The sequence below is a fragment of the Pleurodeles waltl genome, chromosome 7 (genome assembly GCF_031143425.1).
Source record: "Pleurodeles waltl isolate 20211129_DDA chromosome 7, aPleWal1.hap1.20221129, whole genome shotgun sequence".
Taxonomy (NCBI): Eukaryota; Metazoa; Chordata; class Amphibia; order Caudata; family Salamandridae; genus Pleurodeles; species Pleurodeles waltl.
Window position 1 is genome coordinate 474,933,888 of NC_090446.1, and position 144,179 is coordinate 475,078,066.

The 144,179-nt window shown below is 45.0% G+C and overlaps 1 protein-coding gene across 3 annotated transcripts; it reads right to left on the minus strand.

Annotated features, from left to right (window-relative positions):
• Nucleotides 1–761: 761 nt before the first annotated feature.
• CDIPT (CDP-diacylglycerol--inositol 3-phosphatidyltransferase) lies at nt 762–107,526 on the minus strand. 3 transcript variants are annotated; one of them, XM_069244093.1, is made up of 7 exons: nt 107,307–107,526; nt 83,590–83,811; nt 53,015–53,149; nt 33,025–33,178; nt 31,794–31,875; nt 11,649–11,730; nt 762–3,994 (listed from the first exon to the last, which is right to left on the minus strand). In XM_069244093.1, exons 3-7 carry the CDS (start codon nt 53,106–53,108, stop codon nt 3,843–3,845), a joined length of 564 nt encoding a protein of 187 aa, XP_069100194.1. In that variant the 5' UTR covers nt 53,109–53,149; nt 83,590–83,811; nt 107,307–107,526; the 3' UTR covers nt 762–3,842. The 3 variants fall into 3 exon arrangements, with proteins under 3 accessions (XP_069100194.1, XP_069100193.1, XP_069100195.1); XM_069244092.1 differs by lacking the exon at nt 83,590–83,811 and having other exon boundaries at nt 107,307–107,447; XM_069244094.1 differs by lacking the exons at nt 83,590–83,811; nt 107,307–107,526 and adding an exon at nt 74,063–74,097.
• Nucleotides 107,527–144,179: the final 36,653 nt, after the last annotated feature.

The window sequence follows — 144,179 nt, forward strand, 5'->3', positions numbered from 1 at the left end:
CCGCAGGCGTCGTTCCAACATACACCCTTTACAAAACCATACAATCTGATGTCACATGTTACTCTGACAAGACGGACATGATTATTATGCCTAAAGAAAGGCATGTTCAATTCTGTCTAATGAGCTCTTTTTTTTAGCAGAGCTTCCAGTAGCCAAGTGGTTGCGTCAATAATGGACTGAAAAAAGTGCTGAAGAAGTTTTCACCTTCTATTTATTACAACTAAGACCACTTGAAGCTACTTCACAAGTTCCAACATGAAGAAATAACAATTATAGGTTTCAAATGTAATTATTTAAGGAGTGACGTAACACACAGGTTTTCAGAGACACTCGGATAGTAATTATTATATTAACAACTAAGATTAACTCTCGACTTCTGTATGGGCTCTATCAGAAGTCAACTATTGGAAATACTGGACCGTTTATGGATCATTGTCAATTAAATAATTAACTAATAAAATGGCTTTGTAGGATGATCCTGATGGAATCAGTAGGATAATAAATTATGAAACACGGAGCAAAAATGTTCTTATGTGTTTATGTTCATTAAGTCTGTTTTAAAATGCTTAACTGTGTCGAATTATTGAGATCCTTAAAATTTTCTGTGTTGACTCAAAAATGTAATTCAAGTGTTACTGTTAAAAATCACTGAGGTCTATGATGTCCTCCTGTGTTTTGCCTCATGGTCAGGGGATCCCATGCTGATCAATGACAAGATGTTGTTTTACTTTACCAAGGGAAAATAAAGCCCAAGACACAGAGAGCATCCCATGATTTATTTCTCAACTCGTACATGACAGTTATGAAAAAATATCCCGTCTGGTATATTTTTATCAGTAGCAGCAACCATAGATATATTTAAAATGTGTGCTTTCGAAAATTGAGAGATAGAGTGCAAACACACAGACATAAATAAATAAATGCATTGATATAAGCTGTCACAATCAACCATATTATACCAATATAAACGACTTAACTAGTTCTTGCACAACGTCCTTTCAATAACACAAAATGAGGCACCATCCAGAAGAGAGTTGGGTATATGCTCTGACTAAACCGAACACAAATAAATCACTGGCACAAAAAGGAATGCAATAAAATGTTAAATACTGACAACTGTAATGGGGGGGAACAGGCTCACCATATACAAGGGGAGTGAATAGGTTCGCAGAGTGTGTGCTGGCCAACGCAGTGCAACGTGCTATACTCTATTAGGACACACACAGAGGAGACAAAAATCCATTTCAGGCAGCTAAATGGTCCCTGGAAAAGGTTTCTGAGGACAGATGAAAGGACAGGGAAGTCTCCGTTCATGCAGCATAGACTGTACAACAGAAAGCTCTGAGGCACCCTTTGATCAAAATCTTGTGCGCTTACTGGGGTTTCTGCTGAAATTAGTGCTGCAGGTGTCATGCCCTAACACTCTGAAACAGGTTTTCGGTAACAGATATTGGTCCCATGCAACACTTCCCATGATGATAAACTGCTCCCAATACAGTAGGGGGAGTTGGAAGATCAAATCAAGATGGAATTAACAAGGTTGTACTGTTGGACGTTAAGCCTAAACAGATAATCATCCATGCCTAACCGCCCACGGATATGTGCAGCAACTAATCCGGTCACAGAATGTGAACCACCCTTTCGTAGCTTCATTTCTTACAAATTTCTTATCTCCTATCACCTCATGATATATTTGTAAATGTGCAGCACACCGTAATAACACAACCATCCTTTAAAAGTGCTGGTCACTCCCCATTAGTCATAGAGTAGAAAATCTGTCCTACAACAAGGTGGAGTGCACAGAATCCCCCTGGCTGGGAATTACGTGGCGGGTAAGGACACCAGGCATACCTTGCACTATGCAAAAACCAGCACTGGATTCCACATCCTCTGGAATGAAGTCAACAATGTGTGACTTGGGGCCAGATGTATCATCACGGCCCTTTGCGATTCGGAAATAGCGATTTTTAAGACATCGCTATTTCCGACTCGCAAAGTGCCATGTATCACATTTGCAAATTGGTAATAGCGATTTCTTAAAAATCGCAAATGCTATTACCGAATCGCAAATTGCGATACCGGCCCCATTCAATTTTTTGCATCTGAACCAGAAATCGCAATTTTGGAAATGCAAAACCCCAGGGTGCTGGGGGCCTAAGGCCCCCTCTGCCGCACCCCAAAAACATTTTTGGGGACATGTAAGGTGCACACATGCCAAAAGGGCATGTGTGCTTTACATGTACAATTTAAAAATGCATTTTAAATGTATTTTAAAATTTTGCACAAGGTTACCACCTGGTTTCTTTTAATTGTATTTTGCATGTGCAAAATGCCATTCTGCGAAAAATCGCAATTTGCGATTTTTTGCAGCATCTCCTTGCGATTTGGATTTTGCGAATCGCAAATTGCGACTCGCAAAACCAGGTCGCAACGCAAGAAATCGCAATTTTTGCGATTTCTTATTTGTGGTCTGCGAATGCCTTTCTTGCATCGCAGACCACTTTTTTGCACTCACAAACGGCCGAATTCTGCGATTCGCACCGTTTGAGAGTGCAAAAAAATGTCATACATCTGGCCCTTGGTCTGTTACTGGGTTCCAGATTTGCTATAAGACATCCCACCTCATAGATCTAGAATAGAGACAGAATAATATAGTACTGGGTTCAGGGCCTCTCTGGAATAGACATCCTACATGGTGTCCATAAGCCAGTAATATAAAAATCATGAACGTGATCTCTGGCCTAAAAGGGACAAGCATTTTGCACTGAACGATAAAAAAAAAATCTAGCCCCGTGTTACTGGTCCAACTTAAATGGCCTTTCCTCCTTGTAGGAACTAAGAAAGAAATAGGGAAACATGTAATTAGATCCCTTCCACCTGTGGAACAGACGTTAGCTAAAGATGTGTACCCTTCCTACAGTGACCCTGGAGTAACACTGACCTTGGGACCACCGTCACTCTTACTGTTCTTAAGTCCACCACTCACCACCGGTCCTAGATTTGCTGCACTCTAGGGCAGTGACATGAGCATTCAGAACTGTATCCATTACTGAAAGGAACCTGTAGTATGCGATGTAGAAGCGAAGAGAGACAGAAAGACTGGAGTGGTTCAATAGGTCAGCTGAAAGGGATCGTGAAGGGCACATCACCTGAGATAATTATAAGGAAACCCTGGATCTGGATCCTTGGTCCCCCTGAACTACACATCAGCTCCCACTAAGTTCAGAAATAGGAGTCATAGCCTGGATAACTGGCCTCTGTGGAATGAACATGGATTTGGACTGTGATCGGCCAGGCAAATTAAGGTCTGGATCAAATCTCAGAATCATCTGGAATGGAAACAAGAATATGAACTGCATCATAAAGGACAGTGGCTGGGCAATCTTGAACAAGATTACTAGGACCACTGGAATGATTACCCACCTCACACCGTGTTTATAGGGAAAAGCCAGTCAAGAATAGCGTCTTGGTATATACAGAGCAGGCATTAACTCGCCCTTGTGAAGCATAGGAAAGCAAAAGGGAAATGTCAGAACTGGATTTCCAACAACCTGAATGGATTTTAGCTCCGTGGGAAGCACAGTTTAATCTGAAGAAAAATACAGAAAACACATAGATAACCAGTGAAGACTAAGCCTCTACAGTCTAAGTGTGTACAGAACATCATCAGTCCCCATTTTAGCACAGCAGTTGTAAATACTGTTGCCTGGTCCTGTCAACCACTTTATCTTTTTGCATCGATCGTCGCAGAGGGCTCCAGTTTTTGATCAGTCTGGGTGGTGGGTACTTGCCTAAGGCTTTCTTTCTGGTCCAGGACGGCCATATTATGTCAGCCCAGGAGGTCACTTCTTCTTGGCACGCTCCGCCTGGTCCAGGGCTGCCATGTTGTGAGAAGCTGTGATGAGGTGTACAATGCTGATAAGGGTCTTCAGCGAGGCGATGGGGGCACAGACCCACAGAAGCAGGCGGAAGACCCCCAGGTCCCCGAGGCCAACTGTAGAGGGAGATGGGGTCGGGAAGAGGCAGAAGTCGGTCGAAGGAGGGAACAGAAAAGGGAGGGCACAATAGTGAGGGGTGAGAGGGAGAGGCAGAGAAAATCAAGGCAGCACCAGGCACACAAGTGGGAGGATCAAAAAAACGGACAGAAGTCAGGAAGCGAGAAGGAATGGGAAAAGAAGATAACAGGAATGAACAAGCATGTAATAAAATAACACAACCGGCAGAGAAAAAGGTGCAAGCAGGAGGGAAGTGGGATAAGGAGGTGGAGTAGAAGAAGGGATAGGTAGTGAGATGGGAAAAGAAAAAGAAAATACATTAGAAAACAGAGATATAAGGAGTGACTGTTGAGGTCCCTTTTGAGGTCTGGAGACGCTCAAACCCACCCCATTATTTTTACTGTAGCACTTTGACAAAGTCACACCAGAACACTATGGAAGTTATCCAAAGCTGTGCTTCAGTTAGGGTATCCAGTACGCCCTACTGTGAATGCAGCTATCTTTACATTTGTCTCTGTCTAGCGAACACCTTCAGTGCAGAGTTCACAAAGACCTGGCTGCAGGGACAGTCAGGCGTTTGTAAAGTGCTTTAAGATGAATGTGCTTGGGAGAGGCACCAGTGTGACTGCCTCTAGACTTACTGTGCTCAGACACTCCCTTCAACCCTTCTTCATCTAGAAGTTCCAAATCCAGTGGCACACCACAACATAGCCCTAGTTTGCACCATGGGCAGCCGCAGGGGTGTTTCCATTTCACCTGTTTGGTATGAGTGCTATTCACTGTTTCCATGCTGGGTATCTCCATTTGTCTCCCTGCCTGTGGTTTTTCAGGCACAGGGCACCCTACCTTTCCTACCTTTGGTACTCAAGAGTTCAGTGATTGTTTCAAATTCACAATAATTTTAGATATCTCTGGGTAAGCTAAGGTATAGGAGGGAGGCTATGGATCATCCTCAAAATCACTCTCTCCTCAAAGCATCATAGAATTCCACAAGGATAGACGGCATCTTCTGGATTTTGACTCTCATATTAGTTTACTCTTCTTGCCAGGGAGGACTCGACCACCACCCAATGCTGAGTTTAAGAACTGGTCACCTGACCTTGGAGAAAAGCAAATGATTGGCAAGAATTCAGCACACCTCGTTGCAGCCAAAGAGTGCATGTCTCGTGATAATCAGTTCATTGTATCTAATATTCCATTAAGATCCGGAGGGTCACCTCTCTTCTGTTGCTACCGTTCTTGGTAACCTTAGTACTGCGTCCGTCCTTTTCACAGCACCACAATTTGCACAGGTAGACCGTACAATGCTCTGGCTAATATTTTGCATAGGTCTTGGCTGTATGGTCTATAATTAAACATATGCATTTTATATTCCGTAATGAAAATGTCACTTACCCAGTGTACATCTGTTCGTGGCATCAGTCGCAGTAGATTCGCATGTTCTGCAATAGCTCGCCATCTGGTGGGTGTTGGGCCGGAGTGTTACAAGTTGTTTTTCTTCGAAGAAGTCTTTCGAGTCACGGGACCGAGTGACTCCTCCTTTTTTCTCCATTGCGCATGGGCGTCGACTCCATCCTCGATTGTTTTTCCCCGCAGAGGGTGAGGTAGGAGTTGAATTGTAGTAATAGTGCCCATGCAATGGAGTGACTAAGTATGCACCTATTTAAGGTTGAGATGATACATATATAAATAATTGAAGGTAACTTCCAAACTGCTACAGGCTCCCGGGGAGGCGGGTGGGCACATGCGAATCTACTGCGACTGATGCCACGAACAGATGTACACTGGGTAAGTGACATTTTCAGTTCGATGGCATCTGTCGCTGTAGATACGCATGTTCTGCATAGACTAGTAAGCAGTTATTTCCCCAAAAGCGGTGGATCAGCCTGTAGGAGTGGAAGTAGTTTGAAATAATGTCCTTAATACGGCTTGACCTACTGTGGCTTGTTGTGCGGATAACACGTCTACACAGTAGTGCTTGGTGAATGTGTGAGGCGTAGACCATGTGGCTGCCTTACATATTTCTTGCATTGGGATGTTTCCTAGAAAGGCCATGGTAGCACCTTTCTTTCTGGTTGAGTGTGCCCTTGGTGTAATGGGCAGCTGTCGTTTAGCTTTAAGGTAGCAGATTTGGATGCATTTAACTATCCATCTGGCTATACCTTGTTTTGAAATTGGGTTTCCTGCATGAGGTTTTTGAAATGCAATAAAGAGTTGTTTAGTCTTTCTGATGTTCTTTGTTCTGTCAATGTAATACATTAATGCTCTTTTGACATCTAATGTATGTAGTGCCCTTTCAGCTACGGTATCTGGCTGTGGAAAGAACACTGGAAGTTCCACTGTTTGATTTAGATGGAACGGTGAAATAACCTTTGGCAAAAATTTAGGATTGGTCCTTAGGACGACTTTATTTTTGTGTAGTTGTATAAAAGGTTCCTGTATAGTAAACGCCTGAATCTCGCTTACTCTTCTCAGGGAAGTAATGGCGATGAGAAATGCCACCTTCCAGGTTAGGAACTGTATGTCGCAGGAGTGCATGGGTTCAAAAGGTGGACCCATAAGTCTAGTTAGGACAACATTTAGGTTCCATGAAGGAACAGGTAGTGTTCTTGGTGGTATAATTCTCCTAAGGCCCTCCATGAATGCTTTAATGACTGGTATTCTATATAGGGAAGTTGAATAGGTAGTCTGCAGGTATGCAGATATTGCTGCAAGGTGAATCTTAATGGAAGAGAAAGCTAGGTTAGATTTTTGTAAGTGAAGCAAGTAACCCACTACATGTTCTGGAGTTGTGTGTAATGGTTGTATTTGATTAATATGGCAGTAGCAAACAAACCTCTTCCATTTACTTGCATAGCAGTGCCTGGTGGATGGCCTTCTTGCTTGTTTTATGACTTCCATACATTCTTGGGTAAGTTGTAAGTGCCTGAATTTTAGGATTTCAGGAGCCAGATTGCTAGATTCAGCGATGCTGGATCTGGGTGTCTGATCTTTTGGTTGTGCTGTGTCAACAGATCTGGCCTGTTGGGCAATTTGATGCAGGGTACCACTGATAGGTCTAGCAGCGTTGTGTACCAGGGTTGCCTTGCCCAAGTTGGTGCTATCAATATGAGTTTGAGTTTGCTTTGACTGAGTTTGTTTACCAGGTAAGGAAGGAGAGGGAGAGGAGGAAAAGCGTAAGCAAATATCCCTGACCAGTTCATCCATAGGGCATTGCCTTGGGATTGTTTGTGTGGGTATCTGGATGCGAAGTTTTGGCATTTTGCGTTCTCCCTTGTCGCAAACAAGTCTATCTGAGGTGTTCCCCAGAGTTTGAAATAAGTGTTCAGAATTTGGGGGTGAATTTCCCATTCGTGGACCTGTTGGTGATCTCGAGAGAGATTGTCTGCGAGTTGATTTTGTATCCCTGGTATAAACTGTGCAATTAGGCGAATTTGGTTGTGAATTGCCCAATGCCAAATTTTTTGTGCTAGCAGGCTTAACTGCGTGGAGTGCGTCCCTCCCTGCTTGTTTAGATAATACATTGTTGTCATGTTGTCTGTTTTGACGAGAATGTATTTGTGAACTATTATTGGTTGGAAAGCTTTTAGTGCTTGAAAAACTGCTAGAAGTTCTAGGTGATTGATATGCAGTTTTGTTTGATGTACGTTCCATTGTCCTTGTATGCTGTGTTGATCGAGGTGTGCTCCCCACCCTGTCATGGAAGCATCTGTTGTTATTACGTATTGTGGCACTGGGTCTTGGAAAGGCCGCCCCTTGTTTAAATTTATGTTGTTCCACCACAGAAGCGAGAGGTAAGTTTGGCGGTCTATTAACACCAGATCTAGAAGGTGACCCTGTGCTTGAGACCACTGTGATGCTAGGCATTGTTGTAAGGGCCTCATGTGCAGTCTTGCGTTTGGGACAATGGCTATGCATGATGACATCATGCCTAGGAGTTGTAATACCATCTTTGCCTGTATCTTTTGTGTTGGATACATGCGTTGTATGATGGTGTTGAAATTTTGAATTCTTTGTGGACTTGGAGTGGCTACTCCCTTTGATGTGTCTATTATGGCTCCCAGGTATTGTTGTACCTTGCGTGGCAGAATTTTGGATTTTGTGAAATTGACGGTGAACCCGAGTTTGAAGAGGGTTTGTATGATGTGATTTGTGTGATTTGAGCACTGTATGAACGAATGGGCCTTGATTAGCCAGTCGTCCAAATATGGGAACACATGTATTTGCTGCCTTCTTATGTGTGCAGCGACTACCGCTAGACATTTGGTAAAGACTCTTGGTGCGGTTGTTAATCCGAAAGGCAGTACCTTGAATTGGTAATGTATTCCTTTGAATACAAACCTTAGGTATTTCCTGTGCGATGGGTGTATTGGTATATGGAAATAAGCATCCTTGAGGTCTAAAGTTGCCATGTAGTCGTGTAGTTTTAGCAATGGCAATACTTCTTGTAGTGTGACCATGTGGAAGTGGTCTGATTTGATGAAAGTGTTCACTACTCTGAGGTCTAGGATTGGTCTCAGCGTTTTGTCCTTCTTTGGTATCAGAAAGTACAGTGAGTAAACTCCTGTGTTTATTTGTGTGTTTGGCACTAATTCGATTGCATTCTTTTGCAATAGTGCCTGCACTTCTATCTCCAGGAGATTGGAATGGTGTGTTGTTAAATTTTGTGCTTTTGGTGGTATGTTTGGAGGGAATTGTAGAAATTCTATGCAATAACCATGTTGGATAATTGCTAGAACCCAAGTGTCTGTAGTAATTTCCTCCCATGCTTTGTAATAATGACCTATTCTTCCCCCCACTGGTGTTGTGTGGAGGGGGTGAGTGACATGTGAGTCATTGTTTAGTAGTAGGGGTTTTGGGGCTTTGAAATCTCCCTCTGTTTCTAGGGAATTGCCCTCCTCTATATTGTCCCCGAAAACCTCCTCTATACTGTCCCTGGTAACTGGACGGTGTTGCTTGTGAGGTGCTGGCTTGTGTGCTTTGACCCCGAAACCCCCCTCGAAAGGGCGTTTTACGGAATGTGCTGTAATTCCCTCTGCTCTGCGGGGAGTAGAGTGCGCCCATGGCTTTGGCAGTGTCCGTATCTTTTTTGAGTTTCTCAATCGCTGTGTCCACTTCTGGACCGAACAGTTCTTTTTCATTAAAAGGCATATTGAGAACTGCTTGTTGAATCTCTGGTTTAAATCCAGACGTTCGGAGCCATGCATGCCTTCTGATAGTTACAGATGTATTAATTGTCCGTGCAGCTGTATCTGCAGCGTCCATGGAGGAACGTATCTGGTTGTTGGAGATGGTCTGTCCCTCCTCAACCACTTGTTTTGCCCTATTTTGGAAGTCCTTGGGCAGATGTTCAATGAGATGTTGCGTCTCGTCCCAGTGGGCTCTGTCATAGCGCGCAAGTAGTGCCTGGGAGTTCGCGATGCGCCACTGGTTTGCAGCTTGTGCTGCGACTCTCTTACCAGCTGCATCGAACTTGCGGCTTTCTTTATCTGGGGGTGGTGCATCTCCAGATGTGTGAGAGTTGGCCCTTTTCCTAGCTGCTCCTACAACAACAGAGTCTGGTGGCAGCTGTGTAGTGATGAAAACCGGGTCCGTAGGAGGCGGCTTATACTTTTTTTCCACCCTTGGTGTGATTGCCCTACTTTTGACCGGCTCCTTAAATATGTCTTTTGCGTGCCGGAGCATACCAGGGAGCATAGGCAGGCTTTGGTAGGAGCTGTGGGTGGAGGAGAGTGTGTTGAACAAGAAATCATCCTCGACCTGTTCTGAGTGGAGGCTTACGTTATGAAATTGTGCTGCTCTAGCCACCACCTGAGAGTACGCGGTGCTGTCTTCTGGTGGAGATGGCTTTGTAGGGTATGCCTCCGGGCTGTTATCTGACACTGGGGCGTCGTATAGGTCCCATGCGTCCTGATCTTGGTCACCGTGGCTCATGGTGGTGTGAGCTGGGGAGTGAGATGGAGTTTGTGCTGGTGAAACGTTAATCACGGGCGGAGGAGAGGGTGGTGGTGTAACTCTTTTCACCACTTTTGGTTGTGGTGCTTGTTCCGTCTGGAACTCCAACCTTCTCTTTCTCCTAATGGGGGGAAGGGTGCTTATTTTTCCTGTCCCCTGCTGAATGAAGATACGCTTTTGCGTATGGTCCACATCAGTGGCTTGTAGCTCTTCCTCAAACCTATGCTTTTGCATTTGGGAGGTTAGCGAGTGCTCTTCTGTATAAGAGCCTGAAGCTGGGTCGCTTGCAGTTTGTTTCGGCGTCGAAACTTTGTCTGCGTGTTTTTTCGGCTCCGAGGAGACTTTTTTCCTTTTCGGGGCCGAAACCTCTCGGCGTCGATCTGTTTCGGTGCCGCTGTCTCGGCGTCGAGCCGTGTCCACACCGGCATCTCGGTGTCGAGGCTTGTCTCCAGCACTTTCTCGGTCCCGAGAAGGCTGCGTGCCGGTGTCTCGACCGGAGTCGGACGATCTCGGCACTGTTTGGGCCTTTTTCGGTGCCGACGGTCGGTCACCGAATTTATGGGTCGAGCCATGGCCTGGTGGCAGTGGCGTCCCCTGGGCCTTGTAAATGTTTCTTTGTGTGGTTTTCGACGTCTTACTCACGGTTTGTGTGTCGTCGAATCCTTCGGAGTCTGAGTCTTGGATCGAGAAGGTACCTTCTTCTTCCTGTTCCTCGAACTCCCGTTGGGCTGTCGGTGCGGACGCCATTTGAAGTCTTCTAGCTCGACGGTCTCGGAGTGTTTTTCGGGACCGGAACGCACGACAGGCCTCGCAGGTGTCTTCGCTGTGCTCAGGTGACAGGCACAGGTTGCAGACCAAGTGTTGGTCTGTGTAAGGGTACTTATTGTGGCATTTGGGGCAGAAACGGAACGGGGTCCGTTCCATCGGCGTTCTTCAGCACGCGGTCGGGCCGACCAGGCCCCGACGGAGGATCGAAAAACTACCCCGAAGGGCACCGGAGCTCTTCGATCTTCGATGCGGTGTGGAATCTAAGTACGCCGATCCCGAACGCAACAATACCGACGAAAATCTTCCGAAATTAGCTAATTTTCCGTTCCGAAACTCGGAGCGACAGGAACACGTCCGAACCCGATGGCGGAAAAAAAACAATCGAGGATGGAGTTGACGCCCATGCGCAATGGAGACAAAAGGAGGAGTCACTCGGTCCCGTGACTCGAAAGACTTCTTCGAAGAAAAACAACTTGTAACACTCCGGCCCAACACCCACCAGATGGCGAGCTATTGCAGAACATGCGTATCTACAGCGACAGATGCCATCGAACATTACATTACTGACTCAATGACATTCTCACTCCTCGCAGAGCTAAACCTCAGGACAGATTCTTTTTTTTTTTTTTTAATTAGATCACATCTGTTTAACAAATGATTTACTCTACTCCCCTTTGTTTCATATTGTCTTCTAAACCCTTCTTAGAACTATCCATACAAACTCTTTTCTGATACAAGCTCCAACTGAATTTGTTACTACCAGCATCAACTAACAGAATTTTTACTGAACAACCAGCCCCCTGCAAAGTCCCACTAACACCACTGCCGTCCTATAGATTTGTCACAATGCTCCCCCGAATGGATTCCCTTCTGTCAAACCCCACCCTCTGCTCCCTCATAAACCTTGCTTTGTTTTTCCAGCCACTGTACCTGCAGGTCCTTCAGAAAAGTGCAGGAGATACAGCATACAGTAGAACAGCTCGTTCCCAGCACACATGGCGAAAAGGACGGGCTAACGGAGAGAAAACAGAGCAATAATCAGGTATACAGGGTGAGGAAAGATAACATAAAACCTAGATGACAGAAACTCTAACATAGAAGAAACTACTGAATCAAGAGAGAACACAGGTCTGAGAAGAGCAAAACCACATCAGAATAAAGTTGTGTGAGTGTACATGTTTGTGTGGTGCGAGAGAGAGTATTGTGGCACCAGAGCGTGCAAGAGGAGAGATAAAGCATATCAGAGATCTTGTGTCAAAGAAACTAAGCCTTTAAAGATTAAGGCCCTCCTTCTGACTTCGGCGGACAGAAAAGCCTGTCCGCCGAAGCCCTGCGGTCAGGTCACCCCCAGCGCGGTGACCTTCCCGCGCCCCTATTAAGAGTTTCCCGCTTGGTCAGTGGGCGGAAACAGAGTTTCCGCCTGCTGGCCCAGCAAAAAACAGCCGACAACATTGACACCGGCTCATAATTGAGCAGGCGGCAATGTTGTGGTGCGCAGGGTACACCAGCACCTGTTGCGTTTTCTCAGTCTGCAAAGCAGACAGTGAAAAGCACGATGGGGCTGGCCATGGGGGCCCCTGCACTGCCCATGCCAAGTGCATGTGCAGTGCAGGGGGACCCCATGGGGCCCTCTGCACCCCGTCTATGCCAGCATTTACATGGCAGTGCAACTGCCATGTAAAAGCCCGCAGAGAGAGGGATCGTAATCCCCAGGGCAGCACTGCTTGCAGCGCCGCTCCAGCGGATTGAGACCATCAGCACCGCCAGGCCGTCGGTCGGCAGAAACGTGGCGGTGCTGGCGGTTCGACTGTGGGGCGTTCGCCATGGTCGTAATATGGAGGACAGACCACCACATTGGCGGCAGTCTGACCGCCACCGCCACCCTGGCAGTCTCAAGACAGCCAGGATCGTAATTAGGGCCTAAATGTCACAGAAATTGAAACTCCATCAGGGAGAGATTAAACTCAGAGTCAGGCCAAGCCAAAGAGAGAAACCAAGTCACAGAAAGAGAGAATATGTTAGAGAGAGAAACATTTTTATCCAACAGTTTTAGCATGTCAAATAGCCAAGTCAAATCGTATTGCTCGATTAACTAAAATGACTGCAATATAAGAAAGGCACATAAAGCACACATGCACTGTAATACAAAACCTAAAATGTACTTTAATCACTGTGTGATTCAGGTAAACTATTTCACACCAAATTTCTAAAAGATCTGAACACTCCAAGTTACAAAAAATACATCACACATTAGTTCACTAAAAACATACGTTTTATCTACAAATACTTCACAGATCATGTTTTCATCTAGATTACACTAATCATATTATCCCAAAATTCAGTCACAGCACTGGTTAACTGACTATGTTACCCAAGCACATAAAGAAAAAACTCGCCTCTTTACAAGTGTGAATGTGAGGCCAATTACTTTTATGAAACTACTTTCATTTAATCTCTAACTCTTATCACGTACATAAAAAGTGCCTCAAGGTTTTATCTCCAATTCCCTCCCATAGTTGGGTCCTAAGCCCTGCTTATGCCAGTTAAGTGGAGCTGAAAAACAGGCTCAGAATTTCTGCCGTATAATTATTTTAATAGTTGGAAATAAATACTTTGGTCAACAATCAGGGGTATATAAAGGTAGATAGCCATGTTTATCCGGGTCATAATCAAACAGACCACTTCAAAGCCTTTGTACTGGACAGTATTTAAAGTAGATTTAAAAACTGGAACTCTAGCATAACTGTGGCACCAGGAGGTCCCCACCCATATTATGTAATGCCTTACTAGAGATCATGTGAAAACTTGAAGTTCTTTTCCAAGCCCTGAAGAGAGTCTTGTCCCCTTATGTTAATTCCAAACCTTCTGAAGTACTTACTCTGCTTTTTCTTTGTGATCATGCTTACTAGCACAACTGCAAGGTTTAATGTTGGGAATAAAACAATTTTTAGGCAGTAAAGAAGGTATTTTCATTCAGCTGGAATACTGTTATCAAATCCTCACTTATAGAATGAAAGAAACAATTTAATACATCATCACCTGACGAGACAACTCACCATGAAATGGTTGTATGACAGAACACATTCCGTTGCAACGCATACCGTTACCACGCGTGCGTTATAACAGGAAGGCCATTACCACTCACAACCTTTACCGTGCCATTTTAAAAAAAATGAAATTTAGTTGTAAAAGCATGAATGTTAAAGGAATATGCATGTTAAAGGTTTTTCCTGACCCCTGCCCTGAGTCCTAAAAGCGCCCCCCAGCACAACCACCCCTGGCCCCCAGCCCTTCTAAAAAAACAATACCTGTTCCCTGCCTTGAGCTCTAAAACCGGACTCCTGCGTGCCCTATTCCACCCACACCCCTTTAAAAACATACCTGATCCATGCCCTGAGCCCTAAAACCGGACCCCAGTGCGATCCCTCACCCCAAGCCCTTCTAAATAATACCCATCCCCTGCCCGAGCCCCTAAAACTGGACACAAGCCCTTCTAAAAAAAAAATACCCTTTCTGAGAGCCCTAAAACTGGACCACTGCACGATTCCCACCTGCCCACAGCCCTCCTAAAAATACACTCAACCTGTCCTGGGCATAAAATTGGACCCAAGCGCGACCCCCCTGGCCTCAAGCCCTTCTAAAAAAATACATGTCCCCTGCCCTGAGCTCTAAGGCTGCAACCCCCCTACCTCCGCCCCACCCTAAAACCATATCCCCACCCCACGTCCTAAATCCGTACCCGACCCCTTACCTCACACACCACAACAAGACAGGTCGTAAAGAGGAAATGGAAGGGTCTCGCTGTTTCCTCTAACGACGCTGATAGCCTGTACCACGCTTATGTCTTTACCACAAGGACAATGCATATGCCCTTACCGTTCATGCTTTTTACAACGAAATTCGATGTAAAAGCATGCGTGGTAAAGTCATACGTATTTTTAAAAAAATGTGTGGTAAAGGCCATACGTGATATTGGTCCATGCAGGGTAACGCATGTGTAGTAAAGGCTATGCATGATAACAGCCGTGTTGTAATGGCTGTTTCTCCCTAAAATTGTGCATTATTCCCCTCCATCCACCAAAATATGTATTTGGAAGCAAAAGTCTGACTTGCCCCCAACTCAAATGTTCTCCCTGCAGTCATCATCAGTTGACCAGGATCCAACGAAGATTACTTTCTCTTCCCGCATCCTCTCCTTACCCCTGCACTACAAACAAAAGTGTAGCCCGGCAAACACGATCATCCCTTCCTACTCCCACATTGGTAAAGACAATTACCTCCCGTCCCTCCCTCGCCTTCCTTTTAAACCAATGAGGCCTCCCGCCTCCCCCCTAGACCCTCCCTTCCCCCTTTGATCCCCCCCCCAACCTTACCTCCTCCTGTTTCTTTCGTCTAGCCCACACTAGACGTTTTTTCTTTCCCTTACCTGCACGGCGGGGCCTGGAGGTCTTCGTTGAAGGTGCTCCTCGGGGTGCGGAGCTCCACGAGGAGTACGGCAGCTGATCGTGTTTGAAGGCGAGCAGCTGATCGCGTTTGAAGGCGAGCAGCCGGGCTGCTCAGAACTACGCGGAATGAGGGCCGGCCGACGGGGTCGACCGGCCCTTTGTGGCTGGGGCTTTCATTTCCGGGTTACCACGCTGCTGAGCAGCGAGGAGCTGCGGGATGGAGATTTTTGGGCCGAGATGCCAGGAATCGACTGGTAGGACGGGCGTTCTGCCCGCAGTTTTATTGTTTGACCAGGAATGTTTGACCTTTTTGGGGATTGGTTTATTTCTAGGGGGCAGGTCCTAGTCACTATATATGGGGAGTGATTTGGGATGTAAGGCAGTGTTTATTGGATAGTCATGCCGAAGGTTCAGGCAAAGAGGCGTAGGATTGTCTCATCTTCCTCCTCTGAGGAGGAGGGTGCTGCTGGAGTTTCCACTCCTGGGGGCTCACAGTTACAGGATAGGGGCACTCCCCTCATGTCCAGGGAGGAGGTACAGGAGATGATTGAAGTGGCGGTTACCAGGGCACTTAAAGCAGGGGTGACCAGGACTGGTCACTCTAAGATTTCTCATTCATCGGCTGCTACAAGGAAGTCCTCGTCAGAGAGTGAGGGTGATGAGGCCCCATCTACGTCTTCTGGGGGTAAATATGTATCCAGAGAGGAAATGTGGGAGGTGATGGCACATGTTCGGGACAAGTTGGGTTTCCCAGTGTTTCATCCTTCAAGCTCGGATTCTCACTTATTTCCTCAATATCAGACCCCTTCCAAGTTTGCCATGCCTTTTCAGGGACCTGTGAAGGAGATGGTGTTTCGTGAATGGAAAGATGTGGATAAAGCTCAGGTTCCACGATTCCTGCAGAAACTGTATTTACTTGAGGGTGAGGAGGTATTACCTCCTTCGGTCCGCCTGGATTCAATTTTAGCTACCCTGATTGGCAAAACGGCAGTAAATCCGGAGGATTGTGTGCCTACGGATGCCACGGATCGTAAAGTGGATTCAGGTCTGAAAAGGGCATTTGCCGGTGAGAATCTGGCGCTAAGGGCAGGTATATATTCTGCTTATGCGGCCCAGTCGTTGGTGCAAGACTTTGATAAGCTGTCGGTGGCTGTTCAGGAAGGTGCAGAGTGTTCAGAGCTCCTGGCTGTTATGGAGCAACAGGCCAGATTGTTGGCGGATGTTTCTTCGGATGTGGTCCGTACTTCGGCACTGGCCTCGGGGGCTTTGATTGGGGCTCGTAGGTCCCTCTGGTTACGTTCCTGGAAGGCTGACCCAGGGGAGAAGGCGGCCTTGCTGAGACTGCCGTTTGAAGGTCGTAACTTGTTTGGAGAGCAATTACCATCCATGCTTTCCAAGGCGTTTAAGGAACGGAAACATGCCTTACCTTATAAAGGGGGTTCTACTTCTAGTAAAGGGTGGAAGAAGCATTCCCGATCTTCTCCGAATAGGGAGGCCAAATCCTTTTCATTTAGGAAACAGCGTTTTCAGCCGCGTTTTTCCCCTAAGAAGGCTGCTCCTGCGAACCGGGGTGGTGTCAAGAAGGGGTCTTGACAATCACTGTGGGCCTGGCATAGGGCCGGTTGGGGGAAGGCTGAGTCACTTTCTTTCAGCTTGGGAGGAAAGTATCAACGATCGTTGGGTGCTAGACATTGTGGCCAATGGTTATGTCATCGATTTTGTGAGGGTTCCTCCAGATTCAGGGGTGCGTCCCACACCTCTGCCTTCAGGAGGGTCAAGGAGAAGGGCATTATTGGACGGAGTAAGGGACTTGTTGGTCAAGGGGGCCATTTCCCACGTTCCACTGGAAGAAAGGGGTCAGGGAACTTATTCGGTCCTGTTTCTTGTGCAGAAAGTTTCAGGGGGTTTTCGACCAGTGCTCAATCTGAAGAAGGTGAATACTTGGATCAGGACGGTGCATTTCCGCATGCTGTCTATTCAGACTATCTTTCCATTGGTCAGGCAAGGGGATTTTCTTGTGTCGCTGGACCTGCAGGATGCTTACCTGCACGTGCCTGTGGCAAGATCTTCTCAGAGGTTCCTGAGGTTTGCCGTGGATCAAGAACACTACCAGTTTTGCGTTCTTCCTTTCGGTCTGAAATCTTCTCCTCGAATTTTCACAAAGGTGCTGGCCCCCCTGATGGCTTTGCTACATACAGAAGGGGTGTTTATTCATCCATATCTGGACGACATTTTGATTCATGCCCAGTCACGGGTCCTGTTGCAGAGCCAGGTGGACCAAGTTCTGGGGGTCCTGCAAAACCACGGGTTTTTAATCAATTGGGAGAAATCAGATTTAGTTCCATCCCAGGATCTGGTTTTTCTGGGGGCTCGGTTTCAGACTCTGCTAGGCTTGGTGTCGGTATCAGAGAAGAGGTTGGGTGTACTCCAGGCCTTGGTCAAGAAGGTTGAATTACTGACTGCGCCATGAGCTCTTCTCTGGTTGCGGCTGCAGGGTCATTTGGCATCTGTGATATTTCTGGTTCCTTGGGCGCGTTTCCATCTCCTGTGCTTGATGACTTGGTTCCTGAAAAGGTGGACTCTGGGGTCCGGGTCTCTGAAGGACAGGGTTCCAGGGTCCAGATTGATTCGCAGGGAGTTGCAATGGTGGTTGGATGCAGATCATCTTCGGGTAGGGGTTTCTTTGTCTCCTCTGAGGCCAGTGGTGGTGACTACGGATGCCAGCCTCTCCGGTTGGGGTGCGTGGATAGGGTCGGCTCAGGTTCAGGGGTTTTGGTCCCCTCGGGAGGCGAGTCGGTCATCAAATTGGCACGAATTGAGAGCGGTCTTTCTGGCTCTGGTCCATTTCGAGGGGTCCCTGAGGGGGACGGCGGTTCTTATTCGGACGGACAACTTAGTGGCCAAAGCTTATGTCAACCGACAAGGAGGGACCAGGTCAAGGGCTCTGTTCAGTCTAGCCAGGGAGATTTTTGTGTGGGCTCAGGAGTGGGTTCCTTCTCTCAGGGCTACGTACATTCGGGGGGTGGTCAATGTTCGGGCGGATCTTCTGAGCAGGGTGATTCCTTCGTCTCAACTTTTCTCCCTCTGGAAGTCTCTGTTTCTGCATCTGCATCTGGTTCGGCTTTGGGGGCTTCCAGTGTTGGATGTGTTTGCGTCCGCAGAAAATGCGAAGTTGGATCGCTTCTGCTCCCGGTTTCGGTGTTCCCAGGCCTGGGAGGTGGACGGGATGTCATGTCCTTGGCCGAGGGGTCTGTTGTATGCATTCCCTCCGTTTCAACTTCTCAGGGCGTTTCTGTTGAGGGTGAGGGATCTGGGCTCCAGGGTTATCCTGATTGCACCTCTTTGGCCGCGAGCGAATTAGTTCCCGTTGTTACGGCTGATGGCAGAAGGAAGGATGTGGCCTCTGCCTCTTTGTCCATCCCCCCTGGAGTTTCCCTGCCTCTCAGTGGTGTCGTTGAGGAGGTTGCACTTGACGGCCTGGAAGTTGAACGAAGGGGCTTGACGGGTCTGGGGGTACCTGTAGCGTTGAGTTCTACATTATTGGCTTCCAGGCGGCTTTCCACTTTACTTTCCTATGGTAGACAGTGGCAGGTTTTTTCTTCTTGGTGTTTGAATCATGAATTGGATCCTACCTGCGCGTCTATCTTTGAAGTGATGCAGTTCCTGCAGGACGGCGCACATTTGGGTTTGTCGGTAGCATCTCTGAGGGTACAGTGGGCGGCGATTCAGGCATTCAGAGGTCCGTGGCGTAATCTTCAGGATGAAGGGCACCTGATGCCTAGATTCTTTCAGGGTCTGGTTAATTTGTTTCCTCGCCCAGTACGTTCCTTTCCTTCCTGGGATCTTTCTTTGGTTTTGGATGTTTTGACAGAGGCCCCATTTGAGCCATTGGGAGACTGTGATTTACGCCATCTGTCTTTGAAGACGTTCTTTTTGGTAGCCATTACTTCGGCTCGTCGGTTAGGGGAGTTGGGGGCATTGGCCTGTTCCTTTCCTTTTTGTAAGGTTTTTCCTGATCGGGTAGTTCTGGTTCCGGTTCCTTCCTTTATTCCGAAGGTCAATTCTTCATTCCATTCCCGTCAGGAGGTTATCCTTCCTTCATTTTGTCCTGATCCCTCATCAAAGGAAGAGGTCCGTTTGCATTCGTTGGATGTACGCAGGGCTTTATTGGAGTACCTGCGGGTGGTGGCTTCTTTTCGTAAGGGGGATTTGCTTTTTGTGAATTTCGGTCCGGCACGTAAAGGTGAAAAACCTTCCACGGCTTCCTTGAGTCGGTGGGTGAGATCTTTGATTCTGTTGGCCTATTCCTTGAAAGGGGTAGTTCCTCCTCAAGGGATTCAGGGTCGGTCTACCAGAGGTATGGCGGCTACAGTGGCAGAACTACAAGGGACCTCCGTGGTGGAAATTTGCAGGGCCGCCACTTGGGCTTCACCTTTGACGTTTGTGCGTCATTATAGGCTATCGGACTTGGGTAGTTTGGAGTCGGTATTAGGTCACCGGGTCTTATCCTCTATGAGGTAATAGGGGTAGGGTGTTTTGGTGTCCTTGGGGCAGGACATGAATAAAGGTTCTTGCAACTCAGTGTCCGTCTCCTGTGTTTTTCTTGCTATGTCTCATTGGTTTAAAAGGAAGGCGAGGGAGGGACGGGAGGTAATGCGTCCATTTTCTTACGATAATGGCATTACTCCTAGTCCTACTCCCTCGTCTTCCTTTTCCGTTCCCTCCCGCCCTCCCGGTACGGACTGTCCGAGTTGCTGCTTGGGCTTGGTTTTTGTACAGGAGGAGGTAAGGGTGGGGGGGGGGGGTTTAAAAGGGGAAGGGAGGGTCTAGGGGGGAGGCGGGAGGCCTCATTGGTTTAAAAGGAAGGCGAGGGAGTAGGACTAGGAGTAATGCTATTATCGTAAGAAAATGGACGCATTACTGCCCCTCACAGTTTGTTTCACCACTTCTACTGGAACAATGTGCATATGTCCGGATGTTGTTGCAGTCCCCAAACATTCTGCCTCCAGTCTGCCCCTCAAGGAGGGTGAGAATACCAGTTCTGTGTTTACTCTGACCCTCTAATAAACACTCTGCAAACCATGCATCATACTTATGGCAAGCACAATTTTATGGGAAGACAAGAGGCTCCTATTATGCATCACATTGGGCTATTTAGTCTCCAGAGCAGTCACAAACTGAAAAGAGTATCATCATATTTTAAAGTGAAACTACAATACTCGGAGATCCACTGTGTGAAGGAACTACAAACTCATACGTAACACAGGATTACATTACGGCTCTATAAATATTATCCCTTTCCCAAGACCTTCCTCTTTCTTGCTGCTTCTGGTCGGCAGTTAAGTATACAATCTTCCTCATTAATAGAAAGCAATACACATATTTTATCAATTAACTGTATCTTTATTGAGGACGCATTTCAGAGCGTTGTTCTCAAAACTTTGGGATTAAATATTTTTTTGTCGTAAAACAGCGCTGTACCTTACCGTCTTCTGCCCTGAGGCCGTCATTCTTGTTCTCTCCCTTCCCTTCGATCTTGTCAGAGCTGGCTGCTGTGGAAAGCTCTGCATTCAGCTCTGTGGTGGAGTTGCGATACATACCTGCTTCCCTCTGTTCACCTTTGAACACCAGCTGCTTCACAGCTTGTCTCATATGGCAGTGCTCGATAGAGCAGCCTTTTTCTCCTACTTCAAGAGGACGACTTTAATTTCTGTTCACCCGGCTCCTCCCAATTATTTCAGGCTTTTGAGAAACAAGAACACCTTTTTATTGTCCTTACTATTCTTTCAGTTATAAATAAACATATAGCCTGTGAAGCCTTGCTAATATGACCAAACAATATGTCAAAGTTCTAGTGACGACCAAGAGCAAGACATGGAGGTCAGTGATTATGTTTTCAAAGGGAACTTAACAATGTTTAGCTCTACAGTTAAATCAGATGCCAAAGCTTTCATGGGGACTAACGTTAATGAGACTGGAAAGAAAAAATGTTAAAGATATAAGTTTGTCCCAGACCCAGCCTACTGGTAGCAGCAGGATGTCTAGGACAATGGATGGATTCAGAGTGCACTTGTATCTCTTATACAGTGAAACGCATAGCTTGGAGCATTCATGGAGGCAAAATATGGGACCATTGAGTTTGCAGGTTTCTGTGCCAAAATGATTTGCAATGCTATAACAGCAGAGTAAGATGACTGATTTGTGCTGTCAGCCAGACAAAGACCCTGTACAAAAGAGGCAGCACTTTCTTTAAGGAAATGCCCTTATTCCCTCTCATAAGAGGATGTTATGGATGACGATTCCGATGTCATTGATTATTCACTGCATTCAGACTCTGAATCAAGAGGGATCACATTTGAACTAATATGGTCTGCCTAAATGCAGCCGAAAGAGAATTTCAAAATTGTCTACTGAAAGTAGTTTGCTCAAATGCTTCTCAAACATTTGTGACACAACTTCTGAAACTCTTATGGGTCCACCTTTGTCATTCCAAATTTTTCTACAGACTGGACAACTATTTCTCAAATGGGCGAATGCATAACAAAAAGAATTAGCAATCCTTTGGAAAAAACAGTGAGAAGTTACTTAAAATCAGAATGTTATAGGCCTTCTACTACGGAGTAGGTGTTATCAACTCCTGTCATTGGCTCAGGTTTCTGAACTTCTTTAGAAAATATGCAAGAGTTCCAAAAGAGGCACTGGTCAGGACTGGTATTCCTGCCAAGATAAATATGAAGGGTCCGTCACAAAATAAATTGAAATGGCAGAACAGGCAAAGGAAGAATGCCTGGATATTGGCTCTTCCTAACTGTCAAATTAGATTCAACTGATTCATCTGTTTCCACAGAAATGCAAACTCTGCTATTTCATTGAAGTGATACAAAAGACTATTGTAAGAAACAGATACCAAATAGAACTTGCTGCATGTGAAGAGACAATACATTAATAAAAATAGATCTCTATATGTGTGTACATGTTTAACTCTACTGAATTAATTCTATCATTGGGCAAAGTCTTTGGACAGCACGTTTTTTCCAGGAATGGCAGAAAAGGTGGTAATTTTGCCAGTCGATTCCAATTTGAAGGATGGTCTATTCCAGAAGAGGTCTATATGGATTTCAGCACTTCCCTCAGAAGTGCAGAAGTTTGTGAAAGCAATCTGCCAGATGGCATGCAAGAGTCTCCAATAAAAATGGCGTATTGCTTTTTTTTTAAAAACAAAAACAAAACCGTCAACTCATTTAATCAGCTTCAGGGATTCTCTAATTAGTCCTGGGGTTCCAAATAGAGTTTATGGAAGTGCCAATCCAAACTTTCTTTCCATCCTCTTTTTATCTTTCTCACACAGACAGGTCAATAATCAAACTGGAAACTTTTACTCAAATATGCAATGAAACCCAACTTCTTACACTCAAAGGACTTACTCAATTATCTGTTCTTAATAAAGAAGAAAAACAAAATATTACGTTCAGTAATTAATTTACATCACTTCAATCAATTTGTCTTAAATAGTATTTTAAGATGGAGACTATTCTTCACCTCAGAGACTGTTTCCAACTCGTAGAGTGGATGGTTATTTTAGGACCTCAAACATGATTACCTTTCTATATTGCAAACAGAGGACTGGTGGCAGTGTATAATCAATGCTGCATCTCGCTTAGGTAAGCAATGTAGGTACTAATAAGTTATAGTAGATTGCTCAATGGGTGAGACCACTATGCTACCAACTTAGTGCGATAAGCAGTGAGAGATAATCCACATGAAAAATAACAACAAAACACCCAGAGAAGAACAATATTATTCATAGACCACTGGAAAGGAATCCAGTAACACCAATATATCCAGTTCACATGAGGAAACAGTTGCAGTGGAAAAAGCATGAGGCGTATTAACTGTGCGAACTGTATTACGATGGGCAGTAATGGTAAAAGCGTCAAGAAAAAAAAGAATGGGGGCCAAGGTACATGCTCCCACTCGTACATCCAAATTAGATAAAGGAAATTGGTATGCCAAACCGAACTATGTTGGAAAAACGTCATTAAGAAGAACCGTGATAAAATTCTCTAATAATCTGCTGCCGACATGCGTAGGAAACGAATAGCTCCACTTTGGCTATGCGTTTCCTACGCACGTCAGTGGCAGAGCTATTTCCTTTCCTGAAAAAGTTGACTAAGACAAAATACGTGTCAGCTGTCTGTTCATTATGGATCTACCGTTTCCTCATGTGAACTAGATTTATTGGTGTTACTGGATTCCTTTTAAATGACCTACGAATAATAGTGTTATGCTCTCTGTGTTTTGATGTTATGATTATCTTTCTGTTCCCATCCATCTTCCTTATAGAAGATTCCTTCAATTTCGGTGGGAAGAGACAAGCTATCAGTTTACAGCACTGCCATGTGGCTTCTCGTTGGGTCCTAGATGTTTCATCAAGCTTGTTAAACCAGTAATAATACATTTGCAGTCTCAGTGGGATACAGTTATTAATATATCTGGGCGATATTCTCATTAAGCTCCAATCAAAGGTGCTCTTTCTGCTCACTTACAAATCTCTGTTCATTTCTTAGAGAACCTGGAGTTTGTAATTAACCAATCAATCACAATATTTTCTTACACCGATTCGTTCCACAGAATTTTTGGTTTCTTAGTGAATTCAATATTGTGTAATCTTCAACTTCCAGAGACTAAATTAAGTACTACTGGGAAATAATTATCCTATTTATTGACTTTGACCCACATATCCATTCACCGTTTGACTTGTGTAGTAGGTCTTCTATCTTCTTCTTTTCACTGTTTTATGAAGAGTAAAAAAGAAAATCGACACTTAAGTGTTCAGTTATCCAGTCATGATTCTGTTAGATGCAGAAAGAAAACAGAAGACAATTTGGCTGGAACATCTTCACACATGGCAAGTAGAACTATTTTCAATACCACCTCGGATCTATTAGAATAAGACTCACTTTCATCGGAGTGAGGAGCACGTTGCGGAGAGTTCTCAACTGGGGGCATCATCATGAACTTATTTAGACCTTCTTGCAGTCAAACGACTCCAACGCATCCAGAACGCATCCGCCCGCCTGATCCTCGACATACCCCGCCGATGTCACATCTCCCCTCACCTGAAGGACCTCCACTGGCTCCCCGTGGACAAGAGGATCACCTTTAAACTCCTCACCCACGCACACAAGGCTCTACACGACACCGGACCCGCCTACCTGAACACCAAACTCAACTTCTACGTTCCCTCACGTCAACTACGCTCTACCAACCTTGCCCTCGCCATCGTCCCCTGAATCCAGCGCAAGACCTCTGGCGGCAGATCCTTCTCCTACCTCGCCGCCAAAACCTGGAACTCACTCCCGACCTCACTGCGCCAGACCCAGGACCTCCTCACCTTCAGGAGACTCCTCAAGACATGGCTCTTCGAACGATAGCAGCACCCTCCCCCCCAACCCCCCTAGCGCCTTGAAACCCTAACGGGTACATAGCGCGCTTTATAAATTATTGATTGATTGATTTCTTGCAGGCTTCTTTGCAACAAAGACTTTCATGAAACAACATGCGAGTTCAGTTTTTCTAATAATGGACAATTTCAGATGCATCAACTATCGAAGGAATACCAAATAAAAAAATACTATCAATGCTCATCAAACAGTTCGGGGAGTACTGGCACCATCATCACATTTTGGTGACTGTGGAACGTCTATCTAGGCATCTAAATAGGTCCCAGACCGTTCTCTCATCATCTAAGAGATTACAGAGAATACAAAACACAAGTGGTCCATTGTCAGTGGATTTATATTGTTGCCACTAGAATCAACACCTAACTTCCAGATATTTCAGTTGAAGGCTGGACCCTCTAGCACTTGGGGCAGATGCGTTTATCCATCTGTGGAATTAGAATAATCCTTATGCCATTCCCCTATTCAAAAGTCAGAGAGTCGAACCAGTTGGTAACAGTCATCCCTTTCTGGCCATCTCAGATATGGTTCTGGCTCTCTTGAAAATGTCAATCAACATGCCAACTCTTCTTCCCAACTTCAGACGCCTACTTCGCAACCAGTTGGGTCAATTCCACAATTTCTTTCCTTCAGACAAACTCTAGCTGGTGGCTTGGAAAATAGTGGCTTATCCTGATCCATCACAGGACTTTTGTCAAAGACTCATAAATTAATTGAGAATGCCTGGATTCAGGGAACATCAAGTGTCTATATATCAGCACGGTCAACTTGCTGTGTGTGTGGAACAGTTACAGATCGTCTTTCGGAAGATGCCTCCATCATAGCCATTTTCTGGGGTCATTTGGCATCTTTAGATACATTTTTGTAGGATCATTATTACTCATAGCATCATCATATCCCTTAACCATTGCTATGTTGCAGAAAACTGGTTGGAAAGTGTCCATTAATCCACCGAGTACTTCAAGGGTATAGGAGGCATATGCCTCCTGCTGCCAAATATACTGCTGTATGGGTTGTGAATGTGGTTCTCAATATGTTTAATTCTTGGCCTACTAATGTTTTTAGGGTTAAAACTGATTATCAGCTAAACTGTCAATACGACTGTGCCTGGTATTGTTAAAGGCAGTCTTCAAAGTCAATGGCCTTGGAACTGTTGATGAGACAGTAACCTCCTTCCAGACTATTTCTCGATTTGTATGAGGACCAAAACGGTATCCTCCTCGGTGGAGTACCCTGCTTTTCATGACCACCCAAGTATTTGCGTCGGCCACTGCCTTAGGATATATTGCAAGCCTCTGCTCTTAGAAGGTCCTCTGCACAGCTTCTGACATCATTTATTAAAACACATTCCCGTTTATTCTACCACTTGTGCCAGGGGGGTCACATGGATTATGCCTCAAACTGGAATTGACATTTCAATATTTCAGGTTCATTCGAAAAACAGCTGAATGGTCTTCAACTTCCACTTTTAAAGCCTTTTATTGGAAATATGTTTCTCATGCATTATTTTCAGTAGTTAACTCACTTTAAAAATAAACAACTGGAGCCTCTGGTCTAGGCATAAAATGCTGATTTTCCAACATTTAAAGTAGGAAAGTCCTAATTTTATTAAAGACATGGAGACGAGCATTATTTCCCATCTATATCTGTACTGAATTTAACATTGTCAATATCCTACGGTGCTCTCCTTTGGTAATGAACTTTATATCTACTACTTCTTTCTTTTCTTTTAGTTTCAACAGTACTTAATTTTACCTCATAATTCTTATGAGGACCAAGAACAATAGATCGCTGCGATTCTGGTCTTCTTCATTTGTGTATTCCCCATTATGTTCCAGTTCATAAACAAACGGAACTGACTTTTTCCACATAAAGGAAAAAGAACGACTTAGGAAAGTAAAAGTATTTATAGAGCCACAATGGAACATATGTGTTGTGTATGTGTTTGAAGCTCCTTTCCACAATGGATTTCTGAGTATCTGAGTACTGTAGTTTCTGTTCTAAATGTTGTGATAGGTGTTTCCATTATTGGCTGCTATGACGAATACACAGAAAACTGATGCATATTACTGACCTCTGCATCATTAATAATGTTCACACTTCCCTATATTAAACATGGAAAATTTGCATTGAGTGGTAATGCGGGACCAAATTATGCATAGAGGATAGATGAAATCTGTAGTATGGAAAATGCATTTATTTTCTACAAACTGTAGTGAAATCATAAATGGGAAACGTTTTTGTTTGCTTCATTACGTTGCTCTGAACAAAAATCTTAATAGTCCCCGACTCGAGCAATGAGGAAGAACACGTAGAACGCTAACATTACAAACTGCCTTTCAGAAACTGCCACACAATTCCAACGTGGCGAACCAGACAGATTATCATCTTTTCCCATAGAATAATGGAAACAAGCCCCTTTAAATGTAACTTGTCAATTAAATGGCTTGATTTACCCTAAGCTACATACCTATCCATCCATACCCAGAGCCACTGGAATTATACGGCAGCTCGTCACGACACCGACCCACTCCGCAGGACACAGACTCGACCCTATTTTCTCTGCCAGCAATCACGTCTCCTTCAGCCACACCACCGAACTCCACTGGACAGACCACCGTTGCATCCACTTCTCCTTCAAGAAAACCACAACATACCACCACCCACAACGGATCCCCTACCGCAGTTGGAACAAGGTCCCTGAAGACCAACTTATTGCGACCCTCTCCCAGTACCCACCCATCGACACCACCAGCACTGATGCAGCTGCCCGCAACTTCAGGCAATGGGTTGACACCTGTGCCAATACTCTCGCCCCAGTCAAGAATTCCTCCAACAGACGCACCGACAGAAAGGCCTTCTGGTTTACCGCCGACCTCCACGAATCCACAAATTTAAGCAAACCTTCCAAAGATTCGAAAGAAAGTGGCGCCAAGATCAGACTCTGTACAACCACACAGCCTTCAAAAACACCATCAGCAGACAACACCAACTCATCCGAGCCACCAAGAGAACCGCCTTCAAAGACCGAATCAACAATGCACACAGCCACAAGGAGCTCTTCAACGTAGTGAAGGAACTCTCCAACCCCAGCTCCAACGCCAACGACATCCCGCCATCCCAAGACCACTGCAACTCCCTGGCCCCCTACTTTCACCGCAAGATTGCAGACATCCACAACAGCTTCAGCACCCAGACCCCCCCAGCAACCACCAACACCACCTATTCACCTCTGACCAACCTCCTGCTCTCCTGGATCCCCATCAATGACACCATCGAAATCATGAACACCATCCACTACGGCTCTCCATCTGACCCCTGCCCTCACCACATCCTCAACAAAGCAAGCTCCGTCATCGCAACCCAACTACGGAATAAACAGCTCCTTCAAGCCCACCACCTTGCCGGAGAGCTGGAAACACACCGATATCAACGCCCTCCTCAAAAAAAACAAAGGCAGACCCAAAGGACCACAAGAACTTCCAGCCTATCTCCCTGCACCCCTTCCCAGCAAAAGTCATTGAGAAGGCTGTCAACCGACAACTAACCCACTTCCTCAAGGAGAACTGCACCCAGGACCCTTCCCAATCCAGATTCCGCAGCGTTCAAAGTACCGAAACCGCCCTCATCGCCACCACCGACGACATCAGAACCATACTGGCCAACGGCAAAACCGCAGCCCTCAGCCTCCTGGACCTCTCGGACATGTTTGACACCGTCTGCCACCACACCCTACGCTCACGCCTCAGCAATGCAGGAATCCGCGAAAGAGCCCTGGACTGAGTCACCTCCTATCTCACCGGCAGAACCCAGAGAGTCCACCTTCCCCCATTCCGCTCAGAGGCCACCAAAATCATCTGCAGCATACCCCAACGCTTGTCCCTCAGCCCGACCCTCTTCAACGTCTACATGGCCCCGCTCGTTAACATCGCCGATCCCACAACCTCAACATCATCTCATACGCTGACGACACCCAGCTGATCCTCTCCCTCACCAAGGACTCTGCCAAGACCTACCTCCACAAAGGAATGAATGCCATTGCCGAATGGATGAAGCAGCTGCCTCAAACTCAATTCCGACATGACAGAAGTCCTCATCTTCGGCTCCACCCCTCTGCATGGGATGACTCCTGGTGGCCTGCCACTCTCGGAGCCGCTCCGACTCCCACAGACCACTCACACAGGATTCATCTTGGACTCCTCATTATCTATGACTCAGCAAGTCCACGCCGTCTCCTCCTCCTGCTTCAACACCTTTTACAAATGGATACCCACCGAAACCAGAAGAACAGTCACCCAAACCCTCGTAAGCAGCAAACTAGACTACGGCAATGCCTTCTACGCAGGAACCACAGCCAAACTCCAGAAGAGGCTGCAACGCATCAAGAACGCCTCATCCTGGACATCCCCCGCCACTGCCACATCACAGACCACCTGAGAAACCTGCACTGGCTCCCAGTCAACAAGAGAATCACCTTCAAACGCCTCACCCACGCTCACAAAGCACTGCACAACACCAGACCAGAATACCTCAACAGACAGCTCTCCTGCACCCCGACCTGGCATCTCCGCTCTGCTGACCTAGCCTTCGCAACTGTCCCACGCGTCTGCAGAACTACAACCAGCAGTAGATCATTCTCGCACCTCGCCGCCAAAACGTGGAACACTCTTCCCACCCACCTGCGCCAGACTAAAGACCTCCTTACCTTCAGGAAACTTCAAGACCTGGCTGTTCGAGCAGTAGAAGCACCCCCCCCCCCTCAGCACCTTGAGACCCTCACAGGTGAGTAGTGCGCTTTACAAATTCATGATTGATTGATTGAAATAATGCAACAACTAAGATGAAAATTATGCAACAGGTTCTGTGGCAGTATACTTTTGCTCTTTTGCTATGCTGATGCACAATACTGTCTGGGCAAAATGTTCACCACACAGGTACCAGTTTAATAAATGAATACTGGAATTAGTGACCTTCTGCAAAGAGTTGTACCTCTGTGCGGCTCCACCTATGGCACATTTATTTTATTAACGTTTGATCCATTCAAGAGAGACATATACTTTTGTTGAAATGTGCAAATTATGCTCCAGATGTGGAGTTACTTGGAGATTTAGGTAAAAGCTCATTTCTCTACAATTACACTAAAATCACGCTGGCAGAAGCAGAACTGCATAATTCCCATGGCAGTGTGTATATTCAACTGTTTAAGGATGGCTACTGCGCAAGAAGCTCTTGGGAAGGCCTAAAGTTCATAAGGACGTATCAATGTTTCAGATATGATATGGCATGGTATGATTTAGGGTAAGAGTACTGTAAACACTGGCTAAAACACAGTACATAACTTCCACAGCGTGACAGCGAAACAATCACAAATTAGCAAATGGTATCATGGGAATGACCTTGCAACCCTCTTCGCCCGGAACGGTAGCTTTGGTTTCACAGGCGTAATCCTGAAATTTCAGGAAGTAATAAATCTGCTATCACTAGTGCAAGCCTGCAAAATTAGCACAGTAAGAAATAGCACTCATGAAACAGCTATGAACCTGAAACTTCAGTTCACAAAATAAATATGAGCGGCGCTTATTTCAAGAAGGTGGGTTGCAGGCTGTAGTTACTGATATTCGTTTTTTGGGACTGAGACCAACTTTTTCATCATCAGGCTTTGATCAACAGCAAGAGAGAGAAAGGCAGAAATTGGAGAAATAATAAGTGCCCCAATTTAAAAAGCGCATAGAGACAACGTTCATCTGTCCCAGCAACGATTAAATTGTTTCTCTCACATCACTGTTTCTATTCAACTTACAGTGTGTCGCTAAGGTGAAGGTTACAGGCCGCTCGATGCTCTGATTAGCAGCTGCAAGTTCCGTGTCTACATGTACACACACCTACACACATGGGTAGTCAACCGTACAAAGAACCATATGTTCTGATTTGAGTGCGACCGTGATGCGCTCCTTGCACAGGTGAACAACGAGGAACTGAAAATGCGAGGAGCCTCTTGGGCTACTTGCAAGGATTGCAGTGTGTGACCCGTACATACATAGACTTTGCCTCTTGTTGCATATTTGACTACTCCACAGAAAGAAAGACATCATAGCAAGAAAGTGCCTCATATAGAACAAAAAAGTATCAGAAAAGAAATAACACATCAGTAAACATCCACATCTGCTGAGTAACCATTACAGTGAACAACATATCACAGAAACTGCACCAGAGAGAAAAGAGAAATCTCATGAATGAGAGTAACAACAAAGAGGAAATGTGGCTTGAACTAATCGACCATTTTACATATTTGTTTATAAATCACAGCGTCCACACCAAAGATAAGAATTGATAACTTCTCTGTATTAATGTTTAAAAATAGAATTGTATCTATAAGAACTCATGTTAATCTGTTTCATTGCAATTTCTTCAAACAATTGTCTTTGCTGGTTAACAGAATTTCGTTCATGTCATTCATCGAAGCCACATAGGATGACCATATCCCTCCAGGTTATTGTGTCCGGTGCTTGGCTTTTCTGTGACAGTCTGATGCATTATTGGTCTTTTATTCTTGTTTTGCTTCCACGGAACTAATAAGACTCACACACCTGAAATCAGTGATTTGCAGGTGAAAAGTGCAGGACTAGAGACAGTGTCCGTAATGACCTAGAGTGAGGGGGTCTCCTTACAGGTACAGGTAATTTCGAAACTGGAATTAGCCCTTTTTGAATGATGGGGAGGAGCTCATCGTTCATTGTGTATAAGAGATATCCTCAATTTGCTATTGATTCGGGCTTTGTTTTTTTTTTTTTTTAATTGTATGCACACTATACTATCACACCTGAGTTCAGAATATTTTTCTCCAATATATTCACTTTTTAAAATGAAACAAGAAATTCACTTTTCAATAATAATAGATGTATATATTATATGCACAAGCGCAGTTAACAGCTGGAGCCGTAAATAAATAAACATTTGAATTAGCAAAAAACAAAAAAGAGCAAAACCATGCCACAGAGAAAAAAAACGAATTTTCTTAGCCATTAGGTACAGTACACGTGCAGCATTTTACTATTTCACTCTTACGTGCGACCTGCATAACATCTGCACTGAACTGGTCTTGAGTGCCTACTGACAGGACGATGGGAAAGAGCAGCACTAGCTTAATTCACGTTACACAAAATTCTCACCCGTGAGGTGTAGTAGAGTCGCAGCACAGGGTTTCCAGATAGGTCAATTGCCTTGTGACTGTCACTGCCTCTCAGGGTGGAGCTGGGAGAAAAAGAATAATTAAAGAGTTGGTGAGAGAAAATGTTGCTTTACGTCAGGGATAAAGTCTTTGGACACTGCAGAAGTGACAATAAGCGACAATCTTTCATCTTCCATCTTTGCCAGGCGTGGCTCCTCCGCAGTGACAGAGGGGCGTCGCCCCCCTGGATGAGTCAGAAGATGAAAAATAAAATTAGTTTTATTTTTCATCAGCTAGCTCAGCCAGCAGGGAGTGGCGGGCTGGGCCACGGGGAGGTGGGAGAGAGCACTAAGGGCCAGATGTAGCAAAGGGTTTTACCCATTCTGTGTCTATGGGAAAATGTGTTCGTACATATGGCCCTAAGTGCGCAAGTGTGTTTGGCTGGCCGTTTCAGGCCGGCCAAACACACATGTGCACTTAGGTTTCTCCAATCTGGCTGTATACACAGCCGGGCTGAAGAAACAGCGCACACCCCAGGCTTGTGTCTGAGTGGCAGTGACTGCTGCTCAGACCAATCCCGCCGCTGCTTACATGCTGTATTTAGCATTTAAGCAGCACCAGGATTGCTGGGGTGCAAATGCTGGGACACCAGAAGAGGATTGAGGTGGCAGGAGATGGCGACAGGAGATGGGTGGCAAAGGTAAGTGGTTTCTTTTCTTTAAAAAAAAAAAAATGTCCCCTGTCGTTCGTCTCCCTCCTCTCCCCCATCCTGGACATAAGCGGCGGCCGCCCCTTTCAACTGCCCTCTTAGAACTTGAGCCTTCACACCCACAGCTCTTTTGACACAAGCTTTCTCTCTTTAATCCCCGCTGTTCACCTATGGATTCTGAAAATCTTGTCTCTTTCAACTTCTCATCGCTCAGTTAATGTGCCATGTGCCCCTTCACCAACTTTACTTTTGTGCTGCACTTCTGTCCTTTATTTAGATGTTCCCCTCATGCTGCTCACTAAAGAAAGGCTATGCACCCAAATGATAGTGCTACTTGAGCTCTGCGCCTTCCCCAGGCACTGATTCACAATAACATCTGCCCATTTCATTGAACTGCTACCCACTTTGGTGCTTTCACCCAACTCCCTCAATGCACCCAGACTCAAAGCACATTTGCCTTCCCGGAAGCTTATCTCACTGCTTTTAACCGAACTCTGCCCTCACCTAAACCCTTCCAGCTCACCTGTGCAGGTGCAACCAGTGGCTGGCCACGTCAATGGTCATGCTGAGCTGGAATAGGATGGTGTAGGAGGGGTACAACAGGGACAGGTTCACTAGCAGGCACATGGTGGCACAGCGGTCCGTCAGCATGTCCAGCATGGCACCAAACTTTGTGCCTGTGAAGAAAATAGATGTTTTTAAATGCATCCTGTTGTCAGCACCCTCCTCCCCCTTATTGACGTAGGCGCAAAGTGGTGACAGAACACTTCTACTGCTGCCGCTCTCCTTCCTCAGGCAGATGTTAAAGTGGCTGTCCCCTCTAATAAAAGAGAAATAATAACTCCTAGAAGGAAAAGGCCAACAAGACAGCTCTAAGAAGAGTGTACACCTGGGAGGTGTATTTGATGCATGTTAAACAATGTATGTCATTCCACTACTGGCACTCAGTGGTGATAAAGTTGAAAACATGCAACTTTAGGATGATTCAAGCACAAGTGTTGGTCGTTTACATTCGTGCAAAAGCATAAGCAGGTGCAGATATGAAAAGTCAAAATATCATTGACATCCCAGGACCCTGATATACACCCTGATATAAAGGAAAAGTCTCAATCCCCAAATAACAGGTGAATAAATGCCTTAGTGGGTTACTGAACTACAAATATTTTGATATTATTACAGTTTTTCCATACTCAATATAACTCTTTGTGTCCTTTACCAGGCTCTTCTGGAAGCCTTGTTTTAAAAATGAGGGTCGTCAGACGTAAGTCCAAGTATGCCTGATCTAGGCCTGATTTTTAGGACATCCACCTATTCACAAGCTTACACAATCTTCATCTAAATAAAACTCTGGACTAGTAGTTATCAAGAAAATCTGGCATCGACCTAGCATCGCGAGCCTATGTGGGCACGCCTGTTTGTAAAGTAAGCCAATTAATGATCTTCTTCAAATTTGCCCACTCGGGTGCCGTCTGATTATCCAGGTGGACCAACAGTCATTCTGCCTTGAGTGATACTGGATAAAAATAAAACACCTGCATTTGCTCATTTTTCTAAAGTCCGTGGGCTAGCCAAAGCCTCACTGCACACAGGCTCCTGGCCGATCAGTAAAGTGATATCCACAGCTCACATCTCGGCAGCCCTCCCTTGGCCACAGAGGGTTGCACACTTCATCCTGCAAACGGGCAACAACTTAATTGGTGCAGCAGCCACTCCTCACACTTCATTCAGGGAATCTACTTGACAGGAGTCCCCACAGGAACTCGCTCCTCCAATGCTCTTCTTTTGTTCACAGGGCACAATGGTCTTGGCAAGCAGGCAGGCGCTGGTGCTCCAGGTTTCAGAGCAGGTGGTCTATGATTCCCTGTGTGATGTATGCAGGGAGACTAGTAGGAGTTGGCTACCAGTCCTGGTCAAAGGTAGAAAGAAGTCTTGCAGAGCTTCTCCTCCTCACACAGCCACAGTTCTCGAACCTCCCCTTCTTATAAATCATTTCCAGACACAAAATGTGAGTCAGTCATTGAAGTTTATATTGGGGGTCTGCTTCCTTTTGAAGTTCCCACTTCTCTGCCCTCTCTTCCTCCTGAAAGCAGTCTGTCACAGCAGGAGTGAACCGAAGCTGATAGCCCAACTGTGCAGGCCGTGGGTGTGACTAGAGTTCACACCTGGATGGTAGCTACAGTGATGTGTGTATCAAAAAGGTACCCCCCAGCTCCCAACTCTATTCTTTATGAGTCCATTATCAGCCCTATCTCCTTTCTGAGATGCGTGCAGGCCCCTTCCTTGTGATCTATCACTGAATCAAGGAGCACCCTTTAAAGTATACATGGAGAGTCTCTGTTTCCCTTCTCCAGTGTGTCCCAACCAGCTCACAGGAATGCAGAAATACACAAATCTCCCTCCTCATGTCTTCACCACGCAGGCCTGGGCTTCCGAGAATAGAGCCCAAGGTCCTCCATGTAATGTACCATTACAGGCACCCTTGCACTCACTGTATGGCTGTAGCACTTATAATATGCTGTACTGTTACCTCCATGTGTTGTGCCATCAAAGGCACCAATACATTCAGCCCATACATTCATTCTGTGTGCACTGCTCAGCACTGTAGCCTTTTTAGTATTGTGCCATGGTGTGCTATTTTCAAACATACCACACTCACCATGAGCGCGCTGCACAACACTTCACCCTCAATGTGTTGTACTTCTTGCAACCACACACACACCCAGCACATGCTTCTTCCGCACACGCACTGCACAGCACTACATCTCTCATGTAATGTATCCCCAGTAGGCATACATTCACCCAATACACACACCCATCGCACATGCACTGCACAGCGCTGCTCTATCCGTGTATTGTACCCTTCCCAGACAAATACATCCACTGCAGAATCAACATTCATGAGCTGCACTGCGCATTACTCTACATCTAACCGATGTAGGCCATGGGTGAGTTAAGCACACTGCAGCGGAACTTTGAAAAGGTAAGCAAGCCTGTAGGCCTCACACAAAGACAGAGGGCCTGATTACTACTACTGATCACTACACAGTCTGCTGCCACCACCACACTTGTGTTGCTTAACTCTTGTTGAATGCAGTAGCCTTCCACAACTATAAAGGTAGCTATTTGGGATCCAGACCACAGTACACTTGGGCAATCAGGGCAGGGTTCACGTCCATAATCAATACAGAGGGCTTTTCTGTCCCAATATAGAGGTATAGAAGTGTTGTCTTAAGTGTTTTTTGACTGCTGGTGTTAGAATGCTGTTAGCAGGGGGATACTGCTAGCCTGAGGGTCAGTGAGGTAGTGTAAAAGATTAGAATGTGTGTGCCTGTAGACTGGGAATGCTAATCTCTGAATGATATGAGATGAGCAGTTTTGGTAGTGTGAGACTGCTAATCTGAAGACAATATAATACTGTTAGTAGGTTGCGACTGCTAGTCTGGGAAGGGTTAGAGAGTGCTTCTGATAGAGTGTGAAGCTTTTGTGTGAAGAGCTTTACAGCAGTGACAGTAGCAGGAGGCTGCTAGTCTCTGAGGGTTATGAGAGTGCTGATGGTAGTTTGGGACTACTACTCTGTGCATCATGTGAGTGTTGCCAAAAGTGTTTGGTTGCTAGTCTGATACATGCGAGAGCAGTACTGGCTTGCGTGAGACTGCTGTTCTTAGTGTGTAACTAGGCATCTGTCAGGGGGTGTGAATAGTTCTGGTAGTATATGTGGCGCCTGGTCTGTGAGTGGTGATGGTAGTGTGAGATTGCTCGTTTTAGGCGTGTGGTAGTTCTATCAAGAATGCCAGACTGGTACTCAAGAGTTTCCTGGTGCCAATGCATTATATGCATTAATGATAAGTCTAGGTAATGGAGAATGGTCAACTCAAAAGTGCTATTGATACAAAGCAGACTGCTGAAAGACAGGTTAGCTTCACAATGCAGACGTTCACTCTGTTGTAGAAGAAACAACATTCCAGGAAAAATGTGTCGTTATGACAACAGAGAATGTTCTGATCATCCTATTGACATGGACAAAAAGAAAGAAACCACAAATATGCATCCAATACAACGGTTGCCATGGCAGTAAATAAACGCACATCACCATGATATCTACTGTGCAAATTAGAGATACTGCACAGGGGTGCACTGGTATAGGGAGCAACCACGAAATAAAGACAAATTAAGATAGATTACCTTTCCAATGAGCATGAGTGCTACGTTCGTGAAAACAGAGAATGCTAGGCTCTCTCTTCTGAGCTACCGACTTGCTCTACAGGCTGTCATGAACTCATAGTCCTAGAAATAGGAGTCGTCCTAGTAACAAAGAACCCCTGATCGTCTTTCTGAGATAAACTACGAGGTCACTATGGAGACGTGTGAACCCTGCATGGATAGGAGACACTGCCCAGGCCTGGTCAGACAGTATGAGTGGAACGTTAAAAAAGCTTTAGCACAGTAATTTATTCTGTGTTAGGACTGGAGGCTCCTAACATTAATAATACAGAACTACAAATCCCATGAGTCCCAGAGTACACATCCTTACCACCTCCTCCCCATACCTCCAATCACTGTCCAGCAATGTCCACAAAACAGAGATACATCATATTTCTGCCTCCATCTTACCCTGCCCGACGGTCAAGTGTCTCTCAGTTTTCTTCAACCTGAATGGTTTATTTATAGTGCATTGTGGAAAGTATTTATAAGGCATTTATAATGTTTAATTGTTTATTTTAGTCTACCTTATTGTTTTTTTGTTGTACTGTGTGGTGATTCTGTACACAAGTGTCTAAGTTTGTGGCTCGAGCTCCGTGCTTCTGAGCACTGCGCATAAAATTTCAATTCCCCCACACCCTCTTGACAGACTAAGTAAACGCTTGAACTATCTCCCCATGAGGCTGACTCCTCTTGCTGCATTCCTCATTCGGGAGCACAGACTGCGCGTATAACCTAATTGGGCACCACACGCAGTCCTCTTTATTGGCATAGCCTGTCCTCCTTCACCACTCCACAGAGGTTGGCGGCAGCTGCATTTGACATCTCTGGGCTGAAAGAACAGGAGGCCCTGGCAACCACCTGTATTTCTGGGCAAAGCCCTTCCCCTGTGAGGTCTGCATGATTGTTTCGATAAACTCTGAGGAACTTATGCTTATTTTTGAAGCAATAGTTTTTGGAATCTTTGGTCCTGCCACAGGTCTACACTTCTCCATGCAGAGTCGGCTGGGCTGCAAAAAATCAGTCACTAGGCTCAGCGTCAGAGGCTCTCTCCCCTTAGAAGTATCCCTATTCTGGATTCTCTGTGTTATATTCAGAGACTGCCCCCCCTATCTCCAAGTGTCTGGGGACATGCTAATATTTTACTGTTACCATGTCTCACTGTGAACCTTATGATTCTGCTGAATATGAGCCTTATGTGCAGGAGGGTGAATATTACTTTGATAATGGTCTGGTGGTCGCTATTGACAAGTCTGTTCAAAAATATCTTAATAAGGCTTTGATATATCTCTTTAGCTTTTTACCAAACAACTAGAACATGTTGTAGATATAACAATATCACGCCGTAGTTTGTAGTTGTAATATTTATTCCAGTGTCAAAGATCAGCGCCTCCCTCTTGCCGGCTCCTCGTAACTGCCACCGCACCTCGGACCGGTCTCTGTGGTACTCGGCATCGGAACCGTCAAGAGCTCGCGCTTCTCAAGAGCTTGCGCGCTTGAATGTACGAACACATTACAACATATCTTCTTCCTTTCATTGTTTAAGCAGAAGTCTAAAACATCAAATATTGAACTGTATGAATTAACAACATAAACTGTAACTCACTGAAACACAGATACTACCCTAACCATTCTTGAGAGTAAAATAGATTACATTTGTACTTAACATAATCAGCCAAATACGCTGGTGCTTTCTTAACTCTATGTGACCTCTCCCTCATAACTTCATTCCTGTATTCACTAAACTCTTGTTGTCTCACCCCACCATCTTCCATAAAACCAGGCAGCATATCACCTGTACAACTAGAATGCTGTGCAACAGGTTTCATTACCAGTTCGTCAAACATACATCCACTGCACCCATCACTGATCTTATCTTCTGCAATCATATTTTTCGTATAATTACACTTTGCCACTCTCCTGAGATTCCATCGCTCACCATTGCTCAATATCACATACCAAGGATGAACTTCCTTGACTTGAAATGGCCCTTTGAATTTATTCAACCCTCTAACAATTCTCCCAGACTTAACTTTCACCCAATCACCGGGCCAAATTTTGTTCTGATCTTTACCACCATTTACAGAATCTCCACATTTATTCTCACCCTCAAATGTTCCTATATTATTGCTAGCAAGTTCTCTCAACCAAAACTGAGTCAATTTAGAATTCAGTCTTCTACCCCTCATCATGAAAAACGGTGAACATCCAGCAACACCATTAACAGTGGTGCGATATGCCCACACAACATCCGCAACCATACCTTCAACATCCATGCCACTAGCCAGTGCTTGTTGTATGGCCCCCTTAACCATCCTGTTGGCTCTTTCCACCATTCCATTTCCTTGCGGATTATAAAGTGCTGTTCTTGAATGTTTAACACCCATCAATAATAAAAACTCTTTCATTTCATAAGAGGTGAGTTGTGTACCATTATCCGTCACCAAACATACCGGGCATTCTTCTTCCCTAAATATTTCAGACAAAACTCTCACTGTGGATGCCGTGGTTATCTCTGACATAAATTTCACTATTATCCATTTCGAATGAACATCCATCAAAACAAATGCAAACCTAGACATATGTTTAACTCCACTTAAAGGACCAATGAAGTCCCCACATACAGTATGCCATGCTTGACTAGGATCCTCAATGTGACCCATCAAAGATTGCTTGCCCACTTTCAGACTCTTTTCACTGCGTACACACACATCACATCTCTCCACCCAGTGTACAATGTCGTCATCCATTCCTGGCCACCAGAAATTTTCTCTGAGCCTCCTCTTCATCAACGTTTGCCTTAAATGACCCTCATGTGCAATATAAACATTTTTCCTCCTCACCCCTACAGGAGGAACATATTTTTCACCTCGAACAACAATATATTCACCCACACATGAGAGTTCATCTAATATCTTACCATACGTCCATAAATATTTTGACAGTGTACTCTCTCTATGTCTACCACTCACTATCATTCTGATCACTTCCCTCATTTCCTCATTACCTGCCATGGCTTTACACCATTCCTCTTTACTCAATGCTCCCGATGACCATTGCACTACATCCCCGACACTTGCAACTAGATCCTCACAATCTTGAATACTACTATACTCTTCATCCAACAATTCCCAGTCTTGTGATAAACGTGAGAGACAGTCAGCTTGTACATTTCTCCATCCTGGTATATACTCTACAGTATAGTTGTACTCTTGAGACCTCGCAGCAAGTCTTATCAGTCTAGAAGAACCTTTTTCAGCTCCACCTGGGGTCAACACCTTCACCAGAGGTTTGTGATCAGTTCGCAACTTGAATCGTTTTCCCCAAATATACATCCTGAAATGTTCCATGCTCCATGTCGCAGCTAATGCCTCCTTCTCTATTACCGAGTAGTTGCGCTCTGTCGGTGTCAAGGAACGTGATGCAAAGGCAATTGTTCTTTCCTTTAAGCCATGTTTTTGTGATAAGATAGCACCAATACCAGTGGCACTAGCATCTATGGAATTATTGATTCCTTTCCCGCATCAAAAGGCACTAGAATGTCAGCTTCACAAATTTCCTTCTTGATTGATTCAAAACACCGTTCTTGTGTTGCGCCCCAATCAAAAACCACACCTTTTCTCAATAATTTTTTAAGTTCCTCCGTCTTCGATGCAAAATTCTCCACGAACTTGGAGTAGTACTCCACTAAACCCAAAAACGACTTCAACTGGTCTTTATTCACAGGACATGGTGCCAATTTGATGGCTCTCAATAGATCTCTCTTTGGCTTCACCCCATCTTGCGACAATGTGTGACCCAGATATTCCACTTCCTTAGCTAAGAATATGCACTTCTCTTTTCTCAGCGTTAAACCTGATTTTAAAATTTTATCTAGAACCAGCCTCAGAGTCAAATTGTGATTTTCCACTGTGTCTCCAAAAATTAGTATATCATCCAGAAAATATATAACATTCGGAATTTCTTTGAGTAAGTCATTCATCACTCTCTGAAAGACACTTGCGGCTGAACACAAACCAAAAGGCATTCTGGTAAACTGAAACGTGCCCTCCATTGTGATAAATGTTGTCAAGATTTTTGACTCAGGATGTAACCTTACTTGATGATACGCATGCTTTAAGTCCAGTTTTGAAAAAAACCTTCCTCCTTTCAGCATCAGAACCAGCTCATTGATGTTAGGCAGAGGAAAACTGTCCATTACCACATTCTGATTCAAGCTTCTCAAATCAACACAAAAACGAAGTTTTCCATCAGACTTCTTCGTTATCACAACTGGAGATACCCAATTTGATGCCTCGACAGGCTCAATGACTCCACAACATAGCATTTCTCTTATCAAGACTTTGACCTGTCCTCTAGCTAATATCGGTATTCTCCTGACTTTATGTCGTACATGAATTGCACCGTCTTTGAGGTTAATTTTGTGACAATACCCTTTTAGTTGCCCCATTTCCTCTCGAAAAACACCTTCCGCCTCTCTGAGAATATCTTGTAACGTTACTTCTCTACAACTAATATTTGTGTTTTAGCTCGAGGATTGATGATGATATGAAGATCATATTGATGGATCCATCCCAGGATTGGTGGACCCGATTCGGCTACATACACTTTCCCTTTAGTGCTTATTCCTCCAAATTTGATATCAGCCATCATATAACCAATGAGATCTATCTTCTCGCCTTGATATCCCCCAGGACTTATATCTCTAGGCAATAATCTTGCTTGTGGCCATTCAGAAGTGAACAAACTTCTTGGAATAATGGTATATAAGGATCCGGAATCCACCATCAATTCAACTGGTTTTCCTCGAATCATAAATTGTGCCTTGGGTCTTTGTTTTTTCCATCCTTCATCCCCAACAGCCAATACTCTGTCTGAACTTATATTTGTCTCACACAAGCTATCATCCACCTTTTCTTGCAAGAGTGTTGCCACGTTCTTATTTCTCCTGAAACCTTGACACATTCTTGCAAAGTGACCCCTGAGCCCACATTTCCTACACTCCTTCCCTATAGCAAAACAAAACTTCGCTTTCGACGTGTGATTGAAACTTCCACATTTGTTACATCTTTTATACTCTGCTTCTCTTATAGGTTTACTGTTGCCAATCCTGACTTTGCTTGAAAAACTGTCCTGTCGCTTGCTTATAACTCATCCTTTGTCTCCTGTTTCTCCATTGCTCTCATACAATATTCAGATTCTTCCACGACTTTGGCCAAATCAACTGCATCCTTCAAAGTGGGATTCCTTGCTGCCCATAACCTCTCTTGTATTTTCCTGCTTCTGCATTGAACAATCAATTGATCACGAATCATTTCATCTTCCATCTGACCAAATTGACACTTGACCGCTAACTCTCTCAACCTAGAAATAAAATCATCTATAGATTCTCCATCTCTTTGAGGTTGGGTATAAAATTTGTGTCGTCTCATCACCACATTTTCAGCCTTAGCAAATCTTAAATCTAATTTTTTCCTGGCATCTGCGTACACATCCACATCTACTTCGTCACCCTGAACTTGTAAGTCTGGAAGGTATTTATAAATGTGTTGGCCTTCTTTTCCTAAAGCATTCAATAAAATAGCTTTCTTCCTACTAGGGCGGAATCTTTGTCCATCCAAAGCTTCTAAGTAATTGTCAAAAATGTCCAGCCATTCCTCCCATTCTATTGCTGGCCGCCCTGGTATTGACAAGAATGGAGGAGGTGCTGTGATTGTCGCCATATCCATAATATTTAGTTTACTGTACAGTTTGTACCTTTAATCGCATTAAAATGACTAAATAGATTAAATAAAAATGTTCAAGGCATTCAAGTTTCCTCCTTATGTACTTTCGTCTAATATCTCACTGGATTTTTTTTTTTAGACCTTCTATCCTTTCACTAAAGAAGTACCTCGCTAGGTACTTTCCTCTAATACCAGTCCTTGTCTTTGAAAAGATCGAGGCAGTCGATATCACTTCAGCAACTAGTAGAAGTAAGGAACACAGCCTGCGTTACCTTTACAGTGAGCGCAACGCCGTCGATGAGCTACCACACTCGTAGTTCAAAATTGCTGATGCCTTGCCACTGGCTTCCAGAACCGGCAACTCGTCGCCAAAAATGTTGTAGATATAACAATATCACGCTGTAGTTTGTAGTTGTAATATTTATTCCAGTGTCAAAGATCAGCGCCTCCCTCTTGCCGGCTCCTCGTAACTGCCACCGCACCTCAGACCGGTCTCCGTGGTAACCGGCATCGGAACCGTCAAGAGCTCGCGCGCTTGAATGTACCAACACATTACAACAGAACACTTGGCCAAAAAGAAATCAGCCTTAGCCATCCGCTCAAGATAATTCCTCTGCCCCTGAAAAGAGTAAAAACAAGTTGCAGAACTGGCCTAATCCTGAGATGCTGGCACAAATCTCAGAAGGTTGGCTGGCAGACTACAGATACAGTGTCTGTGACCCCAGTCTTTCACTGCCTCCAAAACCTACCTCAGATGATTCGGACACCGAATCTGCCCTTTCTCATTCCTCTTGTGCTCACCTCCCGAGCCCACTAAGAAAAATCAAAAGAAATCCTGTGATCTCCTAATGATGAATGCTAGCTCTTGGCCTTCTAATCCTCTAAGGTTTGCCCAGAGGATATCGTCCACCAGAGGTCCTCAGACTGGTACCCAGCCCCAGCTGTGGCAGAATACACGCAGAAACACTTGAGGAAGAGTTTTGACAAGGAGGTTTGAAATAGGCTTTGTGCCGAGTACGCAAGCCCAGAGCTGCCGGACAAGACTGCAAATATTAAAGACATAGACCCCAGTATGCTAAAGTTTTTGAAGAAATATGCCAAAAAGGACAACAACAGGGCATGGTAGACATGCCAAGATAAACTCCTAGACCTCACTTGCTCCACTGGACAAAAGTTTTGAGATGGCTCTTAAAGCCAAGGAAACTGGTTCTGAGACAGACCTGGAGAGTCTGGCGGGCTGGTCCCAATGGGCAGTATCTGAACTCTGGAACGCCAATTGTTCATTCTTCATGGAGCGCAGTAGGTCTCTGCTTATGCATATCCACCCTAAACTGAAGAGCTTGGCCTCTTCTGATGCCTTCTCTTTGGAGAGAAATTTGGCAAGGACATTAGCAAGTTTGTGAACACCTTCACAGTGCTATATAAGGCTCAGTTTTCTAAGCAAGCCGTTTTGCCAGGACCGGGTGAAGTAAGGGTTGTTTGTGTGGCCAAGGGTCATTCCAGGGTCTCCTGCACAGATATAATTGTCGCAGAAGAGGAGGCTGGCAGGACGAAGCTACAGGGGCAGTTTCTTCCCATCAAGATCACGCTTCCCTAAAGGCAGGCAGAGCAGAGTCTTCCAGATAGCACAACACTCCAGCTTCTCTGGTGAGCATTATTCCTTCATAATAGGTGGTGTTGGGGGCAGAACTCAACAGTTTTATCATAATTGGTTAAAGATCACTCATGGTCCATGGATTCCATAGAAGGTCATGGGATTCCACTTAGAGTTTCTTGGTACTCCTTTCCAAAGGGTCCCTTCTCAACATCTCCTTTGTTCCCCTACAAGAAATGATATTCATAGATTCAGGATCTTCTCCTCAAAGGAGTGATCTCCCCCTCCTTTCCCCAGGGACTTCTGCAGTACTATTTTCCTTGCCCCCCCCGACCCTCCAACAGAAGAACAATTGTTGCATCCTGTTGAGGATGAACATTGTCTCTGAGGTCAGGTATATCAACAAACTACAGTGCGCCAAGTCCAGGTTGTTAGTGGAGATCGCCAAAGACTTTTGGAACTTCTTCCTAAAATAAAGGATCTCTGTGATTGCGGAGTACATTCTAGAACAGAAGAATGTTGTCAAAGACTGGAATTCCCCATTCTTGATGAATTCAAGCGATTGGCAGTTACACTCTCAAAGTGTTTCAGCTAAATCAGACTCTTCTATGCCCTTGCGTGATCGATTTCTTTGCAACCAGACTGAACCGTAAGCTTCCAGCATTCTTCAGTTGAAGGCTGTACCCCTTAGCGAAGGCTACGGATCCATTCCGGCAGAATTGGACTACAGTATGCCCTTCCCCCACTTTGCCAAGATAGTAAAAATAGCAGCACAGTTAAGGAGACCTGGGCTGATAGTAGTCTTGGTGATCCCAAATTGGAAGGCTCAACTGTGGTTCCCGGTTCTTCTAGAGATGTCAGTGGCCCTCCCTGCTGCTCTTCCAATGTTTCCCAAAGTCCTGCAGGACCCACTGGGATTCCTTCATCCTCTGATCTGGCAATCCTCTGCAAAATTAAAAAAACACAACAAGAGATGGCTCCTGCGCTTGTTTAAAAAAAAAAAAAAAACGGAATGGGCCAAGGCCATTGGGGGAACATTTATTTTTGGGTGAGAGTGGTACGCGGCCCGCCTCCCCAGGCCAAATTTGGCCCTGGAGACCCTATTACCGATACAGAAGAGGAGGCTGGCATGACAGAGCAACAGGGGCAATTTCTTCCCATCAAGATCACGCTTTGCCAGAGGCAGGCAGAGCAGAGAGTCTTTCCAGCCAGAACAACACTCCAGCTTCTCTGGTGAGCATTATTCATTTATGACTGGTGACGTTGGGGACAGACCTCAACTGTTTGATCACAATTGGCTAAAGATCACTCATGATCCATTGGTTCTACAGACGGTCATGGTATTCCACTTAGAGTTTCTTTGTACTCCTTAACAAAGGGTCCCTCCTCAACCTTTCCTTTTACCCCCCCCAACAAGAAATTAAATTAATAGATTTTGAGATTCAGGATCGTCTCCTCACTGGAGTGACATCCCCCTCCTTTCCTCACTCTACGAGCTCTTGCAGTATTATTGTCCTTGTCCATGAGAAAGATGGAGGTCACAGACTAGTTCTCATTCTCAGGGACTTCAATCATTGGGTGAATTACAGACATTACAAAACGGAAAGGATCCACTGACTGAGGGATCTATTGATGGAAAATGACTGGATATTCTGCTTGGACCCGAAGAACACTTACCTTGCGGTCCTTATCTTTCCTCTTCACAGGTGATTCCTGCAATTTCAAAGGTGAGACCAATGGTGTGAGTATCTAACTCTTCCCTTCTGACTTTCTTCAGAGCCCAAGTTCTTTACCAAGCTGCTGCCATCCGTAGTGGAGAGACTCACGAGAAAAAGGGATGAGACTAATTATTTATTTGGGCGACATAATTCTCATGGCACAATTCCAAGTTGTTCTTCTACAAACACCTGTCTTGTACAGTTAACCTCTTTCAGAATCTGGGCTTTTTCATCAACCAAGCGAAGTCCATTCTGACTCAGACCCAGATCGTAGAGTTCCTGGGGTTCCAGGTCGTTTTAGTCAAAGCTCTCCAACTTCCCTTTCAGAAACTGAGGGACAGCAAGAAGGTTTTAAGATCTACATTGAACAAACAACTGATATCTCTACAGACAATAGAGAAGATTGTCGGGCTCCTGGCATCTTCCACCCAAGCAATTTTCCAAGGGCTCCTCCACTACAGGGCCCTTCAGCATCTAAAGATCAGGCATCTCTGTAATGGCCTCCCGTACAACAATCAGTTTAATTGACCTTATTGGAAAAGGAAATCAGATCTGTAAATTCTAAAATCCTGCACATGCAATAGAGGCAATAAAAAACGTGTCCTTGGAACCTTATAAAGATGATAAAAAAGAAGGAAATGTAATGTAGATTGGAATGCCAAATTGTCACATGGACAGGCAGCAAGTTAATCTTCCAGAACCACTTTTCGGGGAGACTCATCATACATAGCATGCAAAATGTTGAGTCTAAATCTTGTGAATAAAAATTTACGATAAACATTTGTTACGGCAGTGAGATATGGTTCGATCAAATCATATGTTTTAATTAAGACATAAGAACTAATCGATGTTTTTTCCATGTACAAGAAACCTTGCCTCAACACATTTCCCCAAAAAATAAGTGTTTCAATGTGTTTTGTTTAGTACAAAGGTTGTCTGAATCTGGTGGATAAGTACTTCAGGTAGGCCTATCTTTAACAGTGGATTCTCATATTTTCCCCACATAAGTCCTCTTTTGTTTGCCAAACACAAGGATTTTGGAGTTGGACATATTTCTAGGCAGCAGATTGGGTACTGTGGTATCCTAGTAACGTGTAAGTGTGTGTGTTCTGAGCACGAGAGATGAGAGAATGTTGTATTTACTATGGAATGGTGTGGGAGGCTTTTGGAATGGGCAGTGAGAGAGCGACAGTTGACGGGGAGAGAAGAGGATGTTGGTTGGTGTAGGGATTTATGCTTGACTTCTGTCTTAATAAACCATCTCTACCACCACCTCTGTTATCGGTGTTGTTCCGGCGCTTGCATCCACCCCTGCTGACAATCTTACATTGGTGATGAGCGGAAAAAAACAGATCGTCGTGAGCAGAGTCTGCGAAGCGGAACGCTGGTCTGTAGACTACAGAGAAGAAAACAGATGGTGGCTGATCCCTAACAACACGACTAAGAAGCTTCTCCGTCAAGTTATTTACATCCGAGGTATTTCATTAATGTACTGACATGTTTATTTTGGCTTCGGCTCTTCCTCGAGCTTCGCTTCGCAACAGTGTCTATTGACGCGTCAAGAAACGCGTCTCCTGCCGCGTGTGTGCTTTGCGAAAAGCTCGTGTGCATATCCATAGCAACAATAACCAACGACGCCTCCTGAGACAACGCGTCGCCTACTGAAGCCCAAATCTATTGGAAACTGTAACCTACAGTGTTCCTTCTATCGCGAAGATTGTGCCTCGTGTCGCGTTAAGCATTTAACTGAATATTTTGGCAAAAGAGACATCATCTTTTATTGTTTTTTTTACTTGTCTCTCAAATTACATTAACTCAACCTGCCGATCACAGTATTCTCTTTTCACTGTTTGTAATGCAGAACGTACCTGCTGCACCTTTTTTTTTTTTTTAACTGCTCCCGGTGATCCACCTATTCAATGGCAAAAGTGGAAGAAAGTATTTAACAACTATGCTAGGGTGTGTGGTACTTCATTGAGCGCAGAAAGGAAGACATCACTTTTAATGCACTGTTTAGGCACTGAGGGCCAAGAAGTTTTTGAAAATCTTCCTGATCTCTCGGATTCAGACTCTAATGGCCTCAATGAATTTGAGATTTGTATAAAGAAATTGGATCTGCATTACTTACTAAAAGTAAGTACAGTTCTTGAAAGGTACCAGTTTGGAAAGAGAGTGCAACGCCAAGGAGAGACAACAGAACAATATATAACGGAGCTTAGAAGACTTGCTTCCACATGTGCATTTGGAAATTCTTATGAGGAACGTTTAAGGGATCAATTCATGCTTGGCTGCTCCTTGGAGAAGGCAAAGGAAAGCATGTGGCAAAAAGATAATCCACCCCTAGATGAGGTACTAGAATTGGCCAGAACCTGTGAACACTCCAGGAAATGTGTTGAAGTACTTCGAAAGGACTCCATCGTTCCTGACACAACAAGGGAAGAAGGGACCTCCGTGAAAGCTATACTGTGCAACAATACTGACAATAGAGGCGGTGGGGAGTCTGTAAAAACAAAGAAAACATTTGCTGGGAAGTGTTTTAGGTGTGGGGGCATCGGTCACATGGCCAATAACAGAGATTGTCCTACCTGGAAAATATTCTGTAGAAACTGTGGTACAGTTGGACATCTTGCAAAATGCTGCAGGGTGAAGAATAACACTAAAAAAAATAAGAGAAGTGTGGTGTGATGGTGATGCTAATGATGCCGAAGCTGTGAATGTGGTTCAGATCTTACAAACAAGTGTTGGGTCTTTTGATGGTCCTGTGGAGTCAATCTTAGTTAATGGTAAGCCTCTCAGAATCCTATTTGATTCTGGGGCAAAGATCACATTAATACCGAAAACGTTCTATGATCAGTGTCTGAAGGGGATGGCCAACTTATTAAAACCGGATGTGTTACCCAAGGGTTATGGTGAACCAATCAAGTTGCTGGGTTACTTCTGGGGAAGTATAGAATTTAAAGGTCGACTCATTCCAGCAAAAGTGTATGTCTCTGTAAAAGGGGACTCTTTGATTAGTTGGTTTCATCAAAGTGATCTTCGAATTCTGCTTGATCCAAATGAAGATCCTCCTGTTAGGCTTAAGGATAACCACACGGTTCAATCTGTCTCAGAAGATGTGTGTATGTGGGTGAAAGAGTTTCCAGATGTGTTCAGCAAGAGATTAGGATGTTTTAAGAACTACGTGCATCAGATTAGGCTTAAGCCTGGAGCACTGCCGAAGGCAGCAAAAGTGAGGAATGTTCCCTTGTTGGTAAGGGATAAAATGAAAGCTGAGATCGATAAACTCATCACGAATGGTATCATTCAAGAGGTTGAAGCTTCAGAATGGGTGGCACCAGTAGTTATGGCAAGGAAGGCCAACGGGGAGGCCAGACTCTGTGTTGATCTCAGAGATTTGAACAAGTCAGTCATCATAGACCACTATTCACTCCCAAATATTACAGAGTTGTTGTGTTCGGTTAGTGGGGCAAAGCACTTCTCAACTCTAGATTTGACTTCTGCTTACCATCAAATCAATTTACATGTGTCTTCCCAGGAACTTACCACTTTCATAACACCTTTTGGCACATTCAAGTTCCTTAGAATGCCGTTTGGGTTAATCTCTGCGGCGTCGGTGTTTCAGAGGGCCATGGAAAGAATTCTGAAGGGCATGGAAGGGGTGAAAGTGTATCAGGACGATCTTTCAATCACAGGTACCAATCTGGTTGAGCACAATAAGAGACTGAGGTTGGTTTTAGAGAGGCTACGAGACAATGGTCTTACGCTCAAAGCTGAGAAATGTAAGATAAATATTTCCACGATAGAGTACTTGGGTCATGAGATTTCGGCGAAAGGGATTCGTCCCAAGGCGAGTCTAGTGGATACAGGAAAGGATGATGAGATTATTGAAAGAGGGTGTTTTGCTGACATCGCAGCTGATGAGGAGATTAAGGTCTGTATTGTTACTGAGGGAACAATTTCGGAACCAGTGTGGGTGGATGAATTGTTAAAAGATGTCACATTGCAGGAAGTACTAAGTAAAATCATAAATGGTTGGGGTGTCAGAAAGAGTCAATCTGAAGAGATGTCAGGGTACTAGCAAGTCAGAAATGAATTGTCTGTGGTGGCTGGGCTATTGGTGAGGGGCAGCAAGTTGGTTCCTCCAGCTAGCTTGAGAAAAGATCTCATAAGTCGTGCCCACTCAAGCCACATGGGCATCTCCAAAACTAAGGAGAGATTAAGGAACGCCTACTGGTGGCCTGCCATAGACATGATGGTAGAAAGAGAAGTGAGAAATTGCCATGAGTGCGCACGTTCGGATAAGGTATTGAAATGTAGAACTCAGGCTATGGTCACGCGTGAAGAGTCCTCCGGACCCTGGGTTGACATAGTTTTAGACATTTTAGGTCCAATCAGACTGAAATCTGTAGACCAATATGTTTTAGTATGCATTGATATGTACTCACGTTGGCCTGAGGTCAAATTTGTGAGCTCAGTTGAGTCAAGAGATATAAATCAACTTTCTTGATGACTTGTTTGAGAGAGAGGGGTTTCCCTCTACTTTGCTGACTGACAATGGGGTGCAGTTTCTCTCTGAAACAACAGAGTCTTTCTTAAAAGAAAGGGATGTGGTACATAAAAGAATAGCTCTTTATCACCCAGAATCTAACGGAGTCGTGGAGCGCTTTATAAAGGTGCTGAAAGAATGCATGCAATTAGCGCTTGTTAATGGCGTTGAGTGGGAGAGTGAAGTAAGAAGAAAAGTACGAGAATATCGATTAACACCACATTCCACCACAGGGGTGACTCCTTTCCAGTTGTTCAAAGGTAGGGTACCGTACAGCGAAATCGAGCCTAGGTGGGTAATTAAAAAAAGGAAAGAGGTTAATGATCAGGTAGATAACATTGAAGGTTGGAGAGAGAGAGAAAGGGAAGTGAAAGGAAAAAGGAAGCTGAGATATGATGAGCGTAAAGCTGTCAAAAGAACGGTATTGCATGAAGGTGATTATGTGAAAATAAGGTCTCCAAGGAAAGAGGGAAAACCATCTAAATTCAAGGGTCCATTTAAGGTCATAAAACTGTTTAGGAATGCTGTGAAAACAGAAGACCACAGGATATGGAATTTGAATAGGGTGGCTAAGTGTTTAGGACCCAATGGAGGTGCTCATGACTCTCTAGACACTTCACCGGAAGTTACTGCTCAAGATGCTCAAATCATTCCATGCGTCACTAAGATGCGAAACCCATCTGAGACTCGGCCAAAAAGAAATGTATCAAAGCCGTCATGGTTCAAGGACTATGTTAAGTGAACTTAGTGTTATGTTCTATCTTTATGGACTTTGTGTTGATATGTTCGATCTGTTTTGTCTCAGCTTGTAAACAACATAATCTGTTCAGGGTCTATGTGTTTGATACTTAATTGTGTTAAAATAATTTCTTTGTAATCTGATATGGGGAAGGTGGTGTGGTATCCTAGTAACGTGTAAGTGCGTGTGTTCTGAGCATGAGAGATGAGAGAATGTTGTATTTACTATGGAATGGTGTGGGAGGCTTTTGGAATGGGCAGTGAGAGAGCGACAGTTGACGGGGAGAGAAGAGGATGTTGGTTGGTGTAGGGATTTATGCTTGACTTCTGTCTTAATAAACCATCTCTACCACCACCTCTGTTATCGGTGTTGTTCCGGCGCTTGCATCCACCCCTGCTGACAATCTTACAGGTACCTTATATAGAAATCAATTCATTCAAATCACACCATCAGAACTTACTCACCCTCTCTGGTGATGACAATTGGCTGAGATTCCCTAGAGGTCCTCAAGTTCAACTCTGTCCATGCACAATTTAAACTTTCACAGGGGTGGCTACATCATTTTGGACCTCTCACCCAGCCGAGTTAAGAATCCAACTCTTTCCCGTCACCATGACTAAACATTTAAACACTCATTACTTAAAATCATACCCGAGATGATCTAGGTACCTACACTCACCAACAACCAAGGTGAACAACTTTGCTTTGTATCTATCATTTACTATGTTCTTATGAATTTGATACCCTGTTTCTGCTGTTTTCTCTTTCATTATGCAAGATTATGTTCTATGCAAAGCCCTCTAATGTTAAATGTTAAAAGGAGCCCCTACGTACTCTTAAATCTTACCTCTGAATAGTGGATGTTCCAATTTTCCAGACATAGGTCATCTTTCATTGGCCAAACATCAGAAATTTGGTGTTGGAAAAAGTTATTGTTAGTAGATTTTTCTTTGTTCCATGAATCCAGAGTAGTGAATAACCTCTTGAAAACTATCATACCTACCCAAAAAAAGATAGATGCACTTTTTGACAGCAAACAGAATTTGAAAGGAGACATCCCCTCTGACAACTGTGTCATAAGGTCAAACACTTACAAATTAATTATAAAGTGGGACCAAACGCAACCTTGTTTATATTAAAAATAATTTCCAAGTTTAACCTGAAACTATGTCTCTGAAGATAAATCAATTAACCCAGATCACTACTGCCAGTAATTAAACTATTGTGAATAGTTTTTTTTAATTTGCCAATTTGTTGTAGAACAGTGAGGCATTTCCCCTAGATCATATTTTATATTTCAACTGTAACGTTTTTTGCATTATTGGCATGTGAGCTTCAGCAGTAATTTCCCCTCATATATTTTAAGTTCTACTTCTTAATCTTCAGCAATGCAATAAAACCAACACTATCATTTTCATAATATATACCATATTAAGGACTTGCCATTTTTCGTTTCCAGGGTCTACTAAACTGGGTCATGAAGATAATTCACAGCATATTCCGGTCAAAGTCCATGAGAGGCTACCTTGATTTCGCACTGAGCAGTATTTTATAGCATTTTCTGAAAAATTCAGGATACACTTTCCTTTGTGTTAATTAAATATGTAATTTGCAATTCACCTGGCTGATTTAACAAGCACCCAACATAAACCTGGTCAATTTACTCCAAATGAAAAGGTCAATTTAATATAGTGTCAAGACAGGTATAAAGCATGATATTACCACGAACAATGCTTTCAGTCGTTATCTACGGCCTCTGAAAGTCAAATCAATTAAATCAATCTGTATTTATGAGAGTGTTATAAAAAGACTCATTTCAATAACAAGCATGGTAAACCTTTTTTGTAGCACTTTAAACTTCAAAAGGGTAATGTTCTCTATGCATTCTTCACACACAGAATTGGTAGAGGGAGTACTTGGATAATGCGCACCATATTTATTTTGCATGATATGCGGCCAGCTTCATGCAAAAAAGGTGGAGGCAGCTTACCTTGATTGAGGGCACGTGCTGCATGCCCATCGAAAGCATCCAGAAGTCCACTAAGCAAATAGAAGGAAGAAGCAGTCAAGGGGCAGGTGGGCATGAAGTAGAATGCAATGAAGGCAAAAATAATACGGGCATAACCTAGTTGGAAGAACAAAAAGGAATAATGTATTTAACATTACAGGCTAAAAAGGCTTTCTACAGTAACAAAGTACTCTAAAGCTTGGAATGCATCAACCTATTAGAAAGGAACTCGGAGCTCTATGCTGCCCACCAAACTTTACCATTTGTCCTCAAACTTCACAGGTGTTTGCCGATTTTAGTGACTTAATCCTGAATGACTAAAAATTGTGGATTCATGTTTAAGACTGTGGGACAATCCACCATCTGACCCATAGCCTTCCAAACACCTGCAGAATGTCTCCAACACTATAGACTCTGATTATTACAAATATTTAACACAGCATGGCACCATGTTAAATATTGAAACTCTACTTCTTTTCATCCTATGGTAAACAAATCTGCTGACACAGTTCACGAATACCTCTTTAGCAAACAATATTAATGGAAAATAAAAATCTTACATGTCATTAAAAAATAAGGATGCCTTCAATATTTCTTGGCGTCAATGAGCAGAAAATAAGAAACATTCTCTTCCTAACTGCTCTCAATAAAATTAAAAGAATACAAACACGCTCACATCTATAAAAAAACAAGAACATTTATGCAGCAAGACAACTGAAAGTCAATCATCAATGTGCACCAGGCCTCGCAAAAATCATACATTTTTTACTAGACCTGCGGATCAAGTAGCCTGAATAATCTACTCGACCTAACTGTAATGTACTTGATCCGGAAACGGGTCTCAAATTGTGTGATCCTTGGCAAATATTGAGTTTTACAGTCACCTTTTTCTGCATTCTCACGTATGAGCGAACCTTCAAATATGTGACTTCAGCGTTTCTGCTGTAAAAAAAATCTCTTTTGTGTGATTAAATACACTGAAAGTTTGCTCCATGTATAATAAATTTAGCCCACATATAGGGTACACATCATCCATGCATGACTTGCCTCTTAGTTTACTAATATCTTTGCCATCAGGGCAGAAGTGTTTCTCAGTATATATTTAAACACTCACTTTTAATAAATATAGGACTAAAGCATGACGTGGTAGCGCACTGTCCTTTACAGACAGTAAATGTCAAAGAAATGTCCAAAAACCTTCCCACTAATTTGCAGCTTTACTGATAAAACTATATAGTGTATTAACAATTATCCGTGAAAATTGAGTTTCAGAAAAAAAATATAATTTGCACATCACCAAGTAGTGTTCTGATTTTTTTTGTCATTCTATTAACCCAGGGATGTGGAATTTATTAAAATATCGACTTGTCCATGGGACAGGTTGCTTCTTAAATCTACTTGTCCTGTAAAAAAAAAAAATGTATTTGTCCCTTTGGTGCTATGTAGTGTGGTGACAAATTATGGTAGCAATCTCATTATGTGAATGCTCTGATAGTAGCCTCTCTGACTATGCCAGGCCCGTTACTATAGTAGGGCTTGAATACTTGCAATTTCAATCCCTATTATAGCAATTTCCTTTTTTTGCCACCTTTCCGCAGATATACATACTGGGGCTGGAGGAAGCAGAAAGCAATAGTTTAAGGGCAGGAATGCCTTTTAGTCTGCACACCTACTAACGTATGTTTTAAGGATTTTCCCCAGCTCTTCTCTAATATTTTCCCATAATAAGAAAGGTTGAAAATATACTCCTGACAATGGCAGAAGTAGAAGTTCTTCCATGGTTGGGAAAAAAGTGGTTGAAGGGACAGTGAACTTGTAAAATCTCAATAGATTTTCACATGAGGAAATCTACGCATGCATATTTGCTTGTGCTAAAATACAATTCACAATTTTATTTCTAGGAGTATGATTTCCTGGTCTACTTCTGTAAATTCTTGTGAATTTGTGAAAATCACTAATTCAAAGACATATACCATGGGTGCACATTTGTGACTTTCTTTAAGAATTGGGTCCCTATTTAGGTTTGGCGTTAACAAAGACATTTTGTTTTTATTAAACTTCTATTTCTCTCTCTATCAATTGCCTGGCTTTACTGTGAGTGATCGCATTCTAACCTTCTACAAGGAGCATATTGGCACACAAAATACTTTGGTTCAGTGCCAGGAACTACTGTGGCAATCAGTGGCGTAATGAACATGGAGCCCCCCCGCCAGACTCACTCAGGGAAGGTGCTGTTCTGAGGGGGACAACCTGGAGGGGGGCTGCGGGGCCTTTGTTGTGCAACTAGTGGCAATGTGTGCTTCTTGAGACCAAAAACTTTTTTTCTTTTTGCTATGTCAAAATAAGACACACACTTGCGAAACCAAAAGACACTCAAAAAATGTTGGAACGGTTGGGTTTGCCAGTGCTTCTTTATTTTCATGTTTCCCATAATCTTGTTGAAAAAGGTTACACTGATTTTCCATTAGGAATATTTTTTGGGAAATACTAGCATGCATCAACAGAGAAATAGCACCTAAAACTTCATAGTAGCGAAACGTTTTTTCCTACCTGCATTTTTTTCTGAGCATTTTATTTTGAAAGCAAAGAATCATCGGTCTTGCTTACAAGCTTCTGCAAACATTTGCATCTAACCAGAGAGCATTCTGTGAGCATTATACTTAGCCTCATATTGTTAAACTGTTCAAACCTGTGTACAGTTTATTTTTGTTTTTTTTTACTGGAATTACTGTTGGTAGTGCAGCGTGACCTTAAAATGTTTATTTACAGCACTCACCCTAATAATGAAGGCTTTTCATTAATGAACCTTAAATACAAGTTCGAACAGCAGTAACATGGACACACATTACCTCAGATGCAGACAGTTCCCTTCTCTGTAAACTGGTAGCCAAAGGGTTTGTGCTGCTGGGGGTTAGACCTACTTGTCCCAAGTACAAAATAAACATGAAAACTTGTCCTTGACCCCAAACAATATGTCCCAGACGTGGGGCGATAGGAAATCCACATCCCTGTAGCCCCTTCACTGCCAGGCCTTTCCCCCCCCCCTCAGGTGCCAGGCCTTCTTTTGTTTTTTTGAGACAGTTCGTGCTTAGGCCTTCCTAACATTTTCCCCACATGAGCTACCCAAGCCAAATTTGCATCCTTTTTTTCCCAACATCCTTGGCATTCTAGAGGTACCCAGAGTTTGTGGGTTCCCCCGGAGGAGACCAAGAAATAAGCAAAAAATACAGCGAAAATGTCTTTTTTTTTTTTTTTAAATGGGGAAAAAGGGCTGCAGAAGAAGGCTTGTGTTTTTTTTTTCCCTGAAAATGGCATGAACAAAGGGTTTGTGGTACTAAAATCACCATCTTTCCAGCTTTCAGGAACAGGCAGACTTGAACCAGAAAACCACATTTTCCACCCAATTTTGGCATTTTACAGGGACATACCATTTTTACTATTTTTTGTGCTTTTAGCCTCCTTCCAGTTAGTAACAGAAATGGGTGTGAAACCAATGCTGGATCCCGGACAGCTAAACATTTCTGAAAAGTAGACAAAATCCTGAATTGTGAAAATTGAGTAGATCCTACAAGGATTTCCTACAAAAAAATAACTACTGAAATACAAAAAATAAAAAATTGAAATGGAGGTGAAAAAAACCAGACATTTTTCTCCACGTTTTACTCTGTAACTTTTTCCTGCGATGTCAGATTTTCAAAAGCAATATACCCTTTCTTCTGCTGGACTGTTCTGGTTGCGGGGATATATAGGGCTTGTAGGTTCATCAAGAACCCTAGGTACCAAGAGCCAATAAATGAGCTGCACCTTGCTATGGGTTTTCATTGCATACTGAGTACATAGCAATTCATTTGGTGAAATATAAAGAGTAAAACATAGGTATCAAGGAAAATGAGGCGTTGAGAAGCAGTGGTTATTTGCACATCTCTGAATTCTAGGGATCCTATAATAGCATGTGAGTTTTAGGACATTTCTCAAATAGACGTGTTATTTACACACTGTCTTTCAGTTGGAAGGAAAAATTTTAGAGAAAGACAATGGGCAATAACACTTGTTCTGCTATCCTGTGTTTCCCAAGTCTCCCGATAAAAATGGTACCTCATTTGGGTGGGTAGGCCTAGTGCCCGCGACAGAAAATGCAACATGGACACATTACATTTTTACACTGAAATCTGACGTGTTTTTTGCAAAGTGCCTAGCTGTGGATTGTGGCTTTAGCTTAGCCGGCACCTAGGGAAACCTACCAAACCTGTGCATTTTTTAAAACTAGATGCCTAGAGGAATCCAGGATGGGTGTGACTTGTGGGGCTCTCACCAGTTTCTGTTACCCAGAATCCTTTGCAAAACTCAAAATCTGCCCCCCCCCAGCATTCCCCCAAGTTTACCGATAACAATGGTACCTCACTTGTGTGGGTAGGCCTAGTGCCCACAACAGGAAATGCCCCAAAACACAACTTGGACACATCACATTTTCCCAAAGAAAACAGACCTGTTTTTTTAAAAGTACCTAGCTGTGGTTTTTGGCCTCTAGCTCAGCCGACACCTAGGGAAACTTACCAAACCTGTGCATTTTTCAAAATTAGACACCTAGGGGAATCCACGATGGTGTGACTTGTGGGGCTCTCATCAGGTTCTGTTACCCAGAATCCTTTGCAAAGCTCAAAATTTGGCCCAAAAAAAAAAAACACTTTTTCTTCACATTTCGGGGACAGAAAGTTCTGGAATCTCAGAGGAGCCACAAATTTCCTTCCACCCAGCATTACCCCCTAGTCTCCCGTTAAAAATGGTACCTCACTTGTGTGGGTAGGCCTAGTGCCTGCGACAGGAAATGCCCTAAAACACTATGTGGACAAATCAAAATTATCAAATACAAAACTACCTGTTTTTGCGGGAGGGCACCTGCGTTTTTGGTCCTGGGCACAGCAGCCATCTAGGGAAACCTACCAAACCCAAACATTTCTGAAAACTAGACACCCGGGGGCGTCCAGGGAGGTGTGACTTGTGTGGATCCCCCAGTGTTTTCTTACCCAGAATCCTCAGCAAACCTCAAATTTAGCTAAAAAAGAAATGAACATTTTTCCCACATTTCTATGTGGGATCATCGCACCAGGACAAATTCACTCAACGTTCCCTTCAGTCTCCCGGTAAAAATGATAGCTCACTTGTGTAGGCGGGCCAAGTACTTGTGACAGGGAAGAGCTGAAAACATGTCAAAAAGGAGGGGGAACCAAAGCAGGTCCAAAAGGGCAGTTTTAAAAAACAAAAAAATAAAAATCGGTATAGATGCAATAATGTTTGGTGGTAGGAATGTTGTGGATTTCTACAGATTCCAGAAGGTTCCATCACAAAAATGTGGCAGGGCATTGTGGGTAAGAAAATTGTGCGGGTGCATGGGAAGCACACCTCCCTGGACTCACCCATATGTTTCGTTTTCAGATGTGTCTAGGTCTTGTAGATTTTTCTATGTGGCAGCGTCCCAAAGTCCAAAAAGTGCAGCCCTCACCATTCCAAGTGGAACGATTTTGAGAGTTAGCCAAGCTCTCATGGCCCAAATGTAAAACCAAAACCCAAAATAATCAAATCTCCCCTTGCTTGCCGTGGGATAAGATGTTTTAGTGTGTGGGGGAGAGCTGAAAGACTGTTACCCCGTTCAATTCGGTGGGGGCATAACCATGCCCATACTGGTTTAGTAGCCATCACCCCACACATTTTTGTTTTTTTTAATGCCCTGGCATCTATCAGGCTTTCTGCCCCCCCTCCCTCCCGGGAAGTGGATCAGGGGTAATTGCCCCATCTGCCCACCGGCAGAACAACTTTGTACCCATTTACCCATTTTGTACCCCATTTTGTACCTATCCTCTTTTTTTGAAAAAAATCTTCCCTGGTCTCTTGTGGGATTTCTGCCCCCCTTCGGGCAGATAGGCCTTACATAAATAGGGCGATTTGCCCCCAAGGAGGGCAGAAATGGTCAACAGTAATGTGCCTCCATGGGGAGCGACCGACCCTTGCCAAAGGGGCTGCACTCCCCAAACATAACACACAAACATACATACCAATCCCTGGTGCCTAAGTGGTTTCTGCACCCCCTGGGGGCAAATGTGCCTAATAGAAATAGGCCGATCTGCCCCCAAGGTGGGAAATGGCTTAAAATAAATGTGCCCCCCCCCGTCCACTCCCCAGGGGCAGATTGGCCTAAAAAAAAGGCTAATCTGCCAACAAGGGGAGCAGAAATGGCCCAAAAATATTTTGCACCCAGAGGAGCGACTCTTGACTAAGGGGTCGCTCCCCACATGTAAAAAAACAAAAAAACAAAAACAAAATGACCCCTGGTGTCTAGTAGTGGGGATTGGCCTAATTAAAATAGGCCGATCTGCCCCAGGGGGGCAGAAAAGGCCTAGTGACATATTGGCCCCCTGGGGAGCGGCCCTTGCCAAGGGGGCCGCTTCCCTTATTATGTTACCACACACAAACACACACAAAAAATCCCTGGTGCCTAGTGGGCATTTCTGCAGCCAGATCCTGCAGAAATGCTTACAGAGACATGCAAGGAAAGGAAAGTAATTTCCTTTCCTTTCATGCCTCTGCCTGCCCCCACCTCCCGGTCGGAAGAGAAATGCTTTGCATTTCTCTTCGGTATCGCGCTGGAAGCTCAGCTTCCAGGGTGATGGGAGGGGACCTCTGATGAGGTCAGCTCGCAATTTGCACACTGACGTCATCAGGCGTCACTGTGGGGGGGCTCAGGGGTGGAAGGGGAAGCGATTCCCCTTCCATCACTGACGGCAGGGGGTGTGGATGGGAGGCCCAAGCGCTCCCTCCGTGGGCCGGGTGCAGGGCGAGCTGGTTTCGTCCCCAGCACACAGGAACCATGGCCAAGGACGAGGCCACCTCGCCCCAGGCACCTCGCCCCAGGCACCCAGGGGGTTAAAATATTTTTATCAGCAAAAAGAAGTACAAAAAATGGTCTTTCACAGCTACTGAAATATATTTTGAAATGTTTGTAAAGTTGACTTACTTAGTTATATAAATATGTGTTAGGAAAAACTAATACCAAAAGTCTTTCATTTTACATAGGTCAGACAGTTCACCTTACAAAATCCTAGAACTCTGCAGTCACAAGGAAAAATATTTGCATTGCAAGAAAACAAACTGACTTTTGACCTCTGTCTCTGAACACACAGGGCAAATGTGACAAGAATAAGATTTAAAGGCATCTTAATTGCTAATTCAGTTTCTGACTGAACAGAACACCTGTTCTTTGTCCACTAACCAGAAGGGTCAAGTGGAATCTAAAAATAGCTCAAACTCATAAAATAAAAAACTCGCCATAGCGTGATCAGGCAGATGTTTCGAGCCCTATCGGCCCTACTACCTTCTATCTTGCATGTTTGTGTATTGTTTCTACTGTTTCACTAACAGGCTTTTAATGTATTTTCAAGTATAACAGAAAATACAAAATCAATTACATAGCAATTTCAATACAAAAGACAAAGAGATTTGCCCTAGACTGCACAGTTTTCTCAATCTAACCGTGGGGATTCATTCACAGGTCACCTGCCTTTTACTTATGTTTTGTACTTACTAGAACACATTTCCTCTTTTACCCACTCTAGTTACATTATTGTACCGCATGAAGTCTAACAAAGGAGCAAATTGCTCTGAATGTGTGCTTGGCAGGATGGAAGCAGCCAGGTCTATGGATATTATCCTACCAGGTACAGTGTACTGAGGGTAATTCAACCACGACATTTATGCTTGTAAAGGTTTTTTTTTTTTTTTTTTTTTTTTAAACAAAATGTGTGTATGTGTGTATATATATATATCCTGTTTGCCAGGTTAAGCTCTCTAACTTACTACTTAGCATGTCAATTCATGAGACTGCACACAAATGGTGCAAATAGTGATCCTGATGTGAAGCTAACAGTATTGAGATATTTAGAGATGTTTGTGTGCCTCTTATCTTCACAGGCAGAACCTTGGGAGCAGCACCTGCAACACATGTTGCATCTGTTCACAGCAGGAAACTTTACAGATGCAAGGAAATGCCGAACTCAGGAAGAGGGGCACCATCACACTATTTTTATTTCCTCTACTTCTCAGCTGTTACGATTAATATTTAATACCAGTCGGAGCAGTGCCCAAACTCATAGTTCACTCTTGTTGTTCTCCGCAACAATGTCTTTTTGCCATTATCTTTGGTTTGAGAGGCACAGTTAATTTTATCCCAGTTGCTGGTATACTTGCATCTGCACATGAGAGGCCCTCCCCCCGGCCCCGCAATCCCCCCCCTCACACCCCGAACTGTTATAAACCTTGATTAACAGGTAAAAAAGGCAACAAATCACAAATAAAATACATTTTACTTTGTTTTTCATAAGGCTGCTAAGTACCTCAATGACGTGATCCCATTAACCATTCCATGCTCAAGATGGCAGTCGCACTTTAATAGTGCTCCAGACCCCTCCGCCATCCGCCTCTGGTAGTGCCCTTTCTCGCCCTGTGTCAAAACTGGTGCAGGATTCACTTTGGAGACTGAGGCAGCGTCTGAGCCGGCGGACAGGCCTGGTGGGGACCTGTGGGATACCAATTGCTGAGAGGCAGCGCGCGCCCCAAGATGGAGAGCTCCCGACCGGTGGCTGCGCCGGAGCTTGATAGCCGCCATTGATGTGGCAGAAGCGGAGGGCTGGCCCACTGGTCGCGGGGATCATGCTGGAGCAGCCCAGCACCTGAGGCTTCGGGCTGCAGTGGAGCCGCGTCGAGGACGGAGCCGCAGAGGAGGAGGTAGTGTGGCCTCCAGGGCTGGCCGCTGTAGAGGCACTGAGGTGGCGGGGCTGCCGAGCGGTGTGACCTGGGGTGGGTCGCTGCAGCCCGGGTCTCCCCTGGGTCCGTGCCCCTGCTGCCCGCTGCCGTGCACCGCAGAAGCACAGGAAGAGACGGCCCGGGCACGCCTGGACAGGATCTTGATGGGCCCCATTGGCAGAATCGGATGAGTGGGCCCGTCAGACTGCAGAGGCGTACGCCTGGGAGCTACACCACCCTCAGGCTGCAGAGACTTGGCGAGAGCTGGAGGGGATGGCTTTTGGGCCTGCACAGGTGGCCTGGGATTTTGTGGCCTACCAGCGCGAGACACATCTACACGGTGCAAGAGTCAGAATTGTGGGGAGCTGAGGCACTAGCTGCGCAACCCTCACCGGACACGTCTTAAATCTCTGCCACATAGACTGATCGCCTACACGGTGCCAAGATGCCCACCTCAAGCTGGAAAGAGGTGAGGCGCACTGCGCATGTTCTCGGCCTTTGCTGGATTTGCCCTTTCGGGCGAAAGGACCCACCGGTAACAAGACCGTTGCACTGAGGTGCCTCTTGCCGACGACTGTGTTGTGTGGGACAAGACCTTGTCCTGGTGGCCCTGTGGGACCTAAGGCTGCGGGACAAAGGAAAACAGTTGTGGGCGGATGTCAGTCCCGGTGTAGGTCTGGGTCGGCAGCCCATGTCTCATGAGGGGCATCTCTGGCTCGGACTGGATCTGTGGCTATCATGGTGGCTGCCTGATCGCCCTCTCTTGGACTGCTCAGTGCCTGCATCGCTGTGGGGGCAGAGAAGAAGGCTAAGCATGTTCCGCGGTCCCCTTCGGCCGCACTGGCTGTGGATACAAACGCAACAGGATACTGCAACCCAGGTAACGCTGAAGCTAAAATAATCAGTCAGGCACAGATATCCAGGAGCCTGGGGTAGCATGACCACTGTAATTGGTAGTGGACTTTCTACACATCTAGCCGAGCTCCCATCCGCAACTGCTGTGCACACACCCGAGGAGGGCTACAATGGGTAAGAATAAACCGGCTCGGTCCACTTTGGCTAACACGTATGGAACAGTTTACTACAGGCCCAAGCTCGACTCACGCAGGCGGCCTGGCAACGGGTGGCCCGGATGAGAAATCATTGCCCGCCGGAGATGTGGCGACCATTCTTCAGGCTATTCAGATCTCCCAAGCAGCGGTGGAGATGAAAATCGGGGAGGTCGGAGTTGATCTGGCTCTAGTGCACCAGGATCTCACCAACACAATTGCAAGGATCACTGAGGCAGAATCTAGAATATCCAATGTGGAGGACGGAGGGACTGCCCTTAAATCTCAATTATCTAAGTTGCTAATCCGGACAGCAGAAATGCGTCACAGGGCGGAAGACGCTGAAAATCGTTCAAGGCAAAATAACAACTCTATCAAAGGACTTCCAGAAATCACGGCAACCTCCTCCTTTGGAATCCTTCCTGGAAGAGTGGTTTAAATTTTGGATGCCGATAGAGCGCCTCCCACCCTGGTTTGATATAGAGCATGCCTATCGAGCTTTGCTGGCCAAGCCACCACCAGGCTCACCCGTGACCTGTGATACTCCAATTCTTTCATTTTAAGGACAGAGATGCGGTGTTACAGGAGGGAGAAAGGAATTGTGCTGTGAACGAACAAAGGTCCTTATTTTTCCGGACTATACAAGAGAAGTCCAAGTACAGCGTAGATCCTATGTAGAGGTTAAGCCAAAATTAAGAGCGATGCAGATACCTTACCATCTTCTTTTTCCCCCTAAACTCAGAGTGGTGCACGGCAACAAGACTTATTTCTTTGAGACTCCTGCAGCGGCATGGACGTGAGTGACCAAGGAGGTCTCTCTGGGCCCTCATGGGGGCGGCTCCCTGAAGAATCATGAGGTGCTGCCAATGGATAGCCGACTGCGGCGGCCCTCGGGTCAGCGGCAGAGCCACGCTTCAAGAGACGCAGGGCGCTGCGTGGCTCCCGCTCCAGCTCGCCTGTTTGTTCCCTGCAGGGAGGGACTGTGCAGCTGGCACTGTCCGAACATTCAATACTTGCCTGCAGTGGAGGAACTAAGAAGAAGTCGCAAGTAAAAGGAGAGGCACCTGAGCGCTTGGATACTCCCAGCTACTCTGACCTATCACGTAGTCCGGCGTGGTGACATTCCTGCTGGGAAAGGAATAAAGAAAAGGCACAGACAGCCACAATTTGGTTGCGGGCTGAGAGGCAACTGCCTGCCAATTAATGTTCTTTAATCCGACAGTATGGTGGGGTCCACCACTGCCCATTAGATTGGGGTTAAGAACCTTTTAAAGTAGAGAGTTCAATGTTTTATAAGGGTGACAGATGCTTCATGGGGAACTACAGGGAGGGGCTGGAGTTGGGGGTGTGGGAGTTTGCGCAGGTTGCATGGCAGTTGTTATTGATAGTCAGAATCAATGTTTGTTTTTCGGGGCGTGGCCCGGCTGCCGGGCAAGACGGCCGGCACTTTGTGAGGCTCTGCCGGGCCGCGGGCCGTTTATCCTTCAACTACCCCTAAAGGGCGATGCTGATGGTGGCGGACCGGGGTATGGACCCGTGAGGACCTTGTCGCCATGTTGGATATGGCGGCAGTCCGTGAGGGGGACTGGAGCCGGAGATCCTCGCTCGCAGGAGGAGGCCTGGCTGTGCGGTGCGCTGTTGAAACGCGTTCGCGCTCCGGCAGTTGGAGCGCCCGTGGAGTGTCGCTCCCGGTGGTTTTCCAGTGCCGGGAGTGGGTGAATACTTTGGGGGCTTTTTGCCCCTGGATGGAGAGGGACCTCGGCGGCTAGATCGAGCCGCGGCCCTTGTGACCTTCGCGCCCCCGCGGCCTGGAGGCGCGGGCGGAGCTGAGCTGGAGCCAGCAGTGGACTGACGCCGCGAGGAGGCCATGGAGATCTCTGCTGGACGCTGGTGCCCGCCGCTGGCGCGCAGACAGGTAGAGGTGCCTGGAGGAGCGGCACTGGAGAGCGCCTTGTAGAGTGAGGCGCTGTTGGATTACTTGGCAGACCTGAGACGGCTGGCACGTGCGGGGCTGCTTGAGAGTGGCTGGACAGAAGTGGCGGCTGGGAGCTGGAGAGAAGGAGGAGGTGTACTAATCCGGGTGGGTCGGGCCGGGCTGGTGGTGGCTGATTGGAGGCCCGGAGCTAGAGGGGCCCCTCGCGCTGGTCTTTGCCTGGGCCCTGACCCTGTCCTGCGTAAGGAGGACTTACTGTGCTGGAGCTGGTGCTGGCGGTGGCTGGCGCGGATTGGTCTGCCGTGCGGAGGGCCTAGGTGCTTGTCTGCTGCCCTGTGCGTCGTCTGACAGACCGGTGAGGTGAGACCTGAGTGGTTGCGAAGGGGCTGCTTGCTGGTGGACGTCCCTTGACCTGGATGCCATTTATTCCCTTTTTGTGTGGAGAAGTCGGATACGGACTGAGCTGGAATCATGGGCAAGGCTGATCAGCGCCAAACAAAGCTCACCTTCGGTGGTGGGAAAAAGAGAAGCGGGGCTCCTGCTTCGCAGTCCTGTGGTGACGGAGCCGAAGAGGGAGGCTCGGAGGAGTTGGTAAGGTCTAGGTTTTTAGAGCTAAAGAATAGTCTGGCTGGCATTAACGCGAAGCTGGATCATATGACTGAACAGCTAGACCGCATCAAAGCTTGTGTGGACGATCATGATTCCAGATTTGAGGTTCTGGAGTCGCGGACGTCGGAGATGGAGGATGCACGTCGGGGGGGATAGCGACCAGATCGCGCAAATGGAGTGCATTTTGGAGGTGATACGGAATAAAAATGAGGACTTGGAGGCGCGGTAGCGCCGCAACAATATTCGCATCGTTGGGCTGCCGGATGCCACTGATATGGGCCGCATGGAGGATTTTGTGGAGAGCATGATGTCGGATCTGTTCACGGTCGAGCTCTTCCGGATGCTGGTGGTTGAAAGGGCGCATAGGTCCTTGGGGCCTCGGCCTCCGCCGGGTACCCCTCTGCGTCCAATCATAGCGCACCTATTGAACTATCGAGATCAAGATACTGTCCTTCGCCTGGCGAGGGAGAGGAAGCCGCTGGTGTATAAAAACTCAGAACTCAGCTTCTTCCCTCATTATACCACAGGCGTGCAGGCGTTGAGCCGCGCCTTTTTGCCGACCAAGTGATTGCTGAATCAGGCAGGCGTCAGATTTGCCTTGCTGTACCCTGCTAAGTTAAGGGTGCGGCATGAGGGAAAGGTACTGTACTTCACGGACCCAAAGCAGGCAGCCAAGTTTGCTCGACGCTTGCCTAGGCAGCCGGAAACTGTGGGCCGGATGGCTCTGGATCTGAGAGAGCTGCCTCGAGTGACAATGACTAGTCGGCACGCTGCTGGGCTGGTGGTGCTGGCTGAAGCTGGTGGGATGTGAGGATCCGTTTCCGCACATGGGATCGCCCGAAGTTCACCTTGCTGTTCGGCCCTTGTGCCCCTCTCCCCTAGTACATACTGGGTGGAGAGCTGATAGGCCGGCTATCTCCCATTTGGTGGCGTCTACGCTGGGCAGACTGAGGGGAGGGTGGGTTGGGGAGACTCACTGCTCGACATACTCGAGTTACGCTCGTGGAGTGGCAATTTTGTTGCGCAAGGGCTTGCAGTGGCGTACCCGTAAGGTGGTTGTCGACCCAAACGGCAGATATGTCTTGCTGAGTGGCACGTTGTCAGACAGAGCCTGACGGCTTGTTGCTGTCTATGGTCCAAATGTGGATGACCCGGAGTTTTTTCAAGAGCTGTGGCTTTTGGTGGAATCGATGGGTGCCGGTGCAGTGATTTGGGGTGGCGATTTTAATGTGATCCTGTATTCAAGGATGAATCGCGAGAGTGTGGCTAGAGTGCAGCATGTTGCAGCAGCGAAGGCACTGGCGGCGGTGATGCAGAGTGGTGCTTTAGTAGATCTGTGGAGGCAGATGCATGGAGATGCTAGAGAGGGTACGTGTGTGAATTACGCCCACGTAGCTGGTCCCGTATTGATCGCTGGTTGGGTACAAGAGACCTTTGGACGAGATCGGTAGACCATCTCCCTCGCACTTTGTCTGACCACTCGCCGGTCAGGTTAGTGTTGGAGATACCCAGCGAGTTGGGCCAGTCGTTCATGTGGAGGTTGCCTTGTGGGGCGCTCCGCGATGCGGCCTTTCGGGCGTAGGTGCGCAAGGCTATTGTGCTCTTCTTTGCTGAAAATGGGGGTTCGGTGAGGTCGCCGGGTACATTATGGGAGGCATTTAAGGTGGTCATTCGGGGGATATGCCTCTCGAAACAGCATGGAACATTGAGGACACTGCGGCGGGAAATGGCTGATCCGGAGGGGAGAATTGCGGAGTTGGAGCGGCATCTGGCGGAGAGTTGGTTGGGCGAGGTGCTGGCGGAGCTCCGGCGAGAGGTGTCCTTGTACGAGGAAGCTTCCCTCAGAGAAGTCTGTTTTATGGGGAGGCACGCCCGGGCTCGTGGTTATGGCGAGGGGGAGAGGGCTGGGCGCACACTTGCTGATTTGCTCCGCAGGCCCTGGGCCAGTAACTATGTCACTGAGGTTGTGGGGACTGAGGATGAGTGTGTGACTGGGACGAATGGCGTTATGCAAGTTTTTACAGAGTATTTTGTGCAGCTGTATGCTGCTCCGGAGGGTCTGGACGAGGCGGCGGCGCAGGCGTATTTTGCTGATCTTGCATTAGTGTGGTTTGACGAGGCACACAGGTCGTACTTGGATGTCCCATTTTCCGTGGAGGAGGTGACTGCGGCGATCCGCGGCCTGCCTGGTGATAAATCTCATGGTACTGATTGGTTTGACTCCCGCGTTTTATAAGGAACGTGCGGATATTCTTGCTCCTCACCTCTTGGAGGTATACGCAGAGTCGTTGGAGACTGAGATCCTTCCTGCTTCGCTCCGGGAGGCTCCGATAGTCACGATTCTTAAACCCGGGAAGGATCCGGCTCGATGCGACTCGTATCGTCCACTCTCTATGATCAATATTGATAACAAAATCCTGGCTAAAATGATCTCGGCACGTTTGCAGCCGCTGCTTCCTAGACTGCTGCTCCCGGATCAGTCGGGATTTGTAACTGGGAGGTCCACATGTCACAACTTGCGTGCATTCTTTGCGGTTGCAGGCTCAATGGAGGTGGATGACAGGGCAGCGGCGGTGTTTTTAGATGCCACCAAACCTTTTGATTCTCTAGCATGGGAGTATATGTTCGCGCTTTTGGCCCGGGTAGGTCTCAGTGCGCGCTTTGTGCAACTGATTAGATTATTGTACACTCTGCCCACCGGTCAGTTACATTTGAACGGGTGCGTGTCGGCCCCATTTCCTGTTGCTCGTGGTACGCCTCAGGGTTGCCCATTGTCCCTGCTACTCTTTGCGGCGGCGATGGATCCCCTGGCGGCAGGGCTGCTACAGAAGCATCACGATAAGGGTTTGCAGTTTCAAGAGAGGCCCGTCTTGGTGTCTATGTATGCTGATGATATTGCGCTATATGTGCGGAATCCTGATCCAAATTTAGACATCTTGTTGGATGAGATCGTGCATTTTGGCACCTTCTCTGGCATCACGATCAATTGGTCGAAGTCGGTGGCCTTGCCTTTGACTCCGAGTGTGGCGAAGTTCGATTCACGGTATCCCATGGCTTGGGCGGAGGGCCCGGTGCAATATCTGGGGGTCCAGTTGAGCTGTGATGTTGACACCCTTTGGTTGGCTAATTACGGTGCTGCAATGTCGTGGCTGGAGGAGAAGATTGAGGCTTGGCGTGCCTTACCACTATCGTTGATTGGGCGTATTACTATTGTGAAGATGGTGGTTCTTCCTAAATTCTTGTACCTCTTCGTTAACCTCCCACTCCCAAGGGGTTTCCTGCGGCGCCTGCGCTCTGCACTGATCTGCTTGGTATGGGCGGGTCGCCAACCTCGCATTTCTTGGGAGAGGCTGACGCTGCTGTTTGAGTTGGGTGGGCTTGCTGCTCCAGATTTGGAGTTATACTATAACTGTGCGCAAGCGCACTTTGCATACTACTGGTTGCGACTGATTCGATATTTACCACATCTGGCACCGGAAAGTGATGCAGTGTGGCCGGATGGGTTGGTGCGCGTGCTCTGGGGCCAGGCTCGGTCTCGACCTAAGGGAGTTGACACAGTGGCATGTACGGCGAGAGCGTGGGGGATGCTGATGCAGTGTTCAAGTATTGACACACCGTTTGCTCCTTCGTTGCCCGTTATGGCGGTTGCGATGCCCAGATGTTTCGGGACGGCGGTGTGCGCGGATTTCTTCGGGATGCAGGCTTAACGGAGTTGGGAGATTGATTTGTGGACGGTCGCCTGATTAACCTTTTGGAGGTACTCGATGCAGCGGATGTATGCTCTCAGGGTTAGCGCTATGCTGCGGGCTCGGTTCCCAAGCTTACCGGAGGCACCTTCGGAATGCCGTGCTTTGGAGGTGCTGTGCTGCGCGCGGTCGCCGCGAAAACTAGTTACCAAACTGTATAATTGCATTCAGGAGCAGAGAGGTGGCACTGGGGAGTCTTCTAGGGTCCGGTGGGAGAGGGACGTGGGTGAACCTATCACGGAGGCAACGTGGCGAAGCTGCTGCGCACACATGAGAGTACTGTCCCCGAATTATAGGCTGCGGCTGCTGCATTTTAAGTTTCTGCATCGTTTATACCATACACCTAGTGGGCTTCACTCCATGGGTCTGCGTGCGGATGCACGCTGTGAGCGTTGTCGTGCGCCGGACGCGGGTTTTCTGCACCTGGCATGGGAATGTGCAGAGGTTCAAGCTTTCTGGGTGGAGGTTTTGCGCACAATTTCTGAGGTAACTGGAATCTGAGATACCCATCTCCCCTAGGGTTGCGCTGCTTGAGTGTGTGAATGAGATTAACGGACCTCATAGACGGTTGGTTGGCCTACTTCTGCTACTAGCGAAGCGCAGAGTCGCCATGTGCTGGGGCAGGAGGCGGCCGCCGCGTGGGTCTGAATGGCTGCGGGACGCTGCCTTTTGTCAAGATCATTTGATGATTTTTTGGGAGCTTATGCCTGAAGGCTCCCGGCCAAAGGATATCTGGGCTCCACTGCGCGAGTACCTGGCCTCCAGGAATGAGCAGGTGGAATGATGTGCGATTGCCCGCGCTCTGGTGCTTTTCCTTGCTCCCCCTGACTGGGTTAAGGTTTGTGCATAGCCGAGGTCGGTTGGTGTAGCCTGGCTTGCGCGCTTTACCTGCCCTTTTTTGTCTATCTTCTAGTTGTTTTACCCCTTTCTTGTTGTTATATTGGCTTTGATATTTGGTACGACAGCCCCTCCTGGACTGGATACGTGGACTGTGTCGGCCGGAAGACTGGTGAGCTGAGCCGGTGATGAGGCTCCGGGACTTGATGTACACTGCGGGGAATGCTTGGAGTCTCATTGAGCAGGATAAACCCTGAGGCTGAGGAGGGTTGTAACATGTACAGTCTGTTGCTATAAAAGGGGGGCTGTTTGTGCTGTTGTCTGTTCTGTATTCATGCAATAATCAATAAAAACATATTTGAAAAAAAAAAAAAAAAATTCTCATCACATGCACAGGCAGGTAGGCGCGCACTGCTCTATGACAGGTACCATGACACGCACCAGGGGCAATAATCCCACTCCGTCGGTTTGAGATCTGGATGGTGTCCAGACAGACCCCCCCAAAGAACAGCTCAGCTGACATATTCTCACTGGCACGATGGGCCCGATGCAAATTATTTAATGGAATGTTAATGGTCTTCTACATAAGATCAAGCACACATCAGTACTGGCGCACATTCATCGCCACCAACCTGACATGCTCTTGCTGCCGGAGACCCATCTTCTTGGGGACCGCTGCCCGTTCCTGGCTCGCAGGGGCTTTGACTGGGAGGGTGGAGGGCCTCACCGTCATCAGTGTATATGCCCCTCCGGTGGCTATGTGCAGGACTCTACATGACTTTAACGCAGTCCCTGACCCTGCGTTGGATGTGACGGGATCCCCATCGGCCCATATGCAGACCGTGGCCTCAGGACTGTCAAATTGGCTGGCATCCGGGGCTGTGTGTTGCATAGAGAGTCTGGCATCCGCAGCGCTGGCAATTTACGCATACTTCGGCAGCATACTGCACACAATCTAGAATTGATTTTGTTCTGTTACCTGCTACAGATTGCTGCCATCTCACACACATTGAAATTCTACCAAGGGGTATATCGAATCATGTGCCACTCCGCTTCGTACTGGGGTCCGCTCATGCCAGGGTTCGCCCGATGTGGCACATGAACGCATGGTACTTGCAGCACAAGCCACATGTCCAACAACTGCGGGAAACACTTCAGGAATACTTTACTCGCAATACAGATTTGGTTTCCTCACAGGGTACTCTCTGGGGGTGTGAGTAAAGCAGAGGTGCAGGGCGTGGCCAAGAGCCTCATCCGCTCCCGGGAGCGATCCCAGACTCTACACATTACCCAACTAGAGGCCCAAGCCACCCAACTAGAAGTGGAGCAGTCTATTAAGCTGACGGAAGCAGTGGCCAGGCAACTCTTGCTGATACTGGACGAGATCCGTGATCATTCCTTAAACACCTCTGGCGTGCAGTTAATGCCTGGGTATATGGGTGAGGGGGACAAAAATGGGAAACTGCTTTACTGGTTAGCTTCAAGCCATCAATCATCTAGAATTATCCCTGAAATTTCTAACTTGCATGGACAACCCGTTACTAAACTACAAGGCGCTCTACAGGGCCTCATCGGCGGTTGATCAGGAACACGCTTGCCAATTCTTAATAGATGTTCCGCTTCCTGTACTGCCTCATGCAGAGGCAGCAATCCTGGATGACCCCACAACGAATGAGGAACTCAATGATGCAATTTCCTCATTAGGAACTGCAAGACTCCCGGACCTGACGGGTTTCCTTCGGAATACTATAAAGTATTTCAGATGACTTACCGCCACACCTCAAGGCCTTATACAATGAGGTTGAACGACTGGGCTTCTTTCCGGAGGGACTAGATATGGCCACTATTGTGATGCTTCCCAAAACGCAACCGCCGTCACAACACTGAGCTGATTATAGACCAAGCTCCCTTATCAACATTGAGGTGAAGATTTATGCCATGGTTCTTGCATCGCGCCTTAGGAAGGTCCTGCCATCGCTGATCCACCCCGACCAGTGTGGTTTTATGGCCAACCGAAGCATGCGATATTGTGTACGTCGTCTACATGTGGCATTAGCACGATGTCACCAGCTATCCCAGGACCTGGCACTTTTGTTGATTTTGAGAAGGCTTTTGATACCGTGGACTGGGGGTTTCTCTTTCTAGTGTTGCAGCGTGCTGGCTTGGAGGCTAGATTTTGTCGTTTGGTCCGTGCCTTACACACCAACCCCATGGCCCGGGTACAGGTCAATGGTATCTTATCCTTCTTCCATATCCGCCGGGGAACGCGTCAGGGCTGCCCCCTGTCTCCCCTCCTTTTTGCCCTGTCCATTGAGCCTTTGGCACAACTGATTAGAATTGACCCTCTGTATCGCGGCTGGAGCTAGGGAAACGCATATGAAGACCCGGTCGCTCTGTATGCTGATGATGTCTTACTATACATGACGAAACCCAGTGAATCTGGCCTGCAGAGTTTTCATCTCCTCCGCTGTTATGAAGAGGCATCAGGGCTTAAAATGAACCCCGCCAAATCAGTACTGGTACCCTTGACACCTCCACAGGATTGCTACGATTGGCAGGAAGTAGTGCCTATCTGACGGTTAAGCTTTAAGTACTTAGGTATATGGGTGAACCTCCTCCCGGAGTTAACTTGGTACCTAAACTTGGTGCTGTTGATGTCTCGAACTAAGGCAGACCTGCAGAGATGGCAGGCGCTTCCATTAAATCTCTTAGGCCTTGTGGCCTTACATAAAATGATGATACTGCTGCGTATTTTGTACGTACTCCAGAACTTTCCGTTCCTGATCCCACGTTCCTGGTTCCATACATTTGACAGGGCAACAACCTTGTTTCTCTGGTATGGCTCGAGGAACCGGATTGCTCTGCAACATTGCCAGAGGGGGGAATATGACGGAGGGATGAGTATGGCTAACCCTTATTTATACTACTTAGCGACGCAGATTCTCATCGTGGACGGCACTTAGTTTCTCACTTATTTTGGACTTACTCTATGGTTCACAACTACCCCCTGAGATGGACCCAGTGACTAGGGCAGTGTTTCTTGCATGGCGTGTGGCCCTGTGTCACACTCGATGGAATACTGTCATTACCCAGCAGACCCCGTTATGGCATGACAAATGGCTAAAAGAATCAGCTGCACTGAGTAGTTTTAAAAAATGGGACTTGGTGGGCATTTCGCAACTGGGAGATGTGTGGGTGGGGAAGATTCGATGCGATGCGATCCTTTCAGGACCTACAGACCGACTTCAAACTCTCCTGCACACAATTTTTTAAATATCTACAACTGCTGCATGCCCTGAACATGCATTTGGTCCCACACCCACTCACTACCCAAATATAGTAATGTACAAGATGTTAATTAACCATGCACCAGGTGACCTGAATCACCTCAGGGGTAGGTGGGAAGGATGGCTGGGCCCTCTTGAGGGAACAGATTGGACGGATGCGCTGATGGACCCTAGACTACTGGCAGTGTTGGGGTGGTTGAGATTGGTGCACATGTATTTCCTGTATGGGACGTACCTTTCTCCTGTTCGGCTGTATCTAGCGGGCCTCCGCCCATCTGCCCATTGTCCTAGGTGTTTGGGAGACTCAGCTGATTTTTTCCCTATGGTCTGGGAGTGCCCCCGTATAGAGGCATACTGGGGCATAATATTCCGTGAGCTGAACACAGTATTGAGAGGAGAGCAGCAGATGTCCCCAAACCGGTCTTGTTTGGTACTATGGACGAACTGGAGGGCTCGAGGGCCGACTGAGCATTTGTGGGTATGGCTTTGAAGGTGGTGAAAGGAGACATTGCAGCCACCTGAACACTGGCACAGGCCCGTCATTATGGAAATGGAAACATGGAGTTGACAGGTGCGCAAGCCAAGAAAAATTGGTCTATGAGGCAAGGGGTAGTCCACACAATCATGCAAAGGTATGGGGGAAAGGGCTGGGTCTTCTCCCTTGACCACTTAATGTTGTACTCCCAGTGTGATACATTAGTGATGTTGAGATGCCATACTGACAATCTACGCTGTCTATTCGATGTTGTGTGTATGCTGGCAAGGCCAGCACCTACCTGTGCTTTTTCATTTCTATTTCTTCTTGTCCTTTCTTTCCTTCATAAAAAAAACAATAACAATTGTTAATAATATTTAAAAAAAACAAAAAACTTTCCAGGCTATTCAGCAACGACCAAACTGCATTCTGGGACTAGTAGTTTTGCTTTAAATGGTTTTGTTTTATGTTTGAAAACCACAACATGCTAACCTATGTTGGTGAAAAAGCCAGAATTGGCCGAGGGTGACATGCATGACATGGAACCATTTGGCAGATAGATATGTTTTAACACTTTACAATGTTGTCTAGTCCATTTAAAAAACTGAGCTTGTTTCTGAACAAATTTGGCGATAAGCTCAGCCCACATAGTTTGCGAGGACAAGCTTTTTTATGTACAAGTCTTAAAAACACGCATCGATAATACAATTTACTTTGACCTTTGTACAGTGGAAAGATTTATCCTAAGCTATATTAACACAATACAGTTGGAATGTGGGCAGTAACATGAGAGTAATAAAAAACAGGTGGCAGCAGAAGGTGAATGAACAGCTTAGGCAGGAGGAGCGCAAGCTTGACCCTTCCCCCTGCAGGACAACTACAAATAGGGTTGCAGTACAGCTATAGCATGACATGGTTCCAGCAAACGAAGCATCCCTGTCACACAGAATGTTGCCACAGCACACGCTTCCTTCCCCTTTACAACTTGTTCAGCATGCTGGCAACAGCTGTGGTGCAAGCTTCCATCACTTACAGAACATGTACAGTTACGATATGAGGGGTAAATTGTAATGAACTGTGGACAGTCTGCATAATATTTCAAAGTGAATAATGTAATACACTTTTTAAAAAAGATATGAGGGGTATGCATCATCATCAATTATTCATTATTCGGTTACTTAAAACCAAAAAAGATGGAAACATTTTTGCATATTGAGTCAATACATCATTTCCCATTCATTGTTAGCATAATAATTAATAATATCCTAAATGCACAATAAAATCTATTCTAATAAAAGACAATACAATTGGATAAATAACAATAATGTTAAGTCTCATTAACATTTACACAAAGTAACAAAACACAAATTCATCCACTTTTGTTTTCAATTAGACCACTATTGTCATGGTGACTATGTATCTTATGTATAGCTAAGTCTTGTGGCTCCTATTAAAAACCTAGCCACATGAAAACATTTACATTCATTAGGCAACATTTGTAAAAAGGTTAGAGCTGGTCTAACTCGAGTAAACTTTTTCCCTTTCAACAAAGGCAGAATGTACCAGTGTCATAGGGATCGCAGAACCCTACAAAGTGCACAGTGTTTTGAGTTGAGAAAGAATCACAACTACAAGGCCTTAAATTTCAACTCTGTTCCAAGCACGAGGCTCTGCCAAAAGATTTGTAATCACTGAAAGATATGGTTCAATGGACGTGCATGACTTTATGATAACAAAAGCTTGTACTGAGGCTTTACTCATCTCACTCATCTTGTCTTGTGCTACAGATGAACGAGTTACTTACCTTCGGTAACGACTTTTCTGGTGGATACATTAGCTACCTGTGGATTCCTCACCTCATGAATACTCCCATGGCGCCAGCATTCGACGGAAATCTTCTTACTAGTCTCTGCACGTCGACGAGGACGTCACTGTCGCCCACGCGACGCCGTCTGACGTCATACAGGCAATAAGAGGTCCTCGACGACGTGCGGACGTCAGTACCAATCATTTTTTACGTGCATGAGAACAACCAGGCAATGCAATGAAAGAGCAAGGCAACATCCATTATATTGTAAAAATACACCACATTGTATGAATAACTGTAAATCTTTTTATGTACATATATATATATATATATATATAAAACTCTCTCTTTTAAAATATATACACACACCAAGTATATACATAAAGATATATACATATATACATATATATACATAAATATATTATATATACATCTATTGCACCCTCAAAGACCAAGAGGAGCGCACTCAAGGATTACTTGGCAAGACCAGAAAGGCAAGGGGGAGGCGGGTGGGACCGTGAGGAATCCACAGGTAGCTAATGTATCCACCAGAAAAGTCGTTACCGAAGGTAAGTAACTCGTTCTTCTGATGGATACAACTACCTGTGGATTCCTCACCTCATGAATAGAGTCCCAAAGCAGTACCACGCCCGGCGGTGGGTGCCTAAATGGTCAAACCAAGAAATCCTGCAGCACTGACCGTGCAAAATGGCCGTCCCTTCTAACCTCAGAATCTAAACAGTAATGTTTTGCAAAAGTGTGAAGGGACGACCAAGTTGCGGCCTTGCAGATGTCGACCACAGGAACACCTCTGGCTAAGGCCGAAGTGGCCGACTTAGCTCTGGTGGAATGAGCTCTAATGCCCTCAGGAGGATCCTTCTTTGCCAAAGAGTAACATATTTTAATGCAAAGAACAACCCACCTGGATAGTGTTCTCTTGTGGACTGCCTTTCCTCTCCTCTTGCCCACGTATCCAATAAACAGCTGATCCTCCAGCCTGAAATCCCTTGTTCTATCGATAAAGAAGCTCAACGCTCTCTTTGGGTCCAGACGGTGCAGTCTTTCTTCCTCTTTGGAAGGATGAGGCGGAGGATAGAACGTGGACAAAGTAATTGCCTGAGCCAAATGGAAGGGTGAAACAACCTTCGGGAGGAAAGCAGCCTTGGTCCTCAACACCACCTTATCCCCATAAAAAGTTGTATAAGGGGGTTTTACTGATAAGGCCTGCAACTCACTCACTCTCCTTGCTGATGTTATAGCTATCAGGAAGACTGTTTTTAAAACCAAATACCTCAAGGGGCAAGAATGCATAGGTTCAAAAGGGGACCCCATAAGGAAAGTCAGGACTAAGGACAAATCCCATTGCGGCATAACGAATGGCTTTGGAGGATATTGATTTAGAAGACCTTTCAAGAATCTGATAACAATAGGGGATTTAAATAAAGATGGTTGGTCTGGAAGACATATGAAGGCTGACAAGGCCGATAAATAACCTTTAATGGTAGCCACTGATCAACCTTTCTGCGCCAGAGATAGAGCAAAAGACAAAACGTCCGATAGATGAGCATGTAAAGGATCAATCTGCCTCTCTCCACACCACGCAACAAATTTAACCACCTATTAGCGTAGATAGATTTAGTGGAGTGTCGCCTGGCCGCTAATATAACATCCACTACCTCAGGCGGGAGAGAGAAGGAACTCAGGTTGCCCCGTTCAATCTCCAGGCATGTAGGTGCAGACTCTGGAGGTTGGGGTGTAGAACCTGCCCCTGCGACTGTGAGAGGAGGTCTGCCCTGAAAGGGAGACGGAGCGGCGGGCACATTGAGAGTTGGAGAAGGTCGGAGTACCACACCCTCCTTGGCCAATCCGGAGCTATTAAGATTACTAGAGCCCGGTCTTGGCGAATCTTCCTCAATACTCGAGGAATCAAGGGTATGGGAGGAAACGCGTAAAGCAACTGGCCGCACCAGGTCATTTGAAACGCGTCCCCCAACGCTTCCTGCATCGGATACTGAAGGCTGCAGAACAACTGACAATGCGCGTTCTCTCGAGTGGCGAACAGATCTACCCGAGGAAACTCCCACTTCTGGAAGATTAAACGGACTTGATCTGGATGGAGACGCCACTCGTGGTCTGCCGAGAAGTGGCGACTGAGACTGTCCGCACGCACGTTCAAAACTCCGGCCAGATGGTTTGCTATCAAGCAAATCCGATGGTCCTTTGCCCAGGACCATAGTCGAAGAGCTTCTCTGCAGAGAAGGTACGACCCCACTCCTCCCTGCTTGTTTATGTACCACATCGTGGTAGTATTGTCCGTTAGGACCTGTACCGACTGACCACGAAGGGAAGGGAGGAAGGCCTTGAGAGCCAGACCTACAGCCCGTAACTCTAACAGATTGATGTGAAAAATCTGTTCCTCTGGAGACCAAAGACCTTTGATCTCCAGATCCCCCAGATGAGCTCCCCACCCTAGAGTGGAAGCATCCGTTATGACTGTGGCCACTGGTGGCGACTGCTGGAACGGCTTTCCTTGTGAAAGATTGTTGCTTGCAATCCACCACTTCAAATCCACAGCAGCATCTCTGGAGATCTTGACAGTACCCTCTAGATCCCCTCTGTGTTGAGACCACTGCCTTCGGAGGCACCACTGAAGAGCCCTCATGTGCCAGCAAGCATGCGTGACCAACAGAATGCAGGAGGCAAAAAGACCGAGCAGACGAAGGACCTTGAGGACTGGAACTACCGCTCCATTTCGAAACATTGGAACCAAATCCTGAATATCTTGAATCCGCTGAGGCGGAGGAAAGGCCCGACCCAATGTTGTATCCAGTACTGCCCCTATGAACAGGAGGCGCTGAGAGGGCTCTAGGTGAGATTTGGGCTCGTTCACCGAAAAGCCCAGGTCGAACAACAACTGGGTTGTTGACTGCAGATGACGCAACACAAGCTCCGGGGACTTGGCTTTGATCAACCAATCGTCCAAGTAAGGGAATACTGCTATCCCCTTCCTTCTGAGCTCTGCCGCAACCACCGACATCACCTTCGTGAAGACTCGAGGTGCTGAAGTAAGACCAAACGGAAGGACCGCAAACTGGTAGTGTTGCGATCCCACCACAAACCGGAGATACTTCCTGTGTGACTTGAGTATCGGGATATGAAAGTAAGCATCCTGCAAGTCGACAGACACCATCCAGTCTTCCATGTTCAACGCCAAAAGCACCTGTGCTAGGGTCAGCATCTTGAACTTTTCCTGCTTGAGGAACCAATTCAAGATCCTCAGGTCCAGAATTGGTCTCAAACGACCATCCTTCTTGGGAATCAGGAAATACCTTGAGTAAACTCCTTGACCCCTTTCCTGCTCCGGGACCAACTCCACCGCGCCCTTTAAAAGGAGGACTTCTACCTCCTGTTCTAGCAACAGGAGGTGTTCTTGTGAACAATACGAAGGGCGGGGCGGGATGAGGGGCGGAAACTCCCGAAAGGGAAGGGTGTAGCCTTTTCCCACAACACTGAGAACCCAAGTGTCCGACGTAACAGTCTCCCATTTGGTGAGAAAATGCTGTAATCTTCCCCCTACAGGAGAGGAGTGAGTGGGAAATGGTGGAAGCCTAAGGCTGCTTCCCCTGCTGCACCCCGCCAGAGGATGAGGAAGAGGCAGAGTGCTGCTGAGAGGCTCCCCTGGTGCGGACCCTACCCCTCCCCCTAAAAGATCTATAGGGATGGGAAGAGGCAGGTTGCTGATATCTTCCCCGAAAGGAAGAGGAGGAAGAGCCACGCCCAAATCCACGAAACCTCCTGAAGAATCTGGAAGAGGCCGTGGAAGAAGGAGCTTGGAGTCCCAACGACTTAGCCGTGGCCCTGCTCTCCTTAAAACGTTCCAAGGCCGAATCAGCCTTAGCCCCAAACAGTTTGTCCCCATCAAACGGGAGATCCAACAATGTGGACTGTACATCTGCCGAAAAGCCCGAGTTACGGAGCCAGGCCTGTCTCCTTTCCACCACAGTTGTGCCCATTGCTTTGGCTACCGAGTCGGTGGTATCCAGTCCCGTCTGGATAATTTGGGTCGCAGCAGCCTGGGCATCAGAGACAAGATCCAAAAGACCCTGGGGAAGCTCTGTAAACGAAGAGGAGATGTCATCCATCAGAGCATGAATATACCTCCCCAGGATACAGGTTGCATTGGTGGCTTTTAACGCCAGACTGCAGGACGAAAAAATCTTCTTCGACTGCGCCTCTAGCTTTTTTGAATCTCTGTCCCCAGGCACCGTCGGAAAAGAACCAGGCGCTGACTTGGACGAACAGGAGGCCTGCACTACCAAGCTCTCCGGCGTAGGGTGCCTAGATAGGAAACCAGGATCAGTTGGAGCCGTCCGATACCTCCTGGCCACGGCTCTGTGAACTGCTGGGGAAGATGCCGGCCTCTTCCACACCTCTAAAACCGGATCCAGCAGAGCGTCATTAAAAGGTAACAGAGGCTCCGCCGCGGCTGAGGCCGGATGCAACACCTCTGTCAAAAGGTTTTGTTTCGCCTCCACCACCGGCAAAGGCAGGTCCAAAAAACTAGCTGCCTTCCGTACCACTGTATGAAAGGAAGCAGCTTCCTCAGTATATTCCCCCGGGGACGAAAGGTCCCACTCAGGGGAAGTGTCCAGCCCACTGGCCGACTCCAGTCCACGCAGCCCATCACCCGAGTCCTCTAGCTCTCCTTCCTCTAGGACTCGTTGGTACTCCTGCTCTTCTAGTACCCGGAGAGCACGCCTCCTTGAATGCAGTCGTTGCTCAATCCGCGGAGTCGACAATGCCTCCGCCGAAGTCGGAGATCGGCGCCGATCTTCCGAAGCCACCGACGCCGCATCCGGCGCCACAGGTAACTTCGGCGCCGACTGAAGAGCAGTTGAAACGGATGGACCCACCGGAGTCACAGGCCGAAATCTCGACGTCGACGGGATGGAAATCCCTGGGGCCAATCCCTCCGAAGCCACCGGAGCGGCCACCGGCGCCGACACTGGCGCCGAGCCCACGTTCCCAAACGGGAGAAAGGGCATAAAGGGTGCCGGCCGAAGAGGCGCAGGATCACCCAAAGAAAAGGCCAAAGGCCCAGCCGGAGCACCCCCTGGAGCCATCTGTTGGAAGATGGCATACATCGCATTCAAGAATGCGGAACTATCGGCTCCAGGGGTGGGAAAAGCCGGATACTGGGGTGCCTGTCTCGGAGGCGACCCCGACGCCGGCCTCGGCGTCTGCGCCGGAGAAAACACTTGAGGCTCCAATACCTCAATCACCGACGCCTGTCCAGGCGAAGTTGGAGACGCCGGAGAGGGCAACGGCGTCGAAGGATGCAGCGTCACCGTGGGGCTGACCTCCCATGTCCTTCGGCGCCGATCCGGAGACCTGGAACGAGCCTCCCTTGAATGACGCCGAGATTCTCTACGGCGCCGGGAGTCTCGATGACGCCGATGTCTTGGAGAAGACTTCTTGTGATGCTTCTCCTTTGACTTGGCCATAAACAGCTTCGCCTCACGTTCTTTAAGGGCCTTCGGATTCATGTGCTGACATGAATCACAAGTCGAGACGTCGTGGTCGGAGCTCAAACACCAAAGGCAATCGGAATGAGGATCCGTCACCGACATCTTGCCTCCACACTCACGACAAGGCTTAAATCCAGACTTTCTCTGCGACATTATTTCCACAGAGAAAGAGTACGCAGCAAGATATACACTGTAACCGCAAGAGTAACAGTTGCTCCCTCGAAGATAACCGTTTCGAATGCACGGAAAAAAGGGAACTGACGTCCGCACGTCGTCGAGGACCTCTTATTGCCTGTATGACGTCAGACGGCGTCGCGTGGGCGACAGTGACGTCCTCGTCGACGTGCAGAGACTAGTAAGAAGATTTCCGTCGAATGCTGGCGCCATGGGAGTATTCATGAGGTGAGGAATCCACAGGTAGTTGTATCCATCAGAAATATTTTATCTCTTGACCCATAGTAAGTCGGCACAGATAAAATGTTCTGTTAACCTGTATAGATCAGGGCATGCTACATTTGCAGATTTAATGTACCTAAACCAGGGAAGTTCTTCAATATGACCTGATTCAATCCCAACTCTGTATTTAGCCATATCGAAATCCATCTAAGCAAGGGTCGCAAAGTTAGCAAATCTGATATGTATCCTTTCCCTAATTCTTTGTGCACGATATAAGAACAGATGGATAGAGGCACAGATAATAAACGCATCATAAATTTATTTTCAATTACTTGTAACTCTGTTGCTCTTTGTATCCCCAAATATTGCTACCATAACTAATTGTGGAAGCAGATTTAGACTGATACATTATCAGGGCCATAATGGGGTTCCCTCCCAAACACTGAGGAGGGCTACCCTGGCCATCGATTTTCTTTTACATCTCACCAATAAGGCCCATGAGGCTATCTCATCAAGTAAGACCCCCAAGATAAGAAAAGGTCTTTATTCTAGCAATATCAGATCCCTCTAGAATGCATTCTGTGGCCCATGCCCCTAAAGCCCATACCCCATTAGGTATGATTTGTTATAGGTGGTACTTAAACTTAAATCCACACTATTCACAAAACTAACAAAGGAGTTAAGAAGTTGTTGCAGGCCCACAGCAGTTCTTTCTATCAAAAATGCATCATCAGCGTATAGTAAGGCAGGGATAAGGTGAGACCCTGCCCGTGGAATATCTTTACATGCAGTACATAATGGTGGACCAAAATTATTTATATATAGTGTAAACAGAAGTGGTGCCACAATACACCCATGTCTCACCCCCCGTTGAACCTTAATCGGTGGGGTCGACCTCCCATTCTGATCATATCTTACAACACCTGACAAATCCCTGTGTAGTTCATGCAGAAAATTCACTATGTCCCTGTCAATTCCCATATTGAGTAGCACTGTCCACAGTTTACTCCTATTCACTCTGTCAAAAGCTGGTGTGAGGGACATAAAGGTTAAATGGAGCAAGCCACCCTTGGTAATTGTGTATTTCATTTTTATTATCTGTAAATTCAAAGCTTGATATAGGGTGCCCCTCCCTAGACTAAAACACCAAACTGCAAATCAGACAGTACATTGTTTTCATCAAGCCATGTAGTTAACCTGGTAAGAATAACATGGCCCATAACCTTAATGAAGGAATGCCCACTTTACATGCAGCATTTAAGATGTTAGTTAACATTTTACCCAATTCATAGAACCCAGTTTATACAAGTCAGGAGGTACTCCATCTGGGTCTGGAGCCTATTCTTTAGACAAGTCAATAATTGCCTCGTTTACCTCCTCCTCAAGAAATTCCATGTTAGATGTACCTTGAAGGCTCTCCCTATTAACAGCTACGACTTAAGCAGGATCTGAACAATATATACTTTCAAAATGCTGCACCCCATTACCAGGGGAAATAGGACAGTCTACTGCTCCTCTGCCATCTCCTGTGAAATAAGGACGATTAACTGCTTCCAAAAATCTGGCACTTAATTTTAAAATATTAGCCTGAAGAATCTGGTCCCATGCTTTTTTCTAATTTTCATATCAGTTTATCCCCACTTTATATCTCTTCCAACACGATGTGACCTCTGAATTATTTCTGGGAGTTTTCTTCAAAGCGGTCGGCAAAATTTTGATGAGCCTTCGACCCATCGATTAATAGGCTTCTAATTCTTGCTACCCAAATGGGTTGAACACTTTGAAACTTGCTTGCAAACCCTGTTAAAGATTTTCAGTAATCCTTCTGATGTCACAACCATATGTAATAATTAAATTATCTACAAAGGACTCTGGACACATTGTTCCATTTCAATCTCCAACCCTAGTCAATAGACATGATATCATGAGTCGTAGGCCCTTCTTTGGTCACTACTTCCGCCTATTGTCTCCATTCTGTGCTAAGGTATCATGGGTTTTGGTTACTAAACTGATTCCAAGTAACCCTAAAGTCCTTAACAAAACAGACTAAATAGGCAGAGATAAAAATATAATCAATAGTGGAATTTAGACCTCTACCGGTAAATGTAGGGATGACTTCTACAACTCCTGTATCTTTATCATTCTGATCTGCAGATGTCGATGTTCATCTAGAAGACACTCATCAATAGCTGGACATTGGGAAGGACAGCGGTGTAGGTTAAAATCTCCTCAAAAGACCATGGTATATGGGGAATGTTGATTTTTCGTATAGACATCCAAAAAGGCCTTTACGACAGATAAATGCTCTGGAGTTTTAGTCTGAAAATTTGAATTAAACAAATTAAGCAACAAAATACTTTGGGCTTTTTAAAAAACTAGATTGACCGCACGCCTACACTGTGATTTAGTACCAACTTGAAACGTCTTACAAATAATGTCTGAGGAAACCAAAATGACTAAACCATCCCTGGATCTTACTGCTGAAGAGGTTAGTGCTGGACAAAAATCTAGATATACCCATCCATATGGATGTAATTATCTATATCCAATGTTTCCTGCAGCCCAACAATATGATGATCTTCAATAAAGTTACACCATATATCATATGATTTCTTACTACCCAAGTCAGCTATGTTCAGGGGTGTGGAATTTATTAAAATATCTACTTGTCCAGGGGACAGGTTGCTTATCAAATCTACTTGTCCTGTAAAAAGATCTGCTTGTCCCTTTGGTGCCATGTAGTGTGGCGACAAATTATGGCAGCAATCTCATTATGTAAGAGCTCTGATAATAGCCTCTCTGATTATGCCAGGGCTACTACCATAATAGGGCTTGAATACTTGCAGTTTCAATCCCTACTGTAGCAATTTCCTTATTTTGCCACCTTTCTGCAGATCTGCATACTGGAGCTGGAGGAAGCAGTAAGCAATAGTTCCAGGGCTGGAATGCCTTTGAGTCTGCAAACCTACTAACCTGCATGTTTTAAAGATTTTCACCAGCTTCTCTCTAATATTTTCCCATAATAAGAAAGGTTGGACATTTACTCCTGACAATGGCAGAATTAGAACTTCTTCCAGGGTTGGGAAGAAAGTGGCCGGAGGGAAAATGAACTTGCAGATGCTCAATAGATTTTCACATGAGCAAATCTACACATGCGTATTTACCCATGCTAAAATACAGTTCACAAATATTTTATAGGGGTACGACATATACCATGGGTACACTTTTGTGACTTTCTTTAAGAATTTGGGGCCACATGTAGGTAGGTTCAGATTTGCGACCCGCAAATTGCGAGTCGCAAATCCGAATGTAGGATGGTGTCCCTGACACCATCTGTGATTCGCAAGGGCTTCGCAAATGCCCACCTAGTGAATAATCATGAGGTGGGTCGCAATTTGCGACCCCCTTGCGAATAGCGGCCCTCACAGGGATGGTGGCCTGCTGGAGACAGCAGACCACCATGTCTGTGACTGCTTCCTTAAAGGAAAACGAGATGCATTACAAAAACGAAAAATGAAACGTTTGTTTCATTTTTTCAGAGCAAGCAGTGGTCCGCAGAACCACTGCCTGCTCTGAAAAAATGTTTACAGTGACATTCACAATGGGGAAGGGGTCCCATGGGGACCCCTTCCCTTTTGCGAAAGTGTTAGCACCCATTTGAAATGGGTGCAAACTGCGATTGGTTTGCGCCCGCATTCGCAGTCACAAAACAATCCTACATTGCACTGCGAGTCGCAATTAGGAAGGGAACACCCCTTCCTAATTGCGACTCGCAAACCCGTTTTGCGATTCGGTAACCAGGTTACTGAATCGCAAAACTGGGTTTGTGCATCGCAATGTGCTTTTTGCACGTCGCAAACAGCGAAAGTCGCTGTTTGTGACATGCAAAAAGCTACCTACATGTGGGTCTTGGTCCCTAATTAGGTCTGGTGTTAACAAAGACATTTTGTTTAATAAATACTTCTATTCCTCTCTCTTTTGGCTGGCTTTACTGTGAGTGATTGCATTCTGCTCTTCCACAAGGAGCATATTGGCACACAAAGTAGTTTTGTTCAGTGTCGGGAACTACAGTGGCAATCAGTGACGTAACGAAACTGGAGGGTACCCCTTTGCAAAGAACATGGAGGAGCCCCCTCTCCAGACTCACTCAGGGCAGGTGCTGTGCTAAAGGAGCCCCCTGGAGGGCGGCTGCGGGGCCTTTGTTATGCCACTGGTGGCAACTTGTGCTTTTAGAGTTACATTTTTTTTTATTTTTTTTTGGCAGTGTTTGTTACAATGTTGAGGGCCTGGTAGCTCCCACAACAATAAAGTGTTACAAAAGCCATGTCAAAACAAGACACGCATTGATGAAACTAAAAGACTTATAAAAATATGTCAGATCAGTTGGCTTTGTCAGTGTTTGTTTATTTTCATGCTTGCCATATTCGTGTTGAAAATGGTTACACTGATTTTCCATTAGAAATATATTTGGGAAATACTAGCATGCATCAACACATTTTACTAAATGACACTTCATTTGCATCTAATCAGAGAGCATTCTGGGAGCATTATACTTAGCCTCATAGCCTAAAGTTTTCAAACATGTGTATACACAGCTGTTTTTTTTTGTACTGGAACCAACGTCAGTAGTGAAGTGTGACCTTAAAACATTTATTTACAGCACTCACCCTAATAATCAAGGCTTTCAAATAATGAACCATAAATACAAGTTCGAACAGCATTATCTTTTGGAAACACATTACCTCAACTGCAGAGAGTTCCACTCTCTGTAAACAGGCAGCGCCAAAGGGTTTGTGCTGCAGAGGGTTGGGCCTACTTGTCCAAGGACAAAGTAAACATAAAAACTTGTTGCCCTTGACCCCAAACAAGATGTCCCGGGCGTCGGGCGATAGGAATTCCACATCCCTGTATGTTCCATCTCAAAAACGTAACAAGATGACCTGGTTTCTATACTATGGCAAGGGTTTCATATGCCATCTAGTCACCAACCTCATCCTGTGGGGGAGAGTGGCTTCTATCAAGGACGGTCAGTCAGTCATTGTATTCCAGTCAACTAAGAAGGTCAAACTGTTTACTAACTGGACCGCCACAGCCTTATCCTGCAGACCTGAATGTCTTCCTATAACTTGTTAGGGTCTCTAATGTTTGAATTAATACCCAGCAGATAAAAATAGCCTAAAGGGAGTACTTTAATCCTAGATGAGGGAGTACTGATCTGGGATATTTTCTTTATTTAAAAAAGAACGACAATATCTAGTTGTTCAAAATGAATAATAACACAATCTCACTCCTATGTTTTCTTACTATTGCCCACCCACTCTATTCTTTTGACCATGGTGATATGACAGGGCATGAGATTCCCTCTCCCCCCCCATCTGCCTGTTACACCAATGGACAACTTTATTTTTGAGTCTCACCAGTCTCAATGGTAGAACTCTAGTAAGAATGGCCACCAAAGGGGTGGACTCTGGGGAAAGATGCAGCATAGTTTTAGGATTCAATACTCTAACGGGAGAAGTAATGGGGAAACTACCAATCATATCTCCAGTTCTCAATGTGTCTCAGTCCCGCTGGATAGGGGGTCTAAGTTATGAGGGTGGGAACACAAACCCCTCTCATCTGAGACTCCTGTTGAAGTGTACAAGGATCTACCTTGTGTCGTACTCCTAGGTATTTCTGTTCTGTTGGTATTGACAGAATGGGTAATGGAGTTTTGATTCTGGGCTAAGTTGCCATGATTAGCACAACACAAGGACACATTTGCAGATTGTGAGAGGGTGTGCGAATGATCAACTACTGGTTCTGTAGAGAGAGGCCCAGGTTTTTAATAAGATATTCTAATTTTGACATTTTATCATATAAACCTTCCACAACACTTTTAATTAACATTTCAATTCCCTCACAAAAATTATTAATCAAAGATGTTTTTAAATATTCAATATTCGAGTTAAGTCTGCATTTATATCATGATTTTGTGAGTCCACAACTTCCGATGCGGCATGGCTGCCCTTACTAGGACTAGCCCTCAGAGTAACTATCCTCTTCCTAATAACTAAGGGGCCAGATGTACTAAAAAATCCTTTTGCGATTCGGAAATAGCAATTTTTAAGAAATCGCTATTTCTGAATCGCAAAATGCTATGTATCATATTTGCGATTCGGTAATAGTGATTTCTTAAAAATCGCAAATGCTATTACCGAATCGCAAATTGCGATACAGCCCCCATTCGCACCTATGGGCCTAGCGGCCCATATTTGCGAATTTTTTGCATTTCCCAAGATGTGAATTCCTAACTGTAATTCGCAATTTGGGAAATGCAAACTCCAGGGTGCTGGGGGCCTAAGGCCCCCTCTGCTGCACCCCAAAACAATTTTGGAAGACATGTAAGGTGCACACATGCCAAAAGGGCATGTGTGCGTTACATGTCAATTTTAAAAATGCATTTTTAATGCATTTTTAAAATTTGCACATGGTTACCACCAAGTTCAACTTGGTGGTGATAGCGATTCCTTAATGCCCAATTCGCATTAAGGAATTGCTTCATACATGTGCTTAAGAAATCGCAAATAAGGATTCCTTATTTGGGATGCCGCATTTAGAGAATCAAATTGCGATTCTCTAAATGGGGTCGCAATTTTAAGGAATCGCTATTTTAGCGATTCCTTAAAATTGAACTGCGAATGCCTTTCTTACATTCAGAAAGGTGATTTTCCATTCGCAAACCGCTGAATTTTGCAATTCGCACTGTTTGCGAATGCAAAATTCTTTGATACATCTGGCCCTAAATCATTCTTTTTATTTTTCCTTCCAGGCTGAACTCATTCCAAAGGGCACGTAATTGGGTCATGATGAACCTCAGCCACTGTGACCACTGACTGGGAATCCACCCTTAACGGTGGACCCCATGAGGTCTCGCGAATGCCAAACCTGATTCTTCCCTACTCTTCTCCTCAGTGGGTTGGACAGTAGTGGCAAATTAAAAGGGGTTCATCCCCTAAAACAAATTCTTACTCCACACACTTTTGTTTTCATTTAAGGCTCCAACCACTGAGGTAAGAAATTAGATGAACAAGGGGCATTTTCAGGATCCCCTTGAGACAACAGGGCCAGGGGGACAAGGGGATTTTCACTTACCCATTTTACTGCTTAACCTAGCAAATGTAAATAGGATGGCCCAGCCTCCTCCGGGCTCTAACAGGTGCAGACGGGCCCACTCTTGGCCTGGGCACGTACCCAGGAGCAACCAACGCCATGAGTAGACAACAGTGTTTTAGGCACCCGACTGCAAGCCCCTCCTGTGGGGTGTGGCAGGAAGTATGAGCCTTGTGGTTCTGCACCAGATGCACTCCAAATGTGCCCTCCTCTGAGGTGTAGCAGGAATTATGGGCATTGTGGTCCTGTCACCAGAGTTACTCCAAATGAGCGGAGGGCACTCTACACATTACTATCTGGAGCATGTCCTTAATTCACTCAATTAAGAGTATAGGTGGATAAGTGAGGGAACCTACAAGTGCTGCCTACTCCAATAACTTAAATGACTATCCATGTCAGCACACTGGTTTCTACTCTCTTTTCCGCCTCTTGCTTTCACTTGTGATATTGGCAGTGATGTTTTTGTCTTGCTATCATTCCTATTGATGACACAGCCTGCTGCCATTCATGTTTACATTTGTCAGGGAACCGGATATCTCACAAATTAGGGTCTTTGCGATGCTTACACAGAGACTTTTTCCGACCCTCTGTGTGAAAGAACAGGTGCAACAGAATTTGCATATTTCACCCTTTAAAGACAAAATGTAAAAACGATACTCCACTATACTGTTTTTATATTTTTCACTCCTCTCCATTGGTCACTGTACTTCACCTTTCTCTTTTACATATCTGTATCTACCTCTCTAGACATTCTCCTTACCCATGCTCTCCCTTCCTCTTTTTAAGGTTTTGCCTGTGCAAAGTATTTTGTAAGTAAAAAAAAAAAAAGGAATATTAAAAGGGGATTCAAGCCCGCCCCTTACCTGAACTTACCATTGGTTTATTCCAACAATGCTCTAGTTTATGTGCTTCTGATTGACCAGCACTTCGTCCTCAAGATGTCTGTTTTCACTTCCGCTCTTGGTGTGCTTGTCTGGCGTGGAGCTTCACCCAGATACAGCTTTCGGTCACTGCCTACTGACCACAGTCATTCCGCTGGCTACATCAACGAGCACTTCTTATTGTGCATCTGCAGACTGTCTTCTCTCCCATTCCATCCGCCAAAAGCAGCCTTGCGCCTCCACTCCCCGCTGCACCTTCCTTTATTGGCCTGAAAACCCAGCTCCTTAAATGTTTGTACGGCGCTTCTTCCCATTGGCAGGCAGCAGCAGCACAGAGCTCACAATTTCATGCCTGCTGCTGCAGTGAGGCTTTTTTGAAACCACACTAATTTCCTATTTTAGCTTCATTTTATATTTTACATGTTACACGTTTTAGCTGCATCACCTTTTAGCAGTGGCATTTTACACTTTGCTTGCATGATATTATTTTAGGATTATATTGTACGAGTTTCTTGTTTGACTTAGCCTTTTCTACACATATAATCAGTACATTCTGTTCAGGACTAGGAACACAGTCAACAATATCCTAGTGCTTGCATTGCCCATTCAGAGACAGCTTCTAACATCTAGACATAGCATTGCATCAAAGCTGTGCCTTTAAAAGTGTGTTTTTTATTATATAAATGGTGCAGTGACCCAGATTGGGCAGAGGGGCACTCCGGCTGTGACCGTCCTGGGACATATGCTGTGTTCGACATGCAGCTCTGCTGGCGCTAATCTTCCAGCTTGCTGAAAGGATTGCTATTTACACTACAGACAGACTCCTGATGCAGTTTGCAAGGTATGCAGGCTCTGGCTAATCCCTTAGATCTTGCAAAGGCAGAGAGTACACCCACAGCCCTCAGCATGGTCTTAGGGTTAATGTTGGATCCTCTACAAATCATTTGCTGTGGTTGGATTGTTCATTCTCTTTGCCATGTTCATAATGCTTGTAACTTTGCTTTGCTTCATCTGCCTAATTGTCGTAGCTCATTCCCCCTATGCAAGACTACGATTGTTTCAATAAATGCATTGAAAACGTATTTGGTATCTCTCTTGTGTTTTTGCCTGGGCATTTATGTGTAATACTACGAAAGGGGTGAGATATGTTTACACAACTTCCTTGGGAGTCCGAGTGTCATTTTGGGTTGCCATAGTCAACTTCCACCCCAGTAATGTTAGGGCTTTGGGTGAGGCCCTGTGAGCTAGCAAGGAATTGTTCCAGCAGTCTCTGATGGTGTTAAAGGACTCAGCCTCTATATTCTGAAGTTCTGTCATCCCAATACGTAGTCCTACTCGAAAAATCATAAAAATGTTACTAGACCTGTAGGTCAAGTAGCTTGAATAATGTTATTGACCTTCAAATATGTGAGTTCAGCATTTCTGCTGTAAAAATATCCCCATGTTTGATTAAATACACAAAATGTTTGCTCCGTGTATAATAAATCTAGCCCACATATAGGGTACACATGATCGATGCATGACTTGTCTCTTAGTTTACCAATAGCTTTTCCATCAGGGCAGGAGTGTTTCTCAGTTCATGTTTAAACACTCACTTTAAATAAATATATTATTAAGCTCGACGTGGTAGCGCACTGTAACTGTCATTTACAGAGTAAATTTCCAAGAAATGTCCAAAAACCTTCCCACTAATTTGCAGCTTTACTGATAAAATGATATAGTGTATTAACAATAAACTGTGAAATGTGGGTTTCAGAAAACATTTATCACTGCACATCACCAAGTAAAGTGTTCTGACTTTTTTTGTCATCCTATTAAAATATTTTTTTCATCACACAGAACTACAAAAAATGGTCTTTCACAGCTACTAAAATATATTTTGAAATGTTTGTAAAGTTGACTTAGTTATATAAATGTTGTGTGTTAGGAAAAACCTTATACCAAAAGTCTTTCATTACACACAGGTCAGACAGTTCACCTTACAAAATCCTAGAACTCTGCAGACCCAAGGAAAAGTATTTGCATTGCAAGAAGACAAACTGACTTTTGACCTATGTCTCTGAACACAGAGTACATGTGACAAGAGTAAGATTTAAAGACATCTTAATTGGTAATTCAGTTTCTGACTGAACAGAACACCTGTTATTAATAGCTCTACCTCATAAAACTATAAATAGCGAGTGGTCGAGTAGAGTTTTTGAGCCCTGATATTATTTTAGTAGGAATTGTATAACCAGTGCTCGAGTTGACAGTAGACATGGGCATACACCATCTACCTATTATTTACGGAAAGTAGACGCCATCTACCCTACTGCAAAGCTGGCCACACACTTTAAGAGGCGTGCCAGGTTCCTTTCCTACATCTTCCAGACATAAACCTACATTGAAGGAAAAGGTTGAGTAAAACGTTTACATTTTACAGCATCAAAGTGAAGACCCTGGCACCTAAAGTAACCCCGACGGCTAGTCACAAGAAATATTCTCAAATTGTTGCAGTCACGCAGGTGTCTAAACAGCAATCAGCTACCTGGCATTTCTCCCTTCCTATGCATTCCGAAGGAAGGCCCGGAGGGGACCCTCAGAGGAAGCGGGGTCAGGGGCATGTTGATGGGAGATAAAGGGGACTTAACACCCAGTCAGCACCTTCTAAACTGAGCGTAGCTATGTCTTCTTTTGACTGGTTTTCATTATGATAGCATGAGTTTCTCAAACAAGAGATCACTTCAAACATCAATTCAACTTGTGGTTCTAAAAATTTTGGACCCATATAATTTACTTTGCCACAGCAGTACGATTTTAGTATCAAAAGACCGATAATGACTAGTACACTAAGCATGAGCATTTTCGCTCAATTCCAGCAGCGTTTTCACCTCGAAATCGCCATTTTCGTCCTGCACTCGTGGCTCCCATTTTATACACCGCAGCCATTTTTAAAAGTTGCCCTCACATAGGCTTATAATACAGTCAGATTTGATTCCAAGGACACGTACACCTTGATTGACTTTTCTCTGACCTGGGCAAGCTGGAACCATTGCCTCAGGCAAAACCTGTTTGGTCAGTCCCTCTCCCAGTGGCCGAATCAGATAGCATCAAGGCACACCATGCCATAAAACCCTTATTATCGCTCACACACCCTGCCTAATCTTGCTCACACCTGCACCTGCTCTTTTCTTCTTCTTACTTTACGAGGGGGAGGTGCCCGTTTTTATTGGGGGTCCACACTTATCTAATGTAAAATACTAGGCCTTGCCGGGTAATTTATTATGGGTTGGATGACATGAAATATGAGGTTTCATCATGACACTGTTTTTTCCTTTGTAGTGTAAACATGTGAATGACCAACCAAAATGTCAAGAATGTTTGCCTGAAGCTTAAAAAACTGTATATAAGGAAACCTGACTTTGCATTGAAACACAGTCTCCTGAGAACATACTAACCGTGCTGTTGTACTTCTAGGACGCTTGTCACTTGGTTGCAGCCAATAAATTTGATCTTTGACTTCACCTAGACGACTCTGAGTTTCTGTGGTCTGAATCAGGAAAGTACCCGAGGTCTTTGGGTGTACCCTGGCACCACTGGGTTACCGGATCAGTACCGGTTCTGAAAAACCCAGTACCTCAAACTGTTCACACCTGAGGTACCAACCACAATATCTGTGGGTGAAGATAAGAGCTCAGACCTCTCGCTGACACCTCTGCATGTATAATCATGACTTAAAATGCAGAGAAGAAACATTGTTTTGTTTGCACAGTGCAGGTGAACTCTCAGGTTCAATGCAGTCTAGTTCAGTCTAGTGTTGGTTGTAGACTCTTGAACCAGAAGACGGGTTTTCCAACCCGGCATCCTCTATGTAGGACTAAACACTTACTACTAATCTGCTAACTAATAACTTCTAATCCTGGCTTCTGGAGAAGCGCACTACTCGCTACAAAGCACTTCAACACCTGCTCTGGGGTAGTATGCGCTATATAAATACAATTACAATATTTTTGTTTAGCCCACCACTTGGTCACCAGAGGAACTTAAATTTGTGTAACCTCTTTCTAAATGTGAGGAAAGTAGTCGGAGCCAAGATAAACAGGGGTTTGTGCTCCTCATGTCAGCCATAAAAGACCCATAATATTTCTGATCAGGGCATTTCTGTTTGTGCAAATGTCTCCCTCTCTGGAACTGGTCTTGCATGCACTGTAAATAAAGCGTTATTTTCTGGTAACAGTTTCAAAATGCTGCCTGAATGTTTAACTCAATATCAATCTTGTGACTTTTCTTTACCATCATCGTAATTTTTTTTAACATGTCTTCTTTTGTACATGCTTAGATGATGGCCTGGGAAAGCTATTCAGTAATGTGTTATGAACGAAATTAAAAAAGAATGCATATTTAAACTTGCCAATACAGCCTTAGAGCCCACCGTAGCATGCTATATCGGCCATTAAAGGCCTGCTCCAGCGTTAAAGGCCCGAAGCAAGGGCCTTACCAAGGGAGCGGGACTTTAATGGCCGGTATATCCCAGCTACGGAAGGCTATAAGGCTATTAGAACATTTTGCCACTAGAGGGCAGAATGTTCTAATAAATAAAACAAAGGCCTCAGCTAGCCGGAGGGGATTAAATCCCCTTGTGCTCCATGAGTCCTCTGCTCACAGCTGTTGCTGTAAACAAAGAACATTGGAATGTTGAGGCTCCGGGTTTTTCCCAGCCATTAGAAGCCTGAGCACTCCATTGTCTCCAATGGAGCTCCCAACATTCCAATGTTCTAATCATGTTTACAGTTAACTAATACTAATACCATTTGACGTGCGTTAGGGAGGTCAATCAGTTTCAACAAAGCATTTGTAAAAGTTCTGAGTGACTCCAATGACAAACAGATGTTTGCTTTATTAAACCACTGTTTCTCAACCACTGGTAACACTGGTAAGTCACTGTTTTGACTGAGTACTGGGAGAGGAGAAATAAATAAAGGACAAAAAATAAGATGAAGAAAAAGAAAAAACAGGTAATACATTAAAGCAAAAGAAAGATCTCTGTGGCAGTACAAAAACAAACTAGCACTGACAAAGTCAAGAGGTGTCGCCTATTTAAAAGCGATTGGCTTGGCAGTGTGTTTTTGCCATGTTATACACCAGTGTGGCTGCATGGCTAAAAGCTAGTGGTGTGGAGTAGTGCTGTTACGTGGATTTGTTGGAGTTTCACAGAGTTGAGTAGAGGGGGGTAGAGTTCAATTGTTCAGTGGCAGAGGTTGTCAGAGTGCAGTGTCATAGAGTGGAGTAGTGTAGAGTGGGGTGAAATAGCTGGAGTGGACTAAGGTAGTTTGGTGAATTAAATTGGAGTAGAGTGGGTTAGATTGGAGTGAGGTAGAGTAAGGTGTGTTGGGTGGGGTGGAGTGGAGTGGAGTGGAACTGAAATGGGGTGAAGTGGATTGGATTGCAACGGATTGGAGAGGGGTGGAATACTGTAGGTGGAATGAACTGGAGTGATAGGACTGGGGTGGAGCGGATTGAATTGGGGTGTGATGAACTGGACTGGGAAGGGGTGGATATGAATGGGGTGGTTTGGAGTGGGGTGGATTAGATTGGACTAGAATAGGGTGGATTAGATTGAACTAGAGTAGGGTGGATTGCACTGGATTGGAGTGTTGTGGATCGGATTGCAGTGAGTGGATTGGATTCTCTGGATTGAAGTGGGGCAGATTGGATCACAGTGGGGTGGATTAGATTGGAGTGGGGTGGGCTGGATGGAGTGGGGGTGGATTGGACTGGGATAGAGTGGGGTGGATTGGAGCAGATTGGTTTGGATGGAGTGCGGGCATTGGAGTGAAGTGGGGTAGACTGCAGTGGAGTGGGGTGGATTGGAGTGGGGTGGAGCGGAGTAGGGTGGACTGGATTGGAGAGGAGTGAGGTGGATAGGGGTGGGTTTGACTGGGGTGGTTTGGATGGGGTAGATTGCATTGAGTTGGGGTGGACTGGAGTGGGGTAAATTAGATTGAGTGGGGTGGATTAGACTGGATGGGTTGGAAAGGAGTTTGGTGGATTGGACTGTAATGGGGTGGGTGGATCGTAAGCAAGTGGATCGGATTGCAGTGGGTGGACTGAATTGGAGTGAGGTGGATTAGACTGAGTAGGTTACATTGAATTGTGGTGAGGTGGAGTGGATTGAGGTGGGTGGCGTGGGGTGGGGTGGATTGGATTTTTGGAGTGGGGTGGACTGGATTGGATTATGTGGACTGGATCTGAGTGGGTTGGATTGTGGTGGACTGCAGTGGTGTGATTTGAATTGGTGTGGAGCGGATTTAATTGGAGTGGGTGGATTTTTTGTAGTGGCCTGGACTGGAGCTGGGTGAACTGGATTGAATTGAAGTGGGGTAGAATATGGTGGTTTGGAGTGAGGTGGACTAGATTGGAGTAGGGTTGATTAAGGCAGACTGGACTGAACTGGAGTGGGTGGATTAAAGTGAATTGGATTGGAGTGGGGTGGGGGATTCGAGTGGGGTGGATTGGAGTGGGGTAGAATAGATTGGAGTGGGGCTGATTAAAGCAGACTGGATAGGACAGGAGTGGGATGGATTAAGGTGAATGCGATTGGAGTGGGATGGATTGGAGTGGGATGGGGGATTTGAGTGGGGTGACTGGGTTGCGGTGGACTTAACTGCAGTGGAGTGGGCTGGACTGACATGGGGTAGACTGGACTGGAGTAGGATAGATTGGACTGGAGTGGGGTGGGCTGGACTAGAGTGGGGAGGATTGGATGGCAGTGGATTGTGGAGGACTGAACTGGAGTGGGTTGATTAAGGTAGACTGGATTGGACTGGAGTGGGGTGGATTAAGGTGAATTAGATTGGAGTGGGATAGACTGGATTGGGGTGGGGTATTTGAGTGGGGTGGAATAAGGTGCTTTGGAGTGAAGTGAATTGGATTGGAGTGGGGTTGATTAAGACAAACTGGAAAGGACTGGAGTGGGGCGGATTAAGGTGAAATCGATTGGAGTGGGTTGGGGGATTCAAGTGGGGTGGACTGGAATGGAGTGGGTTGGACTGGAGCAGGATAGACTGGAGTGGGGTGGACTGGACTAGAGTGGGGATGACTGGATGGGGGTGGGTTGTGGTGGACTGGAGTGGGGTGGAGTGGTTGGAGTGGGGTGGAGAGGGGTGGGGTGAACTGGTGTAAAGTTGATTGGACTGGAGTGGGGTAGATTGGATTGGGCTATATTGGAGTGGTGTGGGGTTGATTGGAGTAGGGTGAATTGGAAAGGGGTGAAATAGAATGGAGTAGGATGGATTGGATTGGGTGAGGTGAGGTGGACTGGACTGGACTGGGGCAGACTGGAGTGGGAAAGATTAGAGTGAGGCAGATTGTTTTGGATTGCAGTGGGGAAAACTGGAGTGGGGTAGATTGCTTTGGATTGGAGTGGGACAGATTTGAGTGGGGTAGATTGTTTCGATTTGGAGTGGTGCCGATTGTGTTGGAATGGAGTGGGGTATATTGTGCTGGATTGGAGTGGGGCATATAATTTTGGTTTGGAGTGGGGCAGATTTTTTTGGGATTTGTAGTGGGGCAGGTTGTTTTGGATTGGAGTGAGGCAAATTGAAGTGGGGCAGACTGAGTTTGATTGGAGTGGGGCAGATTGTTTTGGATTTGAATGGGGCAGATTGTTTTGGATTGGAGTGGGGTAGACTGGAGAGGGCAGAAAGTTTTGGATTGGGGTGGGGCTCATTAGATTTCTGGCGGATTGTTTTGGATTGGAGTAGGGCAGATTTTGAAGATGTTGCTTCCTGTGATGTCACTCCCGGTGATGTCACTTCTGGTGATGTTACTTTCGGTGATGCCACACCCATTCTGCCTAAATTGGTGAGTCCCCCCAACTTGTTTTTTAGGTCTTGAGCCCTGTACAACACTGCTGACTTCCAACCCTGGTGAGTAACATCAAAGAGGTGGATGTGGGGAACTTATGTTTTTGCTTGTTTCCAGGGTTCAGTTGTATGTTTACATGTGTGTTTGCCACGACACAGGTCTTGCATAGGCAAGGGTAGATTGGTGGTGGTGGTGGAGGTGGTGTCGGAGATTACAGGTTTATATGCTGTTGCACTTTTGTAAACTTTTACACGTGGATTGTGAGCTAGCAGTGTTATCACACTGTATCTTTTGGAACATTTTCATTTTTTACTAGTCGCTTCTTGCACATGCAAAGTGACTTCTCATGTTGAATCGGAGTGCCTGTCCTGTCTTTCCACTTCGCATTATGGTAACTGTAGTTTTGCTTCTCCTGTTTAAGTGCAGAGCGACCAATGGTGGAACAAAAGAGAAATAAACAGGCTAATTAGGCCCGACACTTGGCAAAGTGAGATCTCTGCTCTCCTGTGTGAACTCATTGTGAGATTTTTTCCTGGAAAATGACTTTATTTCCTTGTCTCTCAGTTCCATTGGCTACCAAAACGAGAGGAGTGAGAAACATTCTGAATTATTTGCCTGCCACAAATCAGCTTATTAACTGCTTGTGTGCCCGGGAAGAGGTGGTCTCGTCCTGCTATGGGCCCCCGCGGGGAGCACTAGCGCTCCCCCCGATGGCCAGGCACACCCCTCCCCCAGGCAGGGATAGAAGGGGAATTGCTTCCCCTTTCACCCTCACCCCCCTGTAACCTTCCCCCCGTGGCGTCTGATGACGTCAGCGTGCTTTCGCGCGCTGACCTCATCAGAGGCCTTCCCTCCAGCGCTGGAAGCTCAGAGCATTTCTCCTCCGATCACGTGGAGGGGGTCAGAGAAGCCCGGAAGGAGAGGAAAGGCCTTTCCTCTCCTTTCAGGCTTCTCTGAGCATATCTGATGCCCCAACGCATCAGAAATGCCACTAGACACCAGGTATTTTTTTTTTTATTTCAATAAGGAGAGCAGTCCCTTGGGCAAGGGCCGCTCTCCAGGGGGGCAATTTATTTTTGGGCCATTTCTGCCCCCCATGGGGCAGATCGGGCTAATATAATTAGGCCGATCTGCCCCCAAGGGGGGCAGAAACCACTAGACACCAGGGATTTTTAAAACATTTTATTTACTAAATAAGGAGAGCGGCCCCTTGGGCAAGGGCCGCTCTCCAGGGGGGCAATTTTTTTTTTGCCTGTTTCTGCCCCCCCTGGGGGCAGATCGGCCTAAAATTATTAGGCTGATCTGCCCCCGGGGGGGGCAGAAATCCACTAGACATCAGGGAAAATGTTTTTTTTTTTTGTATGTTTGGGGAGCGACCCCTTTGGCAAGGGTCGCTCCAGGGGGAGCAAATTATTATTAGGCCATTTCTCCCCCCACGTGGGCAGATCGGCCTTGCGATAGGGGCAGAAACCACTAGACGCCAGGGAATGTATATTTTTGAGGGCTATTTGAAGTAAGGGGAGCAGCCCCTTGGGCAAGGGCTGCTCCTCGGGGGGGAAATTATTTCTAGGCCACTTCTGTCCCCCCTGGGGGCAGATCGTCCTAATATTATTAGGCTGATCTGACCCCGGGGGGGGGGGCAGAAATCCACTAGACACCAGGGATAATTTTTCTTTTGTTTACTTTTATTTTTTTATGTTTGGGGAGCGGCCCCTTAGGCAAGGGTCACTCCCGGGGGGGGGGGCAAATTATTATTAGGCCATTTCTGCCCCCGGGGGGTAGAAACCACAAGACACCAGGGAATGTTTTTAATACTAACGCATAAGGGGAGCGGCCCCTTTGGCAAGGGCCACTCCCTTGGGGGGAGGGGGGGAATATTTTTTGGCCTTTTCTGCCTCCCCTGGAGGCAGGTTGTCCTAGTATAATTAGGCGGATTTGCTTTATGTTTTTATGTATGGGGAGCGACCCCCTAGACCAGGGTCGCTCCCCTGGGGGGCAAATTGTATTTAGGCCATTTATTTTTGTAAGGGCAATCTGCCCCCTTTGGGGCATAAACCTCTAGACACCATGGATTGGTGTGTGTATGTGTGTGTTTTGTTTGGAGGGGGCAGCCCCTTGGGCAAGGGTCTCTCCTCATGGGGGCACATTACTGTTGGCCATAACTGACCCCCTTGGGGGCAGACTGGCCTATTTTGGAAGGCCCATCTGCCCCCAAGCACACCAGAGACCAGGGAAGATTTTGTTTTCAAAATAAGAGGTTGAGGGTTTGGCATACCCGCACCCCAAATAAATGGGGCCAAAGTTGTTCTGCCCATCAGTGGGCAGATTGGGCAATTACCCCCGATCCACACCCCGGGGGGACAGAAAGTCTACTAGATGCCAGGGAATAAAAAAATAAAAGAAAATAGTGGGGTGGTGGCTACCAACCAGTATGGGTCTGGTTATGCCCCCACCCGAACTGAAGGGGCTAACAGTCTTTCAGCTCTCCCCCGCACACTAAAACATCTTATCCCATGGCAAGCAAGAGGACATTTGATTATTTTTGGATTTTGTTTTACATTTGGGCCATGAGAGCTTGGTAACTCTCAGAATCGTCCCACTTGGAATGGTGAGGGCTGCACTTTTTTTTTACTTTGGGACGCTGCCATGTAGAAAAATCCACAAGACCTAGACACATCTGAAAACTAAACATCTAGTTGATTCCAGGGTGGTGTGCTTCACATGCACCCCACACCATTTCCTTATCCACAATGCCCTGCAAACCTGCAACTTTGCTGGAAAGCACACATTTTTCCCACATTTTTGTGATGGAACCTTCCGGAATCTGCAGTAATCCACAACATTTCTAACCCCCAGCATTGTCTCATCTATAGCGATAAAATTTCTGCTGCACTTGTCAGCCTAAAAATGTTTTTTTTTCAAACTGCCCTTTAGGGCCCACTTTGGTTCCCCCTCAATTTCGACGAGTTTTTGGCTCTTACCGGTCACAAACACCTGGCCCACCTGCACAAGTGAGGTACCATTTTTATCGAGAGACTTGGGGGGGGAACGCTGGGTGGAAAGAAATTTGTAGCTCCTCTCAGATTCCAGAACTTTCTGTCACCGAAATGTGAGGAACAAGTGTTTTTTAGCCACATTTTGAGGTTTGCAAAGGATTCTGGGTAACAGAACCTGGTGAGAGCTCGACAAGTCACCCCATCTTGGATTCCCCTAGGTCTCTAGTTTTAAAAAATGCACAGGTTTGGTAGGTTTCCCTAGGTGGCGGCTGAGCTAGAGGCCAAAATCCACAGGTAGGCACTTTGCAAAAAACACCTCTGTTTTCTTTCAAAAAATGTGATGTGTCCACGTTGTGTTTTGAGGCATTTCCTGTCGCGGGCACTAGGCCTACCCACACAAGTGAGGTACCATTTTTATCGGGAGACTTGGGGGAACATAGAATAGCAAAATAAGTGTTATTGCCCCTTGTCTTTCTCAAAACATTTTGATTCCAAATATAAGACAGTGTGTATTTGAGAAATGCCCTGTAATTCACATGCTAGTATGGGCACCCCAGAATTCAGAGATGTGCAAATAACCACTGCTCCTCAACACCTTATCTTGTGTCCATTTTGGAAATACAAAGGTTTTCTTGATACCTATTTTTGACTCTTTATATTTCAGCAAATGAATTGATGTATACCCGGTATAGAATGAAAACCCACTGCAAGGTGCAGCTCATTTATTGGCTCTGGGTGCCTAGGGTTCTTGATGAACCTACAAGCCCTATATATCCCCGCAACCAGAAGAGTCCAGCGGACGTAACAGTATATTGCTTTCAAAAATCTGACATTGCAGGAAAAAGTTACAGAGTAAAACATAGAGAATAATGGCTGTTTTTTTTTACCTCAATTTCACTCTTTTTTTTTTTATTTCAGTTGTTATTTTCAGCAGGAAACCCTTGTAGATCTACACAAATGACCCATTGCTGAATTCAGAATTTTGTCTACTTTTCAGACATGTTTAGGTTTCTGGGATCCAGCATTGGTTTCATACCCATTTCTGTCACTGACTGGAAGGAGGCTGAAAGCACAGAAAATCGTAAAAATGGGGTATGTCCCAGTAAAATCCCAAAATTGTGTTGAAAATTTGTTTTTTCTGATTCATGACTGCCTGTTCCTGAAAGCTGAGAAGCTGGTGATTTTAGCACCGCAAACCCTTTGAGGATGCCATTTTCAGGGAAAAAAACACAAGCCTTCTTCTGCAGCCCTTTTTTCCCCATTTAAAAAAAAAAACTGAATTTTTACTGTATTTTGGCTAATCTTGGCCTCCTTCAGGGGAACCCACAAAGTCTGGGTACCTCTAGAATCCCTAGGATGTTGGAAAAAAAGGACGCAAATTTGGCGTGGGTAGCTTATGTGGTCAAAAAGTTAAGAGGGCCTAAGCGAGAACTATTCCAAATAGGCAAAAAAAGGCCTGGCACAGGAGGGGAAAAAGGCCTGGCAGCGAAGGGGTTAATACCTACCCCCATCAGGACTATGCACATTCATTCTTGGTGCTACTGGAATTTTCCACTGTACTCTGTGCCCTGTGTACTTTGCTCCAAAAACTGAGAAGTAAAGGAAACAGCCTAGTTACATGGAAGAGACAGGCATAGGCCCTGCCAGCTCTTTCACTGGAGTTCAAGCCAATTATTTTTTAATATATGCAAAACTGATTAAACAGTGCACATGAACGGCAGCTCTGTCATACCTACGAGGCACTGCACACACATCAGAGTTGTACTGAGACCACGTGGGATTTTATAAAGTGCCAACATGTCAACTTGCGGTCACCACAGAGCACTGGCGGGATACGCACAAGAGAAAGGGTTGGAAACGTCTATTGGGATATGAGCTGTGGCACCCCAGTGCACTATTCATAAACAAATACAATCCACTTGCTCTCTTCTAACAGAACTTGACTTCCTTATAAATAAGGAAAATCAATTATTTGTCCTTTTCAAAACATGATGTTTCTGGGGTTCCTTATAAACACCACCGAAGCAACTCTTCACTTACCCGACTCAAAGGTAAAAGCTATAAAGTCAGAGATAACCCACTCTTTGCGCCTTCATACCATCTCCATCAGGTCTCTTGCAAGGATTATCAGGCTGCTTTCTTCTTCAATTCAAGCCATCTTCCTGTGTCTGCTTCACTATCGAGCACTTTAGAGATTAAAAATTCGGCTCCTGCAGAGGGGTCTTGCTTATTTAGATTCCATCCCCCCTCGACCACGAATCTCATATAGAGCTCCAATGGTGGCTAGATCATATAGATGCATGGAACGGCAGGACCATCTTCACATCAGCCCCAGATCTTGTATTAGAATCTGATGCAAGCCCGCCAGGTTGAGACGCAGGGTGTGGTCAAATATCAACTGGAGGTACATGGTCTCTACAAGAGTTTTCATTGCACATCAACTATTTAGAGATGCTTGCAGGCTCCTTTGCGATCAAAAGCTTTGCAAAGAACAAAGTCCAATGTTCCATTCTTCTTCAAAAAAAGACAACCTTTCAGCTGTAAAATACATCAATCATCTTGGTGTCACCAAGTCAAAGCCTCTAGCAGAACTAGCAAAAAGCTTCTGCGAGTTTTGCCTCCATCAAAAAATCTCTGTTCGCGCAGAATACTTACCAGGCGAACTCAATTTAGTAGCAGATTGGCATTCTAGCTACCTACACGCGACCAGCAATTAGAGGCTCCATCCATCAATCTTCAAAATTCTATTTCACAAATAGGGACCTCTTCATATAGATCTCTTTGCGTCCCGTCTAAATTTTCATCTTCCCCAGTTCTTCAGTTGGAGATCGGATCCTTTAGCATTAGCGAAGGACGCTTTTCTTCAGGACTGGTCACGGACAACCAACTATGCGTTTCCCCATTTCCTAATGATCAACAGAGTCCTCTCTCAAGTTCGGCGACAGAAGGCCATCCTAGTTCTGGCTGTCTCAGGTATGGTATTCTCCCCTTCTAGAACTTGCCATAGACTTTCCCCTCTTCCTTCCTTTCTTGAGCTCCTCCTCAATCCGGAGGGACTTCCGCACAATCTAATTCCCAACAATACACTACACCTGTCAGCTTGGAAAGTAGCAAGACTTTCCAATCTTATCCAGGAATTTCGACAGAAGTAATCAATAAATCACGGGACCCAGGTACGATCAAAGCATACAAATCAGCCTGGTCGATTTGGGCTAGTTGGTGTATGGGAAAATCTTGCAATCCCTTTTCAGCAGATATCACTCTGATTGCTAATTTCGTAGCTTCCCAAATTAGGTAAGGCAAATCATATAAAACAGTAAATGTTTACCTTCGGCAATTTCAATCAACCATCTTAACATTAATGGGAAACCTGTTGGCGAACATCAACTCATTTGTTGCAGGGAGTAAAATTAGCTAATCCTCCTATTTCAAAATATAGTGAATTATGGGATGTGAATTTGGTTTTACAACTCTTTCTGTCTTGGCTGGACAATGCTTCCCTATCACTCAATGATTTCAGCTAAATTAACAATGTTGCTATGCTTGATATCCATCAAATGACTGTCAGATGTAAAGGCTCTAGACATCTGCATGCCATTTTACTCCCACAGGTATCCTTTTCAACGTCAAGATACATACTAAGACTAATCTATCTACTGTTTTCTACCCTTACTTCTCCAATCAACCAAAATTATAAGTAGGAAATTGTCTACAAATTTACGAACAAAAAACAATCCCTCTCAGAACGTCCTCTGATACACAATTGCTTATTTCTTTCAGAAAACCTCACAAACTGCCCCCCCCCCCACTTTGGCCCAGTGGGTTAAATGGGTTATGTCTCTGGCGGGTATGGACTCCTCAAAATTTGGGGCTCATTCCTCGCGAGGTGCCATGGCTTCCAAAGCTTTTTGGGCAGGGTCTTGAGTAAAGGACATTCTGAGATTGGCTGATTCGTTTAATGAAGTCACTTTTCGCACTTTTCATTGCAAACCTGTTAATACAGCATTTTCGGTGGTAATTGATATGCTTTAAAGAAGAATAATAGGTGCCTCCAGCCTTGACATAAGATGTAGGTTTTCCTAGTAATTCATGAAGGAAAATCTTAATTTTATTAAAGTCATGGAGGATATTATTATCCTGCCACAAAACTATTAATTATGTTTCCTGCCCTAACAGTTTCATCTACTCCATCGTCAACCACCTAAAGAGCTTCAAGACTGCCAGGATACACCGGGCACAGTCCTCCAAAGGGCGTCGCTTTCCTCCCGATCTCTGACAGTTTTGGATCCTGTGCTCACCTTCCGGATTTCTTCGGCTGGACTTTATACAAGATGTTTTCTTCTTTGTTTTAGCTATTTATATTCTTTGTTGCATTCTTCTCATGTTCAATACTTATTCATGATGTTCTCGTACAAAAAAAAGAGGGCTGCTTGCAGTCAAGTTAGGTATATCCGAGGGTTACTCTATACTGATTGGTTCAATATGTTAATACTATTGTTTTCCCATTGGCCTCTAGTTAATTTGGTCTATTGGGAGTTGTAGTTTTGCCACTCTTCACTGCTGCTGTTAAATAAAAGCAAGAACCGAGAAGCATAATACTCGCCCCCTGTGTCTATAATAAAATGAAGACTTTCCTTCATAAATTACTAGGAAAATCTACATTATCAGCTCTTTCCATTCCCACTTCTTGCCCCCATCATAATGTTTATGTTGCTAGACAATACGTAAAAAAAAAAAAAAAAACGGTGACAAGCCAGATAGATTTCACATAGGCGACACCTATTGGCTCTCCCAATGCTTGTTCTCTATTTCTCTCTTTTCCTCTCATGTTCATCTCTTTAGCTTTCATTTCTCTCTCTACTCAGTCGCCTCATGTTTCTTGTTTCACTTAACTTATGCTTTTACTCTCTTCTCTTATACTTATTTCCCTCAAACTCATTATTCACACGTCTCTGTTTTGCCCTCCTATCCCCCCAACCTACTGTCCTACACAAACAATGTGTCGCACTTCTATTTCCCCAGTCTCTCCCCCCCCCCCAGCTCCCATGTACATTCTCTCTTCCTCCCATCTCCAACTTTCAACACTGTTTCCACCTTCTAGGACTTGTGCTAGGATTTTTGCCATCCTAGTTAAAGACAGGTTCTTCAGTACCAGCCTCTCTAGCAATTGCTACTTGTACTCTTAATATCACACCACCTTCGGGTGGCTGTAAGTGCATTCACTTAGCATTCTCTTCACAACAAAAAAAAATACCCAAACTGTCTCCACATTTTCCCTTCTTTTTCGCACCTCTTCTCTTGAACTTTTCGATCATTTAACCTCCTTACTCAACTTCACTGTATTCTCCTCACAAGTTTCCCTTTCTAACTCCCTCACTTCCTTTTCTGTCTCACATACGCTTCTCTCTCAAGCCTTTCATTAGCATGCTCCAATCTCACTCACACAACCTCCTGACCTTGAAATGCTTCGCTCACATATTCCCAGCCTTTCCTCTGTCAAATCCTCCTTTACTTTGCAAACAACTCTTGCTTGCACTTCTCATACAATTCTAAGCTCCTTACACGTTCCTTTCAATTGTTCAAGTCCCTTTCTCACTCCTGTTTTCAACATACTTTTACTTGTTTGATTCTTTTTCACTCGTGCAGAAAAATAATGAGGATTGTTTTTTCTACAATTCTAATCACCAGTGAAAACGCTGAATGGTCATTTTTCAAACTTAAATTGCTGTAAAACAATCTGTGACATACAATTAGGTAACATCAACTTTGAGATTCTGCAGGCGAGGTCTGAAGAGAAATCCTACGCAAATTGTAGTCTTAAATGAATGCACTCATTATTTCAAGGTGAAACATTGCGTTTTGGTTATGAAAATAAGCAAAGCAATGGTTTGGGACATTTACAAACTACTAGACTTCATATTGATTCTTTGGTTTTCCAGGTATTGAGAAGCAACCTGTCACTTATTAGCTCAGTGTTCGTTGAGCAGCTGTTCTAGCCTACTAAGCAACTATCATTCCAACCTCCTTGAAAAGGTTTTAATACTTGGTGCCGTGAGAGCCCCTCCTTGAGTTTGCCCCGTTCAACATGTGGAGGGCTATTCACCAAAATAATTTGCAAGCATATTTTAAAAATGTTCTACTTGAAGCCTCCCTCCCAAAACTTTTACAACGGGATAGCCTTGCAAAATGTACTTCATGACTCACACCTGTCGCCTCATTGAGAAGCGGAAGCAAAGGAAGATTTAAATCCTGCTTTCTAGACCTGCACAGCGCATGCTCACTTGTTTCTGCGCGTGAATTCACCCATCCACCTTAAAGCTGGTATTAAAATAAAGCACAAAATGAACATAATATCAACCACAAAAATGATTTGCTCTAATTTTTCCCAAAATCGACAATCCAATGTTAAAACAAGCCACATAGGGAAACTGAACCACAGCTTTTAATCAAAATGCAAACTGGGTACCTAGGCTTTGCCTTCCGAAAACATGGTAAAATGCTCCCACCACAACTCTTCCCCAATTTAAATGGCCACGACTGGGCCAGCCTACGCGTTACGATGTACTGAGAAGCAAAGTATTTAAGGGCATCCCGGGGGACTTAATTTAAGTGCTGGAAGGGACTGGGCGTTACAGATCGGGCTTAATGGGAAACATTCATAGTATCAAGGGGAAATATTTGTCATGGATTTAGGAAGATACTGCTGATTCTCGTGGAGACGTTACACACACACAAGGGATTTTACTTGCGACATGGGAGGCTGTCACTGCCGGGTTGTGCAGCACGATTGAGGTTCAAGGAGTTATTACTTTAGGGTCACAGTGGCATTACTGTTGGGCTCATTGGAACCCTGCTGAAGAACACAACAATCTCAAAACTGACGGTGAGCATACACTTTTCCAAAACCCAAGCACACTATTAGATACACATAACTTCTCACCTATCAAATTTGGCACAAAGAGGAAGATGTTTTCCTCCTCCATGGTGGCAGATGCTACAAGCGACTATCCCTTTAAGTAAACACCCTTTAACGACACGGGAAGAATGATGCCAAAATGGAGCGTACCAACTTAGACACTAATCAGGGGAGCTTATTTTTTTATAACTCTTCGTGGAATAGATATATTTAGCGGTATGTTAATGGCGACAGCGGCCGGTACACGGGTGTCTGATGAAAACGTGGCTACGGCTTGCTTTTCCCACAGAGAACGAGGACAGCGCTAACTCCCCGACAAAAGGAATCCAGTCAAGTGTGTGCTTCTGTCGCTACGTCAAAAGTCACCTTGAAGGCAAGCAGAAGCAGGCGGCTGCACGACCTGTGTCGCCATCTTGGAACGTCTGCCTTCGTGATGTAGTTTTATGGAAAACGCTCTGTGAGAACATATACAACCTAGTCTAACTGAAATGTTTGTACCGGACTATATTTACTTAATAATTCCAATAGCTGGTTAGAATTATTTCAGGTTTTTAGATGATATAGCTGCTTTTCGCTTAACTTTAGTGTTTTGTTTTTTTACTTAAAGTAATTCTTTTGACTTCCACGTTTATCTTTTGATGGTATCCATGTTTTATTCTCCGTAGAATTATTCTTCGTCTGCCAAACCATCCTTCCGAACATGGACTCCGAGCAAGCAGGGATAAAATACTTTTTTTGGTTTGTTTTTTGTTTTTGTGTGTGCGTGCGCGCGCGCGAATCGCTCTTGGTTTGATGAACTTGTTTACCGTGGGGTGCTCGGGCTTTCAGAGATAACAGAGAATACCGTCTTTTTGGCCGTGCGCAGTTGCAGCACTTGCAAGAGTCACTCATCGCGGGTTACAGTAACCCAAATAAATCAATCACCTTTTCTGTGTTACCGCACTAGATCTTGGCGGAGGGGAATACTCAGCTCCAAACGTGATGGATACTCCGCCCGTCTTATTACGATCTACATCAGACATCATGGGATGTAATAAGGCGGACAGGATATCCGTCACATTTGTGACAGAGTACTCCCCACCGCCAAGACTTTAAGATATTGGTGGAAAGGGTTACTCCATCAGAAGGATGATGGACATCCCGTTGGCTGAAATCTAAATCCATTTGGATTTAATGGGATTTCGATTTTTATAGACAGGATTTCTGTTGCAAGGAAGTGCCCCCCGCCAATATCTAAATGAGGCCCGAAGTTATTCGATCACACGTTACCGAGCTCCTACACTCTGCTATCCTAGCTCTGACTGTCAAGATATACAAAATGTAGATTTTCCTAGTAATTTATGAAGGAAAGTCTTAATTTTATTAAAGACACGGAGGCGAGTATTATGCTTAAGTTTTTTCTTTATTTTCAATAGCAGTTGCAGTCAAGAACAGAACTACTGATCCCATAAGGCCAACAACAACGGCCAATGAGGATCAAAAGGTAGTTCTAAGAAACGCACCAATCACTAACAATCTATACTGATAATACCTATCTTGACTGAGAACAGCCCTCTTTTCTTGTGCAAGCTTAAACCGTAGAAAACAAAGGAACAATTAAACCACAAATACAAATAGCGAAGCCTAGTGCTAAAAGTTCTTGTAAAGAGTAAATCAGTCTTTGAGCCAACTCCGGAAGGGTGTTTTGAGCGGACGGGTAGGAAGATTGTAGAGGCGGAAGAGGCGAAGAACGAAGTAGCCGAAGAGATGAAGGCAGGAACCTTATGTAGTTGACTGTTGTCCCGATGTAGAAGCAGAAAGGGAGGGAGACAAAATAATAGTGTTAATTTTTGTAGCGGCGGGATAATACTCACCTCCATGTCTTTAATAAAATTAAGACTTTCCTTCATAAATTACTAGGAAAATCTACATTTTATGGCAAGACCGGAGGCTCCTATTATGCTATTTTAAAGCGTATTAATCACATTGAAAGAGGCATGTTCAATCGGTTTACAATAGAAAACTTTAAAAACTTTGTCATTGGACCAGTCAGCCGACCTGAGAATATTCTCTAAGCGGGAACCGGCCCCAAAAGCTTTGGACGCCATGGCTCCCCTAGCCGAATGGGCCCCAAAGATGGAGACATCAATACCAGGTAAGGACTTAATCCAGCAGACCCAACGAGCTAAGGTTGGAGATGACACAGGTTTGAAAGGTTTCCTGAAAGATATCAGGAGCTGGGTAAAAGAGGAATTCCTCAGACCGGCTGTCTGTTGTTCATAAACTTTTAAACATTGACCTATGCAAAGTTTAGGCTGATCTGGAAAAAAGGGGTAAAAAAACAGATGAAAGGTTAGTTTTCGTACGTCTGACCACATTAAATATAACACCAGAAGGAGTGAACAGACGAGCTGTAATATCCAAAGCTTTAACATCAGATAAGCGTTTGAAAGACAACAGACATAAAAGCATGGTCAATTTAGCTGAAAGCTGCTTCAACGATAAAAAGGTATTATCCGGCCATGACACAAATCAATCAATCAATCAATCAGTGAATTTATAAAGCGCGCTATGTACCTGACAGGGTTTCGAGGCGGTGGGGGGGGGGTGCTGCTAGCGTTCGAAGAGCCATGTCTTGAGGAGTCTCCTGAAGGTGAGGAGGTCCTGGATCTGGCGTAGTGAGGTGGGGAGAGAGTTCCAGGTCTTGGCGGCGAGGAAGGAGAAGGATCTGCCGCCCGAGGTCTTGCGCTGGATTCGGGGGACGATGGCGAGGGCGAGGTTGGCAGAGCGGAGTTGACGTGTGGGGACGTAGAAGTTGAGTCTGGTGTTCAGGTAGGTGGGTCCGGTGTTGTGTAGTGCCTTGTGCCAAACAATTTTAGTACAGTATTAACATCCCATAAAGAACTATATTTTGGTTTTGGAGGATTCGAAAATTTTACTCCCTTCAAAAGGTGACATACCAAGGGATGTTCTCCAATAGGTTTTCCCTGTAAAAACAAGTGAAGAAGAAATAGCCGACCTATACAAGTTAATGGTATGGAAAGATTTACCTTTGGAAGCTTCCGCTGCCAGAAAATTGATAATCATTGTTACATCTGCTGTAAAGGGATCAGCCTGTTTTCCCACACACCAGCAATGCCAGAGATCCCAAGCTGATTGATATGCTTTCCTTGTTCCTGGAGCTCTAGCCATGTCCAGGAAATTCGAAGCTTCTGTCGAAATAGAAGCGCCAGGCTGGGATTCCCTGAAATTTCCCAAGCTGAGAGAGCATTCTGAAGAATTAGGTTGTGAGATAGGCCTTGAGGATTGGTTAGAAGGTTCGGGATCGGAGGAAGCAAGAATGGAGGTTCTATTGATAGTTATAGGAGAGATGGAAACCACACCTGGGAATGCCAAAAGGGAACTATGAGTACTATGAAAGCCTGTTGGCGTCTGACATGCGCTAGAACCCTGGAAATCAAAATGAAGGGGGGGAAAGGCGTAACTGAGGGAAGAAGACCAGTCTTGAGAGAAAGCATTGAATGCTAGAGCTAGTGGGTCTGGATGCCAACTGAAGAACTTCAGTAGTTGTGCGTTGAGACGTGATGCAACGAGATCTAAGTCGAAAGGACCCCACTTGTGAAGGATGCTGTTGAAGACCTGCACATTGAGCATCCAGTCACTGGAATCCTGAAAATGTCGAGAGTACCAGTCCACTACAACGTTGAGGTTGCCCGGTAGGTACTCCGCTTGTAGTGAGATTCTGTTTTGAAGACAAAATTCCCAGAACCCTTTCGCCAATTCCGCTAAAGGCTTGGACCTTGTGCCCCCCAAGCGGTTGATGTAGCGGACCGCAGAAATGTTGTCCATCCTGAGTAGAACAGAACAGGAAACCCTGTCTCTTGCAAGGCTTCTGATTGCAAAGGAGCCGGCAAGCATCTCTAAACAATTTTATGTGCAGTTTTGACTCCTCTCGAGACCATAAGCCTCCAGTTGAGACTGTACCACAACGGGCCCCCCAGCCCAGAAGGCTTGCATCTGATTCTAATACAAGATCTGGGGCTGATGCAAAGATGGTCCTGCCATTCCAGGCATCTAAATGGTCTATCCACCATTGGAGTTCCGCCCGAGAGTCCTGATCTAGTGGTATGGAATCTGAATAGGCCAACCCTCTTTGGAGGTGGCGTATTTTTAACCTTTGTAAGGCTCGATAATGGAGAGGACCTGGAAAAATAGCTTGAATTGAGGAAGAGAGAAGACCTACGACTCTTGCAAGGGATCGGAGGGAAAGTCGAGAATTGCGAAGGATGAGAAGAATTTCTGACTTGATAGATTTTATCTTTGAGGAAGGAAGAAGAAGAGAATCCGAAACGGAATCCACAAGGAAACCTAGAAATTCGATCTTTTGGGTCGGCTCTAAGGAAGATTTTTCGTAGTTTCTGATATAACCTAGGTCTGCAAGTAGCGTGCAAGAAAGACACACTTGAGCCAGAAGGGAGGAACGTTTTTGATTCATCATGAGAATATCGTCCAGGTAGATAATTAATCTGACGCCTCGAGCCCTGAGAAAAGCTGCTACTGGTCTCATTAGCTTTGTGAAACACCACGGAGCGGAAGAGAGACCGTAATGGAGAGAAGTAAAACGGAAAGTCTGACCGGCCCACTGGAATTGAAGGAATGTTTGGGAGTCTGGGTGTATGAGCACGGTTAGATAAGCATCTTTTAGATCTAACCTTACCATCCAATCTCCTTGGAGTAGGGTATCCCTGAGATGTATGATGGTTTCCATCTTGAAGTGTCGATAAAAAACGAACTGATTCAGTTGCCGGAGGTTGATAACCGGTCTCATCTTTTTGTTCTTCTTCTGGACCAGGAAAACTGAACTGAGAAACCGTGAAGGATCTAAGGGACAAGGGATTATCGCCTGTTTCTGAAGTAGAGCTTGAATTTCTAAGGAAATTAGGTTTATCATTTGTAAACAAAATTGAGGTGGAGGAGGAAAAACAGTTTGAAAAGGCTCTGCAAATAGCTCTATAACATATCCCTGAACGGTATTTAACACCCAAGGATCTGATCTGAGTTCTTTCCATTTTGACATGCATGTTGAAATACGACCCCCCAGAGCATGAGAAACAATCGTTTGACTTACCGGTTTGAGAGGAGAACCTGGAACTTTGGTTCCCTTTGTTCCTGAAGCCCCCTGTTCCTTTGGGGATAGAATTGTGGCCTGTAGTCTTGAGATGTTGTGTTGCCGTAGTAGCCCCGGGAACCTTGGTTGACATAGGTACGGCCGGCAAAGCAGTTCCTGCCTCTGCCGGCCCTGGCAAAAACACGTACCGAAAACATCTTCTTCAAAGATTGTTGGGCTTTATCAAGGGACGAAAAAAGTCGCCACATATTTACTCAACTCCTTGATAAAGGAGTCACCAAAAAGCATGCCTTCTGCTTTGACCCGGGGTCCGAACCAGCCAGATTGACCAGCTTCGGGTCAAGTTTGAGGAGAAGGCCCTTCCTGCGTTTGTGCGTAATGGAAGAGTTGGCGTTCCCAAGCAAGCAAATAGCCCGTTGGGCCCACAAGGAGAGTTCCGCTGGGTCGACCGAAGACTGTTCCAATCGAGCCGATTCTGCCAGGTCCAATATCCGAGTTAGGGGACCTACCACGTCTAACAGTTTGTCTTGACAAGAAGACCATGCTTTATCAACCCCCTTGCGTGGGTCCTTGCCATATTTAGTAAAAAAAAGGTGATCAGAGAAGTGTCAATAGATGGGGTGGCAGTAATTTTGAGGAAAGCGTGGGACGAGGACATTCCGATCTGAGTTTCGCCTGCACCTGTTTATCAAGGGGGGTACGCAATCTGGCCGTAACATACTCTGCCACATGGTCCGTAGGGAACCATTCCGTTGAGTTAGGGTGCTGGATGTTGGAAGGATCGAACATTGGCACTCCTTCGGCATCTAGAATTGTGCAAGAGCCCGCAAAATCTTGTGACCCACTTTTGGCTTTTTTGGGAGGAGCAGGGGAGAAGACATCTCCCACGTCCCTATCGGAAGTATCCGAATCCGAATCAGACTCTTGCACTTCCTCATCGGTGTCCAACATTTTTGATATACGAATTGACGAATAAATATGTTTGGTTTAACTATGCATTTTTTCGGTGTTTTATTCAATAACCCCTCCTTTGTTGGAGGCCTTTGAGGAGCCACGTCCTCTGCCATGTGTGAACTCTTGTCACTTGCCATCAGCGTCGCTTTAATGTTTTTTGAAGGATTGAGATGCTTTCTGCCTTCCCCCGCAGATTGGGCCAGCATGGTTTTTGACACCAGAGAAACTACAGAATTTTCTAGACTTTTTGATAATTTCTGCCATGAAACTGCCATGGCCTGTTCAACTGAGGACTGAATGAAGTCATTCAGATTTTCTTTGAGGACGTCTTCCTCCTCCTCCAGGGACAGCATTGGAAGGTTAGAGCTGTCCATGGTAATAGGGAATGAAACTAGAATAATTGCCCAAGAAAGGGTTAATATTTTCTTCCCCAAGACAGTTGAAAAGAAAGTCCCAGCTCAAGGTGAAACCTGCAGGTTGCCAAAAATGAAAACCTAAACCTAAACCTCCAAAGAATCTGGCGCTGTCAAACAATAAAGAAATGAGCCGTGAAAAGAATGTTTATCAAGCGCCTGACAGATGGAGAGCAGCGGGTAATTAACACTGCGCTGCTCGTAAACTACAATAAAATCCCTGGAGCGTGACAGGGATGAAACTAAAGCTGCCGTCAACGAAGGAGCGCAACGGAGTTATCCCAAGCACTGTGTAAATAAAAGAACGCTAAGGGAGACGCGCTCGACGAAGCGTGTAAACACAGAATGGTTTTCTCCTCAGCGGGCGCCGAGATAATGGCGCGCGCTGAGGAAAAAAACAGTTATTTAGAACGGACGCGGCTCGCGCTGCCAAGAAGCAAATACTGCAGCTACAAGCCGACTAGTGCACATAAATAAGCGCAAAATAACTGTAATAAAGAAATACCACACTTATAAACTATATATAATATAGGTTACATATGGTTTCAATGTGGCACGTACTATCGTCGTTTTTTTGGCTGCTTTTTCGATTATTTTCCCTTTTTATCCCATTTTGTACTTATCCTGACAGCGTCACTGTTATGAGGGAGTAAATAATTATTTTCGTGATCTGGAAGTCATAACTAACAGTAGGACTTAGAGATTCTTTGCATGGACTAGCAAGAAAATTGTAATAAAATTTTCACTATTGTTTCGGCTCCTATAGCAACAGGATTATTTCTGCTATTTATTATGATAATTACTTGGATGGCTTTTTCACTGACATTTTTCCTTATACATTAAGACCTTCTTTACCTCTCATTATGACTTATTGGACGTTACCCCACTCTCTTAGACATAGAATTCCGTTAGATGGCATATCGTATAGGTTTTTATCTCCATACTAAATATGTTAGACATTTCATTATGGCGTTCGTTTTAGACGTTACCTCATTCTCCTAGATATAGAGACCCTTAAGATGGCAAATCGACATATATTTTGTCTCCATACTGAGTATTGGAGACATTCCAATATGACCCTAGATACTCGAGTATGACAATAGAGACCTTTAAGATGGCAAATCGATATGTATTCTGTCTCCATACTGAGTATTGGAGACATTCCAATATGGCGCCCGTTTTGGACAGTTACAGCCCTTTCTCCATTTCTACACTAAACGCGGGCAGGCTTTAAAGTTTGTCCGATTCCCGGGCGCTCGTATACTATGCTGCTTGATGATATGAGAACGCTGCAGGGTGGATTGGACCGTGCGGCTGTTTCCCTAAGTTTACTTCTATTAGATTTCTTATGAGAGGTGAGTGATTTGGTTTCTAGTGATAACTGGGTATCCCCTTGTAGTCTGATTTTCGGCATCTAGGATATTTTAACAAGATATTTTGGAGTCTACGCGATGGAGCTGATCACATTATTGTTTATGTGCTCTTTAATCCATCTTAGATACGAACGGAGACTACCTCGATATAATGGTTATTTTGGATTGAACATATGACATTAAGGTTAGTGGAGGCTTTCTCGCCCCTTTATGTTCATTGAATTACTTGGTGATGGTTAAATATCCCTTACTTGATAGGGACTCTTGGTTTATGTCTTGTGTTTTCCTTTTGTTTTTATATAGACTTCTCTCCTAGTATTTGTGAATTCTTTCCACTTTACATTATAATGGAAACGAAGGTATGTTCCAGATTTATCCCTGCAGTGACTTATGATGGGTTATTGCAGGATTTTTTCCTTGACTTTAATTTTGTTATATTCTTAAATTTTTAATTCTAATACTCTATACAAATCGGGGTCCCTTTCTGCTATATTCAGATGGATTTTTACTTAAAATTTGATTTTCGATGGTGTCGTGCACATTCTCACTATATGAACCTTCAGCACTTTGATTTTTACACATGGTAATTTTGTTTTTAGACTGAAATTCTTTTTTAGATCAGGATATTTCCCTTTGTGTTGTAAAAAATTGTGGGTTTGTATTATATTTAACTGGGCATTAGCTCTTCTCTTGATGATTTTCACATAAGTCACAATAGATCATAGATTTGTTTATCACACTATTGTCACTATTGCATTTGATCCAGTTTCTGCTCCAACCATCGCTCTGTACACTACTCTTATCTATTTTCAGCCCTGATGAAGTCCTTAAGAGAGAAACCTCTCATAGGATGAAACACGTGTTGGCTGTTCTTATGGAGGATATTAGAACATTATGAATTAAACTGGACTTTGAGACAAACACGAGTTTGTTGTCATTTACGAAGAAGATTGTACATATTAGTTACTTCTAATTATGATATCATGAGTGCACTGACATCTGTTCTTTTTCTCTTTTGTTTCCCTTGAAACACTGGAGGACTAAGGAAGATCCTCTTGTCAGAAGCACCGTGCCATGAACAGAATGTGTTATTACTTTGATGGATTTACTGTGAGCGCCCTAATCCTATGAATATCTTCCTTGTTGGTATTGTTTTAAACTATATATACACGTAAAAAGACATATGAGCATAAGTATACAATGGATATAGGAAGTAGATGTACTTATCTTGACTGCGAGCAGCAAGAAAAGAGGGCTGTTCCCAGTCAAGAAAGGTATTATCAGTATAGATTGTTAGTGATTGGTGCGTTTCTTAGAACTACCTTTTGATCCTCATTGGCCGTTGTTGTTGGCCTTATGGGATCAGTAGTTCTGTTCTTGACTGCAGCTGCTATTGAAAATAAAGAAAAGACTTAAGTATAATAGGAGCCTCCGGTCTTGCCATAAAATTATTTTTTGCAGCATGGTAGTCTTCAAATCTTTCAATGCCGCACCCTTCCCGGTGTGAAAAAAATCATGATGTGCAAATATATTTTTTTACAATTCTTCTAGAAAATTGGCAATGTTTAAATATGCCTGACTATATTTGAACATTACAGTTATCCTTTTTACAAATGTATTAAAATATATGGTTGCCAACTTGCAATAGGCAGTCTGGTCTCACTAAAGTGTATAACTGTCCACAGTGTGATTCTTTATTTGAAATGAGGGGATGGGGGGGGTTAAGGTTTATTTGAGAGTCTCCGCGTTTGATACCTACTTCCAGCAAGGCTATGAGTTACAAAAGATGTAAGTGATAGCACATTACAGAGTGCTTATACCCCACTCCCCCACTCCTCCACACACACACAGAATTATGTTTTCATTTCTTGGTCAGGTTTTAAAAAGTCTTTCTGTGTACTCGTTTACTCAGAGCTTTCACAACTGCAATTTGTGGCTAGGCACGTGACAAAATATCAAAATGCAGTACAATTTTATTACATACATGACAGTGTTAAAATACATAGCTTGTTTCAAAATAAAAAGAATACCCTTTATACTAAGTTTTCTTGTGAAGCTTCTGATCTGCTGCACAAACCAGAATATTAGTTTGCCAAATGTGTATCCCTCATGGACTTATGCAGACTCCTGCATTCTGAAACATGGGGCATTAACTAATAATATGCAATATCATCATATTTCAAGCTCAAATATGACAACATATCAGAATCCTGCTGTAGCTTTTGTGACTTCCCAGATATAACAGATATTTTAGGTGGAAATATCTTGTATATGCACTCTTTTTCCAAATTTAAGTCGATAGGCAGACCACTTTGTGTTAAAGGAGCAGTCTAATTGTTAACTCATATGTCTTAAACTCATGTCAAATATGCCATTTTAAAGCAACACTATTTGCATGCTAAGACTGAAAAGACAATGTATGTAATGGGAAAAGACAAAGCTACATGAATCCTAAATGCTTTTGGCAGAAAAATGTCAGAAGTGGGGATAATTTAGGGCAAGGCTTTAAGACTAGGGAAGGTAAATCTAATTGATGTTGCATGGCAATCAATGTTTTTTTTTTTTGCTTAAGAGAGGTGTCATTCTTGTTGAGATTTAATGTCATGTCAACAATTTATGATAAAACAACAAGATAATGGATGAAATGCTTGTACTAATCTCAGCCACTGGCAATCGCTCAGGGCAGCATCCCTATCCAATCAATCAATCATTCACTGCATTTGTAAAGCACGCTACATACCCGCGAGGGTCTCAAGGCGCTTGGGAGGGGGGGGTGCTACTGGTCGAAGAGCCAGGTCTTGAGGAGTCTTCTGAAGGCCAGCAGGTCCTGGGTCTGTCGTAGGATGGTGGAGAGAGTGTTCCAGGTCTTGGCGGCGAGGTAGGAGAAGGATCTGCTGCCGGCTGGGGTTTTTCGGATGCGGGGGACTGTGGCGAGGGCGAGGTTGGCTGAGCGGAGGCTTCGGGTGGGGGTGTGGAAGCTGAGTCGGTTGTTGAGGTAGGTGGGTCCGGTGTTGTGCAGTTCTTTGTGTGCGTGGATCAGGAGCTTGAAGGTGATCCTTTTGTTGACGGGGAGCCAGTGCAGGCCTCTCAGGTGGAGTGTGATGTGGCTGCGGAGGGAGACATCGAGGATGAGTCGGGCCGAGGCATTCTGGATGGGTTGGAGTCGTCTCAGGAGCTTGTTTGTAGTTCCTGAGTAGAGGGCGTTCCCATAGTCGAGTCTGTTGGTGATGAGGGCCTGGGTAACGTTTTTTCTCGTGTCGAGGGGGATCCATTTGAAGATCCTGCGGAGCATACGGAGGGTGTTGAAGCAGGACGCGGAGACGGCGTTGACTTGCCTGGTCATGGAGAGAGTGGAGTCGAGGATGACCCCCAGGTTGCGTGTGTGGTCTGTGAGTTCCGGGGCTGTGCCTAGTGACGTGGGCCACCAAGAGTCGTCCCAGGCTGATGGGATGGGTCCGAGAATGAGGACCTCCGTCTTGTCTGAGTTCAGCTTCAGTCTGCTGTCCTTAATCCAGTCGGCTATGGCCTTCATTCCTCGGTGGAGGATAGCTTTGGCGGTGTGGGGATCTTCAGTGAGGGATATGATCAGCTGGGTGTCGTCGGCGTAGGAGATGATGTTGAGGTTGTGTTGTCGTGCGACGTGGGCGAGGGGGGCCATGTAGATGTTGAACACTGTTGGGCTGAGGGAGGATCCCTGTGGTACGCCGCAGATGATCTCGGTGGTTTTGGAGCAGAAGGGTGGGTGGCGGACGCTCTGGGTTCTGCCGGAGAGGAAGGATGTGGTCCAGGCCAGGGCCTTCTCTTGGATACCGGCGTCATGGAGGCGTGCTGACAGGGTGCGGTGGCAGACCGTGTCAAAGGCTGCTGATAGGTCCAGGAGGATGAGGGCAGCTGTTTCTCCTTTGTCCATCAGGGTCCGGATGTCATCAGTGGCGGCGATGAGGGCGGTCTCGGTGCTGTGGTTAATGCGAAAACCGAATTGGGTAGGGTCCAGGATGTTGTTGACTTCGAGGTAGCGGGTCAGCTGTTTGTTGACAATCTTCTCGGTCACTTTTGCCGGGAAAGAGAGCAGGGAGATGGGCCGGAAGTTCTTGAGGTCCTTGGGGTCCGCCTTGGGCTTCTTCAGAAGGGCGTTGATCTCGGCGTGCTTCCAGCTTTCTGGGAAGGTGCTGTCTCGAAAGAACAGTTGATTGTTTTCCGGAGGTGGGGCGCGATGGCTGCGCTGGCTTTGTTGAAGACGTGGTGAGGGCAGGGGTCCGATGGGGATCCGGAGTGGATGGAGTTCATGGTTTTGATGGTGTCTTCGTCGCTGACGCTGGACCAGACGGTCAGGCGACTGGTGCGAGTGGTAGTCGCAGGGGTGGTGGACTCGGTGGTGAGTGCGGGGGGTCGTGGTTGAAGCTGTCGTGGATGTCGGTGATCTTGCGGTGGAAGAAGGTGGCCAGGGAGTCGCACAGGTCTTGAGATGGCTGGATGTCGTTGGTGATGGAGCTGGGGTTGGAGAGTTCTTTCACAATGCTGAAGAGCTCTTTGGTGTTGTGTGCATGTTGTCTAGGCGGACCTTGAAGGCAGTCTTCTTGGCGGTCCTGATGAGTTGGTGATGTCTGCGGATGGCGCTCTTGAGGGCTGTGTGGCTGTCTGGTGTTCGGTCGTGGAGCCATTTCTTCTCCAGCTTCCGACAGTTGTGCTTGGAGATCCGGAGGTCCTCGGTGAACCAGGCGGCTTTCTTGTTGTTGTGGTTGGTTGTAAAGGTCTTGAGAGGGGCGAGGGTGTTGGCGCAGTCGTTGATCCACTGTGTGAGGTTGGTTGCAGCGGTATCTGGGTCGGTGGGGTCGGTGGGTGGTCTCAGGGCGAGGGCGGTAGTCAGTTGGTCCTCGGTGACCTTGCCCCAGCAGCGGCGTGGTAGCTGTTGGGTGCGGTGGTGTGTGGTGGGTTTTCTGAAGGTGAAGTGGACGCATCTGTGGTCGGTCCAGTGTGGCTCGGTGGTGTGGTTGAAGGAGACGTGGGGGCTTGCGGAGAAGATGGGGTCCAGTGTGTGTCCAGCGGCGTGAGTGGGTGTCGTTACGAACTGTTTGAGTCCGAGGTTGGCGAGGTTGGCGATCAGGGTGGTGGAGTTGGCGTTGTTCTTGTTCTCGAGGTGGAAGTTCAGGTCCCCGAGGAGGATGTAGTCCGTGGAAGCGAGGGCGTGGGTGCTGATGAGGTCGGCGATGGTGTCACTGAACTGTGGGCAGGGTCCGGGAGGTCTGTAGATGGGAGTTCCTCTGAGGGTGGTGTTGGGGTCGGTGTGGATCTGGAAGTGCATGTGCTCGGCGGTGGTGAGGGTGTCATCGGTGTTCGTTGAGATTTTGATGGAGTCTTTGTGGATGATGGCGATTCCTCCTCCCACTCCGTTGGTGCGGTCTCTGCGGGAGATCTTGTAGCCCTGTGGGATGGCTATGGCGATGTCTGGTGCTGAGGTGGCGTTCAGCCAGGTCTCCGTCAGGAAGGCGACGTCGGGGGCGGTGGAGTCTAGGAGGTCCCAAAGTTCGATGGCGTGCTTGCGAGCGGAGCGGGTGTTGAGGAGGATGCAGCAGAGGTGGTTGGGTTCTCTGGCTGGTGGTGCGGAGGGTTGGATGCTGGTGAATCTGCAGTTCCGGCAGGTGAAAGGACCCTGGGTGCATTTCGGGGTGGCCCGGTAGCAGGGGTGGCCTCGTCTGGTGTTGAGTGCGTGGAGGGTGCTTGCGTCGTAGTGCAGTCTGGCGTTGCGGGGGGTGCGGGTTACAGGGGTTCTGGTGCTGGGTGCGGTCCAGGCGCGGTCGGGCGCAGACGGGCTTGCCTTAGGCGCGCCCGCTGCGCACCCGCTTAGCGGCCTCCATATGAGGGCAGAGGGAGGGAGGAGCAGCTGGGAGGTGGGAGCGGGGCGGCCAATGGGGTGAAGGGGGCGGGGCAGCAGGGGAAAAACCCAGGGGAAAACCCGGGGAAAAACGGCGGGAGAGAGACAACAGAGCACAGGGGTACAGAAAGCAAAACACAGGGGCACAGAATGAAAAAACGAAGTGGCACAGAGGCCAAGCGCAGGGGTACAGAAACAAGGGAGCGAGTAGTCGGGCTGCAAAAGCGGCAACGGAGGTTCAACCCACAGGGGGCAGCGTGGCAGATGGGGGGAGCGACCTGCCTGGTGACAGGGTCAAAGGTCGCTCTTTTTCACTTTTTTTGCCCACCATGCCACCCCTGTTTGTACTTAGCCATATGCAAATCAGTCTTGACCCTTCTCCCCATGTGAACAGTCCAGCCCGAACTGCCAGGCCAGGTCCTCCCTGGACCAGAAACAAGCATCCTGGAACCGGTTAGAAGGTTTCACCCTTCATCAGCCAGACTAGCTTGAATCCAGTGGCACAGTGAGCTTGGTACCCAGGTCTGGGTATACCGGGCACACTCAGGGCTGCAAATGCAAAAACAAGGTGATGGATGGAATGTTTGAATCAATCTCAGCCACTGGTGATCACTCGGGCCGCATCCCACCATGCCACCCCTATATGGACCCAACCATATGCAAATTAGTCCAGACCCTGCTTTCCATGGGAACAGTCCAGCCCGAACTGCCAAGCCAGTTCCTCCCTGGACCGGAAAGAAGTATGTGCATTGCATTTGTGACCCTAAGTGGGAAGGGTATGCCCAGCAGTGGGCCCCGTGCCCGCTATGCCAACGGATTCAAACTAGCCTGGCTGATGAGGGGTGATACCCCAAAACCGGTTTCAGGATGCTTGTTTCCAGTCCAAGGTGGACCTGGATTGGCATTTCAGATGGGCTTGTTTTCATGGGGAGCAGAGTCAAAGCTGATTTGCATATGGCTGGGTCCAAACTGGAATGGTGTGGCAATAAAAAACAATGGATTTAGGCTGAGATCTGTGAATGGGATGAGTGTTTGACATTGTTCAGCGTTATGTCTATCATCTGTTCTTTATCCATTTATGTTAACGCAGGTCAGTAGTTTCAGCCACAGCTGCAAAGACCTGTCCATAATCTGAAGGGAACACGTTAAATCCTGACAGGACCTACTCTGCTTTTCAACAATCTGAGCACAAGAAAATTATTGTGAATGCATTGTAACATTTATATAGCATGAAGCGGTATTAATGAGTTGCATGTTGATGGAATTGGGGAATGGGTGGCTCAGTCCTAAGCATTCTTTTACATCATTATGTATTCTGGCAATTGTATTTTTGGTGTACTTCAGTAGCCTTAATAATGGTATCAGATTTAAATGGGTTTGTTGGTAAGTGAATGTTTGTAGGTCATACATTTTGCAAAAACATACTAAAAATAACAAATTGCAATATTTGAAAGTGTGTGTGTCCCTTTCTGTAGTGGGTAGTGATGAACTCTTGACATAGCCACCCTTACACATCGGCCACAAAAAATGGAAATGTCACACCTAGGTAAACTCAAAACTTGGCAGCTATGCAGCTGATCCTTTGGTGCTCTTGCATATTCCAGAAGTGTTTGGCGTATGCCTGTTTGTATGATAAGTCACATAATGTACCTTTATTATTACTAATATTTTTAGCACTTGTCATTAGCAAAGACATTTTGATTTTCCCAGATAGTATACTTATAGGTGCTCTCAGCCAGCCGTCTTCATCTGTTGGTCTATTGCTGTGTCATTCACATTTGTCTTTCACCCACTACAGCAGGAGGCAATGGATCAGCCCATTTCAGCTATTGGCTAGTGTCGGAAAGTGCCCTTTTTGGCATGGTTTTAGCCCCCCCCCCACTTTTTGCCTGGTATTGACGCTAACTTGACTGAGTGTGTGCTGTGATCCTCCTAACCAGGCCCCAGCACCAGTGTTCTTTCCCTAAACTGTACCATTGTTTCCACAATTGGCACATCCATTGCACAAGCTAAGTCCTTTGTAAAAGATACCAGTGGTACCAAGGGCTCTGTGACCAGGGAAGGTCCCTAAGGGCTGCAGCATGTGTTGTGCCACCCTAAGGGACCCCTCACCAAGCACCTGCACACTGCCATTGCAGATTGTGTGTGTTGGTGGGGAGAAAAAGGCAAAGTCAACATGGCACCCCTTCCAGGGTGCCATGCACACAAACCACTGCCTGTGGTATAGGTAAGTCACTTGTCTAGCAGGCCTTACAATCCTAAGGCAGGGTACACTATACCACAGGTGAGGGCCTAGCTGCCTGGGCAATATGCCCATACAGTGTCTAAGTCCATTCTTAGACATTGTAGGTGCAGTGTGGCCATATTAAGTACAAGGGCTGGGAGTTTGTCATTACGAACTCCACAGCTAAATGATAGCTTCACTGAAGGCTGGGAAGTTTGGTATCAAACTTCTCAGCACAATAAACCCACTCTGATGTCAGTGCTGGATTTATTGTACAGTGCACACAGAGGGCATCTTACCCAACCCTTTAGTGTAAGGGTTTACCCAACCCTTTAGTGTAAGGCTGACCAGTCTGCACCAGTCTGCCACTAACAGACACATTTATGACCCCATGGGGTGAGAGCCTTTGTGCTCTCTGGGGCCAGGAACAAAGCCTACTCTGGGTGAAGGTGCTTCCCACCTCCCCCCTACAGGAACTGTAACACTTGGCGGTGAGCCTCAAAGGCTTATGCCTCCTGTTACAGTGCCCCAGGCCACTCCAGCTAGTGGAGATGCCCACCCTGCAGACCAGACCTCACTTTTGGCTTCAAGTCTGGCGGGAAAATTAGGAAAAACCAGGAGGAGTGACCACTTTATTTGGGACCACCCCTAAGGTGTTCAGAGCTGAAGTGACCCCCTCCTTGCACTATCTTGGTTTGTAGGATAGGGACCAGTAGGGTTAGGAATGTGCTTCCCTCCCCAAAGGGAGTAGACACAAGAAGGGTGTAGCCATACTCAGGGACAGTAGCCATTGGCTACTACCTTCTGACCCCTGTAATGCCCCTACACCTAGTATTTAGGGGCACTCCTGAACCTTACTCACCAGATTCCTGGCGACCGCAAGAAGAAGAAGAAAGAAGAAGGACTGCTAAGCCGGCTGAGGAGTGAAGACTCCGGACGACAGCTGACTTGGCTCCAGCCCTACCGGCCTGTCTACAGCTTGAAAGAACCCTGCTCCAAAAAGGCAATGCATCCTGCAGGACCAGCAACCTCTGCAAACCCCCAAAGGACTGCCTGCTCAGCAGAGGACACAGAACTCCCAAGTACAGCGGCCCTGTCCAGAAGAAACACTCCAAAAAGGACTCCAGAACAGCTCCGGATCCGCAAGCCCTGCCCACTCTGTATCAGAAGCCCACGGCCTGTGTCCAGGTGGCCCACCAGTCCAGAGAAGGTCCCCAGGGGATTCTGATCCCGAGGCGATCCTGGGTTGACCCCTCATGGCCAACACAACAATGCCAAAGCTTCCTCCGCCCGCAACCGGATCTAACAAAGATACCCAACGGCCAAGGAGTTCCCCGCACATGCAGCCCCTTGGCCTTGGGGAATCAGACCAACGATCCAGCAACGTCCATCGGGTGCCTCTTCTGACTGTCCAGCCTTTGGTTTCCCGGAACTGACCCCCTGCATCCAGCCTGAAGCATCTTTTGTGACCCCTGGGATCCCCTCATTGAAAAGTATTGGGCGCCCAGCTCTGTGTTAGCACCCTGCACCATCTGCCCCTGTGCTGCTGAGGGTGTGTGTTTGGTGTGATCCTGTGACCCCCCGTGCTGTGTCCTCAAACCGCAGGTACTTACCTTCAATCTGCTTTCTACCGAGCACCCCCAGTCCTCATAGGATTCCATTACAAACCCGACTCCAGCTTTGGCATCTGCATCCAACACCCTCCAACCACCCCCCCCCCCCCTTCCCCCACTCCCCCAGAATCAAATCTATGGACTCCTATCTACAATTGCACTATGTGTCAACTTTTGAAATAGAAAATTGCTACTTGTAAACCGCTTTATTTACAAAAAACAAATTACGTTTGATACATATGCTTGTTACCTATTGACAACTGTACTTACCTGCAGCAAAGATCTTCTGGTTCTAGTACTAAAGTAACAGAATATATGTTTGCTATATAAAGACCATTGGCATGGAATTAGTCACTGAGTGTGTGCCTCATTTCTTGACTGTGTGTACAACAAATGCTTTGCACTACCCTCTGATAAGCCTAACTGCTCGACCACACTACCACAAAAGAGAGCATTAGTATGATCTACTTTAGCCTCTGTTAAGCCTCTGGGGAACCCCTAGACTCTGTGCACAACATACCTCATTTTGTTACAGTATATACAGAGCGAGCTTCCTACAGCTAGCACCACTTTAATTGACATTCTGCCCGTTCACAAGGAGTCTGGGATCTCTATGGTAGTGTGTTTTTATCACAAAACAGAAGCCTTGCCTTCTTTCCTTGCCTTTAATTTTATAGCATCCAAGAGGAAAACTAGAGTTCTCATGAATCAAAGTACAACAAACAACAGGTTAATATCATAATGGTATAAACCAATCAGATAACGGCTTACACTATAACCCTCTTGACTGGGAACAACAAGCCCTCTTTTCTTGCTGCTCACAGTCAAGATAAGTATTATTTTATGCTTTTCACTCAATATCAGATGACTGATATGTACTGATGTATTTGTATTTTATTACTGTTTGCCAACTCTTGTTAGACTTATTAGCTTACCGTTTATTTTTCCCTTTAACAAGGTCCAGCTGACTTGCACCCATCCACTCTCTTGCCTTGAGGGTTACTCTTACAAACAACCAATATTTAGTGCCATATCATCAGGCAATCTGTTGTGGCCTCTCCCTCACCAGATGGGGAGTGTGTCTTCTCAAGGAATCTTTCTTATGCCGTCTCCTGCTGGGTGTTATTTAACTCTCCATGGCCAGAGAGTGTAACTGCTGCATTTTTTTGGCCATGACTTGGAAATACCCAAGATCTGCCTCTCTCCCGCTCTCCAAAATCCACCTCTCTGTTTGCGTGATAGAATGCTATGATCCAAGTGACCAGTTCTAGTTTCCTTGATGACACAGGATTCAACACTCCTGTTAAACTAAATTTGATAATTAAATATTCAATGTTTTAACATTTTACCATATTAATGTTTATAATAATTTAACATATAAATATTTGATTCCAGTTGTTTTATGGATGTATTAAAAAATAAACTCCTTTAATGAGGAAGAAGAAGCACACATTTTCAGAGACAATTGTAATGTTTTAATAAAAAATTCTATTCAACAAGCAGTCTCTGTCTCAATGGCAAATATATCAAATACGCTTGAAGCATCTACGAATAAGATGCTTACCCCCTATTTCATGTGCCCACTATAAAGAAGGGAAAAAGCATGCTTTAACTGAATCTTTAAATACAAATGACTTTCCAAAATTGAATCCTCCCAGTTCAGAGGACAGTGTTCATCACCTATACATGTTATTCATTTACATGATACAGATGATGACTTGGGTGATAAAGATAATGATGACCTAGGCACATTGATCTGGTTGTGGCCTTCAGAGAAGAGGCGTAAAACTTCTCTACCTCAAGTGGGGGACTCTTTTAATTCACAAAATAATTCACAAAATAATGTTATGCCATACTTTGCCAGTCCCCCTATGTTTGAACAAATTTGATTTGTCATCCAAACTCTATTGAGTGGACCCCTTATATACATATTTCACAATATGTTGCCAACAAGTTAACACAACTTATATTTCTCGAAATAGGCTCCGATCCAAATGTCAGCGCCATTCTTTACCTAATAATATAATTGCTATCCCTTCTATAGACATAAATATGTTATGTGTTACCAGCTTTTGGAAATTTCCTTAAAAAGGGGTTGAAAGAACGTGGGGTTATTGCCAAGATAGGCTTTTGGATTTGACAGGCCCTCTGAACATATATATTGGATTTAGCAGAGGAAGTAAGAATTGAGGGCGTGGAGGTAGACCCGGTAATGTTACCAAATTGGACCCATAGAGTGATTTAGCTTTTAGGCAAAGTTAACTCAGCAGTGGCTCAAAAACGTAACAGTTTACTCTTGAAAATCAATCCCAAACTAGGAAATGTGGCAACTAAAGAGGCAGGTGAACAAGCTAATGGCTTATTATTCAGAGATTACTTCATTAAAGATCTCAGCAAATATGTGGCCACATTTGCCTGTAAAGACAAGGCACAATTATTGTTGCAAAATGTTTTTGGTGGTACGATTTTTATCAGGGCCAGCAAAGGAAGGAGCAGATTTGCCAGCCGTTATACACAAAGAGGTGGCTGTAACCAAAATAGAGATTCCTACAGATTCCAGCAAGACTTTAGACTACAATTTTTCCCTTCAAGAAACAGGGGATTTAGTCATCATGGTTAAAGAAACTGAGGATCCCAAAATCCAGGTAAGTCATTTAATTTCTAGCCAACCACCTGTGGGAGGTCTTTTAACTCAATTTATTGCCTGCATAGCAAATTATAACAGCAGATCCTGGGTATTACAGACTGTTTGAGGTTATTGTGTAGACCTTTATGCCCCTCTAATTAAAACTTCAATGCCCCTTCCACTTTCCTTTGCCAACGATCAGTAGTTACTGCTCACTCAGGAAGTAAGTTCTGAGTTACTAAAACAACCCGTAGAGGTATGGCCCACCAGGTTTTGTAAGTGCTATTTTTCTGGTTCAAAATAAAACAAAATACCATCCAGTGATCAATCTAAGAACATTCAACAATTATGTGGTCTATCACCGTTTAAAAATACAGGCAATAATTAATCTCAGTGTTTCCCTACAGGAAAGAAATTGGATGGTATGCTTGGATTGGCAGGACACATTTTTAACAATTCTATTTCATCCTGCATACATAAATGTTCCACAATTTCAATAGAGACAACTTTTATCAATAACATTTGGGCTGCATTGGGCTCCTTGGTGTTTCACCAAAGTAAGGAAGCTAGTCATTACACAAAATAATTATGTAGATGATTTTCTTCTCTTGGCCCAAGACAGAGGCTTGTAAAAGCAACTAAAACAAATTATGACCCTTCTACAAAATCAGTGTTCCACATAAACAAAGACAAATCTACTTTACAACCATCAAAACAAATGGAATTTGGGGATTTATGATAGACTCAGAAAAAACAATTCTTGAACTTCCTCAAGAAAATGTTTCTCACATGAAGAAAGGGATTTTAAAGGTTTTAACAAAATAAACTCTCTCTCCGACTTTTGGCTCAAATAGTAGGCTTTCTAGCATCATTAATTCAGTTCATATTCCCGGATCCCCTTCTCTACAGGCTTTTACAGAGGTTAAAATAATTGCCATCTCCAAGAAGGTTTATCTTATTCAGACATGATTCAGCTGGACCAAGACTCTCGGTTAGAACCTTAATGGTGTCTTGACCCCCTTAGAGACATGGAATGGCAAGGTGATTTTTTTTCTAAAGCCACAGATCTTATTTTAGAATCTGATGGAAGTTGGATTGGTTGGGGCGTAAGACGTGGTCAGTTCTCGACTGGCAGCATATGGCCTGAAGAGGAGCCTTCCCTGCAGATCAGTTGTTTAGAAATGTTTGCAGGCTCCTTTGCAATACAAACATTTGCAAAGGACAGGATAAGTTGCTGGATACTTCTTTGAATGGGCAATATTTCTGCAGTAAAATATATAGATCATCTAGAGAAAACAAGGTCAAAGCCTCTAAGCAACCAAGCAAAAAAGTTTTGGGAGTTTTGTCTTCACAGAAAGATCTCAGTTCAGGTGCAATATTTATCTGGCAATCTGAACTCATTAGCAAGTTGGTGTGCCAGATATCTCAGAGACAAGAGAGACTAGTGTCTTCCATCTGAACAGCCACTTTCCTTGCTACTACAGTTGTTGACAAGAGCCACAGGCCAAAGCAACTGTTGCTTTTCTTCTGAATTGGTCTCTTCAACTGAATTATGTTTTCCCTCCTTTTGTAATGATTTCTCGAGTGTTGGTGCTGGTATGTTACCAAAAAGCAACCTTACTGCTAATGACTCCCTTTTGGAGGCGTCAACCCTGGTTCCTTATGGTTCTAGAACTCTCAGTACAACCTCTGATTCTCTTCCCAATATTTCCTAATTTACTGTTAAGCCCTCAAGGTTAGCTTCTCAATCTAGTTCTCATCAATTTCCTTATTCTAATAGCATGGATAGTTTGTGTCAGCCTGGAAAGCCCAAGAAATGTTTGAGAAAGCTGCTAGCTCATTCGCCAGTCCTGGGCTCCAGGCACAACCAAATTATACAAATCCACCTGAATGGTGTGGAATGGCTGGTTTCTTGATAGGGGCGCAATACCTTTTTAGCAGAGGTAATTTTTGTAGTTAGTTTTTTAACATCTTTGGCTTCCCAAGGGAAAGCTTACGGAACTATTAATATATACAAGTCAGCTATCTCAGTGGAATACATAAGAATGGATACTAAACCTCTGGGAAAATCCTCTAATGTGTTGTTTGTTAAAGGGAGTAAGAGTTACAAAATCTCCTTTACCAAAATATAACCATAAGTGGGATCTGAACATAATTCTGAATTTGTTCTTCAGTTGGTCTGATAACTCTGCTCTAAAAAATGTATATGCTATTGTTAACGCGTCCCTTTATGTCGATTTTATACACATTAGGACTCGTTTTAGGCCAATGAATCTTTGGACCCAGTGGTGAGACACCGCAGGACAAGATAACTGATCAATATGTCAAGCAATATATCAATGACGTCATCAATATTTATCGTCACAATATATTCTACTTTGGAATAAGACATCAATCAAGTTGTCGACACGACCATGACCTTTCAGCCATGAATAACCACACCTTTGTTAGAATGTTATGAATTTTATTCCCTGTTGATCACAATCTACTAGTAGAAGTGTAAATCTCAAAACCAAGTAGCAAAAGAACATAGTCACAATATGGCAACTGTGATAAGATTTCATTAATGCAAAGATCACAAACATAAGGGCAAAACATGGAGTAAACATAGATCAGAACACATAGAATATCATGTAAGACACAGTTCAGCATAGCACAATGTCAGTCTCGTCTATTTGTGTCAGTCAGGGTGATCACCTAGCCTAACCACTAATTAGCATCAGCATGTTGGACTTCATGCAAAATAATTTAGAACACCAATTTAGAAAACATCTAACTATGGTCTCTATTAAAAAATACAGCAGTTGGTACCTAGAAAGGAAAAGCAAACAGAAAAATTACAGTAGCATTGTCATAATTACCCTCCAAGGATTAAGTCAGCACACAGGATCAGTCTTCGTCTTCAGGACATCAGTTGGATCGCCATCAGTCTACTTCGTCTAAGGGCAGGGGACACATCCCTCTTAAGGAGTAGAAGTGTAAGGGCAGTCTAAGGATAAGGATGGTTTATTTAAGCCTCAAATCACCAAACAGAGTGACAGAGTTTCTGGATAAAATCGATAGCATTCCCTACCTAATTCTAACGACCCTTCTGTGACATGAGTTTTTATACCTTCCCCCAAAATTCTATTGGATATTCGCTATACCCCACTATCTTTAACCTATCAAATTATACATTAGGTAATCCAAATTGTCACCCCACGATAATTGATAACACTTTGATTGGTCTTCATAATTGACGTATTCGTAGGTGGCACATCCGGGGGGTTTCGTCATCATCTTGGCACGTTTCTCGGGTCATGAGCTTCTTTGTCCATGGTTAAATGTCCTTGTACATTCTTTCGTATACTTTTGTTTCAAAATCTGTATAAAACGTATACTAAGGCAACTAGCGTGCGGATGAGAACAGGATGAAATTGGCTACATGAGACGAAGGAAAAGAACAAATGCAGGGTCATGGCCCTTTACAAGTCAGCAGACTGAAAAAAACGAAAATATGCTTTAATATGAAAGTTACACGGCTAAATCTTCAACTCACGCTAACTTAAGGTCTAGGAGATTTTCTTATACAATGCAATATCATAAAGGTTAATATGAATTTTAACATGAACAGTTTTATTTATCATTGTTAGCTTCACGTATATTTTTTTTGTGACCACATTATAGTCGAGTTTTCAAATGCATATTTAAGCATTATTCTAATAATTATCGTTTTTTAGGCAGCAATGTTAATCATTAATATAAGCATTTCACATTTAGCAATATGTAATATTTAAACTACGCTCTCTCAGTCCCTCCTCTGATGACGCTCGTCATCACACAAACCTTTCCCTTTGACCTTTCATTCTAATTTTTCACCTTGCGCATATTACGCATTTCAACATCTTGCCCTTTATGTGAACTTTCCCAAATTTCATTGAGCATTTTCTCTCTTTCACTTTCTTCTTTTCTCCTGGTTCTTTTAGTCCAATTTCTCTTTATTTTGTCATTAATTTTGCATGCCCCCATAAGCCTAATAGACAGACCAGAACAATTAATAGACCCATCAAAATTTTTGCAAGTACCCCATTCCAAATGTTGGTAACCAGCTCCCAACCCTGGCAATTCCCTCTCCAAATTTCTCCAAATCACCAAGTTCTTTAAAATCCTTCAAATCTGTACTATCTCTAGCAAGGTTAGTAAGCATACTTCTAATCTTTTTACTGTTATCTGGAATGAATGAACAACAATGACGCTCATTGAGCATCTTGCAGACAGCTCCACTCTTAGCTAAAAGAATGTCTAAAGCAAGCCGATTTTGAAGAGTCATAGCTCTTTCTGCAGCAAGTTCAGTATCCATCAGGAGTATAGCCCCTGTGAAATTTGTCAGCATGTTATCCACTATAGTAGACAACTTTTGAATTTTCATAGAATTCAAAATAACCCCTACTGAAGGGGATTATGGCTCCAAATATATCACCAATGACAGCCGCCACTGATTCTCGTTTTTGTCTAGGATGTTGTAATTCAGACGTCTTAGGTATCTGTTTTAAGTCATCAATCTGGTAAATCTTTGGGAATACTATCCCCAAATAACATGTCCCATACCATCCCTTAGGGAGACGGTAATAAGCATTTAGCCCACAGATGTAATAGATCCCAGGGATCGCTGGATCCTGTCCATTCAGCATAAAGGTCCATTTACTCTGGAACAAAAACACATGCCTGCACTCACTCGTTCCCACAAACAGGTTGTCTTGCTCGGATTTTGGCCTATATATACAAAGCCTACCTCCGTGTAATGCATCTATAGCTAATTTTCCTTGTGTCTTGATTGCGGTGTAAGCATAATCATTTGCGTATGTGCGTTTCTCTAATCCTTTTTCTAATCTTTCTTTCAATGCTTTGCATCTATCATCAGTGTGATCTAAAAAGCTTTTCTCAACAGGTGATAATAAGCAAGTCAAGTTATTGCGATGTTCGTAGGCTGTCCCAAATGTAAGCGTTGGCTCAAAGAATCCTCTAACTATTTTTATATCATGTTCTTTAGCTAATTTGTTTAAAAATTCAATCACAGGCACAAAAGAAAACACAACGTCTAAGTTTGAATAAAAGTATTGCACATGCTCTTGATTGTAGAACCTTGTTAGTAGCAAGCTGCAGCTAATTCCGTAAGTAAGAGGGAGACTATGGTATGTAACTCCCTCCTGTACAGATGAAGGAATTTTAGTACACACATAACAATCTTTCGCATCCATAGTTTCCACATACTCATTTAGTAAGCGATAGAAGACATTAGTAGAAAGTTCCCCTTTTGCATTAGTTCCCTCATGCATGTGTCTTGCATCCTGCTCAAATCTTTCCCACGGTGTTAGTGTGGTAGTTTCAGGTTTTAAAGTAGCATTAATGGTTTCTTTCTCTATCCATGGCATTCCTACAATCACTCCCACAATTATCACTGCACACACAACACCTATTATAAGCCCTAGCCAACCACACACTTTACTTCCCTTGCTACTACTTCTATTGTAAGCCATTTTTGTATAGAATCAGATAGCAGATCAACAACCAACTTGAGGATGATTTAAAATTTTCTTTTGCTTCCCGAGTATATTTACAGCGTCTTCACTCACTCCAGGACCTTTTTTTGTCAAATCAGGTTAGCAGCTTGTCGTAGTCGGGTTTTAAAAGTCAATCCAGTTTTAGTGTCACTTTCGGTAATTTATAATGTCTCTTTCCAGTTTTCAAATTTTCAGAATTTTAACCAAGCTTCCCTCAGATTCGTTCAAGTACCGTAGTATTGGCCTGGTACTTCTCGATCAAAACGGAATGCTAGGAATTCTTGTTGCCATTCCGATGTTGTAGCATACGCCCATTCAGGACCTGTATATCTTCTGTTTGCGACTCTTTTTCTTTTCAGCCTTCGTTCACCCTGTTGTTCTCCTTCACTTAGATCTTCCACTCGAGATGTATCGTTCTCTTCTATTATTGTGTCGTTTGATACGTCTCTTATCTTGAGGAGTGGTTTATCTGGCCAATTATCACCTCTATGCGTCTTCTCTTGATGTGTCCTTTCAGGACGCTGGACAGCACCCTCCTCTTGTGATATGGTGTTTTCTCTTGATGGACCTGCAGCTGGTTCAGGAGATTCTGGTACGTTCTGGTTTCTCTCTACAATTTCTCCTTCTTCTTCTTCTTCTGGTTCTGTGCCGGGTTCGAGTTCTAACCCGTACTTGTCTACTTCTGGGAGAACTTCTTCTTGATTTAATTCTCCTGCCGCCTCTACTGAGATAGGCACTCTGTCACCTCTCTGGAACTCATTGTCTGCTTGAGGGACGAGGCTGTTCTCCGATCGTCTCAGTTCCTTCTTGACTGTTCTCTGGCCCTGAGACTTCTCTTCCTGAAGTAGTTGTGCCGGAAACTTCAAGTTCCTCTTCAACAGGACACGTTACCCTTTTTGTATGACTGGCATGTATCCAGTTGGGAACTCCGGCACACTTTACAGCAGTAGTAGTGTACTGCCATTTGATAAGTTTTGTTTTGACCAATGACTTTGTGTTTCACCACTGCGCATATTAGTTGCTCAATGTTCACCAGTAGCACATGGTATGTTTTGTTCAGTTGAGCCGCCTATGGGCTTTGACATGGCATTAGCCATTACTTTCTGTATTCAGTTTAGCCGCCTATGGGCTTTGACATTGCATTAGCCATTACATTCTGTATTCTGCCTATTGGCTTTGACATGCTGTATCCAGTCTAGCCGCCTATTGGCTTTGACATTGCATGCCTATTGACTTTGACATGATGTATTCAGTTTAGCTGCCTATTGACTTTGACATGCTATTAGATATTCTGCCTATTGGCTTTGACATGATATTATACATTGTATTTTGTATTCAGCTTAACTGCCTATTGGCTTTGACATGATATTATACATTACACTTTGTATTCAGCTCCGCTGCCTATTGGCTTTGACATGATATTATACATTGCATTTTATATTCAGCTTAACTGCCTATTGGCTTTGACATGATATTATACATTGCATTTTGTATTCAGCTCAGCTGCCTATGGGCTTTGACATGATATAAGACATTGCATTTTGTATTCAGCTTAGATGCTTATTGGCTTTGACATGACACTAGACATTGCATTTGATATTTAGGTTAGCTGCCTATTGCCTTTAACATGACATTGCATTTGATATTTAGGTTAGCTGCCCATTGCCTTTAACGTGGAGTTAGACATTGCAGTTGAGAATCCAAGCTGTATTTTTCCAAGCTGTGTTTTTGCACCAGAAAACCAAGATGTTTTTCTCACAGTAGACTAGACATGATAAGAGAGAGTACATGGGTGTTGTTTTCTCTTCGCTTGAGCTTGGGAACAGGAGTAGTCTTGGAGACCTGGCCAGTCTCCAAAAGGCTTGCTCAGTTTCCCAGGTCTGAGAGGAGGGGGCACACCTTTGTAACGAATGTAACAGGCTGCAGAGGGTCAGATTCGAATCTGCCGGACCTCGTGCTGGAGCTTGGCGCCAGCTGCCAGCATCCCGTGTGGGTAGATGAAACTCTTTCTCGCGGCTGACAGGGGTCATCAGCTTGCAGACCTTAGAAAGATGTAGCTGTAAATAGTTCCCACACGGTGAAGTATTTGTTTTGCTTTGCATTCAATATCTTATAAATATAACCTGCTGTGTATATTGCAAACTGATATATTTTGTTTGATTAACGCGGACTTGAAAGCTACTAATTCGTCATTCATAAAATATTGTGGTTGGGGCAGAATTAACAACAATAAAAGTCTTCTTTGACCTCAGAAGTGCATTTCTGTTGTGTTATGTTAGTGCTTAGAAACTAAATAAGAGGAAAGCACTACAATTGGTACCTGGAGTCGTGGGGTCGGTCATTAAGAGGTGATTAAGAAGGGGTTTGACGAGTTAGTAGATTTCTAAGTGCACACTTTAAAAGTGTAATTGTTTTTTTGTTGTTTGGAGAGTTACAGAAATTGTTTTTTGTTGTTTGGAGAATCACAGTAGCACGGCAGACCATGTCATGTGTTGTTAAACTGCCTGATGGTGCTACGAAAAACTGTGAATTGTTTGTTGTTTGGAGAATCACAGTAGCACGGCAGACCATGTCATGTGTTGTTAAACTGCCTGATGGTGCTAAGAAAAACTGTGAATTGTTTTCTGTTTGGGGAATTACAGAAGAAAATGCATGTGTAGAAAACGTGTCTTTTGGAAGTAATGATGACAGAAAGGTCTGGATACCTTTATCTGCTTACAGAGAAATGCAGGAGAAATGTAGGAAGTTGGAACTTGAAAATAGGAATTTACGTGAGCAAATTAGCCCGACTGAAAGTTATAAAAAGGCTGTTTTTGAAGAATCTTTCTTGTCCCATTCCAGTAATGAGGGGGTTAAGACAGCTCCGAGCTGCACTGAGTTTTCGTGTGAGCCAGGGTTTTTGGCAGCCAAAATGCATTCCTTAACTGATAACACGGACGAGAGAGACCAGAATGTGATTTACGAGTTACCGTTGCAAAATGCACAAGTAAAACGAAGGATTTTAGAGCAAGACACCCCGAGTTTCATTAGCTTGTTTGATTTTTGGAAAAAGAATAGCCCTCATTTGAGTGAAATCCTAACACTTTTGTATATGGTCACTGTGAAAAATTATATGCAGCTGCGCGCTTGTGATTTGGCAAATGAAATAATGCAGACTTTAGGTTTTTGCGCAGTGCAAGAAGGAAGTACTTATGTACATGTAACTCAAGAACAAGGAAAGAAAATAGTGCCCCTAGCTAGAATCATACAATGGATCTGGTACTTGCAAGACAGGGCTAGAGTACCACAGGTAAAAGAATTACCGGTGAAATTGTGTGCACCATTTGAATTCGTCTCTACTGAAGATAAAAAGCATGTTTGTTCTACTAATGATTCATTGACTGAAATGTTGCTTTCTGGCACAGTAGAAGGAACAGCGTTGTATAATGTGTGTCAGATTTTAAAGCAAGAGCTACGTGAGATGTGTCATTTGTACGCTGATTTTTGGTCCATTGCTAATGTTTTAGCACCTAACTGGTTCAATTACCTTGCAGATGTCAATGAGAAAAATTCAGAGAGAGAAGTGTTCACCCAGAATTCTGCCTTAGTGGGGATGGCTAAGTGGGTGCCCCAGAAATGTGAACAGCTGAGAGAAAAAGCCACTTACAGGTGGGCAGAGATGAGAGAGATGCACATTCCCCTAGATTTGATAAAAACTGTGCAGCACGCACAAAAGCAATCTGTCATGCAAGCAGTCACAGAGCAGTTGGGGAGAGGAAAGTTACCAGAACAGAAATGGCAAATTGATCAGGTTTTAGGGAGAGTGATTGCTGCGAATTACCAAGGAAAAATCGAAATTATGCTGATACCTAGAAAAGAATCTGATTTATTCATACAAATTGGAGACAGAATGGCCCAAATTGGCAAAAATGCAGTGAATGGAGGTTTGGTAAAGAAGGAGTCTGCCCCAGCCCTTCTGACAGTGCAAGAAAAGGGAAGCTGTGGCGCAGCAGATAAAAACCTCAGTGCTGATGTGTGGGCTGAAGCCCTAAGTGATCCTCCAGACCCTGCAGAAAATATAACAAAGAGCCTCAAAAACGTCCTGCTGATTATAAAACAGGGAAAGAAAGAGGAAGGGTGCAGTTTAAATGAAAAATGTTATTTGCAAGAAAAGTCATACTTGTTTCTTTTGCAGATCCTACCACGTTTCGCCACTGTCCCTGAGTGTGCTGTGTGGTCCCCCTTCCGGTGTGTGCGTGTGGGGTCGGGGAAGGGACCGAATCCCCAACCTGAACCTGGCTGAGTAAAGTGCCAGCACCATGGATCCATTTTGCGCAAACTGCGCCTTCAGTTCAAGTTCAACTTGTTTGATTGCATTCTTCCAATGGAACTAAGCTGTGTTTTTTTTTTTTTCCCTCTCGTATGGAACTCTGACTTTTGCTTACCTTCCAGAAAACCTTTCAGGTGGACCATGCACCTTTACATGAGCAGAACTCATGCCACATCAAATTGCTAACACTGTTGAATTAGAGACTCATTCAGAGTATAAAAAATTGCCCAGTCTTTTCTGTATAGATGTATCTGATGTGAAAGGTTATGAAATCAATGTGTTAATCCACTTCTATTGCCTTACAGGGATTGCTTTGATCTGATGTTTTTTTTTGTTTTTGTTTGAAACAAGAGATATGTGAAACAAAAATTCATTGGTCAAAGGGCGGAATGTACTGCCATTTGATAAGTTTTGTTTTGACCAATGACTTTGTGTTTCACCACTGCGCATATTAGTTGCTCAATGTTCACCAGTAGCACATGGTATGTTTTATTCAGTTGAGCCGCCTATGGGCTTTGACATGGCATTAGCCATTACTTTCTGTATTCAGTTTAGCCGCCTATGGGCTTTGACATTGCATTAGCCATTACATTCTGTATTCTGCCTATTGGCTTTGACATGCTGTATCCAGTCTAGCCGCCTATTGGCTTTGACATTGCATGCCTATTGACTTTGACATGATGTATTCAGTTTAGCTGCCTATTGACTTTGACATGCTATTAGATATTCTGCCTATTGGCTTTGACATGATATTATACATTGTATTTTGTATTCAGCTTAACTGCCTATTGGCTTTGACATGATATTATACATTACACTTTGTATTCAGCTCCGCTGCCTATTGGCTTTGACATGATATTATACATTGCATTTTATATTCAGCTTAACTGCCTATTGGCTTTGACATGATATTATACATTGCATTTTGTATTCAGCTCAGCTGCCTATGGGCTTTGACATGATATAAGACATTGCATTTTGTATTCAGCTTAGATGCTTATTGGCTTTGACATGACACTAGACATTGCATTTGATATTTAGGTTAGCTGCCTATTGCCTTTAACATGACATTGCATTTGATATTTAGGTTAGCTGCCCATTGCCTTTAACGTGGAGTTAGACATTGCAGTTGAGAATCCAAGCTGTATTTTTCCAAGCTGTGTTTTTGCACCAGAGAACCAAGATGTTTTTCTCACAGTAGACTAGACATGATAAGAGAGATTACATGGGTGTTGTTTTCTCTTCGCTTGAGCTTGGGAACAGGAGTAGTCTTGGAGACCTGGCCAGTCTCCAAAAGGCTTGCTCAGTTTCCCAGGTCTGAGAGGAGGGGGCACACCTTTGTAACGAATGTAACAGGCTGCAGAGGGTCAGATTCGAATCTGCCGGACCTCGTGCTGGAGCTTGGCGCCAGCTGCCAGCATCCCGTGTGGGTAGATGAAACTCTTTCTCGCGGCTGACAGGGGTCATCAGCTTGCAGACCTTAGAAAGATGTAGCTGTAAATAGTTCCCACACGGTGAAGTATTTGTTTTGCTTTGCATTCAATATCTTATAAATATAACCTGCTGTGTATATTGCAAACTGATATATTTTGTTTGATTAACGCGGACTTGAAAGCTACTAATTCGTCATTCATAAAATATTGTGGTTGGGGAAGAATTAACAACAATAAAAGTCTTCTTTGACCTCAGAAGTGCATTTCTGTTGTGTTATGTTAGTGCTTAGAAACTAAATAAGAGGAAAGCACTACAAGTAGTCGTCAAGATTACTTGATATGGCCCTTTCCAACGTGGTTCTAGACACGATTTTCTCACGTTCTTCTACACAACCACCCAGTCACCAGCTTGTAGAGAGTGGCCTGGATCGCCAATCGGTGGCAATGTGTTAGCTTTCACCTGGTGAGAGAAAGAGCGAATCACATCAGCCAAACCTTTGCAGTAATCCAACACCATATCATCTGTAATATTCACTAGCGCATTTGCAGGTACTGCTGGTAATCTCATAGCTCTACCCATGAGGATTTCATGGGGGGATAGTCCTGTTTTCTTATATGGGGTGTTTCTCATTGACATCAGCACTAGAGGCAAGGCATCTGGCCATTTCATGTTAGTTGCTGCGCACTGATGTTAAGTGCGGCACACAGGAGTTTAATCACCTCGTTGTCGAAGTGTCTACCCCTATCTGATTCTATAGAGACCGGAAACCCGAACCTTGGTATCAGTTCCCTGAGTAGTAATTTTGCAACTGTAAGACTGTCATTTCTACGTGTGGGATATGCCTCAATCCAGTGACTGAAAACACACACAATCACCAACACGTACTTCAGTCCCCCACAAACAGGCATTTCAATGAAGTCCATTTGCATCTTGTTGAATGGACCTCCAGCTCTCCCAATGTGGCTCAAAGTTACCACGTTCCTTTCCCGGCATTCATCTGTTGACAGATGATGCACCTGTGGCAGGTAATTTCTGCGGCATGTCTGAATTGTGGGTTAAACCAATCAATTTTGAATGACCTGATCATGGCATCTCTTCCTAGGTGAGCCTGTCCATGATAGAGTCTGGCAAATTGAGATAGAAGGCTGTTTGGCAAAACTAGTTTCCCTTCCTCTGAGACCCATAAATCATCTGCCCTTTGTACACATTGCATTCTTTGCCAAGAGCGTTTCTCTTCTTTGCTTGCACGGCTCTGTAATGTTTTTAACTCATCTAATGTGTCAACTACCCGCAATGCTAGGTTCAAACATGTGTCATTTTCAGTTTGTGGTAACAATTCCCATTGCTCCTTGAACAATATACAGTTTAATGCACAAAATCTTGCAACGTGATCTGCATAGCCGTTTCCCATTGACACAAAGTCTTGTGATTTAATGTGAGCACTGCATTTCACCACGGCAATTTCAAGAGGTAACTGAATCGCATGTAACAAATCCTTTATTTGTTCACCATTTTTCACAGGAGAACCAGATGAGTTCATAAAACCTCTCTGTGACCAAAGTTGGCCAAAATCATGTACAATTCCAAATCCGTATCTGCTATCAGTATAGATAGTGACTTTCAAATTTACAGCTGCGTGGCATGCCTTAGTAAGGGCAATCAGTTCTGCCACTTGTGCGGAAAACACTTTCTCGAGCCATGAGGCCTTGATAATAGCAGTTATGGTACATACCGCATAGCCAGCTCTCAGTGTTCCAGCAGGATCTCTTAAACAGGACCCATCGACAAACATGATACAGTCATTTTCTTTTAACTGCGTGTCTTGAATATCTGGGCGAGGTTTGGCACACAGCTCGGTTACCTCAAGACAATCATGTTCAAATTCTTCCTCATTTTTGATTTCAGTATTTTCATTAGGAAGTAAAGTTGCCGGGTTCAATACATTGCAGCGCTTGAGCCTGACATTTGGTGACCCCAGTATGATCGTCTCATACCTAGTGAGACGTGCGTTTGTCATGTGTTGAGTTTTAGTTCGAGTCAGCAGAATTTCAACTGAATGTGAAACCATTACTGTTAGGGGATATCCCATGACTATGCCTTCACATTGTGTAAGGCTCTGACCAACTGCTGCAACTGCACGCAGACAACCCGGTAAGGCTGCTGCGACAGGGTCCAAGGTAGCTGAAAAATATGCTACAGGGCGATTCGCATCTCCATGGACCTGTGTTAAGACAGACAAAGAACAAGCATCACGTTCATGACAAAACAACAGAAAAGGTTTCTCATAGTCTGGAATTCCTAACGCTGGTGCCCTGCACATGCATTCTCTTAACTCCATAAATGACTCAAGTTCTTCCTTAGACAAAGTTATAGTATATGGCTCATCCTTGATCTCCTTGCCTGTTAGCTTTATCAATGGTTTTGAAATGATCGAGAAGTTGGGTATCCACTGGCGACAGCAGCCCACCATTCCCAAAAACATCCTGACATCTCTTTTTGTTGTTGGGGGGTTCATTTGCAAAACAGCTGTTATCCTTTCCTTTGATATTCTCCTGGAACCCTTTTCAATCAAATGTCCTAAGTATTTCACCTCCTTTTGACAGTATTGTAGCTTTCTGGGTGACACCTTATGTCCATTCTTTCCCAGATGATTCAGTAATGCAATGGTATCATATTTACAACTGTCTCTAGTTTTGGACGCAATGAGCAAATCATCAATGTACTGCACAAGAGTTTAATTAAAAGGCAGCACCAGTGGCTCCAAATCCTTCTTCAATATTTGATTGAAGATGGACGGTGACTCAGAGAACCCTTGAGGAATTCTGCACCCACTGTACACCTTATCTAGGAATTTGAAATTGAACAAAAATTGGCTGTCGTCATGAAGAGGTATCGAAAAGAAGGCTTGTGATAGGTCTACTACGGTAAACCATTCAGCATCACAGGGGACCTGAAACATTATTACTGCTGGGTTGGGTACCACAGGGCAACATTTTATTACAATTTCATTTATTTTTCTCAAATCCTGCACAATTCGAACCTTTCCACATGGTTTCTTTAAACCCATTATGGGAGAGTTACATGGACTGCTCAGGACTTCTTTCATAACTCCCTGCCTGAGAAAGTCTGCAATTATTTGTGATACTTCGATGAGAACATCTTGAGTCATGTGGTATTGTGGCACTTGAGGGAACACTGCATTCGGTTTTATCTGGACTTTAACTGGTTCTACCCCTTTTATTAGTCCTACTTCTTTCCCGTTTAGGTCCCACACCTTCTCCGTTACCGTTCCCTGTAGTTCAACAGGCAGATCAATCAAGGTATGCATCAGGAATAGAGTAATCAGAGGGTAGTCTTCATTTGTTCCTGTTTCTTCCTCTAAAAACTGACTTTCATCTCCCTCATCATCGCTATTTGTCTGTACTTCAATTCCGTCATTGGAACAGGTGATTGAACATTTTGTTTTACACAGCAAGTCTCTTCTCAGTAGGGATACTGGACTCGAGTCACAGACTACAAACCTGTGTAGCCCCTGGAAGTTGCCGATCTCAACTTGCACTGGATCTGTAATCAGGTTAATCAGATACTGATTTGCTACTCCAACCACTCTTATAGTACGTCCTGAAAGAGGCAATCTTGGGACTTCTGCACTTCTGACTGTGGAACGTGTGGCTCCTGTGTCGACTAGGAATGAAACCTTATAACCCATCACCTTTCCCTCTACATATGGGCCTCTCTGATCCACTTCTAAGGACGCTGCAAGCCTGCACTCTTCACTGTCTGAGCTATCATCTGACCAATCCTCATTCATGCCATTTTCACCTCGTAATGGGAACTGTTGTACAGTGTTATTTTGACTTGTTACCTGGCCTGTGACCTGCTGAGGAAGCATCACCTGTTGCTGTCCCATCGGAGCCATTGGTAATTGCATTTGCTGTCTAGGCACCATAGGAATCTGCTGCTGTACTGGTTGCATTTGTATTGACTAAAAATGCGGAATTTGCATCTGCTGCATGGGCTGTACCCCTTCCATTTGTACCAGATTGTTCTGAAAATTCGGGTTCTGATGTCTTATTTTTGGACCTCGTGAATTTTGTAATGTACCAACATTAGTACTTTGCTGAACAGCACCATCCTGCACTATATTCGGGCACTCCCTTTTCCAGTGCCCCACGCCCCGCACGCGTGACATGGTGACATCTTTTTCACCCCTTGCACATCATTTTGAATTACAACATTATTCATATCTGAACCACGGTTCACAAACCCTCGACCTCGACCCCTCGATTGGGTCTGAAACACACCGTTCATTTGCGGTTGCTGCTGTATCATCTGTTGAACTCCATTTCCCTGTATTCCTGCCTGTGCAGCCCTTATCTGCATCACCATCATCTTTTCTTTCAACTTTTTCTGTTTCAACTCCATCTCGTCACTACAGTATTTCGCATACTGCAACACCTCATCAATCGGTTTAGCTTGCCAACAAATCAAATGATTCTTAATCATCTGTCTGACTTCTGGTCTCAGCCCTTTGACGAACCTAACTACAAGATGATTCATATCTTTTGGTTCAATTGTCTCAGTACCACTATGGTGTTTGAATGCCTTTAACAATCTTTCGTAATATGCATGTATTGACTCTTTAACCTCTTGAGAGGTCCGGTCGATTTTCTGCCAATCAGTCACTTTCGGTGACACCTTTTGTTTCAAAAACTCAATCACCTTATGATAATACTTCATCACCTCTTCAGAGGGTGCCCCGGTCACCTTGTCTCTTGCCGGCTCCTTCGTCGGCCAATCTACCCCTCTCTTGCACTCGAGCCACAAATCAGGTGGAACAATGATTTCAAATAAGGTATTCAAATCTTCCCAAAGACACTTCGCAAGTTTCACAAATCTATCTGTTTGCTGATACCACTCGATCGGTTTCTCTCTCAATCTGGGATAATCATTAGTAAAGGATAGAATGTCTCCTCTGGTCCATGGCACAGGAACTAGGACACCACCAGCTGTTTCTCTCATAGGTAATATTTTTACTGATTCCAAATCAGGTGAAGCCTTCGCTTGATTAGACCCTGGACTGTCTCATTTTCCCTTGTCTCTTTTCTTTGCCCATCTGCCTTCCCATTTTTCCAGTGCCCCCCAAATTTGTGCGCTTTGCAACAATTCTCTCAAATGTGCCTTCATTCCCACAGACCTCATGTGTTCAAAATCTTTTGAATCAAAGTCTAATCTATAACTTCTTTTCAAATGTTTAGTGTTTCCAATGTCAATATTGTATTTATCTGCCAGATTTGCTAATCTCTGATGCACCTTGCCCACTTCTTTGGTAATCTTAGGGCATAGGTATCTCAGTTCTGCCTCCGTGTATGACTCCAATCTATTTACTCCCATTGTACCTTCCACTAACTCATCAGCTTCTACCCCTAGTC

Bases quoted from the DNA above. Each gene is read 5' to 3' on its own strand.
- CDIPT (XM_069244092.1), bottom strand. From the start codon at position 107,349: ATGGAGGAGGAAAACATCTTCCTCTTTGTGCCAAATTTGATAG. The intron at 53,150-107,306 runs GTGAGAAGTTAT...TCTTCCAACTAG, and splicing joins CTTTGTGCCAAATTTGATAG to GTTATGCCCGTATTATTTTT. The intron at 31,876-33,024 runs GTGAGCTGGAAG...TTTTTCTCCCAG, and splicing joins CACTGGTTGCACCTGCACAG to CTCCACCCTGAGAGGCAGTG.